Raw genomic sequence first — 142814 nt, 5'->3', positions numbered from 1 at the left:
GACCAGGCAGTGGTTCTATCTGTTGTTATCTGCCAGTTACCAGGTGCCTGGAACAGACCATTTGGGAGGAAACTGTTCCCCTGGGGGTCAGCCCCTCCCCAACCCTGTTCCTTGGCTTGGGCCTGGCAGGAGGCAGCTGTTTCCCTGCCCTAAGAAAAGGCTAGTACTGGGCTGGGCAGCAGACATGGTTCAATCCAGTCCCACATCTTTGTTCATAACAGGGAAAAGTCCATGCCCTCTGTGGGCCTCCTTTTCCTCACCTGTGAAATGGGAACAGTCAGACACTTTCTCCCTACCCTTGGGGCCACCAGCAAGGACAGAATCAGGACTGGGCACCGCAGAGTCCACTGACCTCCAAGACAGGGACTGTCATGCTTTCGGCCAATGTCTGGCCTCAGGGAAGGAGAGAGTCTGGTAGAGGGCCTGGGATAGCATTTGTGAGGACTCCTGCCCACCCCCTCTATCTCCTCCTACTCTTCCTGTCTAGTCCCTGGGGCAGAGTGTCCCGGATATTTCTAGCTGCCTCCTCCAGGCCTTTGGCTTCGCAGGCTCATGCAAGTGGTCCCCATATCCCAGCCCTGCTTTGATGGAGTGAACTGGGTGGGAGTTCCTGGCAGAAGAGGCACATTTGTGTTGGGTCTGCAGATTCATATGCGAGGATCTGTGCATGTGTGTGTGTCCTAGGGGTGAGAGAAGTTCTCCTGCCCCCTCCCAACTCTGGCTCTGTCATTGGAAGCCACTGCATCCTCCTGAAGAAAGCCTGTAGTTGAACATGTCCTGAATGGCAGATACAATCCTACATGGGTCTAGGCCTCAGTTTCCCCGCCTGTACAATAACGTGGCAGGAGAAAATAATCACTAAGCTCTCTTCCACCTGACATTTTGGAAACCAAAGTCTTAGCTGGTCACCCAGGAAAGTTCTTTGCAGTAGGGAAAATGCCCTGGGGTGGGCAGCAGGAGGCCTGGGGCTGTCTGCCTCATGCTACATGACCCTGAGCAATTCCCTTTTTGGTCCTCCACTGTACATGAAGGGGTTAAACCATATGAGCCTGAAGTTCCTTCCAGTTGTGACCTCCTGGCAAGAGCTGAATACCCAGCGTTTGTAGCACAGACAGGCAGCAGAGCACGCTGGTTAGGGCCACATGCTCTATAGTCAGACTGGCTACAAGCCAGTCCGGGCTCTGCCGCTCTCTGGCCATGGGACTTTGGGCGTGTGACTAAACTCTTGGTGCCTTCCTCAGTCTCTGCAGCCATGAAATAGAAACTCATAGTTTCTGTAAGCAATACATGGGTAACTATGTAGTAAATGAAGCAAAATGATAGTATCTATTCATAGGATTATTGCAAGGACTGTAGGAGTCAAAGTGCTTACAAAAGTGTCTGACACACAGTGCAAGTTCAGTGTTAACTATTATTTCAAGAAGCCCTTCCCCTTCCCATCTATAGACATATGATCCCCTCAGCAGCCCCACTTACCTTTTCCCAAGGTCCAGAAAACAGCAATGGATGGATGAGTGGGGAGTAGACATCAGCTTCCTATTCCCAAACCAAGTCAAGGAGTACTTCACATTGAGAGGTTTATTGGACGCTCACCTGCTACCCTCCCATTTCTACAGAGAAGGAAATCAAGGCTGAAAAGGAGATTGAACTAGCTCAGAGTCAGGGTCACAGGTTCAAGCTAAATTAGAACCTGTTCCATGGGGCGCCTGGGTGGCTCAGTTGGTTAAAATGCGGACCCTTGATTTTGGCTCCTGCAGGTCATGATCTCAGGGTCATGACATTGAGTCCCGCTTTGGTCTCCGACCTCAGAGCCAATCTGCTTGAGCTGCCATTCCCAAGCGCTCGCGTGCACTCTCTTTCTCCCTTAAATACATACATCATAAATAAATAAATAAATGAATGAATGAATGAATGAATGAATGAATAAATAAATAAATAAATAAATGAATAAATAAATAAGTAAATAAAATCTTTAGAACCTGCTCCAGATGTCAGCCTGGTCCACTCTATCTTGCTCTACCTCTCCCTCTAGTGCCCAAGTACCTCGGCCCCCCACCAATCAATGGGGTGGGTAGGTATGAATCCTGTCCTTGCTTCTTCCCAGCTGAATGACCTTGCACAAGTCATGCAATTTCTCAATTCAAACACTTTATGGCTATTGTCCCAATACCATGAGAGAGGTGTTATTATTGGTCACATTCTGAGGAAACAAGGTCAGAGTTAGGGCACTTGTACAAGAACACAGAGCCGCTTTCGTGCGGGTTAAACGGTGGAATCTTTGTAAGCAGCGCTCACAGTGCCCCGCATGCAATAGGTACTCAATACGTATGTAGTCACTATTGTTACTATTTCCCATCGGAAGCGAGTGACCCTGCAGGTCTCCCGACGCCCGCAGGCTCACAGCCATCCAGCCTGCCGGCCACCACGTCACATGAGCCGTACTATCTTTAGCCAGGGAGATATTTATATCCCCCTGGAAGTTTTTTCCGTTCCGGGGGAGCCCCAGAGGCGGTGGCCGCTGAATCGAGGCCCCCCGCGGCGGCCCCCGCCCTTCCGGCTCGCCATGCCACGGGCCCCAGAGGTCCCCCCGGTGCAGGTGTGGGTGGGCGGCCAGCTCTTCCAGGCGGACCGGGCCCTGCTGGTGGAGCACTGCGGCTTCTTCCGCGGTCTCTTCCGCTCCGGCATGCGAGAGACGCGCGCGGCCGAGGTGCGCCTGGGCGCGCTCAGCGCTGGCGGCTTCCACACCACGCTGCAGGTGCTGCGCGGCGAGCGGCCGGCGCTGGCGGCCGACGAAGAGCTGCTGCAGGCCGTGGAGTGCGCCGCCTTCCTGCAGGCGCCCGCGCTGGCGCGCTTCCTGGAGCACAGCCTCACGTCGGACAACTGCGCGCTGCTGTGCGACGCGGCCGCGGCCTTCGGCCTGCACGACGTGCTCCGCAGCGCCGCGCTCCTCATCCGCGACGGCGGGCGCGAGCTGGCGGCCGAGCTGGCGCTGCCCGAGGCCCGCGCCTACGTGGCGGCGCTGCGGCCCAGCAGCTACGTGGCCGTGAGCACGCACACGCCGGCGCCCGGCTTCCTGGAGGACGCGTCGCGCACGGTGTGCTACCTGGACGAGGAGGAGGACGCGTGGCGCACGCTGGCCGCGCTGCCCCTGGAGGCCAGCACGCTGCTGGCGGGCGTGGCCACGCTGGGCAACAAGCTGTACATCGTGGGCGGCGTGCGGGGCGCCAGCAAGGAGGTGGTGGAGCTGGGCTTCTGCTACGACCCGGCCGGCGGCACGTGGCGCCGGTTCCCCAGCCCGCACCAGCCGCGCTACGACACGGCGCTGGCCGGCTTCGATGGCCGCCTCTATGCCATCGGCGGCGAGTTCCAGAGGACGCCCATGAGCTCTGTGGAGCGCTACGACCCGGCCGCGGGCTGCTGGAGCTTCGTGGCTGACCTGCCGCAGCCGGCCGCCGGCGTGCCCTGCGCCCAGGCGCGTGGCCGCCTCTTCGTGTGTCTGTGGCGGCCGGCCGACACCACGGCGGTGGTGGAGTACGCTGCGCGGGCGGACGCGTGGCTGCCGGTGGCCGAGCTGCGGCGTCCGCAGAGCTACGGCCACTGCATGGTGGCCCACCGCGACAGTCTCTACGTGGTGCGCAACGGACCTAAAGACGACTTCCTGCACTGCGCCATCGACTGCCTGAACCTGGCCACGGGCCAGTGGACGGCACTGCCTGGCCAGTTTGTCAACAGCAAGGGAGCGCTCTTCACGGCGGTGGTGCGCGGCGACACAGTCTATACGGTCAACCGCATGTTCACGCTGCTCTATGCCATCGAGGGTGGCACCTGGAGGCTGCTCAGGGAGAAGGCCGGCTTCCCACGGCCCGGCTCCTTGCAGACCTTCCTCCTTAGGCTGCCTCCCGGCGCCCCGGGGCCTGTGGCCTCAGCGACACCGGAACTGTGATCCTGGGCTGGCCTTTAGGAGGGGATATCCCGGAGTCTTCGCTGAGCCGTGGCTGGGTCTATAAGGCTGGCCTTCGGAGCTGCATGGAACTTCTGTCTCCCTGGTTGAGACACGCAGGTCTTGGGCCTTGTGGTGATCAGTCCAAGAAATTCAGAGAGTAACAACGAGGCTGGGGTCTGAACCCTCAAATTACTTGGGCTCTGCTGAGAGGTGGTGGGTCACGATGCCAGTGGAATGTGTCGGGGGTAGGATTTCAATAATCCAGGCTTGTGTGTGAATGGGCCAATAACTGAGCATGGCTAGGAGTGAGTTAAGTGATGTTAATCCAACTGCCAGTCATTTGGCAACAATTAGGCACCTACTGTGTGCCCAGTACAGTGCTAGGTCTAATGTCGCTGTAGTTGCTAGAGGGGTCCAGAAAGCCTAGAGTCTAGCCCAAGACAAAGGTTTACGCACGCTTGTCTTGATCCACTGAGGGCTAAAGGCAACATGCAAAACAAAAAACTCACAATGGAATAAAACAGTATTGAAGAAATCAGAGCAAAGGGAAAATAGGGAGAGGAAAAATACGTAACTCCAGGAAGGAGGATAGATAGTATACTGGGTGTATGAAGAAGACAGGCAGGATAATTAGCTGCTGCAGGGGAGGTTCAGATGGTGGAGACAGAGCTCAGAAGAGGAGATGGGGGAAAGCTGGAACAGATGGGAAGAGGCTCTGCAAGCCCAGCCTTTAAGGCAGAACAGCTCTGGATGGAGGCATTTGGGCAGGGTGGGGGGGCGGGGAGGCTGGCATGGCTTGTACAGACAATAACTGAGCTGAATCTGGAATGACTCCTGTGAGAGAGAAAGGGCTCCCCACACCCCCTCACAGGATGCGGACCGGCAGGGGAGAACTCAGTTGCAAGCCCTTGCCCACTCCCTTTTTGGCCATCACCCTGTGGGTGGTGGATTATTAACTTCCATGATTTTAGGTCACTGGAGGCAGGAGCCCAGTCCTGGCCAGGTCTAACTGCCTCCTCCTCCTCATTCTGCAGGTTAATGCTCTCCTCCAAGCCTCTGCTCCTGCCATTCTTTGGGCATGGAATGCCTTTCCTCTCCCCCCGCCCCTCTATTGGCTCTACCCACCTCCTCTGTGCAGGGTTGGCTGTTCCTGACCTTGGCATCTGCATTGCTCATTGGACCCCTGGCTGACATCGTTCTGCATATGTGTGAAACTGTGCACGTGTGCAGATAGCAAGGGCAGAGATCCTGCTGTGTTATCAACTGACCTGGGCACTTCCCCACCTACAGAATCAAATGATGAGGTCCTGAAACAAGCCAGGCCGTAGAGGCTGTCCTACTTACGGACCTGGTATAAGAGGAGGACTCTTGTCCCTCCTTTAGAATACTCCATCCTGATTTCTGGTCACATGCCTACCCTAGTCCTTCAGCTTCTCCATGCCCTGAGTGTCCCAGATGGTTTCCATCCTCCAAGACCTGAGGCCCGTGGGAAATCCTAGCCTCGTCAGAAGTATAGAATGCAGCATCAGCATGGAGCCTAGTGTCAGGGCTGCCCCTAGCTCTCTTTTGCCCTGACCTATGTCCCAAGCCCTGCAGACTGCTGCCCTCAGAAACCCAGCATCTGCTAGCTCTGGAGTAGCCTAAATCACAGCAATAAATCCTGACTTTGGCATCCTGTGAATAATGTGCAAAGTACTTTCACATCCGTCTTCCCGCTCCAGCCCTACCTCACTCCTGGTAGTTCGGTACCTTCTCTCCATGGCAGACACGTGAGATACGTGAGGCCCAGAGGCCAACCGATGTGCCCAAAGCCACCGTCCCCATGCCAAAGCACAACAGAGTCCCTCACTTTTTGATTCCATCAAAGTATAATTGTTATCACATGTCAAAGGTTTATTTAACTCGTTAACAAAGGAACCAGAAGAATGGAAAGCTGGTTCAGAGGAACATTTGAGAGATTTGTGTCTTTAGTTGGAAAAGACCTACTGAAATAAGTTTGCTAAGATAAGAGGTGAAGCTGGTTAATTTACAGGACAATAAAACCATAACTTTTGTGGTTCTGTACTGGACTAGAGACCTTTGCATCTTCACATGCATGCACATACCTATTTATACACGCAGCTACGAGTGAGCATGTGGCTTCACAAAGTTAGGACTCGAGTCAATAGTAAATTGTAAAATAGGTATTTAATTTTTCCAGAGAGAATTAAATAACTCTTAGCTGTTCAACCTTGCCCCACAATGATACTGAAAAGACAGGCAGTTCTTCCGCCTATGCCCAAGTTACGGATAATTTTTCTTTTTTTAAAAAAAGATTTTATTTATTTATTTGACAGAGACACAGCGAGAGAGGGAACACAAGCAGGGGGGGTGGGAGAGGGAGAAGCAGGCTCCCCCTGACCAGGGAGCCCGATGCGGGACTCGATCCCAGGACCCTGGGACCATGACCCGAGCCGAAGGCAGATGCTTAACGACTGAGCCACACAGGCGCCCCTGGATAATTTTTCTTAACAGTTCAGAGCACTCTCTTCCTTGCTCACTCGTCCTGCCTAGTGCTCAACCCTGAGATTTGCAATTTGAAACTCATCAGCTCATCTGTTCTCATAACCCACAGAGCTTTGTGCATGTCAGCTTTTGCAGCTGGCCGTGTGGAGCTGCCCAGACGGCCCACTGGCTGCTGCGGTGGTGATATTCCCTGGTCCAGAGCAGCCTTGGCTGAGATGTCTTTTGTGCATAATAATAACACTCTTCACAATGTGTTTTCCCACAGTTGACTTATTTAAGCTCTGTAAGAATTTTAAGTGGTAGGCAGCCTGGCAAAACCCCTACCCTTGAAGATTAAAAAAAACCCAAACTCCCAAAGGTCATGTGATGGGAAGAGGCACAAGTAGGAAGTAGCAGAGCCCCAGCCTTGAACCCAGGGCCACATGCTTGTTTTCTGGGGCTGCCTCCCTGCTTCGCTAACATTCGGAGATGGACAGGGTGTTTCTGCCAGTCTCCTTAACACTCCCCTCCCTGTTACTCTTCTCTCTGCACCACCTCTTCTTGGGGTTCACCTGTTCCCCTAAACCCAGCCCTTTCCCTCCCCCTGTGATAGGAAAATTAGTTGTCCTGGGTTCTCTTGACTTAGAATCTAGCTGGGACTCTAATGGCCAGCTTCCTGAGGGTGCTAATGACTTATGAAGGCCCTGAGGAGGGTTTGCACTTTCACACACTTTCCTCCCTCTCACGAAGTGTAGGGGAGGTTTTCATAATACAGCCTACCTTCTCTGGCCTCCCAGGTCAGGCTCTGTGGTTCCTCCCACAGCCCACCATCCTCGGCAAGGGTGGTCACCATGTCTGTTTGCAGGTGAGGAAACCAGCAGAAAGCTGAAACGAGTCACCCAACGTCACATAGCCAGTCAAGTGGAAGAGCAAGGACCTGGAACCAGGACTTGGGATTCTCAGCTTCTCATACCCTGGCACCTAGACTTGACCACTGAGTGGAAGGTGCCGTTTGGGAGGCCAAACCAGGTACGAGGCGGGGGGGGGGGGGGCACAAATACACAGAGACACTTAGGGGTTACTAAGCCCAGAAGGCAAGGTTTAAAAATCTCTCCGTCCCAGCCCAACACAGCAAGGAACATTTTCCTGAGCCTCCATGGCGGCCCTGCAGCCCAACTCTCTGGAGCTCTCTCCAGTCCTCCACACAATTTCTCCTTGACCCTGACTCTGGAAGCCTTGTGCCCCAAGCTTTCCTATCCCTGGAAATTATCCTGTTGTTATATAGCCTGCCTGACAGAGGCAGAAGGAGAAGCCAGAACTTCCCACACTCCACCCAGGGCCTGCTTCCCTGTTTGCTTCCCTTTAGTCTGCTCGTGCGGCAGCCAGAACCATCCTAACGAAATGCCAGCCAGACCTCATTGCTTCTCCATTCAGAGCCTTGGTGGTTCCTCATTTCACTCGAGTGAAAGCCCAAGTCCTTTCAAGATCCCCTCCCTCAGTTCATCTCTTACCACTCTCCCCCTGGCCTCATTGCTGTTCTTCAAACACACCAAGCACACTCCAATCTCAGGACGAGGTGTGCCAGGCACACCTCCCTCATTTAGCCCCCTGGCTGACTGCCCACCTCCTACAGGCCTTTGCTCAGATGTCACTTTCATTCTGAGGACTTTCCTGACCCCCCTCCCCCTTAAAATCTACCTTCCCCTTCTTTGCAGTTCCTACTCCCTTATTTTTCTCCATAGCATCTAGCATCATCTACCATGCTATCCTTCTTTAGTGTCTATTTCTTTCACTAAAACTTGAGCTTCACAAAGGCAGAAATTTTTGTCTGTTTACCAGGACCCAGAACAGTGACTGGAACATAGTAGGGGCTGAATTATTTATTTTTTAAAAAGATTTTACTTATTTGACACAGAGAGCACAAGCAGGGTGCAGCAGCAGGCAGAGGGAGAAGCAGCCTCCCTCCCCGCTGATCAGGGAACCCAATGAGGTGGGGCTCCATCCCAGGACCCTGGGATCATGACCTGAGCCTAAGGCAGATGCTTAACCAACTGAGCCACCCAGGTGTCCTGAGGCTTAATTATTTAATAATGAATGGTGCTCAGTGATGTCAAAAGAAAGAATGAATGAATGATCTATCAGAGGAAAAATTCATTGAGGCTGTCAGATTTCAGAGGAGAGGGGTATCATTTCGGGCAAGGGGTGGGGCTGGGCAGGTGATCAGGGAAGACTTTCAGGGGGAGGTGATGAGCTCTGGGGGTCCATAGTACTTCCAGGGAAGAGTAGGATCTGAGAACACAGCAGCTCATAGGTCACTTCTCTGCCTCCAGTACAGGGGAGGAGACTGGAGTTGGAAGTGCTAATCACCCTATGAAGAATCACTCCTCTTGGCGGTGGAATACGCACAGGGCCGTCTGTTTATTTTCCTTTGGCCCCAAGCAGCTGGGCCTCTTTTTCACACTAATTGCTTTGCTTCAGTTGCTGTCATCTGCCAGGAACAGTGGCACATTAACTGTGCTGATGGGAGACAACAGAATCAGCAGACAGGCCTCCTCTGAGCACCTGATCATGGACCCCTGTGGAGGGGTCCCTCAGGGCTCATCCCCGCGGTGTCCTCTGCAACCCTCATGATTCGGCCCCAGCTGGAGTGGGAAGCGTGAAAAGGAGGAGCCCCCCTCGCTGGGGACTCAGCAATTAACAAAAGGTAAAGGAGGGGCGCCTGGGTGGCTCAGTTGGTTAAGCGACTGCCTTCGGCTCAGGTCATGATCCTGGAGTCCCTGGATCGAGTCCCGCATTGGGCTCCCTGCTCGGCAGGGAGTCTGCTTCTCCCTCTCCCACTCCCTGTTTGTGTTCCCTCTCTCGCTGTGTCTTTCTCTGTCAAATAAATAAATAAAATCTTTAAAAAAAAAAAAAAAGGTAAAGGAGGCCTCTCGTGGGGCTGCCGAGTCTTGGACCAGGGTATAAACATTTCGTGCAGCCCCTCCTTTTACAGGGGGAAAGGGAAGTTCTGGGGAGGGAAGGCCAGTAACCTGCCTGGAGACACACGGCAGTGCTGCACACCACCCTGAGCTAAAGCCCACATCTCTCGAATCCTCTTGTCACCGCACTGTGCTGCATGTCTGTGCTGTCCGCCAGGACACCTCCCTCACAGGTGACCCACCGGGCCTGCCTTCACTGACTCCAGACCTTCATCCTTATTGTTCCCAGCAAGTCTCCCCCCTCTGGCGTCACATTCTTTTCAGCACTGTGCTTTCATTCAGCCAACAGAGACGAAGGAATTGAGCTCTAATGGTGGCATCTGGGCACCTGGGCCCTTCAAATCTCTCTCACACCATTTGATAACCCTAAACATGGCCTGATGCCACTGGCCTGGTATGCTTCTCTTTCCAGTAACATCTTTTCATTCTACCAGCGGCCTTCCACAAATGTGCGTAACCCCACAGTCCTGACTAGAAGAGGCCTGACTGTAGGTGCTCAGGGAGGAAGCTCACTAGTGGGTCGGCGTGGAAGGAAGGAATTGAGGCTCTGCAGAGGGCCAGCTCTGTCTGCCAGGCAGCCAGCTCATCTTGGAGTCCAACCCCGGCCCTGACAGTAACTGCTCTGGGACCACAGCTGAGTACCTTGAGCTTGCTGACATAAAAGCGTCTCAAGTCCAAACAAGGAGGACGGTTCCTGCCCCGGAGGATTGTTAGGAGAGGGAAGTGAGAACCTAGGGGCCCGCATGCATTATGCCCACCTTCCATGTTCCTTTCTCCAGCCCCTCGCTTTATCGGGACCCTTTCAGTGAGGCAGGCAGGGTTGGGACGAGCCGAGTACCGTCCAGCAAGCAGTCCGTGCACTTATCACCCAGTGAGGACGCAGGATGGCAGAACACATCAGCATCGGCTTTGGCATCAGGGGACCTGGGCTCATACTCCAGCTCCATCACTTGCCAGCTGTGTCATCTGGGCAAACTTGGTTTCTTTATAAAAGGTTCATCATGATAAGACTTACCGTACACAGAGTTGTTGTGCGGCTAGATTACATGGGGCGCTAGTAGCTTTCCCATTAGGGAGGTAGGTTGGAACCTGCATGGAAAGAGCCTTGAATGCTGGGCTAACTTGGGCCTTATTCTGTAGGAAGTGCAGATCCACAGCAGGTGTTTGAGGTGGTGAATATGGAAGCCAGATATCCTGTTTCTTGAATGCTAGTACCAAGCCCCTCACCCTTCCCCGTGCTTCACGGCTCCTGTCAGCTCTTCCAGATCCATTCTCCCTTTCTCGTGCTCTACAGCCCAGGAGGCTGCCCTTGGGGGCTTATCACTGGGCTCCCTTGACTCCGGGTCAGATGGGAGACACTAGCAGAAGGTGAGGGGTGGGGGGGAGTGGGAGGTCAGGGGACTTTGTTCCTGCCCCTCACTGATCTTTTCCCCTCTGCCGGCCACAGTCACAGCTCCCCTCATTCTCAAAGTGACCGCCTCCCCTCATTCTCTGGGCCTAGGAGCGGTGAGAGTGTCTGTGTCATTGGCCTTGCACTATCCTTAGAGTAGCCTTTCAGCCTTTGTAAATAGTCCCTGATGACCCCATGTGAATGTGCTGTCTCTTTCCTGCTGAGATACGTGCCCTGTCCCCTCTGGACCTCATCTTGATAAGAGAAATCTGCGTCCTAAGATGGCCGACCGAGCCAGTGGGAGAGTCCCAGTCCTTGCCCAGGGGCTCTTCCGGGTTCTTCTCCCTGCTCTGCTTCCCGCGCACCAGTCCAGGTCCTTCTCCCTGCCCCGCTTCGCACACGCGCCTAAAGTGCCAAGTATGCGGAAGTAGAAGTGTATAAATTACCCCCCTTGTTTGTGCTCGGGCCTCAGACCTTTGGAGACCACTCTCCTCTAGGCCCGCTGGTGTTAAATAAACCTCCTATTCTCCAAGATCCCAGGTGCTGCTTGGTTCTTCCGTCGGGCGATCCAGTCCAGGTTCCCTGACAGTCTCCCTGGGCCTCTGTCACGGAGTGGCTAGGTTTGGGCACAGCAAAGCATACTGGAAAATGTCCATCTCAGCCCCTTGGCCTGATTACACAGTGATAGGAACCAGAAGAACATCTTACCAGAAGGGGTGGTGCCTCTGGTGTCTGGAAGCTAGGGCCTTGCCTCCCAGGCTACTCGAATTTGAGGGGAAAAAAGTGACCTTTAGAAGCTCTCTGAGGAGTGGCTGGGAATGGAAACAGAACCAGATGCATGAGCTTGAGGGAGCATAGCTTCTGCGATCTCCTCCCAAGGGACCTCTAGGTAGGGCCTGGTTCTCTGTGGCCCTGGCCAGACCGGACCTTTACCAGGTTTAACCAAGGGGTCCCGCAGGATACAGAAGGAGAGCCCTGGAGATCCTCACCCCAGGCCCATCCCTGCCACCTATTTGCTGGGTGATATTGGCCTGGCTGTATTACCTCTCTGAGCCCCGCTTTGTACCTGTCATTGAACACGTTAGTCCATCTGGGGCACATGCTTGTTGTGTGGTGAGGTGAGGGAATGTGTGTGCCAGGCCCGCGGCAAGGGGAGCCCGGATCCTCCAGCTTCTAGCTCCGACTTCCTGGATTCTAACTCTTGCACTAGTACCTTCTGAGCATATGGCCTTGGGCAGCTGTTAACTTCTCTGAGCCTCAGGTGGCATCCGTGGATGAGGACTGTTGGAGGTGAGATAGGACACAGAAGGAGCTCAGGCCAGCGCGAGGCCCCCAGCAAGTGTCAGGAAACCAGAAAGCCCCCTGCCTTTAGGTAAGGGCAGTGGATTGTCTTGCCAGCAGCAGTTATGTGGTTTCAGGTGGAGAAGGTAGTTAACGGCTATATGGTGTGGTTGGGATTCCCAAAGAGGGGCTTTGGGCCTTGAAAGCATCTGCCACCATTGTTTCTGGGATAGAACCCTTTGACCCTGCACCATCTTAGGGACATAGGCCAGCGAAGGTGGAGGGGCAGGCAAGTGAGTCCTCTTAGCACATACTGAAACGTGTCAGCCCGATGATCCTTGGCCCCAGCACCTATAACTCGAGGCCCTGAACCCCTGGGGAAGTCCACACACTTAGCTTCAGAAACCGTGACTTAGCTTGAACCCAGAAAATAGTCCTGGACTGCTGGTAGGCCATCTCCTTGGTCACCTGTCCCCACCTAGCCTGGGGTTGGGATGGACAGAGACGGGGGTGGTGGCTTGCTTGACCTGTGGCACCCACTCCTCTCCTCAGAGCACAGCCTGGTCCACCACAGAGAGCGTGGTCACTGCTTCTGGCCTGTGGTTGTCTCTGTTTGTCTCTGTTCAGCTCTGCTGCCATCTAAAAGGGGCCACGTGCTCCCCAAAAGAGCACATCAAGGGGTCATGAACCAACTTGGACCCCTGTCCCTTCCTGGGGGACGAGGGGCCTTGTACAGACTAGCACCGGGACCCTCCCAGCAGCACCAGGGCCCGCATGTGGTCCCTCCAGGCTCTGAGAGGCAGGGCACTAAGGGATGGGCACTGGTTGCTTTCGTCCCTTGCAGACGCTACGCTGATGGTGTTCTCCCAAGTACCCAGAGCTTCCCTCAATACTGTCCGATGAGTACTTCACCTGGCAATTCGGTGAAACCTCTGTGGAAGCCAGTTACCTTTCAGCAGGGGCCACCCCTAGGTGGGCTAACTTTCATGGGTTTCTCTCCTTTCCTTCCTCCCTCCCTCTTCATTCAGCAAACGCTTTGGAGCATGTTCTCTAACCACCGGCTGTGCCAGGCATCGGGCTCAGAGAGACAAGCCAGGTTCAGCGCTGGTGCCCACTTTCTCACAGAGAAACGAAGGAGGTAGCCCCTTCGGCAGTTAGAGGACCACAGGGTAAGCCCCCTGATGGAGATAAGCCCCCTCTGTGAGCACCATCCTCCCACTTCACAGTCTTAGACCTTTGTCCAGGTTCCCAGAGCGATGGGACACTCTCTGCCCCGTTTGGTGGCTGCCTTTCCTCAGGTTCTCTCGTTGCATCCATCAGGGTGCTGTGGCCGCCAGCAAGAGCAGACACCCTCGGCCAAGTTCAGGAGGACAGGACTCTTTCGGGAGGACTTGGGGTGGCCCCAGGCTCCCCAGGAAGGCCAGAGCACCTCGCTGGGGAAGGACAGGAGCCAAGCAGCAGCGAGGGGCCCCCAGCAGCAGGAACTGCTTACGGCCAGCCCTCTGGAGCTGCAGCCTGAGCGGGGTTGCTCAAGCTTCCGAGGTCACACCGCAGACTCCGCCTGCGTGCCTCCTCAGCTCAGGGGAGGACCGGGCATCTTGACTGACAACAGATGGCCCACAGCTGGGGGAGGAAAGTCTTCCAAGTTCACTGGGTGTCACTTAAGAAAAATGGGGGGAGGGCCTTGTGGCCTTAGAATGGAGTAGGTGCAAGGGAATGGAGTAGGCGGCCGTCCAGAACACTGGAGCGACCACTGTGGTCTCCCTCCCAGCATCCTTGCGGGCTCCACTGTGTTCAGGGCGGCTCCCCAGCTGACCAAACTCCTCCAGGCCCAGCCACAACCATCCAGGCACACTGAGGGGTTCCCCATTCCCCGCCGGCCCAGGTTGTCCCGTGCCTGGGCGACTTGCCTGGAATGTCCCTCCTTCACTTCTCCGTGGGAAGAACCCCACCCCACCCCCCCGGCCCCACCAGATCCAGCTCAGTTGTGCCCCCTCCCAGGCCCCTCAGCCAGGCTCATGCTCCTGCAGCCTGGGGTCTCCCCTCCGCCTAGAGGCTGCCCACGCCACCCCAGCACCAGTCGTCCTGGGGCAGCTCCCGTCTCCCTTCTCTTCCTTGTGCTCGGCACAGGGCCTGCTGAGGCTCATGGGATTGTTTGGCTGCTGGGGGTACTCAGAGTCTGGGATTGAGCCATGCCCTGGGGCTAGTCTGTCCTGGGTCCAGAGCCACCTGGCTTCCATCCTTCTGCCTTCACCCAACACCCAGTTAATGTCTCTGCAAAGCTTTAAAACATTCTTTTAATGACAATAAATAAATAAATAAATAAATAAATAAATAAATAAAAAATAAAATCATAGGTTAAAGATCTTGAGCAGTAAAACAGCAGATGACGCCGCGTGGGCAACTTCCCAGAGGACACAGAACACACACGTCTCCTAAGCGGGTGGCCTTATAAGGACAGGTTCAGGAAGAGAATGGGCAGGAGGCAGGGCCACCAGCCAGGAGAGGAAGAGGCTGGGATGGGGGTGAGCGCCCCACTGCTGGGTTGGGAGCCAAGACAGCAGGGGTACTGGCTGGGACCCAGTTCCGCGGGGGAGACCTCCAGAGGCCCTCACTGGTGCAAAGCCCGTCTGTCCTTCTGCTTTCTGAAACTGCCATTGTCACCAGCACAGGCGTGACCCTCAGCCAGCTGCCATGCTGACCCGCACTGGCTGGTTTAGCATGGTCACCCTCCTGCCCCAGGACAGGCCATTTCTCATTCTTGCCACCTTCCCTGACTCGCGGGTCCTGCAGGGCCTGGCACCCACCTAGTACGCAAGAAAGGTTTGTTGGGTGGAAGAGTTAGTAAGTGAATGGTTCTTTGGTGGTAGTTTTAGCTTATCAACTGGGTGTAGCACCTAGAAGTAGGGGCTGTATCTTCTCAGAGACTAGCACAGGGCTAAATGCATGGGAGACACTTCTCCAAGGATCTGGTGGTTCTGTCAAGTAGAACCGAGTGATCAGGTCTTGCCCTACTCAGGATCACCCTTGTCCCCAGCATGCAGACATACACATCCCACAGACACTCCACGTAATGCCTACGGCGGGGGTTTCACTCCCCCCTAGGGACAGTGGGTGTGTGTGTGTGTGTGCGAGAGTTTCTGGGAGAGTCTAGTAACAAAGCCCTGGCCGTTAGGATGGAGAGTGAGGAGAGGTGTGGACAAGGAGGTCCCATGCTGGGGTGGGGGGCTCTGGAAGCCTCCCCATCCCGCATTAGCTCATTTCCAGAGCTCCCTAAAGCCCCAAATGTTCCTTGCAGCGAGAGTCTTACAAGAGCCCTGAGTTGATGGTCAAATGAAGAGCTGGGAGGGTCACCCCCTTCCGTTTGCCAGCTTTTACTAGGCCTCTAACCGCATCATTCAAGAACCACTCTTCATGAGTTAAGCCTTGCCGGCTCCCTAAATCCTCTTTTAACAGGCAAAAAGTGTTCCCTGCTGGGGCCAACAAAGGAATTGTCTAATCACCAGATAAGACAGGAGGACAGGGCAGCTAGAGGTCAGCGTGGGGAGAGGGGCCTGGGAGGAAGTGTGGAGGGAAGGGGGCTAAGAGAGGAGGAGGGCCCGGGCAGGGGAAGCTCCCGACTTCTCCACTTGATCCTTGGAGGCCAACCGTCACCTGAGGGTACCACCACCGCCCCCCCCCCCCCCACGAGCGGAAGGGTCAGGGCTGAGAGTTGGCTCTGGCAGCCCCTCAGCTGGCGCTGTTCCTGGTGCCAGGAGAATGTTGTCAGCTGCCGAAGGCTGACTCTTGAAGCAAGAGCCCCAGAGGCTCCTACCAGAGGCGGAGAGGGGGAGGGGCGTGGAGCCAGCTGTCAGCCTGAGCCCGGTGAGCTCCCAGCCTTGCCTGAGACCCTGACCTCTGGGTAAGGCCTGCTCCGTGGCCATTCTGTTCCAAAATAGAAATGTCCCTTGTATAAAGAGTAAGGCAAAACACATCAAAACTTCTAAAGTGACTGCTTGAAATTCCACCATTAGTCACGTATTATTTTGGGTTACGCATTGCCCCTCTGTGGTACATTGAATAATGGTCCCCTGAAGACATCCATGTCCTAATCCTTGGAATTATGTTACCTTACATGGTAAAAAGGACTTTGCACATGTGATTAAGTTAAGGATTTTTAGATGGGAGATTATCCTGGATTAGCCAGGTGGGTCTGATGCAATCGCAAAAGGTCCTTATAAGAAAGAGGCAGAGGGTCAGCCAGCTAGAGGGCATTGTGCACATCCCCCAGGAATGGGAGCAAAGAACTTGAGATTTCAGCCTGAAATAGTTTATGAGACACTACCCCGACACCCCACTCCCATCAGAGTCAGGAGGCCTTCAGTCTGTTGGCACTGAGCCTCTGAAGGAACATGGTGGGGACACAGTAGAAGAGACACAGAGTATAGGGGAAAGAAATGACAGCAAGAACCAGGGCAGAACCTGCTTCCTTCTGCGTCCTTGGGCCAGGCCTTGTCTGCCTCCTGGTGCCCTGGCTCCACCATCCTCCTGGCCTCCTCCCCTAGGGCCATCTTGTTTAGACCCTGCCTTCAGGTAGCTAAGTGTGTCATTGTTGCTCTTTCAGGGGGGCCACCAATACAGTCACCTGACCCTTAGTATTAGCTGTAAGGATTGTCCTTCTTTTAGGATACTCCCAGAATCCTCTGTTCTGGCTTCCTTAAACCCTGCTGATGAGAGAGGCTGAGTCACAGGGGCGGGAAGGTGGGGAGGAAGGGGGAAATTCTCCCAGGTTTTCTTTTTTTTTTTTTTAAAGATTTTTAAAAAATTTTTATTTATTTATTCATGAGAGACAGAGAGAGAGAGAGGCAGAGGCAGAGGGAGAAGCAGGCACCCCGCGGAGCAGGGAGCCCGATGCGGGACTCGATCCCAGGACCCTGGGATCATGACCTGAGCTAAAGGCAGATGCTTAACCAACTGAGCCACCCAGGCATCCCTCTCCCAGATTTTCTGAGCTCGATTATAAATGCTAGAGATTTGTTAACCTTAACAACGATGAGGGGAATGAGAGGATGATCAGAGGAAAGGTAGCAGTGTTTATAGAACCAAGACAGGGTATAAATCTATATAAATAAGTAAATAGCTACTAGATACCATGCCACAAACATCCTGTGTTCTAGCTCATTCAGTCATCCCATTTGGGAAGTTTCAGTATCTGTATGTTATAGATAAGGAACTGAGGCACAGAGAGGATATGTGACTTTCAAAAGGTCACACACACACACATACACACACAGGTCACACAACTAGTTAATGATAAGGCTATAGTTTTAGCTCAGATCTAACTTCAGAGCCCAGGCCTTTAACTACCACACTGTTCTATCTCCTAAAAATAGTTTAAATTTACAACGTGCCCATTGATGCCCCATTTTAAATCAAGCAATAGTTTCCTAGGAATGGGAAGTTAGGTGCAGGTGGGAGAAGAATGGGAGGAGCCGCATGGGGAAGAGCCTGCAAGGTGAGTGAGGGGCCCACCAACTGGTCGCCTCTAATCAAGGGGACTTAATCAAGTGGCAGACCAAGGCCAGACTACCTTAATCAAAGCACACAGAGCTTTGGATTAAACACCGCTTTTTAGAAATTGAACTTGAATTTTATTCTTTTTCAAGTGCAGTTTTATTTTTGACCAACTTTATGCCGTCTTGCCAATGTTCTCAAATAGTTTTGCATTGCCTGCAAGTTATTCAAAGCCATTTTAGGGCCAAAGCATATTTTTTATGTGATTTCAAGTTGGCAGGCATCGAGGCTTAGTGGAAAGCACCCAGGGGCTGGACAGACCTAGGAGTCCCAGGTTCTGGTCCCAAACTTGCTGTTTAGGCCTGGATAGGCCTGCAGAAGTCCTCACTGCACATTCAAACAAGGTGTCTGGTTTGAAGCCATGAAAAACATGGAAGATTTTGGTTTTCTACAGGCCTCAGCTCCAGGTCCAGTCCTGCTCGCTGGATGGAGGTTGAGAGGTCTTGATTCTGTGGCAATTGCTCTAGGTCTTTGCACAGGGCCAGCTGGGAGGGGCAAGGGCACTGGAGTCTTGGTTCTGGCCTCTGCTTGCCTGAGTCATGGGCAGCTCCCTCAGCTGGTCCCCTCAATCTCTGGGGTCCTCCAGAGGGCAAGCCTGCGGTGACTGGAGACAATTCTGGTCCCAAACTGGTTTCCAGTCCCAGGAAAGACTGACAGGTTGTCAGAGCAGGAGGCCTAGATCTGCTGGCCCTAAGGGCCACACACACTGGCCGTGGGCCCAATATATTGAAGAAGAATCCCCAGAGGATGGGGCACCTGGGTGGCTCAGTAGGTTAAGCATCTGCCTTTGGCTCAGGTCATGATCCCAGGGTCCTGGGATCGAGTCCCACATTGGGCTCCCTGCTCCATGAGGAGGCTGGCTTCTCCTTCTATCCCTCCTCCCCACTCCCTGCTCATGCACACACTGGCATAAAAACAGACACACAGATCAATGGAACAGAAGAGAGCCCAGAAATAAACCCATGCATATATGGTCAATTAATTTACAACAAAGGAGCCAAGAATATACAATGGGGAAAGGACAGTCTCTTCAATAAACGGTGTTAGGAAAATGGGACACCACATGCAGAAGAATGAAACTCGACTGCCATCTTACAGCATACAAAAACATTAACTGAAAATGGATTAAAGACTAGAATGGAAGACTAGAATAAAGACTAGAATGGAAGACCTGAAACCCTAAACCTCCTAGAAGACAACATAGGTGGTGGGCTCCTAGACACAGGTTTTGGCGATGATTTTTTGAATCTGACACCAAAAGCAAAAGCAACAAAAGCAAAAAAACAAAAACAAAAAACAAGTGGAAAATAAAAAGGTTCTGCATAGCAAAAGAAACCATTAACAAAATGAAAAGGCAACTACTGAATGGGAGAAATATTTGTGAATCATATATGTGATAAGGGGCTAATATCCGAAATATATAAAGAACTCATGTAACCCAACAGCAAAAAATAAATAAAAATAAAAATGGGCAGATCTGAATAGACACTTTTTCTTTTCTTTCTTTTTTTAAAGATTTTATTTATTTGAGAGAGAGAGAAGTGTGAGCTCACACAAGTGGGGGGAGGGGCAGAAGGAGAGGGACAAGCAGACTCCCCACCAAGCTGGGAGCCCCTACACAGGGCTCCATCCCAGGACCCCAAGATCATGACCTGAACTGAAGTCAAAGGCTTAACCAACTGAGCCACCCAGGTGCCCCAAATAGACATTTTTCCAAAGAAGACATATAGATAGCCAACATGTATATGAGAATATGCTCAAGAGCATTAATTATCAGGGAAATGCAAATCAAAACCACAAGGAGCTATCACCTCACACCTGTTAGAATGACTATCATCAAAAAGACAAGAGATAACAAGTGTTGGCGAGGATGTGGAGAAAAGGAAACCTTGTCCAGTGTTGGTGGGAATGTAAACTGGTGCAGCCACTGTGGAAAACAGTAGGGAGGGTCCTCAAAAAATTAAAAATAGACCTACCATATGAGCTAGCAATTCCACTTCCGGGTGTTTATTCAAAGAAAACAAAAACACTAACTCAAAACGATAGATGCACCCCATGTTCACTGCAGCATTATTTACAATAGCCAAGACATGGAAACAACCTAAATGTCCACAGATGGATGAATCGATAAAGAAACTGTGGTATATATACACAATAGAATATTACCCAGCCATAAAAGGAATGAAATCTTGCCATCTGAGACAACATGGATGGACCTCAAGGGTGTTATGCTAAGTGAAATAAGTCCGACAGAGAAAGACATACCATATGATTTCTCTTATATGTGGAATCTGAAAAACAAAAACAAAAACACAAAAACCCAAGCTGATAAATAAAAGAGAACAGAGAACAGATTAGTAGTTAGGAGAAATGGGTGAAGGAGATCAACAACAACAAAAGCAATTAAAAAACAACAACAACAGATTTTTAAAAATCCCCAGAGAGCTGCTTATAAAAACAAAATAGATCCCTGGGACTGCCAAGTTGGACTTTCTTTTTTTTTTTTTTTTTTTTAAGATTTTATTTATTTATTTGACAGAGACAGAGACAGCGAGAGCAGGAACACAAGCAGGGGGAGTGGGAGAGGGAGAAGCAGGCTTCCCCTGGAGCAGGGAGCCCGATGTGGGGCTCGATCCCAGGACCGTGGGATCATGACCTGAGCCGAAGGCAGTCGCTTAACCAACTGAGCCACCCAGGCGCCCCAAGTTGGACTTTCTAAATCAGATCACCCAGGAGTAGGACCTGGGCCTCTTTAACAAAGTCTTCAGGGGATTCTTAGGGATAGCAGCCAGGTCCAGTCTCTCCACTTTTCCAGGGGAAACTGAGGCCCAAAGAGGTCTTGAGCCAGTCAGCAGCAGAAACAAAATAAGAAATTAGGTCTTCTGAACCACAGTTAGATGTTCTTCCCACACTAAGACCAGGAGCCCACAAGACTGAAAAGAACTGCCCACCATTTATTTGTTTTAATATTCTTAAAATCAAAGATAATATTGCATATAGTATAAAGAGTCAAATACAGGTAGTTTTACAAGGCTTGGATGAAAAAACATAGTTCCTTGTCCATGCTCCCCCATTTGCCCCTCCCCAGAGGCAATGACCTTCAACTTTTCCAGCTGATTGTTTTAGTATTGAAAGAGACCAGAATGTCACCCCAAAATATGCCTGTGTGACATAAAAATTATTTTGAGTTGAAGGTAATTAAGAAGTAGCAAATGCAGAAAAAAGCTCTCTCTACCCTTCCCCCACATTTTGCCTAAAGGCAAAGTATAAATTCTCCTTTTCTGGAGACAGATTCTTATCACCCCAGACATGCTCCAGAGGAACCAGCCAACAAACCTACTCAGTTGGTTTGCTTCCTGTTATTTACACAGTCCCCTCCCCCCAACAACTTGCCATCCCTGGAAGCCCAAAACCAGTTTCCTTTGTCCTGTCATTTCTCTACAGATTTATTGTTCTTTGTTGAAGCTGCTATACAAGCCAGAGTTCTAACTGCTGCTTTGAGTTACTTTTCATTGAGGTTTCTCCCACATGATGTGTGCTACATGCATTAATAAACTGTTTTTCTCTTTTTTTTTTTTTTTTAAGATTTTTATTTATTTGCCAGAGAGACACAGAGAGAGAGGGAACACAAGCAGGGGGATTGGGAGAGGGAGAAGCAGGCTTCCCGCGGAGCAGGAGCCCGACATGGGGCTCAATCCCAGGGCCCCGAGATCATGACCTGAGCCGAAGGCAGACGCTTAACAACTGAGCCACCCAGGCACCCCTGTTTTTCTCTTCTTAATTGGTCTTTTCCATGAAGAGCCCCAGCTGAAAACCTAAAATGGGTAAAGTTTGGCCTCCCCTACAGTATTTACCTCCACCTTTGGCACTGTTTGCATTTTTACAATGAGCGTGCGTCACTCTTGTGTAAATTTTTTTTTAAGTTTATTTATTTATTTTTAAGTAATCTCAACACCCAACGTGGAATTCAAATTCACAACGCTGAGATCAAGAGCCACATGCTCCTCCGATTGAGCCAGCAGGGTGGCCCTCTTACGTAGTCTTAATAATCCAGTTACAGTGGCTTGCCAGGTCTGGCACAGGACTGGGATGCACAGGCATTGTGGAATGCACCAGTGCTCACTGGGCACAGGCTACCAGCTCCTCCAGCGCTTGCTCACTGTGGTTGCCGTGGACCAGCAGCACTTCCTTGATCCGGTCCTGCTCGAAGCCCATGTCGCTGAACTGTGCCCAGAGGCGCAGGAACTCACCTGCCTGAGGAAGGGGACTCTGCCAGGCCCGCCACCTCCCTGTGGAGCCCTCTCCCTGGTACCTACTGTATCTACTCCCACAAAGCTATGGACTTCCCAAGCCAGGTAAGCCTGATCCTGGGCAGCACCTGTTTTTCTTCCTGTACCTTGGGGTGACATGGGCTTGGATCTCCCTTCCTGAGCCAAGGAAGGCCTGGTCACTGGCTCCATCCTGGCTTTACTCCAGCTCATTCCTGACTCCCTGTGCTCGGGAACTGGGGCAGAAAGCAAGAGGCTACATACTGGGGCCCAGAGGATGCACAGCCTGGGGTCTCTGCCCGAACCCCAAACCCTGCCAAAGTTTCACGCAGTGCAGCCTCTGCCCTCCTTCCTCCTCTGGCCCCAGTGCCTGAAAAGTCCCTGCTTCTCCTCCCTCCTTTCTCCTTGGCATCCCTCCCAGCCCCCTGTCCTTGCCTCAGCTTCTGTGGAGAAGTGCTCAGCAGAGCTTGGGCCAACAGCACGCTGTGGACAGGTCATGTACACTGGGCACTCAGAATGTACCACTGGCCCCACAGATGTCTGCCTCCTGGGTTTCCAGGTAGGCAGCAAACTCCCTGAGTAGAGTTTATGCATCTTTGTGCTGTGCATGGCTCCTCTCTGGGTGTCTGACAGAGTGGGCATCCAATAATATTTGTGTGTTAATTCGGCTAAATAAAGCAAAAGCCTTGCCTCCTGTTTCCCTCCCCACCTCTTCTCCTCCCCTTCCCCACGCTTCACCTCCCTGGACTGTCTCCTCCTCTGCAGGGCTCAGCAAGCAGGCTCTATCCTGATGGCCCTCAGGCTCTGGTTCCGGCACGGGTGTACCCCTGCACACTAGGCTCGTGTGTGCACCCCCACCGCTCCCCTCCCCTCCCCCTGGGTCCGGGCAGGTGGCCCTGCTGACCTGGCTCTCGGAGAACTGGAACATCTCCATGGCCTCCTCCACCAGCCCCTCCTCGTAGCCTTGCCGCAGCAGCCGGTCACAGGCACTAAGGTAGCCGAGAAACTGGGCCACAAGGGCCCCAGCGCGGGGGTGGTAAGGGCATTGGCAGGGGCAGCAGATGGGACAGAGGAGGCACCCTGGGGGTCTCAGCGAGGCCTGGGCTCAGACCAGGCTGCCGAGTCAACCCACTACACACAGAAATGGCCTCAGAGACCTGTGAGCTAACAGAAGAGGGGCAGAGGCCTCCCCTGGGGACCTGGGGGTGGGTGGACAGCACATTCTTACCAAATGTCCCCAACCGGGGGCTGTAATCCAGGAAAAGGACTGTCAGGGTGAGCTAAGTGTTCCTAGACCCTACGTGGGGGGTGGGACTGGCTGGAAGCACAGGCACCTCACCCACCACCCGTCCCCGTCTGTCCACCCTCCCTCGTGAGCACCCACCAGTGTGAAGCAGCCTCCTCAGCACCCACACCTGGGCAGCCCCACCCTGTCCCTAGACACATGCATGTCTGCCATCCAGGCCCATGTGAGCCCCGGTGCTGGAAAGGGGAGGAGGACAGAGGAAGATACCACAGGGCTGGAAACCTGTTCACGTCACTCCGTGCTTAGTCACCAGGAGCTACTTTTGCCCTCAGGATGAGGTACTGCTCCTTACCGGGGCCCAAAGACCTGCCCCCCTGCCCCTGTCCATGGCCTCAGCTCCCCCCTCGGCAGCCCCAGGCCTCGGCACATCTGACTCCCTCACCCCTCTTCCCTGGGGAGCCTCTGCCCCAGTCTCCACTGGGGCCCTTGCCTGTGGGCTGAGAGACTGTGCTACCCCGTCCCAGCATGTACGACTCTGTAGTCGCTCTCCTCTCTCAGCGAGGGAAGGGCTGTTTCAGTCTTGGTCACCACTGTGTCCCCAGCACCCACAGAAGGAGCTCAATAAATGTATGCTGTGTTCCTAAGATGAATTAAGAACTACCGTCAAGGAGCTCACAGCCTAGGGGGAGAGGAACCAGATATGGGAAATCCTGAGTGCCAGGCAAATCAAGGCAAGACTTATAGAGAGTCAATGCCAAATGAAGGCTCCAGACCATAGGAATTATGGGTATAGGTGGAGAAGCAACAGGGAGGTTCCTGAAGACCTTCAGAGCATGGATCATACAGATGAATGCTTTTCAAACTGCTTTAGCTTCTGAGCTGTCCAAGCATCAGTAACAATAATGGGAAGGTCGAGCTGCTCTGGGAGAACTGGGGGCAGGAGCAGGGGAGCCAGGGGTCCAGTGCTCCTCCCTCAGGACGCCTAGATCTTGCTCTGAGCATATTTTGTAAACCACCCAGCCAAGCCCTCCTTGCGCAGTGGAAGAAACAGGTTCAAGCAGGGTGGGCAGCTTGCCCAGGGACCCAGGACGAGGGCCTAGGTCATCTGACCTTTTGGCTTTGTCCATCCGGGGCCCAGTGCTGGAGGAGGGGCTCTGAGCTGCCTTGAAAGTAGACAGGATTTCCAAAGGTGAAAACAAGAGTAAGTCAAGAGTGGATGGTGGCTGCTCCCTTGGCCTCTTGGTTCAAACACAGCAAAGGTTCCTGGCCTTGGTGCCGACTGCAGCTACGTGGGAGCCTTAACACAACTACCCATAAACCATTGATGCTTGCCTCCAGAGGCTCTGATATAATTGGTCTGGGAGGCAGTCTGGGCACTGGGATTTTTATAGCTCTCCAGGTAATTCTGTGCAGCCACGGCTGAGAACCGCTGACTCAAAGGACAGCTGACCTCAATCCATACCAGTAGCCCCATGGCAGATGACATTTCAGAACCACCTTCAGATCCTTAACATGATAGGCCCTTGGGCACACTCCAGATCCACTGACTGGGATCCTCCAGAGTAGGTCCTGGGGATCTACAGTTGTAGAGACTCTGCTGCTTGGTCAGCTTTTGGGCCTACGAGACTATAGAAGCCACGAGGTCTGCCTCAGGCCCCAGCGTGGGTAAAGATGTCACCTTCACACCCCGGGATGGGGCCCTCAGCAATCATTGATTATAAACACATATTCCCCCCTCCATTCTGTGAAGAGGGAAAGTGAGGTTCAAAGAGGGGCCCTGAGGTGCCCGGAGTCCCATACCAAGTCTGGGCCTGGCCTGTGGATGCTCGCACATGTCACCCATGATGTCCTGAGGCAGCCAGTGGGCACATCAATCCTTGTAGAAGGAAGGAATGATGGACAAAGCTTATCTTTTGTATCTCCTCCTTTCTCCCTGGCTCTTCTAACTGCTCTGTCTCTGCTCACCTTCCTGGGCCATCTGTCAATAATTTCTGGCCAGAAAGGTTTACTATAGTGTATATCCTTTAAGCGGTGGCGGGGGGGAGGAATCTGAACCCAAAGGAGTTGCTCACTTAATGGTGGAACTTCACAGAATAGAGGGAAAGAATCACTTGGTGGGGGAAAACAGATGGAGTCATCCAATGGCTCTTCAGGCCCACACCTCAGGGCTTGGCTCCTGACTGACCACCATGGAAGAAGGCCACCCAGAGATCCGGCTGGCCAGGCAGGTGGTCAGTGCATATCTGGAAACACAATGTTCCTGATGCGGTGGGATTCCTCCAGCCCACCCACGGGGAGGCCAGTGACCCGTGCTGGTTCCGACTAAATCTTCAGACCCCACAGTGACAGCCTTGTCACAGAAGCTAAGGGACTGGGGGGGCATGTCAGAGCCCCCACCGTGGCTGTGGTCCCTCACAGTCCTCCTGGCCAGCTTCTTGGCCCAGGTTCTGGCTTTCAGCAGCGGCCGAAGGTGGGGACAACTTTAGATCTACTCTTAAATCACAGATCGGCCTGGGGTGCCTCCCTGGAAGGTTCTCACACAGAAAATGAGAGAAAAGTACCATGCAACAAAGATTCAGAGTCAAACCAGCCTGGCCTCTACCCTGGCTCTTCCATTGATTTGGTGATATGAACCTCCCTGGAATCGGTTTCCTCATCAGCAAAGTGGGGAGGGACAGTAGTAGCAACCTTGCAGAACTGAGAAGACCTAATAGAATATTCTCAGATTGAGGGCCTGGCACAAAAAAGGTGTTCGATGAATGTCAGCAACTATGTTGGAGGTTTTCCTCCAGGACAAGGCATGGACTGATGAAGCCAGAGGAGAGTAGAAGCAGGAGTGGGTGGGGAAGGCAGCCAGGTGCATTTGCCCACCTCCTCCACCTGGCAGGAGCACATCCTGCTTCCGCTCCAGGATGAGAGTCACTCTCCTTCTGTCCCTCCCTTATCCAGGAGCAGGCAGCTCTGGACCTCAGGGACCCGACATATGACAGTCATCAGTGATTATGGAGAGAGTATGCAAGCCCTCTGATGGTGATGGGGCAGGGACAGAAGAAAGGAAGAAGTGCCAACTGCCCTGGGGCCTTTTGATACCTGCAGCTCAGCTTTCCAACCAAAAGAGCCCGCATGTTCAGAAAACAATGGGAAGCCCAACGTGACCTTCAGGTGGGGGAAGGGCAATCAATGTTGCCTCTTGCCCCTACTCATAACCCTTCCATGCCTTCCTTTTGTTAGTGGGTCATTTGTAAACCTCTCAGCCCAGCCTTCAAGGTACCTGCAATCTGCCCTCAATTCCCCTTCCCTGTCCTATCTCCCACCAGCCTGCATCATGCACCCTGTACTCCAGCGAGACTGGTCGTATCAGGGCCTCCTGAACCCTTCCCTGCTGCCTCCACTCCTTTGCTCACACTGTTCCTCCTGCTTGGAATATCATCCCTTCTCCTTCCTTCAAATTCAGATTCATCCTTAAAGTCCAGCTCAAGAAGTGGCACCTCCATGAAGCCTTTGCTGATCACTGGAATGTCCTTGTGCTCGGTTAAGAATGGCCATACATTCTTCCCAGCCCCTTCCACCAAGAGGAGGTTTCCCCCATAGCTCCTCGCTGCATCTGAACACCTAGGAAGTGCCCAGTAAATACTGCGGACTAGATGGAATGGATGGATGGGTAGATCAAAAGAGAAAGAGATGGATATGAACAGGGATAAACTGCTCATTGAGGGAAGTGGTTAGTGCTCTGCCGTCCCTACGGTAGCCAGCAGCCACATGTGGCTATTTTAATTTAAATTAATTACAATTAAGTAAAACCAAATATTCAGTTTCTTAGTCACACTAGCCATATTTCAAGTAGCCACATAAGGCCAGTGTCTACTGTATTGGACAACCCAGGTATAAAACATCTCTCTCATTGCAAAAAGTTCTTTTGGGTATCTCTGGAGAGATTATCGGCTGCCCAAAGTTCCAGTCCCTTGTGCTTGGGGCAGAGACTGGAACAGGAGTAGAATATTAAAACTCTCCAAATGACCATGGGGATTCCTGATAAACCCTTATGGATAAAATAGCATCAGGGTCTAGAAACTTGCTCATAATTCTCAACAATTAATGTCAGGCTAAGGTTCTGCTTCTAAAGAGAAGGAAACAAAACTTTTTCAAGTTAAAGATAAAAACTACTTGGCTACTCATCTGGTTCCAGACCCACAGCACCCCCTAGCTCGGGGTCCCTCCTTCACCTACCTGGCTCAGGCTCTGCCGCCCCGTCTTCTGCAGAGCCCCGATAGCCCTATACAGGGGATATCCCAGGGCAACCACTGGCCCGATGAGGTCTTGCTCCTCCTGGCTCAGGGCAGACAGCAGGTCAGCAGAAGCAGGGTATGATCCGCAGGCGCTGAGATGCTGGGGCATCCCCCCAGGAGGTGGCAGGCAGGTGTACGGGCTGAGGGACTGAAATACAGACAGGCTGGATGTGTCAGTTACCACTGGAGGTGTCACCTGCTCGGCAGGACATTTTTCCACAAGAGAAATATGATAGGTCCATCCTATTATCCCATTTCACAGACACTGAAACTGAGGTTCAGAGAAGTTAATGACTGGGGAAGCAACACACATTTGGGACCTGAGCCCTACTCAGAATCACATTCAGTCTTTTTTACCCCACACCTTAGTGAGGGGAGGAGCAGGGGTGGATCTTCCTCCTCCTTCAGGTTGGCTGGGCTGGGGCTGGGCAGGGCGTGGAGCTGGGTAGGGACTGGGCACAGCTGTGTGCTGAGGGGACCACACTGGCCCTAGAGTAAGGAGGGTGGCTCAAAGGCATTTCAGTCAGTTTGGCCAGCATCACCCCTAACCCATTCCCCATAAAGAAGCACCCATCTGGCAACCCTGACCAGACCGCCCTGTCCCCCCCTCCCCAGGGAAAGCCCAGCTGCTGCCCTGGCTTCTGGGGCAGAGTGTATATGTGTGACATGAATTGTCCACCCATCCCTATCTTTTCAGGGGTTTTCCTGCCATGACCTTACCCTAGGTTCTGCTCTTGACCCCCAAACTGGAAAATATCCAAATCTTAGGATCTGAGTCTACTCTTGTGACCTTAAAAATGATTCTTAGCTATTCTCTGCCTCAGTTTTCTCCTCTGCAGCACATGCGCCCCATTGCCCCCACAGGCTTGTTGCTAGAGTTAAATGTAATCTGGACCAGGAAAGAGCCCATCCTGGCATCAACGTCTGGCCCTAGATGTGGTGCGCCTGTCCAGGTTACAGCCTCTTCTCTGTGTTTGCTCTAAGCAACTGTGTGAGGTAAAGTGGCCCAGGGATAGCTCAGAGCAGTTCAGTGACTTGCCAAAGGTCACACAACCGTGAGTGGAAAGAGCCAGACCTCTAATTTGTTTTTGGATTTAAATTTCACCTGGGCCTTATTCTGTTGCTTCTCCTGGCCTAACTGTAGGGCAGCTAGGGGGCAGAAAGCTGTGCCCAACTGTCACCTTTGGCTCTCAACCCTGACCCACTCCATCTGCTCCAGATCCAGCTTTTATGGAGTTTCATACTTACATAACTTGGATGTCTTAAAAAAGGCACACAATTATGAATATAAAATTAGATATAAGGCCTTGGAAGAGGCAAAGTAAGGGGTGTGAGGCTTAAGCTTCACTGGTTTCACTTTAAATTCACTTCTGCTCCCAGTTCTTCCACGGGCACATCCTCTGTCCTGAAGCCTTCCCAGTCTGCAAAAACTGTCCCCTCTCCCTCAACACCTGATCCCTCCCACTACACAGTGCTGCCTTGTCCCACAAGCCCCTTGGCGAACTCTCCTTGTCCTGTGGTTTTGACCTTGTCTCTTCCAACTCAGTGCCCAGCAGGAAATAACTGCTCAGGGAGTATCCTTTGATTGAGGCTCCAGCTCACCCATCCTACCCGAAGCCTCGCTCTGTGGGAAGCCCTTGATTTGAGTCACATTCATTCATTCAACGGATATTCACTGAGCACCCCCTAGGGGCCAATCTGCTGCTGGGTGCCCTGGAAACAAAACTGAAGGCCCTCCAATCCCTGCCCTAAAAGAATTCATATTGCATGGGAAGAGACAGACAGATACCGGATAATTACAACTGTGACACGTACCCTAACAGAAGCAAAACAGACACAGCGTAAAACAGGGAACGGGGGCCTCTGAGCAGGAACTAGTCTAGGCCAAGGGCCACAGGAAGGACAGCATGGTACAGGGCCAGATGAGAAGAGGAAAATGCAGGGAGGAGGAGAGCAGAGAGGAGGGAAGGAGGGCTGCGGACCAGGCGGGGAACCCAGACTACTGGGCTGGGCTGCGGCCTTGGTGGAGCGAGCAGGTTCCTTACCGAGACCGTGGGCTTGTGGCTCCGCAGCGCGGGCATGGCGCCGGCCGTGCAGGGCCGCGGGGGCGACGCGGGGGCGCTGGGGAGCGGGGGCGCGGGGCCCGCGGGCGGCACGGGGCCGGAGCAGAGGCTCAGCGCCCGGCTGCGGATGCGGTGCAGGAGGGCGCGGGGGCCGGCGGCCAGCGGGCCCTCGGAGAGCCGCCGCCGTGCCCCGGCCAGCTCCGACCTCACGCCGCGCAGCAAGTCCAGCGAGCAGCGGGGATGGCCGGGGCCGGGGCTCGCAGGGGAGCTGGACGGGGGGCTGCAGTGACCTGGCTCTTCCTCGTTGGCAGAGGCGGCTTCTTCGTCGTCGTGGTCCTCGCCCTGGTTCTCTTCCTCCTCCTCCTGGTTAAGCCGCTGCTGGGGTCCGGCCTCAGGGCCCATGTCTGCAGCAGGTGCAGGCACTAGCTCGTGGTCAGGGCCGATCAGCAAGAGCCAGGCGGGAGGGGCTGATGCCATTCCCGCGGCGTCGCACTGGAACGGGCAGGGTCCCCGGACCACGGCCTCCGCCCAGAAGAGCGCTCTCCTCTCCAAGCTGAAGTCGTGCTGCGAGAAGGCGACGTGAGGCTCTCCCGGTGCAAACCAGGCCCAAGGGGCGCACCCCTACCCCCTGGCCCCCAGGGAACCTGTTCGGCCAAAAACTTGCCAGGCCTGGGCAGCTTCCTATTCTAAACTCCAGGCATCCATCACCACCCACCCCCAGCCCCAGTTTAAGCTAGCACTGGGGTCGATGGATAGCCATACAATTGAATGGTTAACTCGGCCTGAAGGACATAATGAGGAATAGGTTAATAGAATGAAATGTAGTGAAATCCAGTATCTAAGTCCCTTTGCCTTTCAGTATGTAATTGAACGATAGCAGCTTAAAAAATGTCTCCGAGAAACCTTGTTCTTAGCAAAGAAACTTTCACTTGAGCCCAGCACCATTTGCCAGTGAAGCACACAAACCTCTGTCTGGAATAATACCTGCCCCCTTCCCCTTTGATGCCATCAGAGGTTACTCTGAAGCCCAGAAAATGTAAAAATCACTAATCTCTGTTAAACTCTACTTAGTACGTTCTAGTGTTATTTCTATTTCCAGACTATGAAAATGAGGCTCAGAATCTTTAATTTGCTGGAGGTCAGATTGGTGTTGAGTGGCTTGAGCTGGGATTCCTCGGGCCACCCGACAGTAGTACTTTCTCAACTACATTATCAGGCCACCTGAAAAAACAATCGGAGCTCACATAAATAATCTAACTTGAGAGTTTAGAAATGAGTAAAAAAAAATTCATCTGTTGCCTACCTTTAAAAATAAGATCCAGAAATACAAAGCTCCGTTAAAAAATGTAAATTGTCTAAAAGGCAATTTCAAGGCTCTGTGATGGCCAATGAAGGAAGAACGAAGGTGGGGGAAGTGGTATTTGTGGGGGGAAGGAGAGGCAGGAAGACAGATACTCAGAGACTGAGATCACAGGCATTGTCCCCTCCTCTCCTGACATGACCCTAGGTTGGGGAGAGGAGCCTAATGTGGCTGTTCCAGCATGGCTCCCTGACTGAGTCAGTGGCCGTGTCTTATTCCTCTCTGCATCCTCAGGGCGCAGGCAGGCCTGGCACAGAGTGGATGCTTGTAAGTATGTGCAGAATAAACGGTTGGATGAAGGGATTGGAGCAAAACAGGCAGGTTGTGAAGGACAGAGGAGGGAAAAAGACCATGTGAGGGGTGATAAGGCAGACGTGGAGAGAAAGAGACTAAGGAGGTTTTGAGACAGCCAGTGGGACTCAGGGGATGAAAAGGTACTGAGACCCAAAACAAATACCAACATTTACGATTTATGGAATGAAGCAAGATGATTCTAAAGTTCGTATGAAAAACAAACAAATCAGAAGAGCCAGAAAAACTCTGGGCACAAAAAGATAAATAGGGGGGACTGGCCCTACTAGCTGTTAAAATATTGTAAAATGACAATAATTAAAACTATGGTGTTGGCACAGATGCAGGTAGAGAATAGGAAGTCCAGAAATAGACTTTAATATCTATGGGGCTTTGGTAAATAATAAAGGTGGCATTTCAAGCAATGGGAAAAAGAGAGACTAGTCAATAAATGGTGTTAGCTAGCTGGAAGAAAATGAAGTTGGATCCATTCTTATGTTATACACAAGGATTAATTACAAAAGGATCAAAAATTCAAATGTATGATATGAAACCATAAAAGTACTAGGAGAAAAGCAGAAGAGACATGCTTTATAACCCCAAGTGCGGAAAGCCTTTCCAGAAGCCATAAAAGTACAGATACACACATGTGCAAAATCTGCACGGCAAATATACCACAAGAAGCAAGGTCAAAGACAGATGACAAACTGGGGGGAAAACAGCACTCACAGCAGAGATGAAGGGCTAAATTTACTAATACAGCAAGTGCTAGAAATAGATTGGAAAAAGACCAACAGTTCAACGGGAACATGAGCAAAAGATATGGACAGTCCACAGAAGAGAGCCACACAGATGGCTTCTAAACACATGAAGAGTTCCTCAACTTCACTCGTGATAAGAGAAAGGCAAATCAAAACTACCCTGAGATACCATCCGCCTATCACTCTACAGGCCTCTTGTAGAGTGCTGGCTGGGATGGAAATCAGTATGACCCCTACGGAGGGCAATTTGGAAAAATACTTAAATTCAAAAGGACATGTGCATATCGTCATTCCCTGCAGCATTGTTTGTCATGGCAGAAGCCTAGGAAGAACTCAAGTGTCCATTCAAGAAAGTACAATATATCCATGTAATGCAATGCTACACAGTGAAAAATGAAACTGAAGAAGCTTTTTATGTACCGATATAGAAAGATCTTAAAATATATGAGATAAAAAAGTCAGGAATAACAGTGTATATAAAATGCTACCTTTGGGGTAAAAAGGGAGGAAATAGCTGTACTTGCATGTCTCCACACACATAAGCATCCCTGGAAGAATACATAGAAAATGAGAAACAGATACCCCAGTGAGGGTTGGAGCTGGAGAACTGGATAGATGGGAAAGTGTCAGTGGGAGGCTGTTCGCTCTCCCAAGGCCTTCAAGCTGCTTGTGGGCCACACTGACCACCCCCCTTGCTTTTGTACATAAAGTGTTACTGGAACATGGCCCTATCCACCCACTCCTTTCCAGAACTATGGCTTTTTCCCTAGAGCAACAGAGTTGAGTAATTGCCAGTTTTTACTACCTGATCTTTTACAGAAAATATTTGTCAACCCCTGCTCTATACCCTTTTGTAAGCCTTTTCTTTCTTTTTATTTTCATTTTTAAACTATGCGAATGTATTTTTCTCTAAAAATATTTTTTTGTTAGGGCAATTCACTCTAATTAAAGGGAAACTATGAAACAATCAAACACAGACTTGCCAAGGCTTTAAGTGTGGAAGGAAGGGTGAAGGCAGCAGGGTGGGTGGGGCAGACATGGGCTTTGGGGTCTGACAGACATGTGTGGGAATCCTGCCTGCGTCACTCACAAGTACATCAGTTGGGTGACAGCTTTGGTTTCCTGTGCCGTGGGGTAGGAACACATGCCTGCTAAAAGGGTTATCAGAAATATGAGAGAGAAGAGTGAATGTACACAGAGCACCTAAGCACGGGCCTAGTGCACAGCAGGTACTCAATACTGGTAGCTATGATTATTACTTTTTCCCTTTAGACCATTGTTCTAAACTGTCCTAGGTTCACCTGGTAATCTAACCACTATCTGTAACATCGTTGTTATGGGGAAATGTATTCCAGGTTTCAAACACTGGGAATACAGCCCGATGAACTCAAGAGGACTTACCAGGAGAGGCTGTAAATCATACTTGGAGTCTTATGCTTCTCGGTTTGTTAGATTGGCCCAGCAGTGAGAGAAATGGAGGCCCAGGAAGGGAAACAGGCTCCAGGGAGTACAGATACCCTCGCTGAGAGTAGTGGGCAGAGCTAGGGTCAGTACCTGGGCCAGGACACCAGACATGGACTTGGCAGAAAGGTGCCCAATTCTGCTCCTAAGAAAACTAACTTTCCGGATAACTTCTTCCTGGCTTGGCCTGAGCTCAGCGGGGAGGGAAAAGCTGTGATAATCCACCTCCACTGGAGCTTAGCCAAGCGAATTCCTCTGCCCAACGACACAGGCCCACAGCGAAGGCTGCCTGGGAAAAGTGACTATGGGCCCCTGGACACTGTGCTCTGGGTTTTACAGAGCTGATTTCCCTTCGGGAGACCTTGGTCCTAAGGGTCTGCGGATAAAGCAAAATGGCACTGAGTCTCCTGCTCCTGGGCCCCCGAGCCACTCAAGCCCCTTCCTCCTTCGTGGATTGTACTTTCTGCACCTGACTTCCTGCAACCCGGTTTTCTGCCGAGGAACCTCACCCGTCCAGTGTCTCACACTCCCATCCTGCTCTGAGCTAATACGCAGCGATTTGGAGTTAAGACCTGGGGTTTAGTCTTGCCATTGCCACTAACGTTGGACAAACCATTTCCCTTCTCTGGACTTCAGGTTCCTTGTGTGCAAAATGAGTGAGGGCCGCCCTAGATCCTCAGAACTTTTTACAAAGTACCCTGCAGACAGTGGAGAAAGAGCACGTAAGACTCTGAGAGGCCCGACACCAGTTCCACAGTTTTTGGCAATCTTGTTCTTTCATTTGTAAAAATTCATGTGAATTCTGCATCCTATCTCATGATCTATCGGTGTTATAATACAAATGCAATAGGTTTCCCCCTAAACCTCCAAGTAAACTTGACTCTCATGTTTATCTTGAGGGTGTGTGATACCAGATACCACTGCATTCACTGGGCGCATATCCCAGTGTGTGAACTGTGGGGCATGAGGTGTTTCAAGGGCGCCTCCAGGGCAGATGTGCTTTGGGTCTATGGAACAGTAATACCTTCTAATGTGTCTCATCTAACTGCATTTTAACAGAGGATTCTAGAGATAGTGTCTTAGTTCACAGGAGTGATTCTAAATGGTAGAATTTTAGACATGGCAGCAGGCTGACAGGGAAAAGAGGAATTGGAGTATCCTTGCAATGATTCTCAGTCACTTCCTATAGGCAGCTTCCTATTATCCTAATCATTTTTAAAATAAGACCCACCAAATAATCCCCATCACCAGCCTTCTTCATGAAACACCTTTTCCCCTTGGGTTATTTCCAAAACTTTCTAGAATATACCACAGATGGGCTTGCTGCCATTTATGTATGTATGTAGGTACATATGTATGTATGTATGCATGTAGGCTCCACACCCAGTGTGGAGCCCAACGAGGGGCTTGAACTCACAGCCCTGAGATCAAGACCTGAGCTGAGATCAAGAGTCAGATACTTTAACTGACTGAGCCACCCAGGCACCCTGGCCTTGCTGCCCTTTAAAATCAAGGAACAAGGCCTATGAGTCTCAGCATCAGATCTACAGACCCAGAGACAAGAGACAGATGGACAGAGAGATACACTTACCATAGAACCCAGCAGAAGCTCCCTGCAGGCTGGGACACTGAGCTCTGGCCCAGGAAGGGGCTCTGTGCCTATCACAAAGCCATTGGGCACCTTGAAGGGGATGCCATCGAGGGCATTCATTCTGTCAGAGGAGTGTGGAGATGGCTGAGGGCAGGCTGCCTGGTGGCAAGGAGAAAGCGTAGACCTGAGGACCAGGCTTGGTCTCAGATGGCCTCACCACTTTCCTGTGTGCTGACTTAGCTGAGCCCACACAGCCAGGAAAGAAAAGGTAAAGTGGCTGGTCCTGCATAGGGAGGAAATAAATAAAAACGAGAGCATTCAAACTGACAGGAATTGAGTATTGCATGTTTAAGTTTTGTTCTAGACCACTGTTTCCCAAAATGTGGCCTACAAAACTCGTCCTAAAGCATGTCATCAAAAAAGTTTCCAGCCAAACATGTAAGGGAAAAAATGTCAAATTATACAAACTATTCCATAAAAGAACTATTTCCTAACTCGTTTTGATTTCAGCACCACCTTGATACCAAATCTGACAAAATTAAAGGCCAATCTCTCATAAACGTAACTGCAAAAATCTCAACAAAAATAACTATGTATAGAAAAATACAACACTGCTGGCTTGAGGGTTGAGTTTATTTCAGGAATAAGAGACTGGCTTAATATTCCAAAATCAATCAGTGGGAATAAAGATAAACGTCAATAGAATAAAAGTGAAAAATTATATGATTATTTTTGTAGATGCAGAAAAAGCACTTGATAAAATCAATACCCATTCATGATTTTAAGAAAAAAACAATTAGCAACTTAGGAAGAGAAAGAAATTTCCTTAACTTAATCAAGAATATCACTAAAATATCTAAAGCAAACATCCCACTTAATGGTGAAATACTGAAAGATATCCCCAAGACTGGAATTGAGACAAGGATGTCCCCATCATCTCTTCTGTTCAACATTGTACTGGAGGTACTAGCCTGTTCAAAAAGAGAAGGAAAAAAATATATATATATATATAAGGATTGGAAAGAAAAAATAAAACTACCATTATCTGTAGATGACATATATAGAAAATCCAAAGGAATCTATGAATAAAACTCTTAGAATTAGTAAGTTGATTTAGCAAGGTCATTGGGTATAAGGTCGATATATAAGAATCAACTATATCTCTATATATAAACAACAAACAATGTAAATTTTGTCTTTTAAAAAGGTCATTAGAGGGGCACCTGGGTGGCTCAATTGTTAAGCATCTGCCTTCGGCTCAGGTCAGGTCATGATCCTGGGGTCCTGAGATCAAGCCCCGTGTCAGGCTCCCTGCTCAGCGGGGAGCCTGCCTCTCCCTCTCCCACTCCCCCAGCTGTGTTCCCTCTTTCCCTGTGTCTCTCTGTCAAATAAATAAATAAAATCTTTTTAAAAAAATGTCATTAGAGGGGCGCCTGGGTGACTCAGTCGTTAAGCGTCTGCCTTCGGCTGGGGTCATGATCCCAGGGTCCTGGGATCGAGCCCCGCATCGGGCTCCCTGCTCCACGGGAAGCCTGCTTCTGCCTCTCCCACTCCCCTAGCTTGTGTTCCTTCTCACTGTATCTCTGTCAAATAAATAAATAAAATCTTTAGAAAAAAATTTTTTTTAAAAATTAAAAAATGTCATTAGAGAAAAAAATTTTAAATAAGGTACCATTTCATATTATCAATCAAACACCTAGGACTCGACAAGTTGGGTTACATTAAAGAACTTCCATTTATCAGAAGATACCATTAAGCGAGTAAAACAACAATGGAACAAAACAAAAATAAACAAACAACAAAAGACATAAACCAGAAGGGGGAGAAGATATTTGCAGCACATGTATCTGACCAAGGATTCATACCGGATATATACAAAGAACTACAAAGCAATAAGAAAAAGACCTACTACAAAAATAGGCAAGAGATGTTAACAGGCACTTCATGAAAGAGGATATCCAAATAAACCTCAAAGTTGTTTAACCCCATTAGCCGCCAGGAAAATGCAAAACAAAACAATGAGATACAAACACACACACACGCACAAATTGTTAAAATTAAAAAAAAAAAAAGCCTGACAATATCAAGGGTTGATGAGGATGTGGACATCTGGAACTCTCCTGCACTGATGGTGAGAAAGTCAATTAGCATTAGTCAATTAGCTGAAATCTAAGAATTAAAAATTAATTCATACATAGCTTCTGGGCCTTTTGGCTAAGAGCAAGTATGTATGCTAGTTTAATAATATTCACAACAACCAGGGATTTTATTTGCTAATGTATTCTAAACCAGATTAAAGAAAGATTCTGACCACATTCTGGCATTTTGCATCCAGGGCTTATCAGGGAGCTGCACCAGGGAGTATCTCTGGCTTAATACAATGTCATCCCTACCAGGATGTTGCAAAGCCCTGTTGCGAGGGGTCACTGGGGTCATCCCCATGCCTACAGGGGAACATCATGTGAAGAGGCAGAGTAAGTAATCTGAGTGCAGAGAGGTCAAATGAAGCCAGATGGGCAAATCCTTTAATTCCCTCATCTCTGCTGTCTGCCCACTCTTGTCTGTGTTTTACTGTATGTAAGACTCAAAAGGCTTCTCCATCCCATGCCAGGAGTTTGCCAGCACACTGGGAGTGGCTCTCTACGCTACAGGATCAGCCAAGTCCCAGTGTGATCAGTAAGTTGTCTGCCCCATCAGCCTGTTCCAACAGGGGACCTCTGAAGCATAGGGAGTTGTAGGGGACATAGGAAAGTTAGCAAGTTTTGGCATTCTCAGATTGATCATTCACATTCTCAGCTATCATTAGAATTCTGAGCTATGGGGGAGGACCATAGTTTTGTTGAGACCCACGTGTGAATTGCCTGTCCACTGAGCAGGTACAGGGCCACCCTCTTCCTCCCTCACCTCTGACCCAGCATCTGCATCCTAATAGATACTCTTTACTCAGCTCTACACTTGTTTCTGGAGTAATTTAAGAGTTTGAGGATTCTGGAAACACCTCTCTTAAGAATAGCAAGGGCTACAGTGTAAGACATAATCTAGTTAGGACATACTCTAAAATGACAGTCATCTCTGCTAAACAGAAAATGAGAAGTACAAATTATGAAGTGATGATATTCTTCAAAGGAAAGAAAGTATTTTAGGCCTTATGGGGATTGGGGAAGCTTCAGCAAGGATGGGACCTTCAGGGTAGGGGAACGGCCTTTGAGCAGGAAAAAGGTAGAGTGGAGAGCGTAACTCCTGCTTGAGATAGGGAGCAGAGGCAGGGCAGAGTGCGGGGGAGACCAGCTGTGTGACTCAAGTAGATAGTTTGTGCTGGGAAGCAGCCTGCAGTAAGACTGAGATTGGGGTAGAGCTGGGGAGGGCCCTGAATACTGACTCCATTCAGTAGACGGTGGAGAAAGCCCCGAAGAATCTGAAGGCGTGGGCTGAGGGTAGGGGAGTAGGGATACTGGCAAAGCCAGTCTGTGCATGCTTCAGCAGGCTGCATAATCCAGGACCTCTCCATGGGTCTGTGCTCATTTGGCTGAATCAGAGCCTAGGGGTGAGAGGCAGGGCAAGTGGGGGTGGTGGTAACTGGTCTACATGGAGCCCAGGCACTGACATTAGTACTATTTTTTAAAGATCTCCATTGTACTCTCTAAATGACTTCATCTTTGTCCATAGTGTCAGTAATCTATGTGCCGATGATTCACATATTAAATTCTCCAGTTCTTCTCTGAGATCAAACTCCTAAACACAACTGCCTACAAGGCATCTCTTCCAAGATTGTCCTCAAGGGTGCCTCAGACGCTACATATCCAAAGTGAATTCCTGGTGTTCCCCTCCCCCAAACTGTTCCTCCTCCTCCAGGATTCCTTTGTCTCAAGGGAGGTCTAAGGTATACAGAGGACTCCTGCCCGACACTTTCTTCCCCTGCACCACTGCCCATCTCAAATCCCTGCCACGTTTTCTCTCTTAAATCTCTGGAATCTAGGCATTTCATGCTACCTCCACTGCTAACATGGGAGTCCAAGCCCCCATTATCTCTCACTTGGACAACTGGTGTCCACGTATCCTCTTACGTCCTAATGTTATAATTCTGTTTCATATACTGGGACAAAAGTGATCCTTTCAAAACAGCAAACTAAGCCAGTTTCCTGCTTAAAAGCCTCCAATGGTTCCCAGCTGCTCTCAGAATAAAAACCAAACTCCTGACAAAGGCTTCCAAAGCCTTGCAGTGTCTGGCCCCTACTACCTCCCCTCCTGTCTTACTCTAGCCATGCTAGTCTTCAATTGCCTTGGTCTCTTGGACCAACACAGGCCCTTTGCATATGCTATTCCAAATTTTTGCTACCTTCTTCTTTGTCTCTTCTGTACTAGTTTATAGCTGTTCATTTTTCACAGCTCAGCTGAAATATCATTTCCTCAAAAAAGCTTTTCCTGATCCAACCCCCAAACTTGGGTAGATCTACCCAGTACAGTGGCTTTTAAGATTTTTTTATTGTGACCCATAGTATGAAATTCATTTGACTTTGTGACCTAGCATAGACATATGTAAACTGAATAACAATTCTTACCTCTACTATATGATATATAGATATTTTCCATTTCACCTAAATGCATTACAGAACTCAAAAAAAAAAGGGGGGGGCCTAATCTTATAGAACCATACCTTTCCTTCAAAGCACTCAGCACATTTTTTATGACTGTTGGATCAATTAACTGGATATTAATCTATCCTCCTCAAAACCTGTATGAGGGAGTATTTGGTATTTTGTTCACCATTCTAGCCCTCATACTTAGCAAATTCATCTGAGCCTTAACAGGCATTTAATAAATATTTGAACAATGGAAAATATAAATCATGACTAACCACTTTTTCTTTGTAGTAGGTATCACAATTGTAACTATCTGTATAATTAAGCTTCTCTACTCTAGATTCTAACTCCAGGAGAGCAGAAATCCTGTCTTTCTGCTCCTTTTTATGTCTCCAGCATTTAATATAGTTCCTGGCAAATGGTAAAAACAACTTCTCAAGAACACAGTTCAAGTCCTGGTATCCATATTCTGGCAAGCATGGAGTTAAAGAAGTTGAGAGGTATCTACTGCTCTGCACAGTTATGCACTCTAGCACCAACTGCCTCAGAGACTGATCCTTGCTTCAGAGACTATGAGAAACTCAGTTGATTCCAACAAGCAAATGGAACCTACACTGGAAACAAATTCTTCATAAATAGCCCGATGTGCTAAGTCAGGAATTACTGCATGCGCGTATCCAAAAGTTAACAGTTAGGGGTGCCTGGCTGGCTCAATCAGAAAAGCATGCGACTCTTGTTGATCTCGGGGGCATGAGTTGGAGCCCCATGTCGGTGTAGTGATTACTCAAATAAGAAACTTTAAAAAAAGTTAACAGTTAATTATACAGGAATAGTTTATTGGTTGTAAGCATTAAAAGAAAAAAAAATTTGGTTGGAAATGCCTCATGTAATCTCTAGTCCCTAAAATATATCACTGCTCATACTTCATAGCACCCACATTCCTTCTATATATTCTGTATTATTTGAATGGAACAAAACATACTTTGTACTTACCTTGTGACTCCCAGGATAGCTTCCCTGTGGACAAAACATGTAGAAGTAAATTGCTACAACCGATGATATAATCCCAGCTAAGCTTCTTGATACACTCTTGCACAAGTCACATGGACACAGGAACATGAATGGGTTTAGAGCGATTACCTTGACTGGCTTGTAGCAAATCCTTTGGCATCATAAACTCAGCCACTTGGGCTGAACACTCTTAGTATTTAACATATAAACTAATCTCTTTATTTCATTTTCTAGTGTTTCTTATACTTCTTAAAAACAAATGCTTTGTGTTACAGAGTATCTCACAAATCCAGGGTCTCCTCTACTGGGAAATAAGACAAACAATATTCTTATATACAGGACATGATGAATCAACACATTTCTTGTTAATCTTTGAATGAGTTTCTCTATTTTCATTAATTTATGTTCAATATAAAAATATAGGTATAAAAAAAACATGATTTAGGAAAGGTCTGCCGGCTCAAAAGGACCGTAGTTCCTAGTTCTGACTGAAAAGCATAAAAGCCAACTAACAAGAACCAACAAGAACGATGGCCACCCCTATCACGCAGAATGTGGTGTATAAATACCTTTTCCACTGAACAGGAACCAGGGGTCATTGGAGAAATGACTGCTTCCAGGTTTGGGATAGGAAATGTGAAAGACAAACTTAGAACAGAATACTGGAATTGAGTGGGAATTCAGGAACTGAGTTAAAGGGGCTTCCACTGACCAAAGGTGAGGCAATTGATGAAGAAAATACTAACAATGGGTTGGAAGACAAGTATGTTTAGATCTGAGTTCATGATACTTAAAATTCACTGGTCACCTTTGGAGGATGCAAGGGGTCCAGTTCATTATTTTGAAAACTAGTAAAAAAAAAAAGGAAATACTTATTTGCCTTTCCTGTACAAATTATACCCTAGGGTAACCAAATGATTGATGAGGGGATGTTTCTCTTTTTAGAAGTATTCCAGCTGGGGCAAATGGGTGGCTCAGTCTGTTAAGGGTCTGCCTTCCGCTCAGGTCATGATCCTGCGGTCCTGGGATGGAACCCTGCATCAGGCTCCTTGCTCAGCGGGGTACCTGCCTCTCCCTCTGCCTGCTGCTCCCCCCTGCTTGTGTGCTCTCTGACAAATAAATAAAATCTTTAAAAAAATTCCAATCTATACGTGGTCAAGAAATGTGTACACTCTTGATCAGTGCTGTCCAGTAGAAATATGTGATCCATGTATGTAACTGTACATCTCAATTCAAACTCAATTTCAATTCAAATTCTCAATTTCAATGTAGACATGTATGGCATTTAACCCCAGGTGGAAAAAAACCATTCCCTCTTTCCTCGTGCCCAATAGCCATATATGTCTACCCTACTGGACAGTACAGCTCTAACCACTAAATCATAGGAAATATGGAGAAAGAGGAACATACTGTCACAAGAATGCAATTAGTAAAATCCAGACTGGAACCTCTTCAGGAAAAAGTGACCCAATTTCTTCAAGTAATAAATTGTAAGGGAGAGACAGTACAAGAGTACAGAGGAAGAAGAAAGACCTACAGATTATCAGAAACTTGAGACATCATCAACCAGTAACAATGTATGGATTGCATCTAGAAGCTAATTTGAACAAAATGTAGAACACATTTATGAGATACGGAGATCTGAATACTGACTGGGTATTTGATGATATTAAGGAGTCATTCATTTCTTCCATTGCAATAATGGCACTATGGTTAAGTTTTAAAAATATCTTTTAGGGCGCCTGGGTGGCTCAGTTGGTTGAGCGACTGCCTTCGGCTCAGGTCATGATCCTGGAGTCCCGGGATCGAGTCCCGCATCGGGCTCCCTGCTCGGCGGGGAGCCTGCTTCTCCCTCTGACCCTCCCCCCTCTCATGTGCTCTCTCTCTCTCTCATTCTCTCTGTCTCAAATAAATAAATAAAATCTTTAAAAAAAAAATTTTTTTTTAATTTAAAAAAAATAATAAAAATATCTTTTAGAGCTACACATACTAAATACTTATGAATATAATGTCTGGGATTTGCTTCAAAATAATCCAGAGTGGTGGGGATACAGATAAAACAAGATTGGCTATGAGTTGACAGTTATTTGAAGCCAGATGATGGGTATATGGAAAAAATTATACTATTCTCTTTACTATTCAATGTTGGAAATTTTCCATGATAAATTTAAAAAGGCTGTGGTTAAAGATTATGATGACACTGTCTGTATTCTCAGAAGTACAATTCGTTAAAGACACTATGTCTTTCCTTCCAAACCCATTAAGAACCAGCAGCTGCTGCCCCTACCACCACGCAAGGCAATAAACCAGGAAAAACTTCTAAAACAAAACCAAACAAACGACAAAAATAATGTTTACTTTATTAAAACTTTGCCGAAGCTGAACAAGGAAAGAGGGAATGTTTTTTTTCCACCTGGGGTTAAATGCCCCTTGGGTTCTGAGTTTTCCTCAATCTCTGCTTCACACTCTTGCTCCCAATCAATGCAGATGTCTTAGTGACAAGGCTGCCTGGATACTGAACACATCATACAATTCATCTTTTATTTCTACTCTTTTGCAGCTCATCAGAGCAAATGGTGGAGATTTATAACAAAAGGACACACAGGCTTATGGGGTTATGTGAGGCTAATCACATTAGATTTTAAGGTTTATGAGCTTAGGCATACACTTTGGAGTGCTGGCCCCCATATCCTATCCGTTAACTCTGAAATGCAGAATATATAAATTTAACAGTGCAGATTCAACAGAAAAAGAACAAAGGTGTTAGCATGCTACACCCCAGAGCTTCCGACCACATGAAATCATTTCCAAAGTTGGTGTCCTTTCCTGCTTACCTAGAGTTAGATTCCACAAAGTTTGGTGCCTGAGGTTCACCTCCCTATAGCAAATGTCTATTTCACAAATTTGCATTTTGGAGTGAAAATGTGTTTCATCAGTGTGAAAGTGTGTGCAGTGATTTGGTAAGGAACAAATTTGGGGGCAAAGGCTCAAGCTAAAAAATAAAAATGGTATTTATTCAGCTTTTTGGAAATATAAATAACACAACAGATGACAAAGAGCAAAACAAAACAAACCCGACATGTTATATGATCAATCACTTCCAGGCACAACAGCATTTATTAATGAATATAAAAAAATAAATTTGATTTTATTTTTATCTGCTTTCCTCCCAGCTTTAACTACATAGGTGTTTTTGGAAGCTTGAGTTTCTAAGAAAATTCCACAGCTATACCGGCCCCTACAACATGACTGAGTGAGGTTACGGTCCCACTCCCATAGGGAAATAAATGTCTATCATTGGGGATTCTGAACATCTAAGACCTCCAGGAACTTAAAAAACAGGTGTTTTTGTTAGGATCCTTCTCACATGGGAAAATGCAGCCATTATCCATTAAACCACAATCCAATGTTCTCCGCAGGACTACCAGACTAGGCCACTGAGCTTTTCTGGCAGCCTTGCCTGGAGCCTCTCAAGTTGCACCAAAAGTGGGAGTCACAGAACCAAAGATAAGGCATTTCTGACCTTTCCTCCTAGAAGTCAGAGAGTTCTCTGGGTAGGGAGGGTAAGGAGGTTTTGCATCAAGCCTGCCTTCACACTCAGTACTGGGGGAAGGGCTGCTAAGTCTACCCAGTGCACACTTGCGTTGAGTGTCTGGAGTGTACTTACCCATCACCACACAAGGCAGTTAAGAGTAAATTAGCATGTCACCCTGTACCAAGCCCCTTCAAAACAGAGGCAAATTTGGTGAACCAAGGCTACTGCCTGTGATAATAACCCCAGTTCACCTAGGTCCTTTCCTGAAGAACCATATTAATCTCCTGATTCAAGAGGCATCTCTGGCCAGGACAGAGCACGCAAGGAAAACGTAACTTCTGGGTAGGGCAATGCCACACGGAGTTTAGAGGTTGTGGTTTAGTCTACAGCACAAGAAGATGGTGGCATCACTAGTATTTAGAGCTGGAAAGAGCCTTTGCTGGACCACACTCCTGGAGCATCTTTACTAATGCAGCTTAATGGCCGTTGCCCAGATGTCGTTGCTGGGGAGCGGGGGAAGGACCCATCCTTGGGGAACGGAGTTGCCTTTGGGATGATCAGATGGCACCAGGTACTGATCCCAATCATGCCTTAATAAGAACATTGTAGAACAACTGTTTATTTCTGTTTTATTCCAAGCAAGATGTTCAGCAACTAAATATTCTATTTCAGGACTTAGCTTTCAAATGACTGACGTACTAGTCCACTAAAGAACTTGACTTCTAGGCATTATGCAAAAAGACTGTATTTCTTAAATGTACATATGAAGGGCAAAAAACTGCAAAGAACTTACAATCTTATGGATAACCAAATAATATACAGTTGATCCTCATTATTTGCAGGTTCCACGTTTGCAAAGTTGCCTATTCACGAAAATTCGTCTGTAACCCCACAATCATTACTCGTGGTGCTTTCGTGGTCACTTGCCAACATGCACGGAACAATGAAAAATCTGAGTCCCTGACAGGCCCATTCCCACCTGAGGTTGAATAAGGTGACACTGTCTTCTTGTTTTCAGCCTCACACTGTAAAGAAGTGTCCTTTCTACAGTCTATTTAGCACCACATTTTCCACATATTTGTGCTTTTACTGGTGCCTCTGCTTTATGAGACGGCCCCCAGGTATGCTGCAGTGCTAGCTAGCATGAGAAGGCTGGCGTGTGTCTTACGGAGAACACATGCTTGCTAGAGAAGCTATGTTGAAGCAGGAGTGACAGTGCTCTTAGCTAGGAGTTCAAAGCTAATAAATCGACAATATATATTAAATAAGGTGTTTTTAAAAAGAAATCCACGTAAAACGATGTTATATATTGATCGGTTGATGAAAACGTTGTGGCTTCAGGCTCACAGGAACCTAACCCTGTATTTCTTTGAGGGGTAGCAGCCCAGTATTCTCTAATTCAGTACATGCAGCTTTACAGAACATAGCTACTGTGAATAATGAGAATCTACTGTACTTATATACAAAGAGACAAAGCTAAAACTTGTATGTTAGCCAGAAATATACTTTTCCCAGAACACAAACTTGGTATGCTAAAAAGCATCATTAGAGCTATAGAAGGAACCTGAGAGATCACTTAGTCCAGTGATTTTCAAACCAGGCTTTCAAGACCGCTAGGCCCCAAGCAGATGTTCTGGGGAATCTAGGAAACAACAAAGTGCTTCCAGTCAGTAACAGATTTGAAGTGCCTACGGAACCCACTCATTCCAACTATTTACAAATGTATTTTCAGAAGACTGTCTTTGGGAAGAACGCTACTGCTGAAGTCTGAAGGCCACGTTCTAGTCCATCATTTGCATTTTGTAGGTGAGGAAAGTGAGACCCAGACAGCTGAAAACGGCCCAGCTCATTAGTAACGGCTGATTAAGATGAGATTCCTTGTTCCTAGCTCTCCTGGCTTTGACCTATAGGAACTCACAAGCTGGTATGGGGCTTAAACAGCCTCCACAGGCAAGTAGGCAGGGAGGGTTTCCTTCCCTTGGTCTGTTTAGCAGCAGAAGAGAATTAGGAAAAGGAAGCCAATGCTTTAAGTCAATACAACAGCTATAGCATGAGACAATACTTGTTGGGCAAATCACAACCTGAGTTTCAGTTTCTTCACCTGTTAAAACAGAGACATCTACTTCTCAAGGACTGAGGACTAAAGGCCATGTGTGGCATCCTTAGAACCTAGAAACTTTACATAAACCAGTAAGAAATAAAAAAAAAAGAGAGAGATAGCAATAGACCTCAACAACACAAGCACCTCAAGTGCTTCTTGCTACCCAAGGGGAAGGCAACATGGAGAGAGTGCCCCTCTGACCTTATCTGGATGAGTGCTGGCAGGGAGTGCTCGGCTTGGAGGTAATACTGTCGGAAGGGTTGCAAGAGGTGAGCGAGAGGGAACTCATCTGAAAAAGACAAGACATGTTACCACATCATCATACTTCATATCTAGAGTGTATTTCTCAATGCAAGCTGACTGAGCTTAGGACTATGACAATATGACAATGTGATCAAATATTTCATCTTTATCCATTTCACAGTACACAGTACACAGTTTAGAATTTCAAATCTTGAAGGTGCCATTTGCTGCTTAGCTTAGGTTGAGATCATCCATGAGGAAAAAGAGCTGCCAATCTAGTATTTTCCTTTTCTCCCCTGGTTACAGAGGAACTTACCTGGATCCCCAAATAACTTGGACTCAATTTCACGCTTCTGAAGTAAAAATTTCTCTTTTTCTTTCCTCTGTTTCTTTTCTAATTCTCTTTTCCTCTCTTCCTCTTGTTCTCCTTCCAACATGACTCTGAGGGCTCTCTCTTCAGCTTCGTATAATTCAGAGCGTTTTTTAATGAGTTTTCTTAGTCGCTGAAGATGATGCTCAAAAGTCTCATCTGCTGAGGCTGGAGGACAGACCCCTAGGAAGAGATCCAAATGGCATTTTAGATAAAACTTTTTATCCCCAAATCTATGTTCTAATAAGAGTCTCAAAGTCCTACTTACATTATGAATTTGCAAATTCTAACCCATCTTCAAGGCTCAATTTGATCTTGAGTCTCCAATTAATCTGACCCCACCCTGACTTTCCCTAACTCCTCTCTCTGGATCATACCACTTAACCTGAGTTTATTTCTAATGGCTTTGATCCTTTGGGCTGTGAGCTCACTAGAGAGAAATATCTTATACTTCTTCACTCTGATATTCCCATAGCACAGGCTCCCAGGCTCAACTAATAAACAATTCTCCTGCTAACAGAGTCTGAAGTTCTGGGAGAACACACTTGGTTAATAAGGAAGAAATACATAACCAACCACACTGACCTCACAGTCTGCTGCTTAGTGTAGAGTGACCAAATATTTCATTTTGCCCAGTTTTAGTATTGAAAGCACAGCATCCTGGGAAACCTGGGATGGTTAGTCACCCTGATTTAAATGTGAGGTCAGCTAATAGGATAGGCAACATAGCTAGTGCCACAATTGGGAAAATTTGATTACAGACTAGTTAGTAGGTGATATCAGACAATTATTACTAATTTTGTTATGCGTGATAATGGCATCATAGTTGACTATGCCTATTTTATTTAGGTGTTCTATTTTTGTGCATGAGTGAGTTTTTTAAAAAGATTTTTTATTTATTCATTTGAGAGAGAGAAAGAGAGAGAAGGAGTGGGGGGGCGGTCAGAGGGAGAGGGAGAGGGAGAGGGAGAAGCAGACTCCGCACGGAGCAGGGAGCCCAATGAGGGGCTCGATCCCAGGACCCCAGGATCATGACCTGAGCCGAAGGCAGATGCTTAACTGACTCTTGATTTCGGCTCAGGTCATAATCTCAGGGTCAGGAGATCAAGCCCTGAGTCAGTCTCCACACTGAGTGTGCTTCTCCCTTTCCTCCTTCTCCTCCCCTGGCTTGTGCTCTCTCCCAAGTAAACAAACAAACAAACAAACAAAATCTTTAAAAAATTTTCATAAGGAAAATGTTTTAAAATTTAAGGAACACTTGAATGGGGCGCAGCTGTGCACTCACTACCACACGGCCCTGCGATAGAAAAGCTGCTGAAGCTGCTGGTGATTCATCCTGGAGTGATGTGGGTGTTGGCCATCCTGTTAGTTCTCAAAGATTTTAAAAGCAAATGTACTTATTATGGAAGCATCTTAACAATACCAGATACAAGGAAGAAAAAAATTCGAACACCATGAACATAATCAACCATTTTTATTTCCCCCTGTTGAGCCTGCAGTCATTTTTTTCATCCATACATTAGCAACGTCACATAGTTCAACATAATATGTGGAATTTCTACATCTCCATTTCAATTCTCTATATTCTTCTCCAGTCTTTATAATTATTGAATGGCTCTATTCCTCTTTCATCAAATCAATGTACCATAATTTACTTAACAAGCTCCCTACTCCTCGACACTTAGGCTGTTCCAAATGTCCTATTATCATATACTGTTATTGGGCATGTTACTTTTTTCCTTCTACAGATTATTTCTGTAAGATAAATCCTCAAGAGAAGAAATGTTTATGAGTACTTCCAGGATCGCCTAAATGTGGTACTAAACTGCTTCCTAAAAGAGCTGATCGAGGCCTTTGGAGGTCTGATTCTTTTCTCCTTCAACCATCGCCACTAAGTGGTTGTGGAATTCGCTCTCCTATCTTCACCTCCAAGGCTAACATTTCTCCAGGTCATTTTCTCATGACTGCTTTGCTTGAACAGGTTTCCAATCACTCAGTCCCAACTATAGAAACTCTACAACTCAAATCCATCTTCTACTAAGTTGCCAACTATTTTCCAAATACACACAAAATTCTTATGCAGTGAGAAACTCAAGCTGTCACTACCCTGTTTCGTAATAATTTCATGATTGTTTTTTTTACCTAGACCAGGAATTGGCAAACTTTTTCTGTAAAGGGCCAGATAGTACTAAAATCTGCCAGTACAGCCAAAATACAGACACCCCATCAGCCCCAAAGTGCCCCCCCAAGACCCCAAGAGGAATGGTGGCCTGCCCCCATCTCACGCTGCTGGGCCTGCACCACGAACCCACGCCTCCATCAACCTTTCAATGATCAGTTCTGATCTCCATGATACATTCCCTCAGAAATGGCAATCCTCACCCAGTCTTTCTCTTGACCCCAAGTACTGACATGGTTTAGGTTCCCTCTGCCTCTCCCACTCACTTCTCTAGCTCCTGCAGCTCCTACATACCAATGCCTTCTTTTCCCTTCAGCCCCCCACACCTTAGGGCCTTGTCTGGTCTTTTTTTTTTTTTAAAGATTTTATTTTTTATTCATGAGAGACAGAGAGAGAGAGAGAGAGAGAGAGAGGCAGAGGGAGAAGCAGGCTCCCAAGGAGCAGAGAGCCTGATGCGGGACTCAATCCCAGGACCCTGGGATCATGACCTGAGCCGAAGGCAGACGCTTAACCATCTGAGCCACCCAGGCGCCCAACCTTGTCCGGTCTTTGAACCTTGGCATGGTGAGAAAAAATCTGCTACCTCTAAAGTCTTAAGCATGATTTTTTTCTGACTAGGACCTTCTACCCTCCCAGAAGGAGTGGAGGGGGAGCGGTCAGAGGGAGAGGGAGAAGGAGACTCCGCACCAAGCAGGGAGCCCAATGAGGGGCTCAATCCCAGGACCCTGGGATTATGACCTGAGCCGAAGGCAGATGCTTAATCGACTCTTGATTTCGGCTTATCTCCTTCCTGGAGACTGTCGGCTTCACTAAAACCTCCAAGTGAATGTATCCAAATCCACCCCCCTTCTACTCATCCTCACCACAACTTATGGTCACTCTTAAAGCAAAACCCTAACAGCCCAAAGCTCACCTGCCAGTTGCAGAGCACTCCTGGGAGAAGTCATCTGATTATGATCTAGCACCAGTACACAATGACATCAGGGGCGCCCACCGCACCTCCCTACAACCATACTCCCATGGGTCTCTAGTTGGCTTGTACTCATTCTTCACAGCAGTTATCTCAAACCTTTACTGCTCTCCTAAAGCCTTCCTTCTCTACTGTCTCTGAAGCAAACCGTCTAACCTATCTCAGAGAAAACAGGCTAGTAGGCAGGAAATCTCTTAACTTTCAGCCCCCAATTTCACTCTTTTGCATGACTACCCATCCTTGTCTCCTTCATTTTCATTCCAGTGGAAGATAGATCATTCTAGGGGCGCCTGGGTGGCTCAGTCAGTTAAGTGTCTGTCTTCGGCTCAGGTCATGATCCTGGGGTCCTGGGATCGAGCCCCATGTCAGGCTCCTGCTCAGCGGGAAACCTGCTTCTCCCTCTCCTCCCCCTGCTTGTACTCTCTCTCTCTCCATCAAATAAATGGAGAAATAAAATCTTAAAAAAAAAAAAAAAGGTGGATCCTTCTACACTTAAGTTAATCCCTCCACTGGGATCAGGAGTCTCCCTACCTCCTGCAGGACCTTGAGCCATCAACTATCCCCCCTGCTTCTCTCTGACCCTCTCCCTCTACTCACTCCTTTGCTCGGCAATTAAACATGTTCAAATTTTCCCCACGACCCTAAGATTACCACCCCGCCCTTTACACTGTCAGATACTGATCTTGCTCTCTCCTTTCTTCCCAGGCAAATGTTAGTAAGTTGAACTCACTGTTTGCTTTTCTTACCTCCTATTCTCTCTCTTTTTTTTTTTTTAAAGATTTTATTTATTTGAGATAGAGAGAATGAGAGAGACAGAGAGCACATGAGAGGGGGGAGGGTCAGAGGGAGAAGCAGGCTCCCTGCCGAGCAGGGAGCCCGATGCGGGACTCGATCCAGGGACTCCAGGATCATGACCTGAGCCGAAGGCAGTCGCTTAACCAACTGAGCCACCCAGGCGCCCCCCTATTCTCTCTTTAATCTAGTCTAGTCTACCTAGAGTCTACCCATACCATTCTGCTAAAATGCACCCAGCATAGTTCACTGATGATCTATTGGGTACTAATTGCCATGGAAGTTCCTCAATCTTTAGGTACTATCATTATTCCCTTCTTACAGATGAGGAAACCAAGGCAAAGAGACGTTTGGGTAACCTGCCCAAGATAACACAATCTCTCTGAGCATTTGCCACTTTTCAGAAGGAGGGAGGGGGACCTACCTTCTCCTTTTACTTCTCTGACCTCTCTTGTGGCCACCCCTTTATTCATCTGGATTTTGACATTCCCTAGGATTCTGTCTTTTTGGCCCTCACCTTGTACTATACAACCTCCTTAAGGTCATGCCTACTTGTGGCTACATGCTGATGACCTCTTAACAGGATGTACCACAGGCACCTCAAACTTACCCATGTCCCAAATTGAACTCACCAAACCCAAATCTGTTCCTCCTCCCATTGCTGAGTTCCCCAAGTTATTTACTTATACACTCCCTCTCTCCTTTATTCCTATTTCTTAAATCCATTTACTCTTCTCCAACTCATCATCTGACTGTTAGTTCACACTCCCATATTATCCATGCCCAGACTACTGAACACCCTTCTCAGTCTCTCCTTTTCTCCCTCCCTCCTAGATGCTCCAAACCTTTCTCTGCTCCACCAGCACTATCACTGCTGTCATTTCACTTTCTGCTTAAAATCTTTCAATGGTTCCCCTCAGCTTTAAGCATAGGTGAGAAGTCTAGTCTGGCCCCTAAGACACTTTGCAATGTGGCCTTGCTTACATATCCAGCTTCATTCTCTCAGCCCTTACTTGGAGGGAAAAGTTTTAAGTATATAATGCCAACTAGCAGCTAGTTACCAAATCATTTTACATTCAAGTCCATTAACTCCACAGAAGCTGCTTATTTTTATATATCACAATTCCTCCAAAATTTCCTCCTTCTTCTGGACCAAAGTGAGAAAGACTAATAGTGAGAAATTATGCTAGGAAATCTACTTGGCAAAAGTTTACTGACCACTCACCTCACAGAGGCCATGAAGTAGAAGAATATTAAATAATAGCCCTCAGGTTTTCATTCCCTAAGGAAGAGATAACGGTAGACACCGTAGATGCAAACTCCCCTTTGACTCATGTGCTATGGGGTCATCTGCTTCCGAGGCCTGAATTTGAATTAGCCACTCTGAAGGCTGGCATGCAGAAGCTAATCACTTAGCTAGTGAATGAGCTTGGCTGAATACACAATGGTCACATCCCAGTGAAACTTTATTAAGGGTCTGACTCACAGGTTTCATTTATATTTTAAACCACAAAGGGGAAGTCATTTGCTATCATGGTACTTGCTAATTTGTGTGTTCTCAAATATCCCTGGTGAATATCAATGGCCTATAGCCTACTAATAAATAAGGCAGCATGTGGTCCAAACCAGGTCCAAGTGAGGAGGAAGTCACCTCAGCTCAGATCAGGGAAGGATGGAGAATGTTTAATCTGTATTTAGTTTTGAAGGATAGTGAGAACTTAAAATGAAAAAGATGGAACTGAGGGCCCTCCACATGAATAGACTGGCAAAAGTAAAGATTAAGACAGCCAAATGTTGGGGTGCCTGGGTGGCTCAGTTGGTTAAGCGGCTGCCTTCGGCTCAGGTCATGATCCCAGGGTGCTGGGATCGAGCCCCGCACTGGGCCTGCTTCACCCTCTCCCTTGGCCTGCTGCTCCCCCTGCTTGTGCTCTCTCTCTCTCTCTGTCAAATAAATAAATAAAATCTTTAAAAAAAAAAAGAAAAGGCAAATGTTGAAAGCACAACTAGGGATCTTCTAGAAAACCAATGCTTCCTCTAGAGGCAAGAGGAGACAACTAAGGTTTTCTGATCCAAAAGCATGTAAGCTAAGGACATCCAAGCAGTCTGCAAGGCACTCCCTGTCCTGTCCCAACCATTCACACCTCTTATAAATATCAATGTTTCAGGTTGGAAACCTATCTGAAGGGGCATGCCAAGTTTTCAACACCTTCTGAAATACCTAGTAAAGGTAGAATAGCTTTTGCCTTGGTACATGGGCAAAGGTGGCCAGCCCTGTGAACCTCACTCAGAGAAGCGTGGCCAGGAATGCCTGGGGTGGGAATGATGAATCAAAGGAAAGGCAGCATAGTGGGTTCCCACACCTGCCTCTCTTTTCAACCTTGCCAACAAAGGGGTAAACAAAGTTTGAGGCTTCTGCTTCAAAAGTTCTGTGGTACTGCTGACAAGCTTTATTACTCTATTCGGTGAAAAAAAAATTATCAAACATTTTTCCTTCAAAAATTTTGGGGGAGCTAGGGTAAAGAAAGGGAAGGAGCAGGGCAACAGAGGAATAAATACAAGTAGAAATGCAAAGCCACGGTTACCTTTCCTTGCTGCTGCCTCTTTCCTGAGCTTCCTCAATTTCTCCAAGGCCCGAAGAATGTCCACCATTCTTTTGGTGTCTGCTTGCTTTTTCCTCACTTCAGATAAGACACCATCAGCAGCAGCTTTAAGTTCCTGCTCCTGGAAAAGAGAGTCCATGAGAAAGACCCTAGTATTAGGAACAGCCTTACAGCAGAGAACTGCTGCCTAGAAGGCAGATTTCAGAAGAACAACAGTTGCAGGGTTAAGAGTTTCTACTGGATCTCCATCTCAATTTCCTAGGCTGGACGAAATTCCTCTCCTACACTGGTCCAGCCAAGGGATTATCTTCTCTGCAGTTTCCATGTGGGTGCTGATCTTTGTTTCTTCCTTGGAATTTCTTCAAGTGTAGGTAGTCCAAGGAACATCTGCATCAACTTTAAGTTGGGGCTCTCTTATTAAAAATGTAGACTCCCGGACCTAAAGATTCAGATTAGGAGGGAAGATAAGGAATGGGTTGGAAGGGCCAGGACTCTACAGTTCTGTCAGTGACACACAACACGTGTGGCTTGTACTCCAGTGTTCTTAAGTGCCTAGGATCTTTTGACATGACAGCCTTTCAAACACTGAAGACCCTATCCTACTCTTCTTAAGTTGGTTCACATGTAGACAAAATGACTCCGGTTCCTCATGTGGTTGGTAAGAAAGATCCTTTTGCCTAAAGCTCTCGTCCCATCTATCAAATAAATGCCTATAATTCCACCATTACAACCACACCATGCTGTTTCCCTCTTCTGCTTCTATTACCCTCTCTGCACCTGTTGCTTTCACTTTGCTTTGACATCTCCTTTAAGACTCAGTTCAGATGTCACAATATCATCCACAAAGCGTTCCCTTACACCATCCCCCAACAGACTGGATATTCCTTCTCTGGGTTCGATAGCACCTACAGTTGAAACCCTAACACATACCATGCTGTACAGACATGGTCCCCATGAGGCTCTAAGCCCCTCAAGGACAAGCACTATATCCTATTCATCCCTATCACCAGCATTGGGTCTGGCACATAATGGGTCCTTATTAAATGTCTGTGGAACTGATGCTAACTCCCTTAGATTATGGTGCTGCCTCCAAGTATTCTCCTTGAAAGCACAGATATTCCTGGAAGTGTGAAGACAAATCTTGCCATCGCATTTCAGCGGGGAGTTATCAGATTCTAGGGCAGTAACAGACACAAGGAGGAAGAGGAGGGAGGAAACCCTAGCTGGTTGTAGAGAGTGAAGGGAGGGCGGCAAGCACCTAGAGGAACTCAGAAATAATGAGAATGCCTTCAACTATCTGATCAATTTCCATTTTCACCCTGGCCCCTAGGTAAGATCAAAAGACTTTGGAATCAGCCAACCTGGGCTCAGATCAGGAGTAAAACTGCTACAAACCAGTTTGTGATTGTTGGCAAGTTAGCTTCTCTACGCCTCAATTTCCTAATCTGTAAAATGGCGAGAATATGGTTTACCTCTCAGCGTTGTTACAGGGATTAAAGATCTGGCATATGCAAAGGCTTTAGCATAGTGTCTAGTATGCAGCAAGTGCTCAAAAACACCACTGTTAAACCTGGGGATATGTGGTTTAAAATTCCTAAACAAAGTAATCCTGGGAAAGTCATCACTACTGCCCCATCAGCCAATTAGGGTAAGGCACCAAGGGCTCTATATTTTGTATTAAAATCAGCGAACCAATACAAGAAACAAGGACCCATATTTTTGTTCGCCTTGAATGTTAGTAAGTGGACAAAACATTGTAGCAGGAAACAGGGCGTCTGGAATCCCTGCAACGTCACTGTGTAATCCTATACTTTGTATTTACAGGACCCGCAGTACACCTTGAGCATTTGTGTTCTGTACTATGCGTCATTTACATGCAATCAACATGAAGACGAGGTCGGAAAGCCTGGCTACCTTTTTATTTTACGAATGAGGAAAAGGAGGCTTAAACATGGGAAACGACAGCGCAAAGCCTCACGGCCATTCAGGTCCCAAACATCGCTACCTCCAGCCCCTGCGCATCTGCTGCTGCTCTTACCCGCTTCTTCTCCTCCACCTCCTGCACGCATTTGACCCTCCAAAGGTCAATCTCCTGCTCGCGCTCCGCTGCTCGCGCGGCCTCAGCCTCCCGCTCGGCTTCGCGTTCCCGGGCCCTCTCGCGAAGCCGCAGGCGGCGGCGCCGGACCCTCTCCAACCTCCGCCGCGCCTCACCCACATAGGCGGCCTGGGTTAGCAGCTGTAGTCTCTCGGCCAGTTGGGCGCGCAGCGGCGCGGCCTGGGCATGCAGCAGTACCCAGGCCGCGCCATCGGCCTCGGCCTCGCGCAGGGCCTGGCCCAGGTCGCGCAGCCGCCGCACCAGGCGCAGAGCCCCGCGCAACCGCGCGCGCACTTCCCCCAGGCTGGGCCCGGCGGGCGCGCGCGGAGGCACCGGGCAGCCGGTCCGCCGCGGGGTTCCGAACACCGCCTCTAGCCACTGCCGGTCGCGCAGGCGCTGCAGGGCCGCGTCCCCGAGTACGTCGGACGGCGGCGGTGCCTCAGGCCAGTGCGGGCTCCAGGGCGGCCCCGGGCCGGGCGGCGGCGGTCGCGGCCGCTCCCCACCGTCGGTCCCCGGGAAGGGCCGGCACTGGGGCGGCGGCGGGGGCAGCGGTGGTGGCGGCACCGGGTAGAAGACGCCACCGCCGCTACCGCCGCCGCCTCGAGAGGCTTCCCCGGAGGCCCGGGGCTGCAGAGCCAGCGGGGGCTGGAGGAAGGGGGCGGAGGCCCCCGGAAAGGGGCCGGGCCGCTGGGGAAGAGGCGGCGGGAAAGCCGGGGAGGGCAGCGGCGGTGGCGGACAGCCGAAGGGAGCGGGAGGCGGCGGCTGCGGAGGCGGCGGGCCTGGGCGACCCGGGGCGAAGAAGGGCGGCAGAGCCATATCCACGACGGAGGGAGTCTGAGCAGTGACAGAATTTGAGTGGTTCCCCTAGAAAGAGTGTCTTCCGGGGAGGAAGTGACGTAGTACACGCGCGACGCCAATACGACGCGCGGGTCCGAGAGCCCCCGGCACTTGTGGGCGTTTATTCAGTTCTTCAATTTCTAAATACTGCTCTTACTGAGCATTCTAGGTGCGGAGCCAGATGTATTGCAAACGTTGTAACTAACAGATACAGTTTCCCTCGTGAAACTACCTCTCTAGTAAAGAAACACATTAATCAAGTAATCGTGCAAACAAATGGAGAAGTGCAGCGGCGAATGGAAGTACTACCAAAGAGGAAAACACTGGGCAAGAATAGCTTATGGGAGATAAAGACTTAGTCAAATTAGGAGAGACTGTCCTAAGAATTTCAGCCTTCTGGTAAGTAGGAGATAAATAGAAGAGCGAGAAGCACAGTTCAGATAGGAACAGCATTTGCAAAAACTCTAGTAGATAGTAGGTCTAGTCTGGGAACTGAAAGAGTACCAGTATGGAAATGATGTGTTGCTGGGGTCCTGAAGCTAACAGTCAAGAAAGAATTCTTGAGAGGTTCTGGGTGCATAAAAGGTGGTTTCATTAAAGCACAGGGACAGAACCCATGGGCAGAAAGAGCTGCACTGGGATTGGTTATATACTTTAAGTTGGGTGGGGGTAGAAAAAAAGGAAATTTCCAAAAGGATTTTCCTATGTTAAAGAAGACTTACAGGATCCTGGAGGTCCGGCTATGGTCAAGCTAAGGTTGCTTTTTGCCTCTAGCAAAGCATTAACTTTAAGATAATTGGGAGTTCCTGGAGGAATGTCCTACTCTCCTGTCTCAGGTATTTGTCAATGGGCTGCAAATTGTAAGGAAATTAATTTGATCTACCGTTCCTTTTGCCTTTGTTCTCCATGTCTGATGGAACCCAGAAAGCCTGGAGGGAGCCTGGGAGGACAGATCATAGCATTCCAGGATCTCCTATCTTAAAAACAATGGGAAATCACTGGAGGGTTTTAAGCTGGAGAGGAAGGAAAGGCCATGCCACAAGATCAGGTATTTAAAATTAAACTATTTTGAGATAATTGTAGATTCATGTGCAGTTGTAAGAAATAATACAGGGAGATCTTGTGTACTTTTCACCCAGTTTCTCCCAATGGAAATATCTTGCAAAAGTGTAGTACAGTATTACAACTGAGACACTGACATTGATATAGTCAAGAAACAGCATTTCCCTATCATTGCTTCCAGGATCCCTTTATAGCCACACCCACTTCCCTTCCTTAACCTCTGGCAACAACTAACCTGTACTCCTTTATATAACTTAGTCCTTTCAAGAATGTTATATAGGGGCGCCTGGGCGGCTCAGTCGGTTAAGCGGCTGCCTTCCGCTCAGGTCTTGATCCCAGCGTCCTGGGATCGAGCCCCGAGCCCCGCATCGCATCGGGCTGCTTGCTCAGCGGGAAGCCTACTTCTCCCTCTCCCTCTGGCTGCCTGCCGCTTCCCCTGCTTATGCTCTCTCTCCATCTCTGTCTCTGTGTCAGATAAAAAGTAAAATCTTAAAAAAAAAAAAAAAAATGGGGGCACCTGAGTGGCTCAGATGGTTGAGTGTCTGCCTTCGGCTCAGGTCATCATCCCAGCGTCCTGGGATCGAGTCCCGCATCGGGCTCCCTGCTGGGCGGGGAGCCTGCTTCTCCCTCTGCCTCTGCCTCTCTCTCTCTGACTCTCATGAATAAATAAATAAAACATTTTAAAAAAATGTTATATAAGTGGAAACATACAGTACATAACCTTTTGGGATTCTATTTTTACTCAGCATTAATTCTCTGAAGATTCATTCAGGTTGCATCAATAGTGTTCCTTTTTATTGCAATAGAAGTATGCAAAGAAGGTGTGAATAAAATGAAACCACATTTTAAAACCATTCACATATTGAAGGATATTTGGGTTGTTTACACTTTGGGGTTATCATGAATAAAGGTGCTCTAAACATTTGTATACAGGTTTTTATGTGAACATAAATCTCCATTTCTTTGGGATAAATGCCCAGGAGTGCAACTGCAGGGTCATATTGTTGCAGGATTTTTTCTCTGTTGGTGCCTTGTGGTTCTTGGTCACGCTGCTGATGCAGTTTTGGAATATAGGTGAGGTTCAGTGGGGTGGAGTACGGAGCCGATGACCAAGAAAGAATTCTTGAGGCGTCTTTCGTGCAAAATGGTGGTTTATTAAAGCATGGAGACAGGACCTGTGGGCAGAAAGAGCTGCTGCCCTGTGGTCTTGAGGAGTGGCTGATTATATACTCAGGAGTTGGGGAGGTGAGGACAAAGGGGGTGTCCAGAAGGACTGTCATATGCTAAAGACTCAGGATACTGGAGGCCTGATTATGTTTCCTGGAGGAATGTTACATTCCTCCTATCACATGTCCTTGTCAATGGGCTTCAGGTTCAAAAGAAATTGAATTTTATTTACATTTCCTTCTACCTCAGCCTCCCTTGATTTTATGGAGGGGAGGGTGATGTTAGGGCTTCAGGAAACGGAGTTATGAGTCTCTGGAAGTTAGGCTATTGATAAGAAAGCTTCTTTCTTGTAAATCACTAGGACATTTGTAAACTGAGGGAGACTCCTGTCCCGCAGGACTGTGATCTCTATCAGTTAACCATTTGTTTTTCCTTTAGGGCAGCCAGGAGTACCTGAGGAATGTCACATATATCCCAAGGAGGGGGGGCGCGGGTTGTAGGGTGCCAGCTTCGGCTTTTTCCTCAGCTTGCCTTCTGTTCCTTCATCACAGCTTCAAAGAATGAAGAGGTAGACCAGACAGTGGTGGGCAGCAAAGCAAGGTTTATTGAGAGATAGCAAAGTAATAGCACAAAACTCCCAAGGAGGAAGGGGACCTAAGAGGGTTGCCACTGGAGTTTCTAAGTCTAGGGGGATTTTGTGGGCTTTGTTGACAGGCGGTTTTAATCTGATTAACCTTCCCTGTGCCTGTCATCCAATCAGGTTTTTGTCACCTATCATATAGGAAAAGGTGGAGGGCTCCTTTTTAAGGGTGGTTTCCTTTTGGCGGGGGGGGGGGGGGTCCTCATCCCTGCCTTCCAATTATCCTTCACCATGTTTAGTTTGTTTTTTTTTTTTTTTTTTTTAAGATTTTATTTGACAGAGAGAGGGAACACAAGCAGGGGGAGTGGGAGAGGGAGAAGCAGGCTTCCTGCAGAGCAGGGAGCCCGATGCGGGGCTCGAGCCCAGGACCCTGGGACCATGACCTGAGCCGAAGGTAGACGCTTAACGACTGAGCCACCCAGGCACCCGTTTTTGCTTTTAAATAGAACATAAGTTCTTAATTTTAATGAAGTCCAACTTAGCAGTGTTTCCTTTTATGGATCATGCTTTTGGAGTCAGATCAAGAACTCTTAGCTCTACATCCTGAAAATTTTCTCCTGTGCTTTTTCTAAAAGTTTTGTAGGTTTACATTTAACTCTGTGATCCATTTTGAGTTAATTTTTGTATAAGGTGTGAAACTTAGGTTGAGGTTCTCCCCCACCCTCCCCACTTTGGATGTCCAATTGCTGCAGCATCACATTAAATCTTTACTTCTCAAAGCAATAATAGAGGACCCCTTGGGTAAGAGTCCATATCTATACTGATGAGGATCAGAAGGCAAGCTGAGGACAAAGCACAACTGACACCCCACAAACACAACCCCCCCACTCCCAGGTGGGATTTGTGTGACATTCCTCAGGCACTCCTGGCTGCCCTAAAACTAATGGAAGGGAAAAACAAATGGCTAACTAATAGAGACCACAGTCCTGCAACACATGGTTCTCTTATCAGTTTACCAGTGTCTTAGTGAGTTACAAGGAAAAAGCATTCTTATTATTAGCCTAACTTTTGGAAACCCATAGACTCAATTTCCTGGAGCCCTAACATCACCCTCCCCTCCATAGTGATGTAGAAAACAAAGGTAGAAGGGAATGTAAATAAAATTAAATTTCCTTATAACCTGAAGCCCACTGACAAATACTTGAGGCAGGCAGAGTATATAATATTCCTCCAGGAAACTGCCAACTATCTTTTTATTTTTTTATTAACAGATAATGTATTATTTGTTTTAGGGGTACAGGTCTATGATTCATCAGCCTTACACAATTTACAGTGCTCACTATACCACATACCCTCCCCGGTATCCATCACCCAGCCACCCCATCCCTTCCACCCCCCTCCACTCCAGCAACCCTCAATTTGTTTTCTAAGAGTCTCTTATGGTTTGTCTCCCTCTCTGGTTTTGTTATTTCATTTTTTCCTCTCTTCCCCTATGATCCTCTGGCTTTTTCTCAAATTCCACATAACAGTGAGATCATATGATAATTGTTTTTTTAATTATTTTGCTTAGCATAATACCCTCTAGTTCCATCCATGTCGTTGCAAATGGCAAGATTTCATTTTTGATGGCTGCATAATATTCCATTGTGTGTGTGTGTGTGTGTGTGTGTGTTTATCATCTTTATCCATTCATCTGTCGATGGACATCTGTCTAGATAGACTCTTTCCATAGTTTGGCTGTTATGGACATTGCTGCTATAAACACTGGGGTGCACATGCCCCTTCGGATCACTACATTTTTATCTTTGGGGTAAATACCCAGTAGTGCAATTGCTGGGTTGTAGGGTAGCTCTATTTTCAACTTTTTGAGAAACCTCCATACTGTTTTCCAGAGTGGCTGCACCAGCTTGCATTCCCACCAAGTTTCTCCGCATCCTTGCCAACATCTATCGAGGAAACTTCCAACTATCTTAATGCTAATGTTTGCTAGAGGGAAAAACCACCTTAGCTTTACAATAGCCAGGCCTCCAGTATACTGAGAGTCTTCTTTAGCATATCAAAGTCCTTTTGGACACTTCTCTTTCCTCACCTCCCCCAACTCCCAAGTATTTAATTAGCCATTCCCCACAACCCCAGTGCAGCAACTCTTTCTGCCCATGGGTCCTATCGCCGTGCTTTAATAAAATCACCTTTCTGCATCAAAGATGTCTCAAGAATTCTCTTGGCCGTTGGCTCCAGACCTCACCAGCATTCCAAAACTGCATCATATACCATAGAACCGATCAATGCATGACCCCTTATCCCAATTTCTCAGAAATTTTTAATAACATTCATTTATATCATTTTAAAACTAAAGGCTCCAATTTTTATCTTAAATTTATTATGTAAGATAACGTATCATTTCTAGATACTCAGTTGTCAATACTGACGTGGGAAAACAGGCAAAAGAAAAATTAAATTTCCTTACTACCTAAGCCCACTGACAAGTCCTTAAAACAGGCAGAGTGACATTCCTCTAGGAACTCACCTGCCTCCATGTTAATACTTCGCTAAGGACAAAAGGCAATTTTAGCCTGATCCCCCAGGATCCTGTAAGTCTGCTTTAACATATAAAAATACCTTTGGAAATTTCCTTTATCTCTACTCCCCAAGATACATGTTGGCAATCATCCTCCAAGCATATGACTTACTGATATGCATCTGAAGGGTCTCATGACTAAGGCTTTATTAGACAGTAATAAATGATTTTTCCCAACAATAGCTAGCCCCCTCAAGGTCCTGAAAACCTTGCTTCAAATTCCTTAGAGACTTCCCCTATCCCTTACCCTCCCAACTTTAAAGCACATAATGGGCCACGCCTCGTGACCTCAGTGCAGCTCTTTCTGCCCATGGGTCCTGTCCCCATGCTGTTATAAAATGACCTTTTTGCACCAAAGATGTCTCAAGAGTTCTTTCTTGACCATTGGCTTCGAACCCTAACATCTTTCCTACATCAAATACCATTTATTTAAAATTATTCTTTTTCTAATTTGAAGTATCACCTTTTCCATTACTAAACTCCTATTATTTGGCTTCATTCGTTTTCAATACTAAATTCTCATATATTTCTGGTTTTCCTTTTCCATTGGTCTATTCATTCATGCACTGGTACACACTTAAGTTTTTAAAGTTTTATAATATTTATATTTTTAATAGTTTCTTTTAAATAGAAGTGGCAGAAAGCCTGGGTGGCTCAGTTGGTTAAGCGACTGCCTTCGGCTCAGGTCATGATCCTGGAGTCCCGGGATGGAGTCCCGCATCGGGCTCCCTGCTCGGCAGGGAGTCTGCTTCTCCCTCTGACCCTCCTCCCTCTCATGCTCTCTGTCTCTCATTCTCTCTGTCTCAAAAAAAATAAAATCTTTAAATAGAAGTGGCAGCCCCCTCTTTTTTTTTTTTTTTTAAGATTTTATTTGAGGGCGCCTGGGTGGCTCAGTTGGTTAAGCGACTGCCTTCAGCTCAGGTCATGATCCCAGGGTCCTGGGATCGAGTCCCGCATCGGGCTCCCTGCTCTGTGGGGAGCCTGCTTCTCCCTCTCCCACCCCCCCTGCTTGTGTTCCCTCTCTCGCTGTGTCTCTCTCTGTCAAATAAATAAATAAAATCTTTAAAAAAAAAAAGATTTTATTTGAGAGGAGGGAGAGAGCGAGCGAGCATGGGGGAGGGCAGAGAGGGAGAGGGAGAAGCTCACTGAGTAGGGAGCCCCATGCAGGGCTCGATAACAGGACCCTGAGATCATGACCTGAGCTGAAGGCAGACGCTTAACCGACTGGGCCACCCAGGTGCGCCCCCCTCCTCATTGTTCTTTCTATGTGGTTAAGTGGAGAGGTTACGGAACCAGTCTACTTGGGGTTAAATCCTGGCTGTTGTTTACTAGTTGTGTGACCTTGGGAAAGCTACTTAAGCACTCTCAGCTTCAGTTTATCTAAGAAGGGTTGATAATAGCACCTACCTCACAGGGTTGTTGCATTAAATGAACATAGTGACACAGAGTAAGCACTATATGAGCACATTATCATTCTGCTTATCATTCTTGTTTATTTTTCCATATGTACTTTAGAATCCATTTGCCTACTTTCAATTTAAAAACTTTTTGGTGGGGCGCCTGGGTGGCTCAGTTGGCTCAGGTCATGATCCCAGGATCCTTGGATCGAGCCCCCGCATCGGGCTCCCTGCTCCGCGGGAAGCCTGCTTCTCCCTCTTCCTCTCCCCCTGCTGTGTTCCCTCTCTCGCTGTGTCTCTCTCTGTCAAATAAATAAATAAAATCTTTAAAAAAAAATAACCTTTTGGTATTTTATTGCAATATTCCTAAGTTAATATAGGGTTAATAGACACCTTTGTAATACTGAGTTTCCCCACTGAAGGACATACCACTTCTTTTCAGATATGCAAAAACACCTACCCATCTGCTCTTCCACTGCCATCACCTCAGACCAATCCATTATCTTTAAAAAAATAATAATGATAAATAAAAAGGCCTGAGTGTGTCTGATTCAATCCTTGCTCCTCCATAGTCTGTTTACTAATACTGCAACTGAGTGGTCTTTTAAAACTTAAGTCCGATTATGTCATTTCTCTGTGCAAAACCTTCCAATAGGTTCTCATCTCACCCAGAATCAAAGTCTGAAAGGGAACTGGAAACAGGAAAACCAACTTTTAGTTTACTATGGAGTGGATGTGAATTCAAAGGAGTTTTGTGTGCATGGTGAGAACTGATCTGAAAAATAGGAGGAAAATGATGAGGTCAGAGAGGGGCAAGTGCTGGAGGACTGTCCGCAAGGAGGCCTCTTGTCCTGTTTCCCTCCATTTTCCTCAGAGCCTTCCCTTCCCAACAATCCAAAATACACATCTAATGATGTGCAACTCTCCTGGTTAATACCCTTTTAATAATGCCCCGCTATTTTCTGCATAAAATTACAACTTAATGGCATACAAGATATTCTATTGTTTTAAAATGGATGGAGCACCCAATAGGGAGACATTATGGTTGGTGCTGATTATAGTTAACAGAATATACGGGTTTCACCCTAGTGGAACTTATGGTATACCTGGAAAAGACATGTGAAAAATAAGCTTAGGATTTCTCAACTCCTAAATAAAGCTCCCTAGTTGTTCCACATTTGTCAAGATTTTGGTTTAATTTACATTATTTCTTTCTGGCAAATTTCTCCTTCATCTTCCCAGATCCATCTGGGCCACCACCTTTTGTGTCCCCACACCTGGTACCTACTTCATTTCCATTATTAAGATGCAAAGATGTTTGTGTTTGCTTCCCCTAGCAGACTAGTAATCTTCTTGAAAAACTTGGTCTAATCTAGTGTGGGGCCCATGCAGGACATTTAAGTGCAGGTTCTCAATAAATGTTTAACATAAACTTTAATAACAGAACTTTGTCTGTGGAATATACAACTAGTAGCATTTATTAGAGATATATGAAAGTGCCAAGGATTAACCAATCAGTAGAACAAAGCAGCTCATGATAACTGTATCCTTTTAAAAATGGCACTGCATATGGATATACCACCACACTGGCTTTCATTTAGTACTTTTGTTTTATTCAAATGCCAAAACATAAGTTTCAAGATACAAATTGTAGTTATACTCTGTTTGATTTAAAAACATCAATTATGCTTTGTTAACAACTTCCAAAACCAAATGTAAGTTGTTGTGACTAAAATGTCTCCCAGTCCATTTCTGGAGGATTACCCTTAATATATTTAGTAGCTACTCCAATTTTCACTCTACAAAAAGGAAAACAATGACGCTATAAGAGAAAGATAATGAAGAGTTATAATATGAAAGACTTCCTGAAAAGAACTGTAACCATTAATAGAGACTAAAAAGGATACCTGCTTCTGTTCCATTTTATAGCAACCAGGCTTAATCACTCTGCAGAAGTGCATTTCTGGTCCTACCCAGCCATAAATAGATATCTCACATCTCTTATTATATCATAGAAAGCCCAATTTTTCATCAATAGGATTTAGAATTTGCTAATAGCTTAAAGTTCTTTTCCTAAGAAAAAGGGGGTAAAAGGAAAACTCAAGAGTCTATAAACCAAATAACAGAAACAAGTATTTAAATGTACTTCGATTTAAACAATTTCAAATGAGGTTGAACTGAACACACAGTACAGAAACTTGTATCATCATTAAGCTTAAAAGGCACCCAAATACTTTAATATTTATAAAATCAAATGAAATAACTTTCATTGTTAAGCCCCTCCAAATTTCCCCTACTGTTTAGTTTTGTTTTATAATGGAGGTTAGTAACTTAAATTTTAGTGTGAACACATTCATTTCTGCTGAGAGCAAAGCATAGATTTTCTTCAATGTTCTACAACACCAAGGAATTAAGACAGATATCCAGCACCAAAAAAACCAAAATAAAACTAGCTCAGCACTTTAGGTAAGTGCAGGGTAGTTTAGCACATGGCCATTACTATGATGCTGCATGCTACTTTTAGAATTAGATGATCTTTTCCTGAAGATTTAAGGCAGACGTCAATTCCATCTGCCGTGCTCATCGTACTAAAATGGATCAAGGATGGAAAATAAATCAGACAAATCAGCAAGGGAATGGCCTTTTCTATAGTATCAATTGGGAAGTTGATATCATGCATTAGCAGATAAGACTAGGAACACAGCTAAATAAATCAGCAAAATATGGTTCTTCAGGGTACTTTTTCCATGAAATTTTTAACTACTTGGAGACCCACATATTCCAATTTTTAAGATGAATAAAATTCCAATATTTTCAGGTAACAGATATGGGTAGAAAAAGGTTAAACTAAAAAATGGTATCCCGATTTTAATTTTAAAGAATTTATTTTCCCATTTGTAGAGTAACATTATTGTAAAATCCAGTTATTGCAACACTTGCATTGCTTAAAGGAACTCCTAAGAATTTTGTTAAAGCATATTTTTAAAAAACTGAACCAAAATAATGTACATTTTATCTCTGAACACTGTATCATTAAAGTCCACATAATGTCCTCTGTATAAATCAATGTGATGTTACGTAATATACATGATCTGATTTTTACATCCTAAAGGCTTTTGACCATGTATGATATCCAAGATAGATCCAATGCTTTTAATGTCAGACTGCAGAAACAGTTACGATCATAAACAAAAGAAGGAAAAGTTTTATATACAGGACAGAAGTCTGACAGTTTAGCTGTTTGCTGCATCTGCCTGGCGAGGCCATCCTTCTTCTTCAACTCCAGAGTCATACTCTTCTTCAGAGGATTCTTTCGTTGGAGCCCTATCATAAAAAGCCATTAGGTTTTGGTTTTTTTTTAAATAAAAATTAGGGGTAAACATGATTTCTAGACTCAAAATGATAAATTAATCCATCTAGCTAGAAAAAACACACTAAAAATGAAAATATTAAGAGCACTTTAATACTCACATTGCTTAGTGGTGAAATACAAGAAACACTGAGATCGCATAACTAAGAGTTTTTGAGAAATTTTGAGAAAATTTAAGAAATTTTGAGTAATTTTCCCAATATTTTCCTTAACAAATTTATTACTGAAATAAATTGACAAGGCTTCAACTGCGAAGTCTTAAAAAATCATTTTTTCCGCCAAAAAGGTAGAATCTATTATTTAAACTCAAATGCTTGACATTTAGCATATACCTGTAGTAAAGAAGTCAACAGCTTCTGACCAAATCTGACTTGACTCAAGTTAGCCAAAATTATGATCAGAACACTACAATTTTTTCATATATTGCCATTAGCCAATAAAAGATTAAGTCTCTGAATAACCAATCAACTACCTCCTAAGTTATCTCAGAAGATAAGCAAACATAAAACATAACATACCTTGTGACTTAGTTAAAACAGAAATTTAATTTCTGGTATGTAACACTAATGTCAAGTGCTGTATAATAAATATTCCTTGAAAAGATCAGGGGTCAGTAAACTATAGCCTGCAGGTCAAATAAAGCCCATCACCTGTTTTTTTAAATAACGATTTAATGGAACACTGGCATGCTCAGTCATTTACGATTATCTACGGCTGCTATTGTGCTCTGAGGGCAGTGGTGAGGAGCTGCAATACAGACTGCGAGGCCCTCAAATATTCATCTAGACCCTCACAAGAAACTCTGCTGACCCCTGGGATAAATAAATGAAGCAGTGAAAGATGTGTCAATCTGTCAACTGACATGATACAACCGAGAGAAAATTTTGTGAAAGATATGAAACAAGTCATTCATAAATGACAGAATTAGCAGCAAAGTTCATTTAAATCTCTTCATTTGGATGACTTCTATGTCTCTTTTGATACTTCTTCCTTAGGGGAAGGCTGATTTAGAAGATCAATTTTCAAAGACTCACAAAATACTATTATTTTATAAATCAAAATTAGAGTATTTTTTCTACAGAAAATTCATGAGATTACCGCACTCTTATGAATATAAGGATGCTTATGCAATTTTTAACAGACCAATAAACCATAGCAATAAAGAGCTGATCTTAAGTTTTAGATTTGTTCAACCTTGACAATATACTTTACCGGATATATCCTGGTTCCTTTTTCCCTTCTACTACTTCTTTGTCAACCTCCACACATACAATATCAGAATTAGGAACTTCAAACATTGGTTCTAGTAACAGCTTTTCCTAAAGAGATAAAAAGTAATGAATTACATGGAAAACTGCAGTTACATACAAAATACTTACATTCTATAGGCCACCAATCGAATTCATTAACTCAACAAATACTACTGAATCCCTAATTTTGTACCAGGAACTGAATGTTGAAAAAAATCAATATAAAAAGCTCTCATAGTCTTCATATTAAAGCAGCTGCTAACTAAATTCAGAGGGAATTCAATCTATAAGGGAAAGCTATTTATCTGTACCTCTGTCTACTTAGGCCCACCATGCACACATAAGACTATACTTCTGGATTCCGGTGTTACTCAGAATTCTTGGCATATTCTATTACCAAAGAGGTCAAATGGTAATCCTTACTTTGAAAATGATTTAATCCTAAGCCATCTCTACCAAACTCTTCAATTTTGAACTATGACTTCAAATAAGCATTTGTTTCAACAGGGCTGCAGATCTTAAGGAAAATACTGGGAGTATATAAAATGTCTTTCAAAATGTTAACTATATGACCTATTCTTGTAGTTTTCATGCTTATAAATCTGTCCTTAATCAGTAAAACCTGAAGTCCAGGACTTCATTAGAGAGTATAATCTCAAACTGTGATAAATGTGTAGTTCCAACCAAAAAGTCCTACTGAGATGAGAATTAATAATTAGCAATGAAATCCTTAAAAGAGAATAGGAACATGTGCTTGCTTTGGGAGCACAAAGGAAAATAGTAACCCACTGTACAGCCAGACCTGGAAAGTAGGGGAGAGAACACTATAAAGAAGAAAGTAGGTGATGGCTGAAAATAGGCTGGGTCTCTAGAATTTCTAACAGAACAAAAAACAGGCAGTTCACAGGGTGCCTGGGTGGCTCAGTTAAGTGTCCAACTCTTGATTTCAGCTCAGGTCATGATCTCAGTCATGAGATTGAGCCCTGCATGGGGCTCCACTTGGGGTGTGGGGCCTGCTTAAGAATCTCTCTCCGTTGGGGTGCCTGGGTGGCTCAGTTGTTAAGCGTCTGCCTTCGGCTCAGGTCATGGTCCCAGGGTCCTGGGATTGAGCCCTGCATCGGGCTCCCTGCTCCACAGGAAGCTTGCCTCTCCCTCTCCCACTCCCCCTGCTTGTGTTCCCTCTCTTGCTATCTCTCTCTCTGTCAAGTAAATAAAATCTTAAAAAAAAAAAATTTTCTCTCCCTCTGCCCCTCCCCGCCGCTCACACTCTGGGAAGAAAAGAAAGAAAGAATAGTGAGTTCATATCATAGTGAAGAATTTAAGGGTAAAAAATATGGTATCTGCAATTTAATTTCAAACAGACAAGAATGAGGATTTCAATGGCTCTGAGACAGTGCTCTGGAGAGGTTAGTCAAAAGGCCTGAGTAAAAGTTTCTAAATTCTCCTTCCCAGAATCCTGATTTTCTCTATTTCTTTAATGGTATTATGTCCTTTGTTGCAAAAGCTTACTTACTTACTTATTGGAGGAGAGAGAGAGAGGAGGCGGGGAGGGAGAGGGAAAGAGAAAATCTTAAGCAGGAAACCTGAAATCATGACGTGAGCCAAAATCCAGAGTCAGATGCTTAACTGACTGAGCCACGCAGGTGCCCCTGTTGCAAACACTTTACAGTTCCTTTTTTATAATAAAGAAAAACATAATCTATGGAGGAACAAAAAAAATCACAAGAAACAATACCAGGCCAGTTCTCTGGATATATTTCCAAAGAAATAACATGGGGGCTTAATATTTGCAAAATCAAGAGCAAGAAAATAATCTAGTTTTTGTATAATAACACCAACTTACCATTATGGACCGAAGACCTCGTGCACCTGTTTTTCGTTCTAGTGCCAATCTGGCTATAGCTTTCAAAGCATCCTCAGTAACATTCAGTTCACACTACAAATACATAAAAAGAAATGAGAACTTAGATAATACCTGATTATAGTTTCCTAATATAACCATATAGCATTTGATCTATTAAATGTTACTACCTACCATCATTCCTAGTCTTTGTAGAACAAAAAGGGACAAATGCCCTAACTTTACAGGTAAAGAAGTAAGTTCAAGCAGATTAAGTACACTGATTCACTAATACTTAGAAACACAGGATCTTCATGTCTTGACTCAATCTATCCCCTTACAGACTAAAGCATTTTTTGGCCATCACTTTCTTCCTTGAAAACACTCATCACTCATTTTAAAGAGTGTTACTAACGCTCTGATCCTAAAGAACAAAGGCAAAACTTTAGACAAATCTGAATTACCACAAATTCCAAAATAGAGTTCAAATTATTGATACTTTATTAACATACTAAAAAAAAAGTCAACATACTTTGGAACATCAGACTTCACAAGATCTTGGTATTAAGCAAATTTAATTTCTACTTCCAGAAAATGTAAAATTTAAGTAAGGTAATTATCTCTCATGGTGCTTTACAGCCTTGCCTTCAAGCACTTGTTTATGTCAATTAGCCTATGAGAAGTAACAGTTCTCATTGTGATTTTGAATCACAAGTTTGTCATTAGTCCTTGAAGAGGTTTTCTAGATTAACATGGACTTTCTAGGACTTTATTCAACACTTATTGGGCCCTTACGTGTGTGTATATACTAGAGATGGAATGAGGAATTACCATCTTTGCCCTCAAGGAACTTAAGTCTACTGGGTGGTGACAAATTAGCACACTAGCATTTACAGCAGTGTATGCACAATGGTGCTAAGGGAGCACCAATGTGGGGGCATTAAACAAAGCAAGGGGACCAATGAAGGATTTGAGAGGAGTAACTAGCTTTGTGTTTATTCCTTCACTAGATATTTATTAAGAACTTAAAATCTATTTTCTGGGCACTATGTTCAACAATATAAAAATCCATTCTGGAAGTAAAATGGAAGACAATGGTATTTTGGTGGTGGTGGTCAGAAATAGACTTGAGACAGGGAGACCTTTTAGGAGCCAAAAGCATGGGTCAAGGTAAAGAATGATAAAGGAGCTTGAGGTAGTGGTAGCAGAATGAAGAGAAGGAAACTAATATTTAGAGACACTAAGTTCATAAAACCCAAAACCTAAGCTATATGACCAGATGTGTGTGCTTGTGGGATTGGATGTCTGACTACAGAGAAGTAGGTGTGGAAGGTGAGAGAACTTAAGACAAAAGTATATAAAAGTATACACAGTATGCTGCAACAAAAGCATTTAAAATTTTAAGGCTGAAAGGACAACCCCTTAAGTGTCCGACTTAAGGGGTTGAGAGTAGGCTGCTGGCTTAATTTCCCTCTACACATATCCTTGGGCTTCAACTTCAATGACGATTTTAATTAGGAAAAAAATAAAGCCAACTCCTAAATGTCTAGTGTAACACAATCTGCCTTCCCTGATTCCTAGTTCCATATTTAGTGAGGAATAGGCTGGTATTTCAAATAAGCAGGATTGTTTTTGCTTTTTGTTAAGCTAATTTATGCAGAGTTTCAATGGCAAAAACCCACAAATGAAGTATGAAAAATAAAAATCTAACCTTATCCATGCTGAATAAGGCCTGGTACTGAGGAATAACAGCATTACGTGGCTCAGTCAGTATCTGTACAAGTGTTTTCTCATCAAGGCTATGCAAAGGAACTACCACAGGCAACCGTCCCACAAACTCAGGAATCATGCCAAATTCAATGAGATCTCTGGCTTCTACATGACGTAATAATCGATCCTTTTCTTCAATGTCTTGGTGAGTATTTGATTCTCCACTTCGGTTGGCAAGGTCTGCAGCAGCTGCTGCCCTTCTGCCTTTTCCCAGATTAGATGGTGTTCCAAATCCAAGATACTACCAAGAAAAGACAGATATTAAAAATAGTAGAAAGAAGTTGCATTGTATTAAGTACTTTGCATACATGTCTCATGTGACCTTTGCAATAGATGAAAGTTCTATTGTCATTCATATTTTACAAATGAAGAAAATGACCTTCGAAAGGTTAAGTACCTTGACCAAGTTCTCCTTGCTGTAAATGGTAAAGTCAGGATTTGAATTCAGGCCTATCTGCCTTTAGAATTGAGAACTAAACCACCATTTAATAACCAACTCTCAAAGAATGAATTCTAGTAAAAGTAGATAGAATCTTAGGCGGGTGCATCCAATTTCCACCATGATTAAGGGTCTCTGTGGAATTAAAGATGATGTCTTCCTTAGTGTTCCTTGCATCTCGGGACCGAATGGAATTTCAGATGTTGAGAAGGTGACTCAGACTCCTGAGGAGGAGGCCCGTTTGAAGAAGAGTGCAGATACACTTTGGGGGATCCAAAAGGAGCTGCAGTTTTAAAGTTTTCTAATGTACCACTTCACTGTCTAGACTACAACAGGATTTTAGTTGGAGGTTGTGTATATTGTCCTTATTATCTGATCTGTTACTCAAGTAATATTAAAATGGCCTAAGAAAAAACATCCGTTTCCTAAAGTTCCAAATCGGAATGGTTCACCAAACCCTGCAGCTGTATCCTGATGCTGGATGCTACCTGTCTTTGTAGTCCTAAATTGGTTAATGTAAGGTAGCCCCACCGTCTCAGAGGCACCACTGCCAGGACTGCAGAGCTGCGGTTGTGTGTTTACTGTGTGTTCTGTCACTTCGGGTTCCTTCCCCCAACATCTGACATGCCTAGTCCATCTTTTCCGGTCACGTCCTGGGATCCAATGTATAAATTCAGTATTGCACGTACAGTACGTAACTGTTCTGAAGGACCTTTATTTTGTGTACCATATATGTCAGAATATAGTGTACATGGCCATATAATGTAAAAAGATAATGCAACCAACTATCCTAAGTGTCATACCAACTAAAATACCAAATAAATTTTGAACAGTGAAAAAAAAAAAGTAGACGGGTAAAAACTATGAAGGGAGGTCCCTTAGAACTCAATGATGATGCTGTAGGGTTTTTCAGAGACCTCTAGACTAGTGTGGGTCCTAAAATGTGTAAGAACTGTTAAAATGGAGACCAGTAATTATTTTGTAACCAAAATTAATTTTCTAACATTGTAAATAGTAGCAGTGCCTATGCAACAAGGTGCCTTATAAGGAAATTATGCACAAGTGTCTTAAGTCACTGCTAAGCATTCTATTAAAATCATGATTTGAGGTTGCACATGTCAACCTATGAGTTAGAATAATTCTAATTTTATAAAAAATATATAAGAATGACATTAAACAAGAAGGCTAACTTTGCTGCAAAAGTCTGGGTATCGGGGAGCCTGACTGGGTCAGTTGGTGGAGCATGCGACTTTTGATCTCGGGGTTGTGAGTTCTGGATGTAGAGATTACTTAAAATTTTAAGTTACTTAAATTTTAAGATTACTTAAAAAACAAAATAAAATCTTTAAACACACACACACACACACACACACACCCATTGTTTTAAAAAAAAAAAAAGGCTGGGTATCTAAGGTGTATGGCTCTTGCTTCAGTCGGTATAAAAGAACTATACTCCAGGCAATTGTCAGAAAGTTTAATTTTGATATGTCATACAGCTTCTGTTGAAAAGAGAAGCTCATGGTATGTAAGAAAATAGTCTAAGTTAAAAATTCATCCCTCTGTTTCTCTAAGCTGTATACATGAATAGTGTATCAGGAAGAAAAATACCTTCCATTCAATAATTTAAACATTAGTAAGCATTTATTATATATATAAGCATATATAATTAAAAGTATATTTATTTTATGTAATATATATAAACATTTACAAAGCATTATTATAAAACACTGGAAACACAAACCTGAAGACAGCCATTACCCTAAAGGGGCTTATTTAGAGTGAGAACCCATGAAGGAATTAAAGTATCATAGGTGCAATGAAGGACAACCGTCCAGGAAATTGTAGCAGTAGAAAGGAGGGAAAGAGGCACATACTGGGGAGGGAGGGTAGGAGGTGATCAAGAAAGCTTCACCAAGTCTTAAAAGATGAACATAGATTTGCCAACTGGACTGAAGTAGGGGAGGGCATGAGCAAAGGCAAGAGGAATAAAACTTAGGAGTGCAAGCAGTCTGATATGGTTGGAACATAGGTGTATTATTTAATATTGTACCCCTGGCTTCCAACAAGGGCTGATAAAAACAACAGCCACATGGATGTATTTAATCCTCTATAAAATCACTGTTGAAGACTCTCGTATCTCTCTGTCTCTTTTCCATAAAGATCTACATGACAAACTCTTTTTTAATGTCTCTCCTAAAGACCTCATACGCTTCCCCTTTCAGGTAATACTAGAGCCCATGATTTCTCCCTACTTTTCATTAAGAAGTTCAAATGACCTAGGACCTAAACCTGCCTTCTACATGTTTCTGATCTCTTTTTTGACGTTACTTTTAACTGTTTTTTTCTACATGTTCCTAGCTTCAAATTCTTTTTGGAAGCAGTAATTTTAAATAAGTATCAGAACATGGTCCTTGTCTTTGGTTACAGAATTTCTTTAAGTAAATTTTACACCTAATGTAGAGCTCAAACTCTTGATCCCAAGATTAAAAGTTGCATGCTCTAGAACTGAGCCAGCCAGGTGCCCCCAGAATTTTGAATATAAAGTTACCTCCCTCCCCCCACACTCTCTCACATACAAAGAAATAATTTCTTCTTTCTAATTTGTTAGGCTAATTCATGCAAAATTTCAAAAGCAAGAATAACATAAATTAACTAATATGAAAAATTAAAATCTAACTTTATCCATGCTGAGTAAGGCCTGGTACTAAGGAGTAACAGCATTATATGGCCCAGTCAGTATTCGTACAAAAGTGTTTTCTCATATAGGCTATCCAAAGGAACTACCACAGGCAACCATCCCATTAGCAGTATTATTTTTTTACTGATAATAAACTGCTATTTAATCTAGTGGGTACAAAGCCAAGGAGACTTAAAGCAAACAATGTAGCAGAGTTGATCCATATTTTTTTAGATGGAATATTATGTTATATAAAAGAAATCATTTGTGGCTATTATGTAAAACACAAAAACATGGAAAATACTGGTGTGTTTTGGGCTTCTTGACACTGTGCTGACATTACATTTTATTGTAATCAACGAATAGGTACTGGGCATGTACCTTGCAGATGTGAAGAAGTAAGTTCCAGTTAAAATCAAGGCTATTTAAGTTAAAATCAAGAATGTTTAAAAAAAATCTATAAAACTAAGTGGGATCACAATCCTACCCCAACCCCCAAACTGGTCCCCTTGTTTTGTGATTGTCTGAGGTGATCTATGATAAGACTAGCTCTTTATAAGGATCTGGTGAATTGGGCAAAAGGCCTGAATAGAAATTTTACTGATGTGATGCAGCTATCTCAAATTATAAAAGAACTCCTCAGATAAAATATAAAACCGAAATAATCAAGTTACACTTTAAAAATGCCCTTTAAATAGATGATCTTTAGAAATCTTTCAATTTACTACTCTGAAATTAAAAAAAAAAAAGACAAAACCTAGGAATATATTTCTGGTATGCTCTAAGAAAACCTAACTCTTAAAAATCCACAACTGGCAGCCAGCAGGTATGAGAACAGAAACTGACCATCCATCCTCTATAACTTCAAATGTGCTCTACTCTATAACACTTCAGAAAAACTCACCTTTTCATTTTTCCTCCTGCTGATGATTCTGTCTAAGCCATTGAAAGCACCAGAGGCAACAAACAGGATGTTTGTTGTATCAACTTGTACTGTTTCTCCACGTAACTTGCGGGAATTCTTTTCTGGAACATTAACTATTGTGCCTTCTAGTAGTTTTAATAACCCCTATATGAAGAACAAATGATTTATAGCATCATTGTGTAAGTGTATTATTTATTATACTTTAGAAAATGGGATTCAAAGGGGAAAAAAATGTGTGGTATAGTCAATGAGCATAATTAAAGAAAACTCCCACATTTCTACAACTAACATGAAAATCTAATGCACTATCATATTAATAATTTGTAAATTTATTTGGAATAGTTACAGATTCCTGATGCACTCTGGAAATAGTCAATGTGAAAGGTTGCTTTTGATGGTAAAGACATAATTCTGACCTAAAGACAGAATTATGACTCTGTAAGATGGTAGCCAACCATGGTGGGAACATTCAAAATTTGAACAGTTGATAAACTTTGAGACTACCTATATTTTGAGATGCTTTTATAAAAAAATTACCTAGCACATTTTATAAGTGTGACCTCTCTATGTCTTGGTCAAAATTAAATGAAAGCAATTTTCCTTATCCTGTATTTTATATCATAATTCGTTACCAATAAAAAGTCAAGTTGGCCAATAGAGCATTAAGACTTCAATTATCATTCTACATAGAATGAAACACGATTTTATCTATTTTATCCTATTATCTAAGTGAAAAGAATAAGATACATGTACATACTTCATTTATGTCTGGTTAGAACCAGAACTCTCAAGGGTCTTCTAGAAATGTTTAACTGGGCCTCAAAAGAATAAAATCAACAAAAATCAAATTTCATTTTTTTCTATCCTTTCAAATATTTTTAATTTCCTAAGAAAGGTAATTTGGTACTTAAAATCACCAACAGCTTTCTCTTAGGATCTGAACTACTTTAAAATGGTATGTGGAGTTTGGGGTGGGAGAAATAAACAAAACAGAATCTAATTGAATGTGAAACCAAACGTACAATATTTGGGAGGTTGATGTGTTCCCTTCCTTTTAGTGGGCTTGAACAAAATATTCAACTGCTTACTTGCTGAACGCCTTCTCCACCTACATCCCGTAACTGATGAATGCCTGGCACACTGCCAATTTTATCTACTTCATCCAGAAAGACAATTCCTATAATTTAAGGAGGATTCTATTTATAATATGAAAAAGATATTCAGAAGATAACCTCAGTTTTAAAAGACTAGGTAGCTAGAGAGCAAGGTTATTCAATCTTTCACACTTAACATATACAAAGCTTAATTTCATAAAAATACACTGCTGTCTCTCCCATTCCTAATTTAGTGTAAATGTTTTATAATCCATTTTATAGAGTATCACTTGGGTATGATAACCAATTCTCTCTGACGTTAACCTACCCCACTCATGTTTTCAGGTTCTTTATTCTAGGAAGCTGAGATAGAGGCACAGGTGGGAAGCATGGGGTGTATGCAGTGCTGGTACTAGCAAAACTTTAGTTTACTCTTTCCCATCTATATACTCTTGTCTTAAAGGATTTGGACAGGCAGCTGTCAAGCTCTTCATGTAAACAAGGACAGATGATAGGTGGGGAGAGGAGAAATGCAGAATCTATGACATCCTGGAGGTCAATAAGCTAATCTGTTCTAGATTCATCCTGCACTCTCCCACCCTTGTCCTTGCCCCCTCTCCTACCCCACCCCAGGATTAGGAGTCTAGAGGGGAGTCAGAACAGGAAAAACAATGATAGCATTAAGGATCTAATGGAATAGTAATGTGGCCTGTTTTCACCCTAGTAGCCATCTTACAACAATAAGGCAAAGCAAACCTTGTGGCCCTTAGTATGCTAGAAAATGTTTAACACAGCTATCGTTATACAATTACAGAATTTTACTCCTTGACACAACAAGAATTATAGTATTTCTTAATATTAGACTGCTTCTCCAATAGACTACATCTGGGGATAGACAAGCTGTACTGAAAACATACCTTGTTGTGCTTTTTCTACATTGTAATTGGCATCTTGGAGCAGTTTGGCAATCACAGATTCAATATCTTCACCTACATATCCAGCCTGAGTCAAAGTTGTACAGTCACAGATAGCAAAAGGGACATCAAGGCATTTAGCTAGAGTTTGTGCCAGCAGAGTTTTACCTACAAATAGAAACAGCAACTAAAAGTTTACTAAAAATATGTTGATATACAATTTGTCTACAAAAATGTAAAATAAACTAAAACTAGTATATAATAAAAAATTATTTGTACATCTTTACTATTATTTGGTTTTAATGGTATATTATTTTTATTACTCCCATTAAGAAGTTAGGGATTGGTGGGGCGCCTGGGTGGCTCAGTTGGTTAAGCGACTGCCTTCGGCTCAGGTCATGATCCTGGAGTCCCGGGATCGAGTCCCGCATCGGGCTCCCTGCTCGGCAGGGAGTCTGCTTCTCCCTCTGACCCTCCTCCCTTTCATGCTCTGTCTCTCATTCTCTCTCTCTCAAATAAATAAATAAAAAATCTTAAAAAAAAAAAAAAAAGAAGTTAGGGATTGGGGGCGCCTGGGTGGCTCAGTCAGTTGGGCTTCTGACTCTTGATTTTGGCTCGGGTCATGATCTCAGGGTCCTGGGATCTGGATCAAAACCAAAGGTCCTGAACTCAGTAAGGAGTTTTCTTGAGTACTCTTCTTCCTCTCCCTCTGCCCCTCCCCCTGTTCATATGCACATGCATGCACTCTCCCTAAAATAAATAAATCTTAAAAAAAAAAAAAAAAAAAGATGTTAGGGATTGACCTAAAGGGCAATATCAACTCCTCAAATTCAGCTTGAAGCCTATGCAGAAATACTGCTAATGTATCCCTAAGATTGGCCTTAGATTTTCTTCTCAAGAGCCAGAATCCCCCAATCACAAGACAGAGGTTACAGAACCATTTATCTTCTATTTTTTTTTTTTAAATGAGTAATTTTTTCAGGAAATTATTTACCTGACCCAGTTGGTCCAAGCAGCAAAATATTACTCTTTTCAAGTTTTATGTCATCATGGGAAGAATCCAACACTTCACCTCCTCGTTTTTCCTGAGGTATTTGTTGATTTACCTGTTGTTGCATTGATGCTCCTAAAGCATTACCATGTGGACTAATTCCGGCGATCTGAAGCAATTCTGAAAGAATGCCAAAGAAATTATTAGAGCTTCATCTGATTTTACTTGAAAAAATGCCAACAGAACCCTAAATCTAAGACTAATCACATATTTAGAAAAACTTAAATATTTTGACATTCTGTCTTACCTAAAAAGAAAACTTCAAATTATCTAGTAACAAATGTACAACATACGATTTTTCAGGGAACCTCAAGCAAAGTAAATGGATTCTTTTCACCCTCCTCATTTATGTAAATCTGTATGAGGAATGCCCTTTCACTTAAGGGAAGGCAGTATAAGGAAAAGAGAACAGTGCTAGGTGTAACAAAGCTTTAGCTCTGGTCTTTCCATTGTGTCTAAATAGCTGTATGATCTTGGGCAAGTCATAGAAACTTTGTTTCTGTTTCCTAACCTATAAAATGCCAGTAATACCTGTCCTATCAATTTCACACACACGGTGGAAGGTAGAAGAATAAAATGCAATTGATTTGGAGACACCTTAAAAGACAAACAAATGCATATAGATTTTTTCAGTACAAATGAAGCAGGACTATAGGGAAAGGGAAAAACACTAAACACAGTAACAGAACCAAGACTAGAACGGAGAAATAGAGAACCTGGGTTCTAGTTTTTTTCTGTCACTGTGTAGTTGTAGGACCATGGCAAATCGCTTAACTTTACTGGGCCTGCTTCCTTACTTATTAAGTGAAAATATCAAGACCTATGACGTCTACAGTCTCTTTCACATCTAAAAATGATTCTGTGAGTCTACCAGAGAAACCAAATATGGTAAGACTCCTTGGCGCTATCTGAAATTTTTGATTTTATAGGATCCCAAATGGCTCTTTTCAGTCCCTTTATTAGGGACACAGTGCTTAGCTAGATGGGAATGATACTGCTGGTGAACCATTATTGTATCAACTGGGTGCCTAAAAACAAAACTTTGTTCTAACTCTCTCAGCTGAAGGAAAGAATTCCAATAGTCTTTTCAATTATCCAGATGCGTAAATCCATATTGCTCCTGGTTTTCAGCATTTGAGGTATCTGTGTTCTTATCCTATTTATGTTTTCTGGATTTATTTTTAGTTTGTTTCTAATAAATGGGTTAAGAATATCAGTACTTCCGGGGCACCTGGGTGGCTCAGATGGTTGAGCGGCCAACTCTTGATTTCAGCTCAGGTCATCATCTCAGGGTCCTGGCATCGCCCCCCCACCTCAGGTTCTGCGCTCAGCGGGGAGTCTGCTTGAGGATTCTCTCCCCCTCTGCCCCCCCCAACTCACGTACATGCTTGCACTCTCTCTCAAATAAATCTTAAAAAAAAAAAAAAAAAGACTACCAGTACTTCTCAATGCATTACTATTTTAATCAAACCAAAAGATAGATGTTCAGCAGATAAAACTATTATTATGGTCCTATTCCATCTGGCTGGCACTTTCAATTATCTTAGGGTCACAGTTCAAGTAAACAGTTATTCTAGTCATCAAAATTAGGCACTGAAGGGGTGCCTGGGTGGCTCAGTCGGTAAAATGCCAGACTCTTGGTTTTGGCTTAGGTAATGATCTTGCAGTTGAGCCATGCATGGGGCTCTGCACTCAGTAGGGAGTCTGTTTCAGATTCTCTCTCCCTCTCATTCTTGTTCTCTCTCTCAAATAAATAAATAAATAAATCTTTTTTTTTAAGAAATAGGAATTCAATTAACATTTTAATTTAAATTGTGCTATATCTGAGGGTTAATTATTACTGAATAATTCACAATGCTGTGCCTCATTTTGATCCACATCAGGGAAAAAAATGCTGTCTCCTACACAAGTTTAGTTAGTTGTCCCTAGTAAACGAAAATTTCTTTTTTTTCAGCAAAATCTAGTTAGAAATTGTGACAATATAGGATGGGGCTTAGGCTTGAGTGTAGGCTGGCCCAATGGGAAAAATTATTTAGGTGACTAATTGGAACAAAATCGTAAGAAGCATATTAACTAGAGTGGAGTCACAGAATAAATGTATTTAACTTAAGCGATGATTTAAGTTAAAAATTTTTAAAGATTTTATTTGAGAGAGAGAGAGCACGCATGTGCGCACACAAGTGGGGTGAGAGGCAGGGGGAGAGAGAGAAATAGAACCCCCCCACAACCCCCCCTCGCTGATCAGGGAGCCTGATGCGTGGCTTGATCCCAGGACCCTGGGATTATGACCTGAAGCGAAGGCAGACGCTTAATCCACTGAGCCATCCAGGCACCCCAATATAATTTAAATTTTATTTTATTTTTTAAGATTTTATTTATTTGACAGAGAGAGACACAGCGAGAGGGAACACAAGCAGGGGGAGTGGGAGAGGGAGAAGCAGGCTTCCCGCAGAGCAGGCAGCCTGATGTGGGGCTCGATCCCAGGACCCTGGGATCATGACCTGAGCTGAAGGCAGACACTTAACAACTGAGCCACCCAGGCGCCCCTAATTTAAATTTTAGAAATTTTTTAAAAGATTTTTTATTTATTTATTTGACAGAGAGAACACAAGCTGGTAGAGTAGCAGGTAGAGGGAGGGGGAGAAGCAGGCTCCCTGCTGAGCAAGGAGCCTGATGCAGGGGTCAATCCCAGGACCCCAGGATCATGACCTGAGCCAAAGGCAGTTGCTTAACCAACTGAGCCACCCAGGCACCCCAATTTAATTTAAATTTTATTTTATTTTTTAAGATTTTATTTATTTATTTGACAGAGAGAGACGCAGCGAGAGAGGGAACACAAGCAGGGGGAGTGGGAGAGGGAGAAGCAGGCTTCCCGCAGAGCAGGGAGCCTGATGTGGGGCTCGATCCCAGGACCCTGGGATCATGACCTGAGCCGAAGGCAGACGCCCAACGATTGAGCCACCCAGGTGCCCCTAATTTAAATTTTAAAAAGAGGAATAATTTATGGGCACCTGGGTGGCTCAGTGGGTTAACTGTCTGCCTTCCACTCGGGTCATGATCCTGGGGTCACAGGATCAAGCCCCGCATGGGGCTCCCCGCTCAGCCAGGGGCCTGCTTCTCCATCTCCTTCTGCCATTCCCCCTGGTTGTACTCTCTCTGTCAAATAAAAATCATTGAAAAAAAAAAAAACAAAAAGAGGAATAATTTAAATAGTACATGTTTGTCATTCCATTTCTTTTTTTTTAAGATTTTATTTATTTATCAGAGAGAGAGAGAGCGCACAAGTTGGGGGAGGGACAGAGGGAGAAGCAGGTTCGGTGCTGAGCAAAGAGCCCTGATGAAGGACTTGATCCCAGGACCTTGCGATCATGACCTGAGCCGAAGGCAGACACTTAACTGACTGAACCACCCAGGCGTCCCTGTCATTCCATTTCATGAAAATATGCTCCAGAGTAAACTTGAGCGAACTCACCTGTCCTTTCAGTCTGTTTCTGCATCTCTCTCAATGTATGAGCAGCTCTCTATAATGAGTGAGCAGACTAGTGTATGGTTAGTTGCACGGAGCTCATCAGCCATGTGGCCCTGGACAAATTACTTAAAATTTCTGCACTTTGTTTTCTTATCTATAAAATGGGTGTGAAAATAATAGTTTCTGTCTCACAGGTTTTAAGAAGATTAAATCAGTTAAAATATGTAAAACACTTAGAACTGTGCTTGGCAGAGTTTTATAAATGTTATAAAAGAATTTGCTATCAGTACTGCTATTTCCCTAATGTTTAAGTATTTATATAACATAGCCCAAATGCAAGCCAGTTGTTTCATGTGGTGCTCAACTGAAGAAAAACATGGTCCAATGATGGGAAAAAAACCCACCAGTCTGAGAGTAGTACGTTGATCTCTGACATGTGATTTCTAAAAGAAACTTTAAAGAATATTTCGATTATGCATCATTTTGGCCTAATGCCCTAACTTTAGAATCTAAAACCCCACATAGGACAAGATGAAACTATACATGAAAATAAATTCTATTTAAGCTTTCAAAATATTACTTTAAGTCAATCAATATATATAATTACAAATTGGTTTTACCTAAGTTAAGTGTTATCTGTTACCATTTAAGTTACATTAAATCACTACATATATATCTTTCAAAATATTCACTATAGATTTTTCTTTACTAATTCATACTAGTTTCACTAGCTATCTGTCCAAATTTATGAATATAGTATTTTTTAAAGGATTTTCTTTATTTATTTGAGAGATTGAGAGAGAGAGCTAAGTAGGGGGAGAGACAGAGGGAGAGGGAGAAGCAGGCTCTCCGCTGAGCAGGGAGCCCAATGCAGGGCTTGATCTCAGGACCCTGAGATCATGACCTGAGCTGAAGTCAGATACTTAACTGACTGTGCCACCCAGGCACCCCTTGAATATAGTATTGACAGCACAATTGATTATATTTTTGGATTAGAAAATATAAATTATACATGGGTTTATTTAGAGCTTATATTCTTTATTTTTTTTTTAAAGATTTTATTAATTTGTTAGAGACAGAGAAAGCACAACCAGGGGGAGAGGAGACAGAGGAAGGAGCAGGCCCCCTGCTGAGCAAGGAGCCCGACGTGGGACTCGATCCCAAGACCCTGGGATCACGACCTCAGCCGAAGGCAGACGCTCAACCGACTGAGCCACCCAGGCGTCCCTAGATCTTATATTCTTATATATAATCTAATTCTACTGCATTGTATCTAAAGATTTTATTTGTTTGAGAGAGCGAGAGAGAGGGCGTGAGAGCAGGGTGAGGGGCAGAGGGAGAAGCAGACTCCCCACTGAGCAGGGAGCCTGATGTGGGGCTCGATCTCAGATCATGACCTGAGCTGAAGGCAGATGCTTAACCGACTAAGCCAGCCAGGCGCCCCTCTACCATGCATGATATAATCATTATTTCCATAAAATTTAAGTGTAACTAGAGATAATACAATTTTATTACATGTAATAGCTCTCATGCCAGAGTTGGTAAACTAGTCATGTTCTCATGGCTCATTCTGCATATATAGTATACTTCAAATAATAGCTATATAATATATCTTGGTTCAGGGGCAGCTAGGTGGCTCAGTCAAGTGTCTGACTCTTGATTTTGGCTCAGGTCATGATCTCAGGGTCATGAGATCGACCCCCTCATCAGGCTGTGCTAGGTGTGGAAATTCTCTCTCCCTCTCCTTCTGCCCCTCTCCCTAGGTCATTTGCGCTCTCTAAATTAATTATTTAATTAAAAAAAATAATGTATCTTGGTTCAAAGGCAAATGTGAAAGTACCAAACTTATAAGTGAGAAGTGTTCACTGGGGTTTATCTATTATCTGTTCGTTATTTTAATTACTGAATTATTTATTCAGTAATTCATTTATTTAATTACTGAAACTAAAGGCGGTGTGAATCTTTTTATGAACCTTTACCATCTGTGCAACAACTACATAATGGGAATGGATGCAAGACATCAGAATGGCCACAATCCTTAGGATATCAGGTCCTTCCACACCCTCCCATCAGATCATCTGATGCTTATAGGGGCAATCCAAGGCTGGAAACAGTGAGTTGGGGCTTATTCATAATTTGCAAGGCTATACCAAGTTTCATAAACACCAAAAAAAAGTGTTTCGGATAAAGGGAAGCTAAAAGATAACCTAACCTACCTCTCCAAAAATTTGTGTCACATATAAGCAGGCCACTAATTGTATAGGGGAAAAAAGATAAAATAGCAAGCTACAGATTTTTTTTTGTTTTTTAAAGATTTTATTTATTTGAGAGAGAGAGAATGAGAGAGAGCGAGCACATGAGAGGGGGGAGGGTCAGAGGGAGACGCAGACTCCCTGCCGAGCAGGGAGCCCGATGTGGGACTCGATCCAGGGACTCCAGGATCATGACCTGAGCTGAAGGCAGTCGCTTAACCAACTGAGCCACCCAGGCACCCGCAAGCTACAGATTTAAAAAAAAAAAAAAATACAATTCCTGTTAATATGCATGCAGATCTATATTTATAGAGAAAAACTATACATATTTTATTTCTCTGCATTACGCTTTAAGAAATATCACAACAGGGGGCGCCTGGGTGGCTCAGTCGTTGGGCGTCTGCCTTCGGCTCATGTCATGATCCCAGCGTCCTGGGATCGAGCCCCGCTTCGGGCTCCCTGCTCCACAGGAAGCCTGCTTCTCCCTCTCCCACTCCCCCTGCTTGTGTTCCCTCAATTGCTGTCTCTCTGTGTCAAATAAATAAAATCTATAAAAAAAAGAAAGAAATATCACAACAGAAAAGATAAAATCAAATATCTGAAGTAACTCAACATATACAAACTACACAAATTAGCTATGAAAATCTGTTCCAAAGTTATATATATACCATGTATCATAAACATGTTCATATAACATACAGTATCTTTCTTGGTAATACATGAGCAAATACATGTCTACCATTACTACTGCTGACATACTTCACTGAGTTAAATCTCAAAAGGAAGAATTATTACAGAGGAAGACCTGAGGAGAGGTCACTTACTTGTAAATCTGTACTCGTCCTCCCGTCTTCTTATTTCTAACTCTAAGAAAGAGGATAAAATGACAACATGAAAATATGTATTTGCTTAGTTTAGAGAAACAAACAAGGAATATCTCACTTCTTGCCCTCTTCCAAATATACATAAAGAATGTCTTCGTTGTTTTTGTAGCTTTTCACAGTATGAAAGAATCTATATGTTACATCCTTTCTATATTAAAAAAACCCAAACATGTTAATGATGGATGTCCAATTGCTAACATTCACATCTGTCAAATACTAAGTTGGTATTTTAAAAAGGGTAGTAATCATTTAGGTCTTCAACAAAAGTTTAAACCCCTCATACCATAAACACAACCATTGCTTTCCCAGTACCTAGAATAGCTTAACTACTGATTTGCTGACTGAAGGGACCAGAAAATAATCATTTTGCTTTATGACTAGACAGTGCTATTTTGACTCTATAAAAATATGAAGGTTCCAGGTCTTCCGATATTATGACTTACATTTTCTATTTTTTTTTTTTTTAAGATTTTATTTATTTATTTGACAGAGAGACACAGCGAGAGAGGGAACATAAGCAGGGGAAGTGGGAGAGGAAGAAGCAGGCCTCCCGCAGAGCAGGGAGCCCGATACGGGGCCGATCCCAGGACCCCGGGATCATGACCTGAGCCGAAGGCAGATGCTTAACGACTAAGCCACCCAGGCACCCCATGACTTACATTTTCTAAAAATAAAAAACTGATACTACCATATAGCTATTTTACAGTAAGTTCAACAAGTGAGCAAGTTGTCTTCAAGCCAGTAAGTTACCAAAAATAATCAAAAGATATTATAGTTTTATAAATGTAAATATTCAGCAGAATTCCCTCAAATTGTAAAATGATGACTTAAAGTATGTAAAATGATAGACTACAGGGGTGCCTGGGTGGCTCAGTTGGTTAAGTGTCTGCCTTTGGCTCAGGTCATGATCTCCGGGTCCTGGAATCAAGCCTCGCGTCTGGCTCCCCTGCTCAGTGGGGAGTGTGCTTCTCCCTCTGCTCCTCCCCCTGCTCGTGCTCTCTCTCTCTCTCTCAAATAAATAAATAAATAAATAAAATCTTTAAAAATAAATAAAATGATAGATCATAGGCCTAAGTAAGAAATCAGGGCTCCTAGCCAATTAAAAACAAACACACCTTAGGGGGGGAAATCGGAGGGGTAGACGAACCATGGGAGACGATGGACTCTGAAAAACAAACTGAGGGTTCTAGAGGGGAGGGGGGTGGGAGGTTGGGTTAGCCTGGTGATGGGTATTGAGGAGGGCACGTTCTGCATGGAGCACTGGGTGTTATGCACAAACAATGAATCACGGAACACTACATCTAAAACTAATGATGTAATGTATGGGGATTAACATAACAATAAAAAATTAAAAAAAAAACAAACACACCTTTAAAAATCTGCATTTTATTCTATTCATAGTTTTTAAAAATATCATTCTATTAATATAACACATATTATTATCTACAGTAAATTGAGATTATATAATGTATTGGTATATTAGAATCTATCGTTAATAGGAATTACACTAATCTGCCCTTAACCTTACACTCTGCAGCTGGGATCTAAAAAGCAAAGAATGCTGGATATGTTCTGTGACAGTTATCATCTATCTTCATATATCTCTGACCGAGACACATGATCTGGTCATGAGGAACTAGTTGTGGTGAAGTCTACAATTCAAAGATGGTGTCTCAATCTCTACTCCTGTGACTTTCAAACATTTTTCACTAAGACCCTTGGTAAGAAATACATTTTACTCTGTGACTCAGGACCCATGCACACATACTGAAAATAAGTTTTATGAAAGAATATATTAACTACAAGTTAATGTACTCTGGTATTTTCTATTCACACCTATTATTTAAAAAAAAAAAAAATGCTGTTGGCAATCTACCAAAATAATTTCATGATCCACTAATGGGAAGAGGCCTGCACTTTGAAAAATGTTGTACTATACTAGAAGTATTTTAGGGTAAAAGCAAGGAGTTGCAAATAAAGATTACCTTAAGCATAGTAACCTCTATTTTGGTCAGTTATCAAAACACTAACCTCTAGGTGTTAAGGACGTCTGCTTCTCAACCTCTGCTTGCTGTCTCAGATTAGCTGGGATATTATTATATATTCTCTTATAATGATTGTACACAGCAACCGAAAGCACCTTCTTAGCAAATGACTGGCCAACAACATACTTGTCGAGGTAGTTATAAATCTGAAAAATGATTAGTTATGAATTAATTTACTATGACCTATCACAAAAAAACGCACACACATTAAGAAGTTATACACTGAGCATATTTGCTTAGTTTTAAATTTGTACAAAGACTCATCAAAAACAAAACGCCAAGGTATGGCCATAGCATATGACCACAGGGTAGGATATCTATGTACAATGATTCAGAGGCCCCAAACCTAAGTGGACAAAACACAATTCATTTGTTCTTTAGCTTAACAAATTATCACTGCACTCTACTAATGCTCTGTCAATTTCTATTCTATACACAATGCCATTTATCCTAATCCTAATTTTTAAGAGTTAATTATTAAAGTCACTTAGAATACCTACATATGTCACCATGGGTCTAAAGACATCACCATTAATGTAAATCATTAAAATAAATCCTTTCTATACTTCTCTCATAGGAATGATATTCTTCACAGAAATAATATATTATACAACTACCATTTTCAAAAAAGCATTATATAATCAAAGCCATTACCAGCATTTGTATGTTTCAGTTTTTTCTCAGACATTAACTTTAAAGCTACTCATTTATCTAAATGGCAATCTAAAAAACTTCACTTGGAAACTAAAGCTCTGTTTGATACTTGGATATTGTTAACAGCCTGGAACCTGGGGTAAATTCCTTTAGCTTTTACTAAATAGAAATTAACTGTCAATACTAACTTCTAAAAATAGTTAAATTGCATATTTTTGAACTCTTGAGTCTAACGTCTACACAAATTTAGTGGAGGATATAAAGGTTAATAGCTATATTTTTCTTTTTTTTTAAATAGCTATATTTTTCATTATTATTTTTACATGACAAATTTAGTTGCTGACCATATGCATTTTATTATGGTTTTTTAAAATCTTCTTGATTCCTCACAAATTGAATTATTAATAATTAATAATATAATAATGAATTATTAAATCTACTACAGCATTATTTGGAGGTAGAGATAAATGCACTGGTGTCTTACAGCAGAAAAAAGCTACACTGAGGCAGAAGGTAAGAATAATCTAACTGGTGATATACTCTGCCATGTCTGAAATGGCCAGATCACAATCTGCCTAAGACTTTTGGAAGGAGCCCCCACCACAAAAGCCACAATGCTATACCGGCCGTGAAAAAATTACTTGCTTCCATTGTTAGACTGAGACTATTTTATCATAAAGTAGACTAATTTATGGGGAGAAATTGCAGGCTGGTGTTATTTAGGGGCCCAAACTAAGAAAAATAAATCCATAACTGCTCAATTTTATAGATATCATTTTAGATCAATTTAGTATTAACACTATTTTAATAATCATCCAACTATATTTCATTGCTGAATGCCATAATCACAACATGGGAAAATAACAATGGACTCCATACCTAAATTCCAAGTATCAAATATCAAAAAGAATTTAGCCAGATATAGTCCATATTAAGAATTTAATACTTGTTTAGGTACTAGTATTAAGATCCTATATAAACTGGGAGAGGGGAGCAATGAAATGTTTTCAAGATAAAATGCTTAAAGGACTGAGCTAAGACCTATACCTTCTTGGGGGGAGGAGGTGGTTTCTGTTGGAATGCCAATTTTACAGCTTCTGCTGCTGATTCAGGTTCTTTAATTATGCTTTTCTTTGAGTCTGCTTCAGATAGTACAACAAAAAAATGATGACATTTTTCACACTTCACAAAGCGGGTGGATGCTGTAAAAGGAAAGAAAGGTCAGCAGAGGAAAAGTAAATAATTTAAATAGTGTTTAACCTTAGAGACTCACTGTAAATGAAAACTATGTACTTGACAAAAGGTAGGCTTGAAGTTCATTCCACTAGCCACAACAAACAACTTAGTTTATACCTAAGACAGAGATACAAATAGATGAGTTCAGTAAATCACATTTTGTTCATTTCCACGAGGTTCTTTCATTTTGTGATATACTTCATTAAGAGAAAAGATTAGTTGATGTTCATTCAACTCCCCATTCATTAAATCTATTTTAGAAAATAAGCACTATAAAAATATTAATCATTTATTTTCCTGAAATACTTCAATGAAAAAACTGTGAAAAAAGTAAATCACAAGTAAATTCTTCTATTTTTCCAACATTTTCTTACGAAAAATTTCAAATATACACAGAAGTTGAGAGAAATCAATTTCAATCCCTAAAAATGTGAAAAATATATATATATGTTCTTTTAGGTTCTTTTCAAACCTATCAGCATTTTTAAAACCTTGACTTGGTAAATATATAAAATTGTTTCATGCCTTATTTTCATTTTTAACAACTCCACTAATTCCTATTTCTTTAACCTAAAAACCACTAAGAAACTAACAAAATAACATTCTCACTCATACTGACTTAAAGATAATCATACAGCTTTTGAAAACAACACAGGAACAATTAAAAGTGAGGGTAAAAAAATTTTAAAAATTAAAAAATAAAAGTGAGGGTAAAAGGGTGTCTCAGTATCAATGCATCAGCTATAGAATATCCTGTGTTAAACCAAAGGTGATTTCTTTTTTTTCTCTCTCCTTCTAAAACACAGCTATAGGATATAGGTATATGGACATACACTCTTTTTTTTTTTTTTTAAGATTTTATTTATTTATTTGAGAGAGAGAATGACATAGAGATAGCATGAGAGGGGGGAGGGTCAGAGGGAGAAGCAGACTCCCTGCTGAGCAGGGAGCCCGATGCGGGACTCGATCCCGGGACTCCAGGATCATGACCTGAGCCGAAGGCAGTCGCCCAACCAACTGAGCCACCCAGGCGCCCTGGACATACACTCTTAATCTTCTCCAAGCCTAACCCTACTAATGGTAATGGGGCAGGGGGGGCGGGGGGCTTGGAAAGCAGCACAGAAGAGAATCTCACACATTACTAACAGATACAGAGCAAATGATACACAGTAAGAATTACTTAGATGTTTGTATGTCTGGGTAATACATTTTTGTGTTACCTTTGTGTAATCTAACTAGACAGCTAAAACTGCAAAGAAAAATAATTTTTAAAACTATGAGAATCTCTGAAGGGACATGTGTACCCCAACGTTTATAGCAACAATGTCCACAATAGCGAAAATATGGAAAGAGCCCAGATGTCCACTGACAGATGAATGGATAAAGATGTGGTACACACACACACACACACACAGGAATATTACTTAGCCAACAAAAAGAATGAAATCTTGCCATTTGCAATGATGTGGGACAGAACTCGAGGGCAATATGCTAAGCAAAATAAGTCGGTCAGAGAAAGACAAGTATCATATGATTACACTCATATATGGAATTTAAGAAACAAAACAGACGAACATAGGGGAAGGGAAGGAAAAATAAGAGGAAAACAGAGGGAGGTAAACCGTAAGAGACTCTTAACTATGAACAACCTGAGGGTTGCTGGAGAGGAGATATGTAGGGGGGTGGGGTAACTGGGTGATAGGCATTAAGGAGGGCACTTGATGGAATGAGCACTGGGTGTTGTATGCAACTGATAAATTACTGAATTCAACTTCTGAAACTAATAATACAGTATATGTTAATTAAACGGAATTTAAATTTAAAAAATTAAAAAAAATAAAACTGTGAGAATCTCTCTCCTTTGGGAATATTATAACTACCTATCCATAGTTTACCAGAAAAACTGTACTGGTAAGCACACCTAAATCTTCACAAAATAATCTAATTAAAAAAAAACAACAACAAAAACCAAAAAACAGACAATTCTGTATTTCAAAAATAAATCTAACTATTAATTCAATCAATTTAATATTTATGTATATATTCTTAAACACAAGGCTAATCAAAAATACATTCTGGATAAATTCTAGCAGCAAATTTTATTTTATTTTTTATTTACTTGAGAGAGAGAGAACAAGAGCAGAGGGAGAGGGAGAAGTAGACTCCCCACTAAACAGAGAGCCCAACTCGGGGCTTGATCCCAGGACCCTGGGATCATGACCTGAGCTAAAGGCAGCTGCTTAACTGACTGAGCCACCCAGGTGTCCCTAGCAGCAAATTTTAAGCTAGAAGAGAGATCATCCATGTTTTCTATGTATTGATCACTACAAATGCTTACCTAAAGAAAAAGACCAAGCTATTCCAAGTACCTTTGATTCACACAAACCCCAATACATTATCACCATTCTCCACCAATGTGGAGATAGTCAATGCCTTTACTTTAAAATGAAGCATCACCTTACAGCTGTTACTGATGGTAAACAAGGCAAGGATTAAAGGGCAGGGAAGCCTCTGATGTAGTTCAGGCTGAATGACAGGAATATCTGGCTGAGAACACAAGAACAAAATATTTCTCTAAAGAAATTAGGTCAAAGGCAAAGAGTCTAAACAACAGATTGCATCACTTTTTGCTTACTTTAGAAGGGTTGCTTACAGTCTACTCGAATATCACAATATCAATTTTACAATGAAACATATTCAACATATGCCCAAGTTCAATTTTATTTATCAAAATGCTATTTTGGAAAAAAAATAATATAAGCACTGCAATGCTTATTTTTTTACTCCTGAAGACAACTGGCAAAATCTAATTTTGTTAAATTATCAGGGGATAAATAAACCACTTTCCTTTAAATGATTACTACAGGTATACTATATTCCTTCATATGCAGAATACTAATCCCAGTAAACATGCTTGTATAGTATGACAGAAAGACTACCTCAGTAAAAACTTTCTCAGATTTGTTTAAATGAAGTTCTTCATGATTTTGAACAAGTTTCAGGGGGCCTATCACTCCCATGCAGTAAAGCTCCAGAGGACAGGACAGTGTCATGTTCATCTGTGTTTATTTCCTGAGCCTAGTAGTGGCTGTCCCAACAGATGTTGGCTTACTAAATTATGTGTAAGTATCTACTCTTCTTTTATTCTTTTCTTCCCCATTCTCTACTCCCACATTCCGCCTCCCCAATTAGAATACCCACAGCAAACAACCTCAGCCTTGAGTTGATTAGATAACATTAGTGTTTTCCACACTTGATCTCATTATTAAACATACATATTCTAGGATACCACTCAACATCTACAGAATCTCATCTCTAGGGAAGAAGAGAATCTGCATGATTAACAACCACTCTCAGTGATTAATACAACCTGGTAAGTTTTTGAAAACCCTGTGTAAGAGGAAAATAAACTTAATCTCAATAGGAGCTAGTTTATCCCTAGAGAATTCCAATTGCTAAAAATGTATGAGAGGGGCGCTTGGGTGGCACAATTAGGTAAGTGTCCAACTCTTCATTCTGGCTCAGGACATGATCTCACAGTTGTGAGATTGAGCCCCGCATCAGGCTCTGGGCTCAGCGCAGAGTCTGCTTGAGAGTCTCTCTCTCCTCCCTCTGCCCCTCCTGCTTGAGTGCTCGCTCTCTCTCAATTAAATGAATAAATCTTTAGGGGAAAAAAAACACGAACTATGGGATAGGAACTTCTGAATAGCAAATCTTCACTACTCTGGGACCGTGGATGAGTTATTTAAACTTGCTAAATCTTAGTTTCTTCACTTATAAAAAATGAGGATACTCTCATTTTTGTCCTGAAAAAAAAAAGATTGTGAGAATAAAACTGTATATACTGGCATTTATTTATTTTTTTTTTTAAAGATTTTATTTATTTATTTGACAGAGAGAGAGCACAAGTAGGCAGAGTGGTAGACAGAGGGAGAAGGAGAAGCAGGCTCCCTGCTCAGCAGGGAGCCCGATGTGGGGCTCGATCCCAGGACCCTGGGATCATGACCTGAGCCGAAGGCAGACGCTTAACGACTGAGCCACCCAGGCGCCCCTATACTGGCATTTATTAAATATTAGTTTCTTTCTTTTTTTACTCTAAGGAATCATTGTTTAAGTCTACAAAGACTGAAATCTTTCTCTGGGAAAAAAAAGATAAAACTCCTTTTTTTTTTTAAAGATTTTATTTATTTGAGAGAGAGAGCACAAGCAGGAGGAGCAGCAGAGGGACAAGGAGAAGGAGGCTCCCTGCTAAGCAGGTAGCCCAACATGGGGCTCGATCCCAGGAACCTGAGATCATGACCTGGGCCAAAGGCAGATGCTTAACTGACTGAGCCACCCAGGCGCCCCAAAAAAGATAAAACTCTTGATTAAAATATGTTAATATGACACTGCCATTATGAACTGAGCAGTTCTCAGACCTTTTAGAGTTTTATTATTTCACACCAAATTTGTTAACAGCAAACGTTATTTAGAAGTTAATATCATCTAGTTCTTTCATTTTATTTTGCAACCAAATTAGTATTCATTCAAACCGATTCTTCTCTTTGCTCTCTTACAAGGCAACACCATGAAGAGAATCTCAAACACTCCACCTATAGAATGGAACTACTTTAAAAGTCTTTCCAAGGGCGCCTGGGTGGCTCAGATGGTTAAGCATCTGCCTTCGGCTCAGGTCATGATCCCAGGGTCCTGGGATCGAGTCCCACATCTGGCTCCTGGCTCAGCAGGGAGCCTGCTTCTCCCTCTGACCCTCTCCCCTCTCATGCTGTTTCTCTCTCGCTCGTTCTCTAAAAAATAAATAAAATCTTTTAAAAAATAAAAAAATAAAAAAATAAAAGTCTTTCCAAAACTGTAAAACCATGCTACATTTAACAGTATTTTTTCATATAGTGGCCAATTAAAATTAATGATAAATGTGAAACTGTAACTGAAGTCTCAATATTTGGGTTAGAATATAGAGAATCCTCTCCACCTAATCGTGAGAAACAAACTTCTGCCAAACCTCACCACTGACCTTTTCACAGTTTGACTATATAGGAGAAGGCTGACATGGTAGTTCAATGTAATTTACTCTACATTAATTCTAATCGTGTAGGAAATGAGTTATCTGATTCATGAAAACAAAAGATTTGTAGTAGTATCTTTGTATTTCACAGAGAGGTACCGACACTAACAGCAAAAGTAGGGCTGTTGATTTCTTCCTTCTCTTAGTGTCTCAATTATTCATAATTATCATACACTTTCTAGAACTGAGGGCTTAGCTCCTGTGGTTACTCAGAGAGGGAAAATACCTTAATATCTGAATGACTGACCTTTCCAGCAGTATGAGATGCTCAATAGGTATTTGAAGAATAGAGTAATACAGAATAAATAAACCTTGGTTCTCCTACAGCTTAACTGTCACATACATGAACACTCACAAAATCCAAATTTGAAATAAACACACACACAAAATAAAGAAGCAAATCGGGGCGCCTGGGTGGCTCAGTCGTTAAGCGTCTGCCTTCAGCTCAGGTCATGATCCCAGGGTCCTGGGATTGAGCCCTGCATCGGGCTCCCTGCTCAGCGGGAAGCCTGCTTCTCCCTCTCCCACTCCCCCTGCTTGTGTTCCCTCTCTTGCTGTGTCTGTCTCTATCATATAAGTAAATAAAATATTTTTAAAAAAATAAAGAAGCAAATAGTTTTCTTAAATTATTTCTTATACCACCGTGCAAAGTATTACCAGTCCTGGGAATTTTTAGTTATTTGGTGAACATGAGAATCATGTAAGTTCAGAAAGAACATTACTCTGGCTTATATAATTTATATATTTCTATGCAGTCTATGATTTATAGAAAGGGTAGAGAAAAAGAACAATAGAAGAAGTAATACTTACACACAAAGGTCTCTACATGAGTGCACAAATCGCCACACTTAGGACACCTCAGCTGGTTTCCACCTTTCCCTGAATTCCCAGAGCCTGATTTTTTACTGCTTCCCTCACTTGCTGATTTCTAATGTTAGCAGAGGAGAAAAGGAGAGTGTCAATTATTACTTTCAGACAACTATTTTGTATGTAAAATATATGCAAGATAGGTTGTAATTAATCTTTAAATTTTTATAATTTCTAGAATGAAATTATTAGTATAATTTATATCTCTGCTATCATTGGTATCAAAAGATCTATTTACCAGAAAAATAAAATCAGTTCTAGTAAACACATATATTTATCTGTATTCCTTCTTCACATAGTATGACCCAGCATGTATAATAAACAGCTTTCTTCCCATGACTCAATAAACACTAGGAAAAAAAAGTTACTACAGGTAAAATACATTTTAGTGAAACTGAATCAGAAGTTACTATCATGATAAGTAGTGACTCGTAACTTCTTTGAATCCAACTTTTCTCATCTCTAAAATGGGGTGTTTATTTTGTATTTATATGAGAAAAACTATTAGGATTAAGTGTGGATATGAAAGCACCTAACATTTTGTCTTGCATGTAACATTAAATCAAGTGTTAGTAAAATTCACATAATAAAGAAAATTGATAATAATTCACTGACCCAGTACAGTCACCGATCATCTACTTGCTAACTACAAAGTAGTCCAACATTAAGTCATAGAGACACCAAAAATTTTTAGGTAGAGAACGAAGTGGGGTTTATACTATCATGAATTCTTAAGAGTTGTGTTAAGAAAGCAGGAAATGGCTATTCCTAATTCAATCCTACAGAGTGCTGACTGCACAGATTATTTAATGTAGCTTCTTTATTACTTTGGAGTATTAGAAATTTTAACTACTGCTGACTAAGTGCAATGCTTATAAAACTAGTTTATGGTTGAAACTAAAACACAAAATAAAATTACATAAATTCTTCATATCATTTTCTATATTTCACATTTCCTACAAAAAACATATAAACTGACAGAATAGAGAATACTATTATTACATTTAATTGTCTGAAGGAAGGAACTCAAATGTGTATATAGATGCCAATAAAGTTAAATACCTTATTTCCATCTCCAGAGCCATCTTTACTTATCCCATCTTTTGATGCAAAGTATGCTGGTGTTTCTGTAAAGGTTCTAAAGGGAGCTCTTCGTAGAATCTGAGTTTCAAAGGTCCCGAGCCTTCCTAAAACGGGCATATGAATGCGACAAGAGATACCTGGAAATATAATGAAATTTATTAGTCTACACATCAAATATTAACAAGCCTTTAATAAATTCCCTGAAAACAAAAATTCCTTAAGTATAAACGAGGTTCAAAAAGATATAGTTTTCACAGCAGTAGTAACAAAATGGTAGAGAAGATAGTGACACCATCAGAGACAAAGCCACCTTTTTTTTTAAATTTTTATTTTATTATGTTAGTCACCATACATCATTAGTTTTTGATGTAGTGATCCACGATTCATTGTTTTCGTTAACACCCAGTGCTCCATGCAGTACATGCCCTCCTTAATACCCATCACCGGGGTAACACATCCCCCCACCTCCTCCCCTCTAAAACCCTCAGTTTGTTTCTCAGAGTCCATAGTCTCTCATGGTTCATCTCTCCCTCCGATTTCCCCCCCTTCATTTTTCCCTTCCTTCTCCTAATGTCCTCCATTCTATTCCTTATGTTCCACAAATAAGTGAAACCATATAATTGACTTTCTCTGCTTGACTTATTTCACAGAGGCAAAGCCACCTTAAAAATAGGCCTGACCGGGGGTGCCTTGGTGGCTCAGTTGGTTAAGCATTTGCCTTCGGCTCAGGTCATGACCTCAGGGTCCTGGGATCGAGTTCCACATTGGGCTCCTTGCTCAGTGGGGAGCCTGCTTCTCCCACTGTCTGCTGCTCTCCCTTCTTGTGCACTCTCTCCCTGTGCGCTCTCTCCCTCTCTCTCTCTAATAAATAAATAAAATCTTTTTTTTTTTTAAAGATTTTATTTATTTATTTGAGAGAGAGAGAATGAGAGACAGAGAGCATGCGAGGGAGGAGGGTCAGAGGGAGAAGCAGACTCCCTGCCGAGCAGGGAGCCCAATGCAGGACTTGATCCTGGGACTCCAGGATCATGACCTGAGCCGAAGGCAGTCGCTTAACCAACTGAGCCACCCAGGCGCCCATAATAAATAAATAAAATCTTAAAAAAAAAAGAAAAATAGGCCAGACCTGGGCCTACAGATTCCAGGTAAATAAAGAGGTCTCTTTCTGGGCCTGTTTGGAAATGAGGAAAGACCACCCAGGTTGTTAACAATGAGTGGCTCTTTGAAAGTGTGAGAGATAAGGAGTTCAACATCTGCCTCACCTGTAGGGGAAAAAGGCCATTTACAACCTATATTCTTAGTCTTCTTACAGTATTTCTACCAATGAAAATAAGCAATTGACATAAACTTTTATCTGTCTCTGACGGGGGTGGGGGGTTGTAATATCTGCAACAATGGAAACTTCAAATGTTCTTTAAAAAGTTATGCATGTTCGGGGCGCCTAGGTGGCTCAGTCGTTAAGCGTCTGCCTTCGGCTCAGGTCATGATCCCAGGGTCCTGGGATCGAGCCCCGTATTGGGCTCCCTGCTCGGCGGGAAGCCTGCTTCTCCCTCTCCCACTCCCTCTGCTTGTGTTCCCTCTCTCACTGTGTCTCTGTCAAAATAAATAAATAAAATAAAAAAAAAAAGTTATGCATGTTCATTAACTACATGTTTTAATGAAATGTTTCAATCTTATAAAAAACCTTAATTCAGTAAATACTGTGTAACCACTATCCTGCTTTCAGCATTTTAACTTTTTACCATATTTGAAGTTAAAATTATTAAAAAGGGTATAGGTTAATCACTGACTTCTGTGGCAAACTTTTTCTGTAAAGGACCAGAATAGTAAATATTTTCAGCTTTCTGGGCCATGTAGTCTCTGTTCTAACTACTCTGTAACATGAAAACAAACAATATGTAAACAAATGGGTGTGGCCAGTTTTGGTCCATGGGATCACTGTTGGCTGACCCCTGGTTTTTCTCATATAAATACAAAATAAACCCCTAAATAAATTACAGTCAGTGGCAAAAGAGTCACACTGCATTCTGTAAGGCAGCATTTCCCAAGCTGATCTTTAAAAGCGTGTTCCCAGGGTGCCTGGGTGGCTCGGTCAGTTGGGTATCTGCCTTTGGCTTGGGTCGTCATCCCAGGGTCCTGGGATCAGGCCCAGCATCGGGCTCCCTGCTCACTGGGGGGCCTGCTTCTCCCTCTCCCTGTGCTGCTCCCCCTGCTGTGCTCGCTCTCTCTCCCTCTCTCTCTCAAATAAATAAAATCTTTAAAAAATAAAAATAAAAAAATAAAAGCATGTTCCCTACACAAGAAAATCGAATGGTCTTAGGTTAAACAAAATTCCACAGATTCTAGTACTGAGTACTGTAGGGCTACTCACAACCCTGCATAAACCAATATATATTAATGAATCTTAATAAATCCCCAAAGAAGGAAGTTTCCCAGCAGTGTATCAAAGCACTGTTAGCAGGTAATAACAAAAAAGGGGGGAAGGTGTTAAAGTTAATAAATAAATTTTAAAAAACTGATTTTATCTCCCTCATTTTATTACCTGCAAAATTCTCAACTCAGCCTTTAAATTTTTATTTCTATACCTGTTAGGTCTTTTAAGAGATCATGCACATATATACATATTGTATCCAAACACAAAAACTGGTTTAAAATTACGTCCTTTGAGGAGCGCTTGGGTGGCTCAGTCAGTTAAACATCTGACTCTGTATTTCAGCTCAGGTCATGATCTCAGAGTTGTGAGATCGAGGACTGCATTGGGCTCCGCTCTGGGCATGGAGTCTAACTTAAGATTCTCTCTCTCTCCCTCTCTCTCCTATCCCTCCCCACCCCCTCTCCCTCTCTAAAATGAACAAAATAAATAACATCCTTCAAACAATTCAAAAGCAATTGCGTAGTTATATAACTGACTTTATTAACTCCAATTTTCCAACACATTTGTGTACACTGTTAGAACTAGTTTCTTTAGCTATTTATTGCCCTAGGCCTTCTCCAGTTCCATAAAATACAAAAATAAAACCATCAAACTTATCAGGAAAGATATAAATAAATTTTCTCATCTCTATATAAATTCACAAACAACACTAAAAAAGGATTAAGGTTTATGACACACTAGTCCCTAATCCATAGACTGGAAAATTTTGCTTAACACTATTAAACTTGAATATTAATATTTAAAAAAAAAACTGTATTTGATGTTTTTCTTCTGAGTGACGTTTTCAAAAAGATTTTCAAATTTTCTCAAGTGTAACACTTCCTTTTTGCAGTAAATGATAGCCATTACTCTCATTAGAATGAGATTTAAGGTAGTTCATGAATTGATTTTCAAAAGACATAATATGGTTTAAAGACTATGTCAGTCTAAAAAGCAAATCTAGAAAAAGTAATGGGGGAAAGAATAGATGAAATCAAGAATACAGAAAGTTAATGGACATTAAGGCTGGGTGATGGGTATTTTGGTGTCCCTTGTTCATTTTGTGTGTGCTTGAAAACATCCGTAAATTATGGAATACTACTCAGCCATCAAAAAAAAAATGAAATCTTGCCATTTCCAACGACATGGATAAAACTAGAGGGTATCATGCTAAGCGAAATAAGTCAATCAGAGAAAGACAATTATCATATGATCTCACTCATATGTGGAATTTAAGAAACGAAACAGAGGATCATAGGGGAAGGGAGGAAAAAATAAAACAAGGCATAAGCAGAGAGGGAGACAAACCATAAGAAACACTTAATCATAGGAAACAAACTGAGGGTTGCTGGAGGGGAGGGAGGTGGGGGGATGGGGTAACTGGGTGATAGACATTAAGGAAGATATGCAATGTAATAAGCACTGGGTATTATAAAAGACTGTTGAATCACTGACCTCTACCTCTGAAACCAGTAATACATTAAATGTTAATTAACTGAATTTAAATTTTTAAAAAATGGAAAAAAAGAGGGGCGCCTGGATGGCTCAGTCGTTGAGTGTCTGCCTTCGGCTCAGGTCATGATCCCAGGGTCCTGGAATCGAGTCCCACATCGGGCTCCCTGCTCCGCGGGGAGCCTGCTTCTCTGTCCCTGCCACACCCCCTGCTTGTGCTCTCTGTCAAATAAATAAATAAAATCTTTAAAAAAAAAAAATGGAAAAAAGAAAACATCCATAAATTAGTAACTTTTTAATTTAACCATTACAATGTATTCACAAAGAAAACTACAGTTACAACAAGCTTTACTTGAGACTCGTGGAACATGGATGTTTAGAATAAAACTTAACCCTGTGGGGCACCTGGGTGGCTCAGATGGTTAAGCGTCTGCCTTCGGCTCAGGTCATGATCCCAGGGTCCTGGGATCGAGTCCCACATCGGGCTCTCTGCTCCTTGGGAGCCTGCTTCTCCCTCTGCCTCTCCCTCTCTGTCTCTCATGAATAAATAAATAAAATCTTTAAAAAACAACAACAACAACTTAACCCTGTGGGACGCCTGGGTGGTTTAGTCAGTTAAGCATCTGCCTTCCGCTCCGGTCATGATCCAAGGGGCCTGGGATCGAGTCCCAAACTGGGCTCCTTGCTCAGTGGGGAGCCTGCTTCTCCCTCTGCCTGCCGCTCCCCCTGCTTATGCTCTCTCTCTCTGACAAATAAAATCTTAAAAAAAATAAACAACTTAATCCTAAAGTATCACAGTGTATATCCCATTTACAATAAAATATATCTTTCAAAATAGTGTTTATCAATTTATATCTAATGTTATTAGAAAATAAGCTGAGGGGTGCCTGGGTGGCTCAGTCGCTAAGCGTCTGCCTTCGGCTCAGGTCATGGTCCCAGGGTCTTGGGATCGAGCCCCGCGTCGGGCTCCTTGCTTGGCAGGAAGCCTGTTTCTCCCTCTCCCACTCTCCCTGCTTGTGCTCCCTCTCTTGCTCTCTCTCTGTGTCAAATAAATAAATAAAATCTTAAAAAAAAAAAAGCTGAAATTATCTTCAGGAAATTAAGAGAAATAAAAATTATGAACATGATCCTTTTAAAATCTACTTATTCTGAATAGAAAAAAAAAAATTAGTCCTTCACCTTAAATGACTTACCAAGTAACATATGAAACCAATGCAACCATAAAGTTACCAGAGAAAATACTACCTGAAAAACATGTTCATGTCATTTCAACTTCTAAATTTAAGAATTTCTTTGCTAGGGATGCCTGGGTGGCTCAGTCAGTTGTGTCTGCCTTCTGCTCAGGTCATGATCTTGGCGTCCTGCGATGGAGCCCCGTGTCGGGCTCCCTGCTTGGCGGGGAGTCTGCTTCTCCCTCTCCTTTTGCCCCTCCCCCTGCTTGTGCTCTCTCTCTAATAGATAAAATCTTAAAAAAAAAAAGAATTTCTTTGCTAGCCCTGATGCAGTTTTAACATTCTATAATCTATGGGGTTGTACAATAAGATGCCATAAATACTAACCAGTGGTTCTCAAACCTGAACATGCACCAGAATTACCTGGAGAGCTTGTTAAAATAAAGAAGACTGCAAAGAATATTCCCTGGTTCTGACTCAGAAGGTCTGAAGTGGGACCCAAGAATGTATTTCTAACAAATTGCCAGGTTATACTAATGATGTTGGTCTGGGCACCACACTTTTTTTTTTTTTTTTTTTTTTTTTAAGATTTCTTTATTTTAGAGAGAGACAAAGCCTGCGCACAAGCAGGGGAGGGGTTGAGGGAGAGGCAGGGACAGAATCTCAAGCAGACTCCCTACTGAGCGTGAAACCCCACCAGGGGTTCAATCTACAACCCTGAGATCATGACCTGAGCCAAAACACAAGAGTCGGACGCTCAACCGAGTCACCAGGCACCCTTGGGAACCACAATTTTTTTTTTTTAAAGATTTTATTTATCTGACAGAGAGAGAGAGCGCACACACGCAAGCAGGGGCAATGGCAGGCAGAGGGAGAAGCATGCTCCCCACCAAGCAAGGAGCCTGACTTGGGGCTTGATCCCAGACCGCAGCATCATGACCAAAGGCAGACACCCAACCAACTGAGCCACCCAGGCTCCCCAGGGAACCACACTTTTTTTTTTTTTTAAAGATTTTATTTATTTGACAGAGAGAGATACAGCGAGAGAGGGAACACAAGCAGGGGGAGTGGGAGAGGGAGAAGCAGGCTTCCCACCAAGCAGGGAGCCCGATGCGGGGCTCGATCCCAGGACCCTGGGACCATGACCTGAGCCGAAGGCAGACGCTTAACGACTGAGCCACCCAGGCGCCCCATGGGAACCACACTTTTTAAACCACTATACTGAACAGTTTAAATGATTAGTCACTCTTGCCAATCTTATAAAATCTTCACAGAAATCACTGTAGTCATCTAATCAGGAGTTTGAAACCTTTTTTGTGCCATGAACTCCTTTGGGAGTCTGGTGAAGCCTCTGGACGGAACCCTTCTCAAAATAATGTTTTTAAATGTAAAGAACAAAATACATAACAAAGGAAACCAATTTGAAGTAAGTTATCAAAATATTTTTTAAATATGCTTTTTGCCAACATCATACTCAATGGTGAAAAACTAAGAGCTTTTCCCCTAAGGTCAGAAAGAAGATAAGAATGTCCACTCTTATCACTTTTATTCAACATAGTACTGGAAGTCTTAGCCACAGCAAATTTGACAACATAAAGAAATAAAAGGCATTCAAATTAGTAAAGAAAAAGTAAAACTCTCACTATTTGCAGATGACATGATACTAAATACAGAAGAAAACCCTAAAGACTGCCCCAAAAAACTAGAACTGATAAGTGAATTCAGGAAAGTCACAGGATACAAAACCAATGTACAGAAATCTGTTGCATCCCTATATGCTAAAAAATGAAGCAGCAGGGGTGCCTGGGTGGCTCAGTTGGTTAAGCGTCTGCCTTCAGTTCGGGTGGTGATCCCGGGGTCCTGGGAAGGAGCCCTACTTTGGCTCCCTGCTCAGCGGGGAGCCTGCTTCTTCCTCTCCTGCTCCCCCTGCTTGTACTCTCCCCCACCCCACCTTTCAAATAAATAAATAAAATCCTTAAAAAAAAAATGAAGCAGCAGAAAGTGAAATTAAAAAAAAAATCCCATTTATAATTGCACCAAAAACAATGAAATATCTAGGAATAACTTAACCAAAGAGGTGAAAGAGCTATACTCTGAAAACTATAAAACACTGATGAAAGAAATTCAAGATGATGCAAAGAAATGGAAAAACATTCCATGCTCATGGGTTGGAAGAGTACTGTTAAAATGTCCACACTACCCAAAGCAATCCCTATCAATACACCAATAGCATTTTTCAAAGAACTAGAACAATCCTAAAATTTATATGGAACCACAAAAGACTGCGAATACCCAAAGCAATCTTAAAAAAAAAAAGAAAACTGGAGGTATCACAATTCCACACTTTAAGTTATACTACAAAGCTGCAGTCATTAAAACAGTATGCTACTGACATAAAAATAGACACACAGATCAATATAATGGAAAACCCAGAAATAAACCCACAATTAAATGGTCAATTAATCTTCAATAAAGCAGGAATGAATACACAATGGGAAAAAGACATTCTCAACAAATGGTATTGGGAAAACTGGACAGCAACACGTGAGAGAATGAAACTGGGCCACTTTCTTTCACCATATACAAAAATAAATTCAAAATGGATTAAAGACCTAAATGTGAGACCCGAAACCATAAAAATCCTTGAAGAGAGCACAAGCAATAATTTCTCTGACATCAGCCATAGCAACATTCTCTAGATATGTCTCCTGAGGCAAGGGAAATAAAAATGAACAGATACAAATCAAGACCCAAAAAATAAATAATCCACTTTAAAAAGGGGCAGAAGACATGAACAGAAATTTCTCCAAAGACATCCAGATGGCCAACAGACACATGAAAAAATGCTAAATATAAGTCATCATCAGGGAAATCAAATCAAAACTATAAGAGATCACCTCACACCTGTCAAAATGGCAAAATCAAGAAACAAGTGTTAAAAGGAAACCTCTTACACTGTTGGTGAGAATACAAACTGGTACAGGCACTGTGGAAAACAATATGCAGTTTCCTCAAAAAATTAAAAATAGAACTACTCTATGATCCAGTACCCACTACTACTGGGTATTTACCCAAAAAATACAAAGATACTAATTCAAAGGGATATATGCACCCCTATGTTTATTGGAGCATTATTTACAATAACCATACTATGGAAGCAGCCCGTGTCCAACGATAGATGAATGGATAAAGAGGCTGACCTGAGCCGAAGGCTCATGCTTAAAAGACTAAGCCACCCAGATACCCCCTTAACAGCTTTTTAAACAACTACCATGATCTCAAAGTAGTGAAAAGTATAAACAGTGCCTTGAGATATGAACAACTGTAATGTGATAAGAAAATATTTGTGATTTTGATTGGTGACAAATTCATAGATACTGCTAATACTACTGTGGGTTGTTGCCTCCATTCAAAATTGAAGGAAATGCTACATTTCAGTTAGTAATTAGTGAAAATAAAATTAACAGAACTTCTCAGGGCACCTGGGTGGCTCAGTTGTTAAGCATCTGCCTTCAGCTCAGGTCATGATCCCAGGGTCCTGGGATTGAGCCCCACATCGGGCTCCCTGCTCAGCCGGAAGTCTGCTTCTCCCTCTCCCTCTGTCTCCCCAGCTTGTGCTCTCTCTCTCTCTCTCTGAAATAAATAAAAACCTTAAAATGTAACTATAAACATGTTTCCAAAGAGGCTATTGGTTGGGGTGCCTGGGTGGCTCAGTCGGTTAAGTGTCTGCCTTTGGCTCAGGTCATGATCCCAGGGTCCTGGGATCGAGCCCCACATCAGGCTCCCTGCTCTGCGGGAAGCCTGCTTCTCCCTCTCCCACTCCCCCTGCTTGTGTTCCCTCTCTCGCTGTGTCTCTGTCAAATAAATAAAATCTTAAAAAAAAATTAACAGAACTTCTGAATTCTATCCCTTTGGACACACTGGAGGCCTATGAAACTCAGGTAAAGAACCCATAGAAAAGTCAAAAAGGGAAGTATTTCTGTAAAGTATATTTCGAAAGAATAGTTGGCAGCAACAAGAGAAGATGGTTAAAAGCTAAACCATTTACAAAACTTTTGTCATACAAATAAAGCGTTCTGAGTTTTAGAGCAGCTGTTTTTAAAAAGAAATACTAGAATAAGGTACACTGACTATAGGTCTATTAAGAACTAGGAGAGGAAAAAAGAACTAGGAGAGTAATTTATTCAACTGTTAAATATTTGACTTCCTATATTCAACCTTAAACTAAGCATTCTCTAAAAAACAAATGATTCAGCTTAAAAGATAAACTGATCTTTATAAATTTTAGAAAGAGAATGAAAAATTTTAAATTATTATCTTTTTGTACTGACAATATTTAACTGTATAATAACTAATGAAATGGCAAATCAAGTTAAATACTTGCTTAAGGGGCACCTGGGTGGCTCAGTCATTAAGCATCTGCCTTCAGCTCAGGTCATGATCCCAGGGTCCTGGGATTGAGCCCCACATCAGGCTTCCTGGTCAGCGGGAAGCCTGTTTCTCCCTCTGCCTCTCCCTCCCCCTCTGCTTGTGTTCCCTCTCTCGCTGTGTCTCTGTCAAATAAATAAATAAAATCTTTAAAATAAATAAAATAAATGCTTGCTTAACCACTTGGCCTCTAACCACTAATAAAAACTGAAAAAAAAATTCAACAAAAATAATGCCAGCAACTTAGTAGATGCTTATTGCTTTTACTAGTTTCAAAATTTCATTTCATGCCCAAGTTATTATTTCCTGAATTCTGAATAATTTTTAAAAATATATATACATTTTTAAAGATTTGAGAAAGAGAATGCACACGCACTGGGCAGAGGGAGAGAGAATCTCAAGCAGACTCCCCACTGAGTGGGGAGCCCAACTTGGGTCTTGATTTCACTATGCCAAGAAAATGAACTGAGCCAAAACCAAGAGTCAGATGCTCAACCAACTGAGTCACCGAGGCGCCCCTGAATACTTCTGAATAAAGAAAAATAACATCATCACTCCTATAATAGCTTTCCTCAAGTTTAAAAATGTTTGATGGGTTTTCACTAAGGCTAGTCTGCTGGTCTGAAAAGGAATATGCCAAGAAAATAGAAATGTTTATTAAGAAATAGTTTGCAGGGGTGCCTAGGTGGCTCATTCGGTTAAGTGGCTGCCTTTGGCTCTGGTCTTGATCTCAGGGTCCAGGGGATGGAGCCCTGCTAGGTAGTGCTCCCTGCTCAGCGGGGAGTCTGCTGCTCCCTTTCCCTCTGCCCTTCCCCCTTGCTTGTGCAGGCTCTCCCTCCCTCTCTCTCTCAAGTAAATAAAATCTTAAAAAAAAAAAAGTTTGCAATTTCAGAAATAAAGATGCTCTATCATTTATTCACTTTGCCTTATTTAATTTGTATTGTATTTAACTAACAAAAGAGAGAGACTTAAAATCTAGCTAAAAACTGTTAAGGTAGGCACATTACGCAACTAGCATGAAAATTATGGACGCCAACATGTTTGAGCATCTTACTTAACACCCTCATGAAGTGACACCCTTTCACTGGACATGGACAGAAAGTAGCCAAAGATCAAGGGAGTTACATGTGACTCCACAATTCTCACAACCAAATTCAGACCAAGTACTGTCATTCAGAATTTTGTAAATGGAATCAAGCATTCCTAAAATGTACATATTTAGCGCATTAAAAATATATAAATATCTATACATATGTACAAAAAGTATATAGAGATTGAAAAGTATCAGCAATTTGGGTAGAAAAAATATTTAGTTTCTACTTTACTACAGGTTTCATATTCAAAGAGAACAGTAGGAAAAACACATTAAATTGGAGATACACATAGCCCACCAGGAAAACAGATCCAGTATCTAGCATGACAATTTACCAAATAATTTTTCAAAATACCATTTAAAAATTTTAAAAGTCTAACATAACAAATGGAAATAGAGAACAGCACTACACTTCAAGAGAGCTCTGAAATCTCTACTTTTACGTCATTGTATAATTTCATGGTGTAAGACTATTTTGATTAAATTTTTTGTTTACCTATATTATATTGCTAAAATTCTTAACTCTATGTTTATAAGAATAAAAAATGAGCTAAAGTTCAATTCTGATTTTTCTTTCTCTTTTGCCTCTCTTCCTCTTTTCAAGAATCCTAAATAAAAATAACCTTCCTGGAGTGTTTTAAGTCCTTAAAGAAAATATCTCTATATTGCAAGACTGGTTTATACTTTGAGTCTCTACTATGGACAATAAACATTTTATGTTAATGAAGCCTTGTGAAAGTCTTAAATCAATGTGAAAACCATTTGCTGTTTCACTGTCATATAAAAATATTAAATTCTACAATGATAGGAGGTAACGTCCCATATTTTAAGCTTAATTTACAGCAGAAACAATGGTTCAGTATTTCTGAAAACTTCTGACAAACTTATAATAATAGATGATCATTATCTAAAGCCATTAAATTGTGTTGCTTCATCTAACGATAACATTCCATTTTTAAATCAGTGGTCGTTCTGAAAATAAAAAAGAATTACCACACACCTCCTATGATTCAATTTTATGGCACAACTGACTGGAACACATGAAGAACTTTGTCAAAGAATCCTTCCCTGCCCAAAGAGAACACACACACACACTTTACCAACTTCTACAAATGATACTGTTCTTTTTCTGCTTCAGTAGATTTTAAACCTGCAGATTGAGGACATGTTCACCACTCTCTCCAGCACCAAAACAGGGCCCAGTACATAGTAGATCCGCAAAAAAAGATGTCCATTAAATGAATTTAAATGTCCCGTTCAAGCGTTTTCAACTCAAATTCCTGGAATAAGGACATCTGCTTGTTCAGGTTTAACAATGTCTTGAAACTAAATTCACTCCTTTACTTTCCTGTATCACTTTACAGGTGCTTCTGCCCACATTACTTCATTTAATCTCTCTTTGTGAACTAAACTCGCAAAACACCTTTAGTAAATGGTAAGGGCATTTATAATTAACCTAAAATACAGGAAAAGGGGACTTTTTTATTTAACCAAGGATGGTAAGTTGACAAGCCAAAACAAAACGAATTTGTCTAAAAGTGATTGTAACAGGATCTAACTTGTAGTCTGATATTCATAGATTTGGGGAAGAGGAAAATGGTTTCTTTTCCGGAATCTCTTGGCTGGGATGACACCCTTTCAGGGCTCCTGATAAACAGAAAGTAAAGGTAAACAAGCGCCACCCTTAAGAAACCATCTCGGACCGTCAAGTTGGGAAAACGGGCCGACTGCTGAGACATTTAAGTACTTCAAAAACAATTTCTGCGGGAATTTCCCCAATCACCCCGGCCGCTTCCCTGCGGGCCGCGAGGTTTTCCCGGCGCCGGGACGACTGAGCCCTGCTTCTGTCCCGGCGTAAGCTGCCGCACAATGACAGTGACACGGTGGGTCTCGCGCGGCCTGCGTCCGGGACGGCCGGCTCGGCGCCCCGCGGCCCCGGGGGGCCCCCAACAGTGGCAGCCCCTCACCCGAGCCCTTCCCGGAGCCCCCGACAGGCCGAAAGGGAACCCGGCCGGGCTCCGGAGAAGCCACCGGCGGGGCGGGTGGCAGTACCCGGCGGACCTCCGAGTAGGGGACACTTTTTTAACGAAAGGAGCATTTTATGCCTCTTTCAGGGTTTCTGCTAAGTGGCCACATTCCGGCCCCAAAGTCAAGAGGCCTGAATGCTCGCGGGCGGGGGAGCACAAGGGATTTACTTCAAATTTGAGAACCAGCTGCCCCAGAGGCTGGCAGAGCCCCATCCCACGAGGAAAGAGGGGTGCCAGGCAAAACGCGGCGCGTCCCCTCACTCCCTCAGGGTGGGGCAGGCCTCTTGCCCTCCCCGGGATCCCCACCGCCGGCGATACACTCCCGGGCTCCTGGCTCAGGTGAGGGACTACTTCGTTACCTCTCTGCGCGGAGGCCAGCGAAGAGGTGATGAGCCGCGCGGCCGCCGCGCCGCAACTACAAGCGCCGCAGCCGGACATCTCCGCTGGGCCTACGCCGGGGCTTTGCCCCCTGCTGCCCTCCGGGTCTCAGCGGTGCGACTCCTAATCGCAGGGCGCGCTAACTTGGCCCCGGACCCTCCCGCCGACCCTAGGCTCAGTGCAGAGTTCACCCGCCTGGCAGCCAGGCCTTCGCGCTCTTCGTACCCGACTGCCGTCTACTCAGTAGACACTTAACCCCCCTCCGTCCCTCCCACACCTCCTCCTCCTCCTCCTCCTCTTCCCCCCCCCAACCTCCCCTCCGCCTACCGGGCCCGGGGAGCGTGCGCGCGCCTGCGTCCTAGGCCTAGGGAGGGGGCGTGAGCACGCGCTGCGTGTACATACGTGATACACCGATGAGCGGCGAGGGGAAGGGGGGCGGTAACCTGGGCGCCAATGAGCACGCTACGGCAGGCGGCCACCCCCAATTGGGACAACTACAATTCCCGACATGCAATTCTTCCGGGTTAGTCCCTTTATCCTAGCATCGGAAAGTGTGCTACAGACGCTGAGAGATGCATGTCGGGAGCTGTAGTCCCAACCGGTCGCAGTGACTCCTGGCCTTTCTCGGTTGGTACCGGGGAAGGTCAAAGTGAGACTGGTGGCTTAGTCAGCCCCAGGACTCTTCAATATCCTTTGGCTGCTGCTAGATGCTTCAGATTGAATAAGTTCCTTCCTCTGGGGATTCCACATCTTATGTACCTTATCTTCTCCTTCTCTTTAGTATTTGGTATTTTTACCTAGTACCCGGAGCTACAGCTGTTGGGTGACAGCTCTCTTGTTCTTCCAAGCTAAGTAGTGATAACTCTTCCAGCTGTAGCTAGTCCTTGGGTGCTTTATGATTCTTTGTCGTTTCCCTTAAGGGTTTCACCTGACCACACCCTGGTAAATAGTTCTCTTACCCTTTTGGACGTCTGTCTGCCTGGCTGATTCCTCTCCAGACAGTTAAAGCAGGTCGACCAGCTGCACAAGTGGAGGATGGTGACAAATGAATCAGACTCTTTTCCCATCTTGGTTGGCACCAGCCTATTTACTTTGTAAGATTTTGATCAACTCCAAAGCCCAGGGAAATTGCCAGGTGAGCTTGGATGCCTTTAGTTCTGAGCTTAGGTGAAGGGCAGGAGGTGGGGGGCAAAGAGAAGAGGGGCAAGCCAGAGTCTAGCCCAATCACACAAGTTATTTAGTCCTCATCAGTCTTGGGTCAGAGAAATGTGGCATGAGAAAGGGCATTGGCCTTGACCCAGGCCACAGGTGTTCTGTGTTTTTCTCTCTGATGGAACTGACTCCTGCTACTTCTTCAGCTTAAAGTGCAGAGAACAGATGGGAGCCTAGGTATTCCTTAGCTGCCTCTATTAATAGAATTTTGAGAGAGGAGAGATTCTAAAGTTCCCTCACTCCAGTATTATCAAACTGGGTTCCTAGAATCCCTCAGAAACCATAGCTCTGTGATGGGAGTGAGGGGATTAAAAGGGTGGACCTCCCGTGTCTGCTCCTCCATGCCACTTCTCAGTCAGTCAGAGCGGCTGTGCTTTTATCTGTTTCATTTATTGGGGTTTTGTTGGAAAATAGAATTATTTTGCTTTAAAACAGTGTTCGAAAACCATTGATTCTAGTATAAAGCTCTTTTAGTAGTGAGCTAACCAAATCACATGGACCCTAATACCCAATTTAAATTCCTTTCATCCCACCTCACCTTCTATTTCAACTACATACAATTTCCTTCTTCTTATAGAAATAAAGAAGTTGCTCCTTTAAACCCAGAGATTGCAAGCTGAATAAAAGCACAGTTAAGGTTCACCTGAAAGCTTCCTTTTCTCTGACTATTCTAGGAATTTGACTTCTCATTCAGTCAACAAATATTGAGGACCAATTACATGCCAGGCACTGAGGAAATAGCACTGAATTAAAAAAAAAAAAAAGTTTCTCTTGGGGTGCCTGGGTGGCTCAGTTGTTAAGCGTCTGCCTTTGGCTCAGGTCGTGATCCCAGGGTCCTGGGATCGAGCCCCACATCGGGCTCTCTGCTCAGCGGGGAGCCTGCTTCTCCCTCTCCCACTCCCCCTGCTTGTGTTCCCTCTCTTGCTGTCTCTCTCTGTCAAATAAATAAATAAAATCTTTAAAAAAAAAAATGTTTCTCTCATGGAGCTTCTGTTCTAGTGGGGAAAGATAAGATGGACAGTAAACAAAACAAAAATATATGCCACTGGTATGATGACAGGAATATCCTTATATTGTTGTGTAATATATCCTTATATTATTCCCAGGATGATTAAGCATTTAATTTTATTTACAGATTGATGTTTTGTGTTTAGCCTGTATTGCGAGCTGGACTTTGAGCTCTTTGAATACAGGTATTTCGTTATATACTTGGGCTGAATACACAGTAGAAAATCAGTAAGTACTTGACTAAATACTCATTTTCCAACAATGCTTTTGCTTGGCAGAAACCTGGGGTGGTGTCTTTAAAAAATCCTACATATAACCAGAGCAAATTATAATTCACAAACAGGTGTTAATAGACACAAATTCTACAAATTTATACAATGGTTAATCTAACTGATGAGTGTCCCAGAAGGAATTCCCAGGAGATGCCTGATTTGCAGAGTATAGACTTTGCCCTAGAGAGTACAAAACAAAGGGAGCCGTACACAACTCAGTTTAACTTTTTCTCAGGCATGTGAACAAGGGTCATGTGGTTTGGCATCAGACTGATGATGGTTTCATCACACAGGCAACATAAATTTGGTAGTTTCAGTGCATCATCCCACAACTATGCTCCATGGGACAGAATATACCTGGATTATTAGGATCAGCACCCAACAAACATGGATTAGGACAGTAACTTTGTGCTAGGTTCTTTAATGGTGTAAGTCTTTTTCTTTTTTTTTTAAGATTTTATTTTATTTATTTGAGAGAGAGAGTGAGCGAGAGATCACAAGAGGGGGTAGGGTCAGAGGGAGAAGCAGACTCCCTGCGGAGTAGGGAGCCCAATGTGGCACTCGATCCCAGCTCCCGGGATCATGACCTGAGCTGAAGGCAGTTGCTTAACCAACTGATCCACCCAGGCTCCCGTTTTTTGTTTGTTTGTTTGTTTTTTAAAAGATTTTATTTATTTGTCAGAGAGAGAGAGAGCACAAGCAGGGGGAGCTGCAGGCGGAGGGAGAAGCAGGCTCCCTGCTGAACAAGGAGCCTGATGTGGGACTCCATCCCAGGACTCTGAGATCATGACCTGAGCTGAAGGCAGTTGCTTAACCCGCTGAGCCACCCAGGTGTCCCTGGTGTAAGTCTTTTTTTTTTTTTTCCTGGTGTAAGCCTTATAGCGGTGTTCAAATTGGGGAACTTGTACGGTGAGGATATACCAAGACTTCCTGTTTGGTATTGGAGTGCAGAGGGTTGTCAAGTTTAAATAAAATAACATCTGTTTGGGAATGAGTTCATATGTAAAGGATCATTCTTTAGGAACCACTTGGCTGTTTGACAAAGGAGCATGTTCCATTTTACAAGCGTAGGCTCCCCGACCTGAAATTCACAGGTTGGGACGTGTTCTTGCTCCAAAGTGTGGCCTGGTAGCTAAGAGATGGAACAGAGGTTGCTGTCTGGGCAAAGAGCCAGGAGCCTTCGGAAGTACACTAAGACCTCTCACTTGGCACTGCATGGATAACCTCTGGTCAGGTTGCTCTCAGGCCATTCCTTCAAGTTCTGGATTTGGAAGCACAGAGCCATTTTAGATTCTCCCTGTGATAAAATGGATCTTCTATCAGAAGGGTGATATCATCCTATGGTCATATCTTACCAGCTTTTTGGAACAAAAAATTTCCATATCACACCTACTTTCAACTCATTTCTGACAGGTTAATAATACTTAAAAAAGAAAGTCGGGACGCCTGGGTGGCTCAGTTGGTTAAGCGGCTGCCTTCGGCTCAGGTCATGATCCCAGGGCCCTGGAATCGAGTCCCACATCGGGCTCCTTGCTCAGCAGGGAGCCTGCTTCTCCCTCTGCCTACCTCTCCCCCTGCTTGTGTTCTGTCTCTCTCTCTGACAAATAAATAAAAAATCTTAAAAAAAAAAAAAAAAAAAGAAAGTCAAGTGCAATTTTCCAGCTAAAATAGTTTCATTAGAGTAGCCGACTGCTTACCCGGAGTTACTTACTTTTTATGACTACATAGCTTGAAAGCATATAATTTCTATGTCTCCATTTTGTGTAAAACTTTTTTTTTCCCCTTTTATACTTGATTCCAGGATTGTGAACATTGTGAGTTACTAAGTGAAAAATATTTTCATAGGTTAGAGAGTCAGTGAGTCATCCAGTTTAGCACTGGATTTTTCAGATGAGGAAACAGGCCTTTAAGAAGTTGGAACTCGGGGCACCTGGGTGGCTCAGTCGTTAAGCGTCTGCCTTTGGCTCAGGTCATGATCCCAGGGTCCTGGGATCGAGCCCTGCATCGGGCTCCCTGCTCAGCCAGAAGCCTGCTTCTCCCTCTCCCACTCCCCCTGCTGTGTTCCTTCTCTCAATGTGTCTCTCTCTGTCAAATTAATAAATAAAATCTTAAAAAAATAAATAAAAAGTCAGGACTCTACAAAGGTCACATAATGAGTCTGAAACAGAGGAAAAACAGAGCCCAAGTCTCTTGATTTTAAAATCTGTGTTTCTCAGTTGTTGCTTTTTAAACCTTGGGCTCCCTTTGATAAACATCAAAGTCCCACCTTCTTCACCAGAGATTCAGGTATATCCTCTTAGAAAGCCCTGATTCTGTTGGGAATCAGTCTATCTTCTGAATAAAGACATTTCTTTTTCATGGCTGGACACCAATCCTTCAGATTAGCAGACATTGATCCTTCCAGGCATGTAAAAGGAACTCAACATTTATATTTTTAAAAATAAGGACCAAAAAGAAAAAAAAAAGGCGGGAGCTTATGTTTGTAGGTAGTGTGAGACTCAAAATAATAATAACAACATTGTATAGAATTTTACAAAGTGACTTCCCATCCACTTTCTCATCTGATTCATAGCAACACAGTGAGGTACTGTTATTATTTTCATTTTGGTCTTGGCAGCTGAAAAAATTAAGATATAGAGGGTTTCTAAGTGACTCGTCCAGGGTCACAGCAGAATCAGGACTCACACCCTAATCTCCACAACTGTTTTCATTACTTGCCTACCTTATCTGATAACATTTTAGGGGTCTGCAGAGTCTCCACGCCCTACCCAGAAATATCTCACATCAGGGACTAAAAAACTGTCATTCCATGAGGGCAGTGATCCCCCATCCCTCTTCTTAAGAATGACCTACCTGGGTGTTTGTTAAAATTTATGTAGGCCCCTCCCCTAAAGGTTTTGATGAAATAGTTTGGAGTAGGGCTCAGGAATCTATTTTTATTGCTAGACTCAGGAGATGCTAAGGCTTATTTGCAGAAATGAATAAGGTGCATTTGCCCTGTGGTGAGAGAAGCCTGTGCCTTATTTCTTAAGATCTCTTTGTTAGGCTTCCCTCCAATTGCCCCCATTTTCTCACTCAGGAGGTTGCTGCCTAGCCTTGGTATAGTAGGGAGACCAAGGGGTCTACAGGTTGGTGCTTACCATCCTCCTGGGCCTGTCTTTGGGGGCTGGTGGTGACCTCAGATAGCACAAGGCCCCCTTTATCCTTAATTAGAGGACAGTCCTCCATCCTGATGTTCAAGAAGATGGTCAGCAGATGGCACTAACTTACCACAGTTTCCCTCTTTGAATCTATGGGGGGGTGGTGATGTTGGGGGGTGGTGTTTTTAAAGCTAATCTATTTGGAACTTCTGGTGTACCAAATCTTGAAGACAGTGCTAGGAAATTTTTTTTTTAATTTAAATTTAATTAGCCAACTTATAGTACATCATTCGTTTCAGAGGTAGTGTTCAGTAATTACATCTGTTTTATATAACACACCCAGTGCTCATCACCATTTACTTTTTTTATGTTATGTTAATCACCATACATTACATCATTAGTTTTTGATGTAATGTTCCATGATTCATTGTTTGCGTGTAACACCCAGTGCTCCATTCAACATGTGCCCTCTTTAATACCCATCACCAGGCGAACCCATCCCCCCACCCCCCTCCCCTCTAGAACCCTCAGTTTTTTCCTCAGAGTCCATAGTCTCTCATGGTTCGTCTCCCCCTCCGATTTCCCCCCCTTCATTTTTCCCTTCCTGCTATTGTTCAGTATTTTCTGAAGGGCAAAGATGTCAAAGGTAGAAGGACTCGTATGTGGATTCCATCCAGCTGGGTTACTTCTGGCAAGTTAACTTTATAAGCCTGTTTTTTCAACTAAAAATTGGAGTGTTCTGACCCCCTAGGGTAAATGTAAGAAAGAAATTATTCTTTGACCCATAGCACACAGAAGGTGCTTAATAAATAATAAAGATCTTTTTACTGTGCAACGCTGTAATTTATGACTTTCCTTTATGCCTGTAAAAAAACCTTTTTTTTTAGTTGTGTTTCTTAGCCAGCTTGTTGGTGACCTCACCCACTCCATTATACCTTAGCACTGTAGGGAGCTTGCTTGATTTCAAATGAGAATCTGAAAGACAATTTAGAGAAAAACTTGGGCGGGGGCGGAAAGAAAAACTGAAAGACAGAGATGAAAGAGAGAGGATGTGGACCCTTGGTTTATAAATCCTTTTCAGTTTGCAATTAACTTGCATTAGCCATAACATTAGATAATCAAAGGGATATTTACTTCAGGAACGATTGTGACCATTTATTCCTTTCAAGCAATATTTATTTACAAACAAGCACCCACTAGGCTTTGTGTGTAAAGTAGTAAATCAGTAATTGGTAAATTAGTCAATAATGAGGAAATAAGGAGAAAAGGCTTTTGAGTCACCAAAATAGATGTTGCAAATCTGGCACATCAAAGTTCATGGACTTTGTTCACACCTAGGCCTTCAGAACCTCACTCGGAGTCTGTTTATTCATTTGTATCCCCACCCCACTAGTGAGTACATTGGAAAGGAGAGAGGCTCTTGAAACAGGCAAATTAACCACAGCTAAAGGGTTTTCTAAGAGCCCGACAAAAAAGGAGGAAACAGAAAAATGGAAGCAGGAATTCAACAAGAAGAGTATATAGTCTGAATTTATTTGGTATTGGCCAAATTTCTTATATATCATATCATCCCTGGTTGCCATTTTATTATACTACCATAAAAATTGGTGCTCATAACTGCATTCCTGATACATCAAGAAATTGAATTGTGTTATTTCTGTTTTTAAAAAGATAGAATATATACTTTCTTATAAAGATTTCTACTCAAAATAGATTAAAATGTTAAATTTTGGAGTTTAAATAGAGGTAATAAAATAGAATTTTCTGGAAAACTACTTTTGTAGAACAATTGAATTTCCTATGATACCATAAAAATGAAGCATCACCTTGTTAAATCTAAACAAATTTTCAGTCTTTTCCACTTCCTGAAAATTCGTACTGTGTGGTACATAGTAATAACAGAAACATATATATAATGGTTACTATCTCCCAGTGACTAATATATATTATTATATATGTTTGACTAATCCCCGTAACAGCTCCATAACGTAGTTTTCTCAAGTTTATAGTTCAGGAAACTGAAACATACTGAGGTTAATAACTTTCCAATATTGTACTGCTAATACGTAAAAGAACCAATATATGAACCCAGATAGTCTGGTTCTAGAGTGATGCATTTAACCACTGCATTATACTCTGCAGCACTCACTATTAGGTCCTCTTGGATGAAACACATTTTTTTTTTGAGAGAGAGAAAGAATGCAGGGGGAGGGGGGCAGAGAGAGAGGAAGAGAGAGAATCTTAAGCAGGCCCCATGCTGATGCAGAGCTTGATCTCATGACCCTGAGATCATGACCTGTGCTGAAATCAAGTTGGATGCTTAACCGACGGAGCCACCCAGGCGCCCTGAAACACATTTTTTGTTGCATTGATGGGCTTACAAAAAGTAAGAAAATTCTCTAAGAACATACATGCAAACTCTTATGTAACTGCATAGAATGAAAATTTATCATCTGAGTATTTTATTTTTCAAATTTTTATTTAAATTCTAGTTAACATATAGTGTAATATTGATTTCAGGAGTAGAATTTGGTGATTCATCACTTACATGTAACACCCAGTGCTCATCATAACAAATGCCTTCCTTAATACCCATCACCCATTTAGCCCACCCCCCACCCACCTCCCTCCATCAACCTTCAGTTTATTTTCTATCCTTAAGAGTCTTATAGTTGAGGAAACTGACATTATTTCCCTCTTTTTTTCCTCTTCCCAAATGTTCATCTCTTTTGTTTCATAAATTCCACATACCATATGAGTATTTTAAAGAATAATAAACTCAGGACTCATTATTATTATTATTTATTATTATTATTATTATTATTATTATAGTGGTAGGCAGCAAAGTAAGGTTTATCGAACGATAGCAAAGTGATGGTACAAAGCTCTCCCGAAGTCTAGGGGTTTTATGGGCTTGTTGTTGGGCTGTTTTAATCTGATTAACCCTCCCTGTGCCTGTCATCCAATCATGTTTTTGTCACATGGGAAAGGATGGAGGGCTCCTTCCAGGGTGGTGTAAAATCCTTTTAAGTGTGGTTTCCCCTTAGGGCCTTGGGGGGGGGGTCCCTGCCTGCCTGCCTGCCTTCCAACTATCCATCATTCCCCCCTCTGAAAAGGTAATCCTAACTGCTATTAGGGAAGAAGGGCGACGACTGATCAGAACTACTTCCTGCTGGTCAGGGGCGTTGGATGGGGCAGCAGTCAGGGTTCCTCTCATCTCAATCTATCAAAGGGTCCCCTGTAGATGTCTGGTTTGACCTCTATTGAGGCTCCATCTTGAACCACCATTTGGAGTTTGATGATCTTTACTCTGGAAGATATGAAGCGGGTTAGGGCATTTAGGAGGCAAGGCCCAAAGCACAATGCAAGACCGATGCAAGACCGAGTACAGCCAGGAGTCCTTTGAGAGATAGAGGAGGTTTTAGTGAACTCCCCACATACTGTGAGGAGAGGGCGAGTGAAAGGAATGCAATAAGGAATATGATTTTGATGGGATATAGGGAAAGTAACATTTAAGAAGACCTACGTGTGGGGTGCCTGGGTGGCTCAGTCGTTAAGCGTCTGCCTTCGGCTCAGGTCATGATCCCAGGGTCCTGGGATCGAGCCCCGCATCGGGCTCCCTGCTCAGCGGGAAGCCTGCTTCTCCCTCTCCCACTCCTCCTGCTTGTGTTCCCTCTCTCTCTCTGTCTCTGTCAAAAAATAAATAAAATCTTAAAAAAAAAAAAGTCATTAAAGAAGACTTACGTGTGTCTTGTCACTTCAAGACTAGTTTGAGGTCCTCTCTGGGTTCACAGAGGGATTTTAGTTCTTTGTTGTTAGGCACCATTGGGGACCAGGGTTTGATTCTGGAATGGTGGATACAGGCTTCAAATTTAGGCACTTTGATTGCTGTTGGAGTGGCTAAAATCACTGTATGCAGGCCTTCCCAGACAGACTCTAACAAGCACTGGGTAAATATCCCACTTGCTGTTGTGCTGGCCCCTGGGACTGGGTTAGGACACCCAAGGCCATTCTCTTTAAAGCTGAGGCCCTGAGGAAGGTCCTCTTGAGATTTTTAAAAGCTTTTTCTGACTCTGGATCCCACATTAATAGATGGGTACCGGCTGTCTGGGTGTCCTTGATAAACCGATAGAGGTACTGTGCTACTTCTCCATATCCTGGTATCCACGTTGCAACAGTGACAGTGTCCTGTTAAGCCCAAACAACCTTTCTGACAAGGGAAAGCTGTGGGGTCCTTAAGGAGTAGAGGAATGGGCACTGCTGTTAAGGCCCAATCCACTTCAGCCTGAGTTACCCAGACCTGGGAATTAATATCAGTCTCTATGAAGGGGAGACAACTGCTAGTCTGCCCAGGGGCTATCAATATGAGAGTATGTCTACCTAAGAGAGGTGTGGGGCTCTCTCTCAGGCATTAAGAAAGAGTGAGAGAAAATTAGATCTCCCCAGGTATATCCCAGAAGGCGAGAAAAAAATTTTGGCTATTGGATCCCCCAGTGACACCCTTACTGACAGCACTGTGGTTGGACAGTAGGCCTGGGGTAGGGAGTAGAGCAGAAAAGGTGGCTCCAGTATCAGGAAGGAAATTGATGGGTTTCCTTCTATTTCCAAAATTACCTGAGCCCCTGCGTTCCCTATGGTGAGCTGTTTTGGAGGAGCCACCACATAGACCCCGGGCCCCATCAGTCCCGATCAGGGGCTCTGGCCACCTGAGCCCTCCCAGATTGAGGTCCCCGAGGGCATTCAGATTTCCAGTGTCCTCCTCCACATGCGGGACAAGGGTTCCTGGGCTTGGTTTTTGCCAGTGGGGGCATTCGTACTTCCAGTGTCCTGGGTGGCCACAGAGGCTGGAGCCTTGGGAGGCTGAGCGGGCAACTGCATGCAAGACCACAACTAAAGCCTCAGACTTCCTCTTTAGCTTCTGTTCCTCACTCTCCTCTTGGTCCCAATTGTAAATGACCCACTGGCAGCTTGTTAGAGCTCTTCTAGGGTCCCCTTGGGGCCAACAGCCAACTTTTGCAGTTTTTTCCAAATATCTGGGGCAGATTGGGTCTTTAAGAATGATCTTGGCCTCAGGAGAGCCAGGGGAGATAGCTATGTATTTAATGAGAGAGGCTCTCAATCTTTCTAAGAAAACTGTTGGTGTTTTCTTCCTGAGTTTGGGTTAACAGTTTGCATCATGTTTACCAACCGACCCAAATATCTTTTACAAGAGACTTTGAAAGCTATCTTAACAATTACTCATGAAAACTTTGAGACAGATAAGATTACCACCATTTTTTACCAACAGACCCAAATATCCTTTATAAAAGCACAAACCTTTGTCCCGTAATCAAAGCCTTAGCACTTTATCCTGTTTGGAAAAGACCTAGATGTAATCCCATTTATCATCCAAGCAAAACTTTCTTAACAATTACCTAAGAAAACTTTGAGATAGACAAGATTAACCGCCATTTTATTGCAAGCTTATTTGACCTTCAACAAACCTAGATAGAATCATTCCTGTTTCTAAACCTCATCAGCTTGGATAGATGAGCAGACACTTTGTTTTTTTCCACTGAAGTGGAACTATGCAGTCCATAACAGGCAGGTAGGAGACAGGGAAAAACAAAGGGAGTTGTCAGCTGCTTGGGAATAGTCCTTGAAGTCTCCGTCCCGAGGTAGACTAACCACTTGGCTCCAATTATAGCCATTAACCTGGGAAATGAGGGAGAAGCCCCCATGTACTGTTCAATCCCTCTATGATGCAGGCTTGGAAGTGATGGTGATACCAGTTTCCAAGGGGATCATTAGGGTGCCAACTGGGGTCTTGAGGTGGTACAGCCTGGGCTTCAGTTGGAAACTGAAGCCACCTATGGGCTCATCCATCCCTTGATCCCCATTATCTTTCAACAGTGGCCAGGACCCCACATTTTTCTGCTTTGGAGAGGGTCTGATTTAAGAGAGGCATTACATGAGTTTGGAAAACTTTGAGGTCCCTTCGTCTCAGGTCTTGTAACGGCACCTCTCCTTGGTCCCCCTTGGAGCACTACCTGTTCTTGCAGAGGGTGAAGCCCTTGAGCACCAACAGGGGTTCCAGGATATCGTGGGACAGATACGGGGACCTGATCTTACCCTAGGAAGGTTGGAGCCAGGGATGGAGAGTCTCCTGTGGACTCCATTCGCCTACCACTTTTTTTTTTTTTTTTTTTTTTTTATTTATTTGACAGAGAGACACAGTGAGAGAGGGAACACAAGCAGGGGGAGCGGGAGAGGGAGAAGCAGGCTCTCCGCGGAGCAGGGAGCCTGATGTGGGACTTGACCCCAGGACCCTAGGACCATGACCTGAGCCGAAGGCAGACTCTTAACGACTGAGCCACCCAGGGGCCTGCCTACTACTTTTGATGTGGATATGGTGTTCCTTTGTTCCTTCCCCCAACCCCAACCCATGCAGGGGTGGGGGTGGGGGGTTGGAAGAGAGCAGCGATCAATGCCACACTGCTGAGATCAGAATGAAAGAAAATGCGCCTCCTTTTTCCCCATTAAAACCAGGAAGGCAAAGTCCCTCAGGGGGCCATGTCTCACCCTCCACCTTGTATTGTGGCCATGCCCCAGAACAAAGGAAAATGAGTTGCTTTTGACCAGTTAAAAACCAGGAAGGTGGGGCGCCTGGGTGGCTCAATCAAGCATCTGCCTTCAGCACAGATCATGATCTCAGGGTCCTGGGATTGAGTCCCACATCAGGCTTCCTGCTAAGCAGGGAGTCTGCTTCTCCCTTTCCCTCTACCCTTCCCTCCTGTTCGTGCTCTCTTGTGTGTGTGCGTGCTCTCTCTCAAATAAATAAATAAATAAATAATCTTTAAAAAAAAAAAGAAACACAAAAAAACAGGAAGACATCCAAGTAAGTGATACTGAGCAATTTACAGGTCTGCTACTCTTCCTGTAGCCTATAATGCCAGGAAGGGACTCTAAAGGAGTAAGGGTCTTGGTCAGGTCTATAAGAAAAGAGGAAAAGGCATCCCTTACCTCAATTTTTGTAGTTGATCAGGAAGACTTGGGAAGAGAGGAAAAAGCATCCCCCACCTCAGTTCCTCGTCATCTTTTCCTGTTGTGTGGCCCTAGCTACTCACTCAACTGACAGCCAGAGCCGTTGTCCTCTCTGCGAGGTGCTGGGAGCAGTCGCGCTTATCCAGGCTTGGCTGTACCTCCAGAGAGTGACCCTCGTTTCCCCACCCTTAACACTCCCTTAAAAGTCAATGGATACACTAGATTTCTTTTAGTAGAGTTGTTCTATCTGCCATAGCCACCTAATCATCTTTTAGTAGAATTGTTCTGCCTGGCAGAGCCACATGGAAGGACAAGATGGGGCACCCAGGGAGGGGAAATCCACCTGGGATAAGCCTTGATGGAACTGAAAAGTTGGGAGATCCTTTAAATCTTAGTTCTTTTGCCCTGCTTAGACATTTCTTCACACAGGTAGTGTAGCCAGTCTGAGGGGTGTTCTGGTAATGCCCAGGATAGGAGGAGTCAGAAACAGGAGACTGTTCCTCACTGTAACAGGGAACTGTGAGTGAGATCCCTTGGAGACCACCTGAATCACTCGCAAGAGAATGTCTGGGGGGACTGTCCGGGGCTTTCCCACTCGTTCTCCTAGGGAAGGAATCAGCCGAGAGAAGAGTAGTTAGTAGAGGGGTTTCTCTCTGGATGCCCGGATGGGCAAGTAAGGAACCAGGTCCCTCGAGAGGCTTCGGGTGTCCACCAAAGGGTAGCCTTGGTCAGGCCCCTCAATTGCTGCTCAGTTTTCTCTAGGTCCCTCACATCCAGTGATCTGCCCTGAAAGGAGTTCTGAGTCCTCACCAGACTGACATTCCCAACTTTTGTTGGGGGATCAGTCAGAAAGGAGCCCAGAGACCCTATCACCCGAGACTTGAGAATGTTAGCCTCGCTAATCGTTCTTACATGGCTGAGGGGTGCCCATTGTTTCAACAAACAAAATGGGGAGAGACTGAGACTTGCTGCCCACTACTCACTGTTAATTGTCCTTAACGATGGTGGAGATCCCGGATGAGCCCCCATAAATGTTACAGGATTTTTTCTCCGTTGGTGCCCGTGGTTCTTGGGTCACACTGCTTCCAAGAATGAAGAGGTAGACCAGACAGAGTGGAGGGCAGCAAAGCAAGCTTTATTGAGCGATAGCAAAGTGATAGTACAAAGAAAGCTCCGAAGGAGGGAGGGGACTTGAGAGGGTTGCCTCAGGAGTCGTTTTATTTTTAAATGAGCAAGTAATTGGAAGCTATCAAAAGTGACCAGATAGTTTTGAAAACAACAACAAAAAGCTTTTGAAGATGAAAAAATGTAATTGTTAAAATCATATGGATAAATTTAATTAGTATTTATATAGTGGCAAAACTATCTTCAAGTATTAGGACAAAATAAAGATATTTTCAGGTTAAAAAAAATTGATAGAACAAAGTTGGAGGACTCAGACTTCCTGGTTTCAGAACTTACTACAAAATTGCAGTAATCAAGACTTGTACTGTCATAAGAGTAGACATACACAGCAATAGAATAGAATTGAGAGTCTAGAAATAAACCCTCATATTCACAGTGAATTGATTTTCTTTTTTTAATATTTTATTTATTTATTTGGCAGAGAGAGACACAGTGAGAGAGAGAACACAAGCAGGGGGAGTGGGAGTGGGAGAAGCAGGCTTCCCACGGAGCAGGGAGCCTGATGCAGGGCTCGATCCTAGGACCCTGGGATCATGACCTGAGCCGAAGGCAGACGCTTAACAACTGAGCCACCCAGGCGCCCCATACAGTGAATTGATTTTCAACAAGAGTGCCAAGTCCATTCGATGGGAAAGAAGAATCTTTTTACCAAATGGTGCAGGGTCGACCAGATATCTACATACAAATGAAGTTGAAGATAGATATATATATACCTATCTCCAATATATGTAGCTATATGCAATCAAATATATAGATATATGTCTATCTCCATATATATAGATATATATAGATATACTCAAAATGAATCAAAGACCTAAATGTAATGCTAAAACTATAAAACTTTCAGAAGAAAATATAGATGTAAGTTCATGACCTTGGATTAGGCAACAGTTTCTTAGATATGACACCAGAAGTGTAAGCAACCAAAAATAAATAAGTAAATAAGACTTTATCAAAATTAACAACTTTTTTAGTATATGTGCTGCCGAAGCGAGCACCAAAATTAACAACTTTTGTGCTTCAAAGGACCCTATTAAGAATGTGAAAGGACAACCTACAAAATGAGAAAAAATATTTGCAAATCAAGTATTGATAAGGGTCTAGTATTTAATACTCAATAATAAAAAGACAACCCAATTTTAAAAAATGGGTGCTACAGACTGAATGTGTCCCCCCAAAATTCGTATCTTGAAACCTAATCTCCAGTGTGATGATATTAGGAGATGGGGGGTTTTGGGGAAGTGATTAGGTCATGAGGGTGGGGCCTCATTAATCGGATTAGTGCCCTTATATAAACTTGCCCCTTCCACCATGCATCTATGAACCAGGAAGTGGACTTTCACCAGATATCGGATCTGTTGGCACCTTTATTTTCGACTTCCAGCCTCCAGAACTATAAGAAATACATCTCTGTTACTTATAAGCCACCCAAGTCTTTGGTATTTTTGTTATAGCAGCCTGAGCAGATTAAGAAAATGGGCAAAGGATTTGAACAGACATTTCTTCAAAGGAGATATAGAAATGACCAGTAAGTATATGAAAAGATGCTCAACATCACTAGCCATTAGGGAAATACAAATCAAAACCACAATGAGATATTTCATACTTGCTAGATGGCTATCATTTGAAAGAGCAGAAAACACCAAATACTGGCAGGCATGTGGAGGAATTAGAACCCTCATGCTGATCAGAATATAAAATGAGGCAGCTGCCGTGGAAAACAATTTGACAGTTCCTCAAAAGTTAAACATAGAGTTACTACATGACCTAACAATTCTACTCCTGGGTATATACCTAAGAGAACCTAAAAGATATTTTCACACAAAAATTTGTACATTAGTGTTCATACCAGTGTTATTTAAAATAGGCAAAAAGTGGACACACTCAAATGTTCATCACGTGATAGATAAATGTGGTATGTTCAAACAATGGAATACTATTCAGCCATAATAAGTGACAAAATATCAATACATGCCAGGACCTGGGTGAACCTTGAAAACATTATGCTAAGTGAAAGAAGCCAGCCACAAAAGACCACATACTGTATGGATGCATTTATAAGAAATGTCCGGAATAGGCTAATCCACAAAGACAAAGTGGTTGCCAGGTGCTTGGTGGAGGAGGGATAGGGAGTGACTGCTAATATGTATGGGGTTTCTTCCTGGAATGAAATGTCTAGAATTAGAAAGTAATGGTGGTTTTTACAACTTTGTGAATACACTAAAAGCCACTGAATTGTGAATTTTATGTTATGTAGAATTATATTTCAATTTTAAAAATCTGATCATTCTACCAACAATAGACCTTCACTAAAATTATTTCTAAAAGGTATTCTTCAGGGGTGCCTGGATGGCTCAGCTGGTTAAGCATCTGATTGACTCTTGATCTCAGCTCAGGTCTTGATCTCAGGGTTGTGAGTTCAAGCCCTGTGTCAGGCCAGGCACTGGGTGTGGAGCCTACAAAAAAAAAAAAAAGATATTCTTCAAGAAGAAGAAAAATGACCTTAAAAGCAAGGTCTGAGGTGACAAACATGTAAATAAATCTAAATAAACATTGTATAGAGTAATTGTTTATTTTGGGGGCAAAACAACTAAAATAGTATAAGGGGTGAAGATGCAATTAACTTTGATTTTGTTAAAATCAGTATGTATAATAAAAATTCAAGAGAAAACACTAGAAGAATAGCAAAAGTGTAAAACTTCCAAATCAATATAAGGGGAAAAAGTGGAGTAAGAAAACTATTACTCAATCCAAAACCTGACAATAAGAGAAAAAGTGATTTAGAAAGAATCCAGCAAGTAAGATGGCAAAAACAAATCCAAACATAACTCTAATCACCATATGTATTTACCAAGCTCACAAGTTAAAAGACGAATTGTTAGATTTACTAAAATAAAATAAATTCCAGCTATAATGCTGCTTACAAGAAACACACCTTTAAAAGGATACAGAAAGTCAAAAAAGTAAAAAGATATAAGCAAATACAACCCAAGGAAAGTTGGGAGTTATATTATTAGACAAAACAGGCTTTAGGACAAAAAAAGCATTATAGGAACAAAGAACATAATTACATAATGATAAAAGATTCAACTTGCAAGAAGACACGAAAATTCAATACTTAATATGCATCCATTAAAATAGCTTCAAAATAGGGGCACCTGCGTGGCTCAGTCGGTTAAGGGGCTGCCTTCTGCTGGGGTCCTGATCTCAGGGTCCTCGGATGGAGCCCCTCAGTGGAGCACCCTGCTTAGTAGCGGGGAGTGTGCTTCTCCCTCTGCCTCTGCCCCTCCCCCCCCCATTCACTCTCTCTCACACCCTCTCTCTCAAATCAATTAAGTAGAATCTTAAATAGCTTCAAAATATGTAAAGCCAAAATTGAATCACGGGGAGAAATTAAGTGCACTACCAAGTGGAAGATTTCAACACACTCCTTATTCACTGAATTGAACCATTAACAAGTTTGAGTTAACGCACCCAGTGATTAGAGAATACACTCCCCCCACCCCACAACCAGCTGCACATAGAAACTACAGTGGTCAGGAAGAAAGACTCAACAGATTTCAAAGAACAGGTACCACACAGATCTTATTCAATGTATTTAAAATCCCCTGATGTTTGGAAATAAAAAACCCTCAACTTCCAGTAAACCTACAGTGATCCATCTGCTCACTATCCCCTTGAAGTATTCTTTACAACTCATCAGGATCCCCTTTCTCTGAGAATTTCCCCCACCTCCCCGCAACCACGACCGGCCAGTAGGACTGCCCTTTATGCCACCCCCCCCCCACTATGGCCGCCCCTGATTGGACCAGAGGTGGAGCTCCGTTCACTCTCTGTTCAGTACTCTCTGTTGTACTGTTCACTCTCACTAACTGGCTGATCAGCCCGTGTACAGCACGCTGAGACTGAAACCCCAGGGCTTTTCTAAAATGAATGTTCTGGGGGTCCCTGGCTGGCTCAGTCAGTTAAGTGGCTGCCTTTGGCTCAGGTCATGATCCCAGAGTCCTGAGATCGAGCCCCACATCAGGCTCCCTGCTCAGCGGAGAGCCTGCTTCTCCCTCTCTCTCTGCCTGCCTCTCTGCCTACTTGTGCTCTCTCTCTCTGTCAAATAAATAAATAAAATCTTAAAAAAATAAAATAAAATGAATGTTCTGTCCACCCAGTGTGTAGAGGCTCCACAGAGGAAGAGAACACCCAATGAATCATCAGCGGTTTGGTCAAGCAAAGGCATCCTGGTGTGTCTCTTAGCCTCACTGAAAATCATGCAAAAGACATTAGAGATGGTTTAGATTCTAATCGAGACTAACTCCTTCATTTAAAAAAATATTCATTCATTCATTCATTCATTCATTCATTCATTTGTTTTTATTTATTTTTATTTTTAAAGATCCTATTTATTTATTTGACAGAGAGAGACACACACAGAGAGAGAGGGAACACAAGCAGGGGGAGTGGGAGAGGGAAAAGCAGGCTTCCCGCCAAGCAGGGAGCCCGATGTGGAGCTCCATCCCAGGACCCTGGGATCACAACCCGAGCAGAAGCAGACGCTTAACGACTGAGCCACCCAGGCGCCCCTCATTCATTTATTTTTGAGATAGAATGGGCATATAACATCGTGTTAGTTTTAAGTATACAACCAACTCTTTCATTTATAGATGAGGAAAATGAGGTCGCGGAGAAATCCACTTGACCAAAATCACACTGCTAGCAGGGAGCACCTCTGTCTGTGGAAGCAAGATGCTTAGAGATTAGGTAACATAAGTTCAACTCAATAGTGTTTCCTCATCTGAAAGTGAGGTATCTTCCACCCCCCTACCAGCCTCTACCCTTGGTTTTGCACAAGCTGTTTCTGCTTGTGCCCCTGCACCTGACAGCCACACCTTCAGCAAACCAGCTCCTTGCTGTCGTTCAAATTAGATGTCACCTCCTCCAGGAAGCCTTCTCTGACGACCATCCCTTCCAAGTCTGGTGCCACTGTGTGTACTATATTCCGTATATACATAAAGGCCGCTCTAGCTGCACACATAGCTTGGCAGAGAGTAGTAGGCACTCAGTAAATATTTGGTGAGTGAAGAAAAACATCAGGTACCAACTGCTGCATGCTGGACACCACTGATTCAGGTCCTCAGTGGACAACAGAAAGGGAAGGGCATGGGCTGAGAGAACCCACTTTTTCCAGCCCCCTCTCTGCGAGTTTGAAGGGAACTGGGTGGTCAGGTTGAAGCACCACGTGCTGGCTCCCGAAGCAGTGAGGAATCCGTGCTGCAGATAGTTGAATACTTGACCCCTCGGCAGGGGCATCAGGTTCCCCAAATAGTCAGTGATGGCCGCTCCCCAGAAAGTGTTGTTGGAAGTGGGTCAAGGAGCAATCCCAAGGCCACTAGGCCCCAGCCCTGCATTCACTCACTTTCTCAGAGGTCATGAGGATAGGGTGCTCAGCCAGAGAAATTTCCAGTTGATTATGAACCAAACCCCTGGGTGCTGGGCAGATGCTGATCCAAGAGCCTAAAATCCAGTCCAGGCCAGAGGTGGCCAAAAAGGAGCTGCAACTGGGCCGGCCAGGAGATGAAGGAAAGCTTTCTATCCTGATTATGAACAATGCCCTCTCCTCCCTGAGTCCCCTTGGCGTCTTTTCTGAGAGATTCTGGAGAGGTTGGGAGAGGGGCAGTCTGCCTCTTACCCAACACTACACTCTACCACCCTGACTCTAGATGCCTCCAAGATTACTCTGGCGCCATGCACTGGCCTCTGATTTACTATTTTAAACCAAATACTTTTTCCAAAAACAAAACCCTGTCCATTTGGACCAGTAGTTTTACTCAAGGAACAGGGACTATTATACACAACAAAGATCTGGTATCTGGAAAAGCTGGGCGTCTTTAGAAGAGCTTGGAATAAAATTAAAAAGAAAAAAAGCCCATCATTTCTGAGTGAGGTCAGCCAGCACAGCTGGAGAAGGCAGCAAGCAGTGGGGGGTCACTGAAGGAGCACTTGGCCAGCTTACCTGACCCTGGGCCAAAACATTGTATAAGCTCCCCAGTATTGGAGAGAAAGAAAGAAAGAAAGAAAAATAAATAAATAAAAAATAGGACATGTTTTTAGCTTTGCTCAGGAGCCCAGAACATACTCACAACTCCAGGAATCTCTGCTCTTCTCTGCAAGTGGAAAATATGATCCATGAGAACAAACTTGATCACCAGAGTGTGTGCCTAGTTCCTCAACCCTGTAACTGGGTGGCGGGGCTGGGGGGTGGGGGCTGTGCCTCCTGCCACCTTGTGACCACTTTCCAGAATCTCCTCTGTCCCTCAGAGCAGCTGACTCTCTTTATTGGTTAAGAGACAGGACAGGGGCCTCAAAAACAAGTACAAAATGAGCATTTATTGACATCTGCTCTGGGGTACACTGGGCTTCTAGGAAGAACAAAAGTAAATGTAAAGGGAAATGCACTAATATAATTAGCAAACTATTGCAGTTGTGGATGTGAAATGTTCTTTCCAGACTTGGTAGAGGAGCTACAATTACCCTGTATCCGACAGCTTAACATGGAATGTATACTAGAGTTCCAAACTCAGCAAAGAAATAAATAAGTTATTTACATTTCAAGTAAAAATATTGTAGTTTATTCCTTTATTTCACCATCATTTATATGTGTCAACTGTGATAGAGGCCTTTCTGACATCCTGTAGACCAAGGCCAAGAAATATGCCTTATATTGGTTACTTGGTCTTTAACATCAGGTTATCATTATTGTAGAGGTGAGCAAAACCCTGCAAAAAGAGAAGGAAGTACATTTTCGTCGATGGCCATAGATTTTACCAATGGTCAATTTCTTGTGTTTCTTGTAAACAGGACAAAAAGACTTTATTTTGACATTTGGGGGGGCTACGGCCTATCAGTATCATGGGATAAAGACAGTAAAAAAAGGCGTGAAGAAACAAACAAGCAAACTGCACCAGAACAGATGTGCTTAAATTAACCAAGTGACAGTTTATGCATCAGTCTCACAATGGCTGTTGCATGAGGTGGGGGAAGAAAAGTACCAAGAGACTTAGTTGCTTAGAGGCTGCAGAGCAACCCCAGGAAACCTCAGAGAGGCCCCCCGCCTAGCGCTGGCGCTGGCCACGCCTACTAGCCCGTTGCTGTCTCCGTGAGGACACCCTTCCTCTGACAGTGTTTGTGGCAGGGGGCTGGGCAGGGGGGCTTTGGAGGTACTGGAAGGCACTCTGGCGGCCCACTTGCCTCTCTACGCAGTTGAAGGTGAGGGCCACTCCCACGTTGCTCTTCATGACTCTGGAGGAGCCATCGGATGTGCCATCAAAGCACCGGCCAAGTGCAATCTCCTTGGCCGTGTGAGGGTCCTGGTCAGTGACAGTATAGATGCCATAGTTGTGGCCCAGTGGATCCAGGGGTGCCAGCATGGTGTACTCACTGGTGTCATTGTTGACTGCTAGCGGTAGGTGGTTGACCAGGTACTCGTGAAGCATGGAGTTCACACTGGCTCGATAGCAGCTGCCCTGAGGGATGACCTTCACCAGTGTGCGGTCCACGCGGTCCTGGTCATAGAGCATCCCACTGCACTTGAACTCTAAACAGGCAGATGAGACATTGGGCTGGTCCCTGTCCCGTGTGCTCTTCACATCCCGGATTCCATACAACTTCCCCACTGTCTGCCGGTGGGTGCCTCCCATGTTGCGGGATCGCACGTTCACCTCCACTGGCCCCACGATCTTCACCTTGATGTAGCAGGCCCTAAACTCCATTGGCTTGGGCCACCATGCCAGGTAGTCTTCAGTCCAGCTCATAGGGTCATCCTCGTTGAAGGGGACAGTGTTGTAGTCATACCGATCCCCCTCAATCTGGTAGAACCGGAAGTGGGCAGCACTGGGTGGTGCCTCCTCACATGCCCGGAGGTTCTCAAGGGCATAGATGGGCCCATTGCTCTCCTCAGCTGAACTGGGCCTTGGCTTGGCCATGCTGATCTGGAAAGCTGTCTTCTTCACCTGTGGGTCCTCATGATCTGTCCGACGGTATTTGAGCTTATTAAGATAGGGCTGAGGGACACCAATTGCATTTGGGTTGAATTTAGGAGAAGACTGTACCGCTTCCAGTTCTTCCCCAGCCAGGCTTGCCAAGACATAGGCGGAATAGGCATCAGGGGACTGGTCATCACAGAAGGCAGGCAGACAGGCCCCATTGGGCCCTGTGATGACACTGTCAAAGCGGCCCCAGGCCCTGGGGTTGGACGAGAAGCCCGTCCTGGGCTCCAGGTTGATCGCAGAGACCACAACCCCCTGGATCTGCTCACTGGGCAAGAACCTCTCACTCCGGTAGGCCCTAACCTTGATAAAGCACCTCCTGCTTTCTGGGACATCCAGATTAAAGAGCCTCCTTTCACGGATCTCCATGTTGCCAACCAGGAAGGTTCTCTCTTCCCTTTTGCCCCGCCTTTGTCTTTCAAATTTGAAGTCACCTTCCTCCTCCCACAACCCTGTGTCTGGGTTGAGCGACCAGAGTTGCATTGTGGGCACGTGTTCTGGCATCTTGACCTGGGTCGAGTCAAGGTGGACCTTCACGTTGCCAACATTAAGTGACTCTGAGGTGGCCTCGTCTGTGAAGTCCACAGAGAACATACCATATGTCCGAAGGGGGAACGTGTCTCCTTCATCATTGATGAAGTTCAGGTCACTCTGGGCAGCCGTGGCTGTGGAAATATTCCGAGGATCCAGGAAGGTCACACTGGCCTTTACTTTTCCTGTGTAGGGCTCTCCATTCTGCCTATAGAAACTCTTGGATGGGATCTCCAGCTCAGCCATAGGGTCTTCTCCAGCCACCTCCCCTAGGGGGATAATGTTGGTGTCCATGGCCTCCAAGGTGATGGGCTCTTTCTTCCGAAGCATCTTGATCTCGTGGAACACCGCACTCCCCTTCTTGTTGAAGGGCAGCACTTTAGTGGTGTTGACGAATTTCTGCATCCTGTCCACAAATGTGAGCACCAACCTCTCCGTGTCCTGGGGAACATGGAGGGTGAAAGTGCCTTTGTAGCCAGTCATGCTCACACGGTTGCTCCCCATGTACACGTGGCCAAAGCGCATGGGTTCCCCATTGTCAGCAGCACTGACGCGGCCACGCACAATACTCCGGGTCTCCGTACACCGCAGACAGCTGCACTCTATGGCCACCTTGGTGGGCAGGGTGTACCCGCTGCATTGGATCTCCCTTTCCTCAGTTTTGGAGATGCCACAGCAGTGCTCCACAGCATCCCGGCACCTGATAGCCTTATCCTGCTGCCCTGCACAGGTCTTGACGGGGCAATGGCCCACGTCATAGTAGAAGGAGTTGGTGGCATTCTGGAAGCAATCATGGGGCAGCCGGATAAGGTAGCTCTCAGGGGTTGGATTGCAAGGAGTCTCATCAGCAGCTGTGGAGGGAAACAATGTGAATATTAAAAGTAAGTCCGTGTCCTACACAAAAGGGTACCCTTACCTCACCTCTCTGGAGGGCTTTATGGTTTTCAAAGTACTTTTTTTTTTTTTAAGATTTTATTTATTTATTTATTTGACACAGAGAGAGAGACAGCAAGGGAGGGAACACAAGCAGGAGGAGTGGGAGAGGGAGAAGCAGGCTTCCCGCTGAGCAGGGAGCCCGATGCGGGACTCGATCCCAGGACCCTGGGATCATGACCTGAGCCGAAGGCAGACGCTTAACAACTGAGCCAGCCAGGCGCCCGGTTTTCAAAGTACTTGCATATCCCTGATCCTGATTCTCACAGAACTCTTCTGAGGGAGATGGAATAACCATTATTTTTTTTTATCATTTTTAAAAAAGATTGTATTTATTTATTTGTCAGAGAGAGAGCACAAAGCAGGGGGAGCAGCAGGCAGAGGGAGAAGCAGGCTCCCCGCTGAGCAAGGAGCCCGACTGGGACTTGATCCCAGGATCCTGGGATCATGACCCGAGCTGAAGGCAGACACTTAACGACTGAGCCACCCAGGTGTCCCTGGAATAGCCATTATTAATCCCATTTTATATATACGGAAATGGAGTTGGTTACTGAGACCATTAGAGTCACGGCTCTCAGTAGAGGGGTCTTGAAAATGTGTGAGAGTGTTTTGAGTTACCACTAAAATTGAGAGGCTACGGGCATGTAGTGGGTGGGGTGGGGGCTAGGCCTTGCTGCCCTGTGTCCTGCGAGGGCCTGGCACTGCTCTGCATGAAGAATTTGTCTGCATGAAGTTCATGTATCCCAGCAGATAGTCATGTAGGTGGAAAACCTGTTTCAAATGATCAGAGCCTACTATTTTTTATGTGGCTTTAACCATCCATTGAATTTTTATTTTCTATTTTTATTTTATTTTATTTTATTTAAGATTTTATTTATTTATTAGAGAGAGAGAGCATGAGAGGGGGGAGGGTCAGAGGGAGAAGCAGACTCCCTGCCGAGCAAGGAGCCCGATGCGGGACTTGATCCCGGGACTCCAGGATCATGACCTGAGCCGAAGGCAGCCGCTTAACCAACTGAGCCACCCAGGCGCCCCATACATTGAATTTTTAAAGAACACAACTGCCATATAAATCAAGTTAAGATTGTGCTTGGTTTAGCTTGGAACTATACCAAGAATTGTTCCTTGTCTCAGGAAAACCGCATACCTGCAGGAGCATTACCCAAGGAAGGTGAACCTCCAATATTATACTCCTGTATCCATCAGGATTTGTAGCTGTTGCATTCGTGGTGACTGGATTTAAGTGCAAGTGTCTGACCTCTGGGTTAGCCTTCTCATGTTGTTATGCCAAAAACATCTACACATTGAATTATATACACTGTTTTGAATTAGAGTTATTTTCTTTTTTCTTTATGTTATAGTTCGGGCCATGCGCACATGTATTTAGAAATTATATGTAGTTATTATCTATCAGTTTGACTTCAGAATGGTAAGTCAGTGTTACAGTAACTGTCACAGGTGGGAGCATTGGTTTTATGGATTGGGAACCACTGTGGAGGGGGCTCCACATCTCCTCTCCAGTGGTCCCAATGCCCTGTGTCCTGTCTGCCCTGAGGTCTGGTGCTCAGTGTTCTCGGAGTCCATGAAATATTTCAGAATCCTTCCAATCAATTTTTTCTCTCCTGCCTTTTGTTTAGTTTTATTTAGGCCAATTATTACTATTATTATTTTATTTGAGAGAGAGAGCGAGAGAGAACATGAACAGGAGGGAGGGGCAGAGGGAGAAGGAGAAGCAGACTCCCCACTGAGCAGGGAACCAGAGGCAGGGCTCGATCCCAGGACTCCAGGATCATTACCTGAGTGGAAGGCAGACGCCCAACCCATTAAGCCACCCGGGCGCCTCTAGGCCAACTATTAAGATCTCCTCCTCCCCGCCCTCCCACCCCCCACTTTGCAAGTACAGGTTCCTGATTGGTCTTGGCCTCGAGTCTCTCCCCCTCCAGATCACTTCTTAAAGCCAGCTCTAATCAGGTCACCCTCTTCTGTAAACCTTAGCTCACGCTGGCCCCTTGATCTAGAGAGGCCAGCCCTCTAGACCTCCATACACACAGTCCTTGGCCATTATTCAAGGCCGGGGGTTCACAACATTGGCTGCAAATTAGAATCACCTGGGGGAGATTTTAATCTGTGCATGCCTAGACCATATCCCAAACCCATGACATCAGACTCTCTGGAGGTAAGACCCAGTCATCAGTATTTTTAAAAATTCAGCAGGTGATCCCAATGAGTAGCCAAGGCTGTGACCCACTATTTAAACTCCAGCTGAAAAGCTGATCCCTCAAGCAGTCATCCAAGGTCACTCACACTGAAAGGTCTTTGTGTCTCATCTTTTTTTTTTTTTAAGGTTTTATTTATTTATTTGACAGATAGAGACATGGTGAGAGAGGGAACACAAGCAAGGGGAGTGGGAGAGGGAGAAGCAGGGAGCCCGATGTGGGGCTCGATCCCAGGACCCTGGGATCATGACCTGAACTGAAGGCAAACGCCTAACGACTGAGCCACCCAGGCACCCTTCTGTGTCTCATCTTATCTCCTGTTTTAGTGCATTTTTCTATCTTTACTTATTTGTCTCTTATTTCTGTTTCTTCACCCTCTTGGACTGGCAGCTCCGTGAGGGGAGGCTTCAGGACTGTGAGATCTTTGTATCCCAGAGGGCATAGCACTGTGCACAGCACAGAAAAGCCCGAGCTTTTACTGCCTAAATATGGCCACTTGGGTGCTCCCCCGGCCCTGTGGCAGACTCAGGGACGCTGACAGGCTTACCTATGACAGTCAGCTGGGCCACCTGCGACTTCACAGCCCCAGCATCACTCTGCGCCTTGCAGAAGTACTCGCCAGCCTGGTCCTGTTGCAGGTTCCTCAGCACCAGCTTACTCTCATGCTTGTAGAGGGAGGGGTCCAGCAGCGTGTCATTGTGGTACCTGCAAGGAATGGAGCAGAGCCTGAGGGGATGGTGGGAGAGCAGGTACCCCTGGGGAGAGGGCCAGGAGCCAGCTGTCGGGGAGGCAGATGATGCCTGGGGCCCTGCGGATGCTAACACCACCTGTGACTTAGCTCATCCAAGAGCACTGACTGGCCTGGGAGTCAAGGGACTTCATTCTGAGTCCCAGCCTCACTACTACCTGGCTGTGGATCCTTGGACAAATCATCTCACCTCTCTGAGATTTAGCCTCCTGGTCTGTGATTCCCTAGCTGACTTCACAGAATTGCTGGAGCATCAGACAAGACAATGGCTGTGAAATAAATATCTGTGAAGGCTAGAGGACTCAGCCCTCGGGGACTCTGACCTGGCGTGCTTTTGTGAGGGGAAGCAGGGCTGGGGAACCTTGTTCTGTGTCCCAAGGATATCCAAGTCAGGACCCTGAGACCAGAGCTGCTCTGTGGGGACCCCAGCTGCAAGAGGATAGTAACAGGGCTGGCTGGTTGATGGGGTGACCTCAACCCCACTGGCTCCCACTTATAAATGCCAACCTGTGGGCTCTGTGCCAAGGCCTTACAAATAACTTTATTCTGTTGGTTATTGTTATGATTAATAAGTCCAGACCCAGGGGCGCCTGGGTGGCTCAGCTGGTTAAGTGGCTGCCTTCGGCTCAGGTCATGATCCCAGGGTCCTGGGATCGAGCCCCGCATCAGGCTCCTTGCTCGGCGGGGAGCCTGCTTCTCCCTCTCCCTCTGCCAGCCTCTCTGCCTACTTGTGCTCTCTCTCTATCTCTCTGTCAAATAAATAAATAAAATCTTTAAAAAATAATAATAGTAAGTCCAGACCCAGTGTAAGAAAGGTCTGGTCTCCAAGAAGACTTGGCAAGGAAACTGGCAGAACACTCACCAGAAATACTTGTCCGGACTGGGCTTCCCCGTGGCCTTACAGCAAAGGGACACACTCTGCCCAGCTCTCCGTGCTTTTGTCTCTGGGTTCTTCACGATATATGGAGTCTCTGGGACAGGAGACAAGAAATGGTGATTTGGTTTTTTTCTCTGTGGCAGATTGTCTAGAGCCTTGCTCCCTCAAGTTTTTTGCTGTGTGTTAAAATTGTATGACTTTATGCCTCCTCCCACTCCTAGCTCCTCTCTAATGGAAGTGATCCAGAATGGAGTCCACCCACTCCACACCCTCGGCCTAGGATCAGCTTCTGCAGCCTCTCAAGCAGCATTTGGGTGGGGCAGTAGAGAACCAAGGGGACCTTGTGCAAGCCAAGATTCCTAAGCACTGCCTTGGGACAGAGCTGGCTGTTTTGAATAGTGCAATACTCCCATTCTGCTGCCTCCAGCAGAATGTGCTGGCCATTCTGCACCATTTCTGGATTCCCCCAGCCTGTCTATAAACTCCAAATCTCATAATGTATTATAACTGACTATTTTAGATAAGGTGGCCAGGAAAGAATTCATACATTTGAGAGATCAATCCATGTCGACATCTGTGGGAAGAATACTCCAAGCAGAGTATATAGCAAGTGCAAGGGCCCTGAGGCAGGAGTGTGCCTGCATGTTTGAGGAACAGCTAGGAGGCTATTCTGGCTGGAGTAGAGTGACTCAGTGGGGGTGGAAGGGAGAGTAACGGAAGAGGAGAACAGAGAAGTATGGGGGAGCCAGATGATGTAGAGCCTTGTGGGTCATGGTAAGGATTTGGGAATTTACTCTGTAAGCTGCTAAGCCAGCTCTTAGCACTATGATCCCTTTATTTAAAAGTCTAGCCTTCCTGTCCAGCTCTTCCCCGGAGAACAGTACCTGCCCTCCTGAACTCCGCATTGACAGTGGCTGTTTTTAGGCTAGTCTTGGGCATCGTGAGCATGATGGGGGCAAACTTGGCCTTTGTGATCTTCAGAATGCTTTTGCCATCAGGGCACAAGCCAGGGACTCGGAACCTCCCATTGCTGTCTGTCTTGGTCAGTGGCTTAGGCGTCTTAGTCAGCAGGTAGACAGTGGCCCCTGAGGCTGGGGCACCCCCAGGGAGGGAGACAGCTCCGTGTAGCATGAAGTCCTGGCACATGCAGGCATCACAGTCGGCATTCACCTGGCCCATGGGGCAGGTCAGGTCACAGGCTGTGGAAGAAGGGGCCACATCAGGAGGGCTTATGTGGATTCTGGCTCTCCTTCAGGCACATCTCAGCCTATGGACTCACACATGCTTCCCCTCCCCCTTAGGTCTTTGTTACCTCTCCTTATCAGCCTGCGTGACTAATTCCTATTCATCCTTCAAGACTTAGCCCAGGACACTTCCTCCAGGAAGCCATCCTTGATTCTCCTAAGTTACAATTGACCCTGCTCTGTGCTCCCACGTTATCCTCTATATCCCCCATCAGAGCACATAACAGATGCTCATTTAATTCTTGGGGAATGAATGAATCATTCTCAGTCTGACCCTCTGCCCTAACCTTCTAGGCTGCTGCAGCTCAGTTGCATGCCTTCCCAGCACCAGGAGCAAGAGTAGTACCTGTACAGGGCTGGTCCATGCAGAGCCGGCCCTCCTCAGAGGCCTCATTGCAGAGTGAAACAGTCTCTGCCAAGCAGGTGCGTGTTCGGGTCTGGACTCCAGTGTGACCACAAGCAGCAGAACACTTGCTCCAGTGAGACCATGGGGTCCAGACGCGCTCTGTGTCTCGGCGCAGGGACCCTGCAAAGAGGATCAGCAGATGGTCTGACTTGCCTCCCGAGGGGACTCTGTCAGGAAATCTGCCCCTGAGGCTGTTTTCTCTCAGAGAGACAGGGTCTTTCTTCACATCATAGACATCATTGATATTTATATTTACTGCAATGACTTTTCCAACAGATGAAAGTCAAGAGTCCTGAGGAAGTGGTGTCTCTAATTTGCACAGAGGTACCATATGGGCCAGGGGTGTCTCTGAGAGGGACTTGTTGGCCAAGCACTGGGACCTGGATATGCTGTCCTAGGATGTGCAGGGATAGCACCATCTTCCCTCCCCATCAGTGTGGAAACAGTCATATGTTCCTGTGGAAGGGCTCCCTCTGGGTCAGGGTCTGGGACCTCAGTGACTCAGACCTCACGCTTCCCCAGCCCCTCACCTCTGCTCTGAGGCCTGTGTGCAGCAATGGGGACCTTCGACCTTGCCCAGCCTGAGCTCCCACTCTGGATGACCACCACTGCCACCCAGGCCTGCGGGGTCAGGCCGTGCGCACCCACCCAGGAAGGGAGGGTGACCGTCTGAGAAGTGGGCAGTCTTGCAGCTGGCTCTGTATTATCCTATGTGGAGAGGGAGGATGTCGCGCATGAACTCTTGGACTCTGTAAACACCGACGTGAGTTCAAATCCCAGCTCCCCACTTATCAGCTGCAGAATTGTGAGAAATTACCTAACCTCTCCAGGTCTGGAGTAACTTGTCAAAATGGAGATTCCTCACAGGTCAGTTATAAAGACTGAGTGATGACTATAACGAGCCCAGTGTCTGGCACATAAGGGCGATAATAGAAACTAACACTGAGTGAACGTTCACCTGGGTTAAACCCGCTATATCCATTGTCTCATTTAATTCTCATAAAAACCCACATCAAGGTGTATTAATATTTACTAATTTTACCTGTTCTATTGGTGAGAAACCTGAGGCTCAGAGAGCTTCAGAAAATTTGCCTAAGGGGCGCCTGGGTGGCTCAGTCAGTTGAGCGTCTGCCTTCCGCTCCTGATCTGGGTCCTGGGATCTGCATCAGGCTTCCTGCTCAGCAGGGAGCCTGCTTCTCCCTCTCCCTCTGCCCCTCCCCATCACTCATTCTCTCGCTCTCTCTCTCAAATAAATAAATAAAATCTTTAAAATATAATAATAAAATTACATTAAAAAAAATTTGCCTAAGGAACACAGTTCAGATGGTAGACCCAAGATTCAAATGCAAGCAGCCCAACTCCGGAGCCTGTGGTCTTCACCTCCTTGCCACTCACACTCAATGAGTGGGTTGAACGGAAAGTACCCGTTGGCACAGAACATTCTTGGGAAGATCATGGCTCTCATGACATTAATGTGTTTCTCTGAGGGAGTCAAAGCCTGTGCATGGGTGTGATATCCAGAGTTCCTGTGGCCAGATGCCAATCCTGGCCTCTCCCTGTGCCAAGGCTGGTGGGAGGTGGGGGCTCAGGGACTGTCCGGGCTCACCTGGTGGGCAGAGGAAGCGCACGGTGTAATTGGAGCAGTTCTGGCCGGGCCGCTGCTCCCTGTTGAGGCACCAGAAGCCCTCATGGAGACTGCCATGGACCACCTGGCCAGTGCTGCCTGCAGGCATCCAGTCAGTGGTCCGAGCCTCTAGCCTCAGGGGGCGAGCACACACACGGCCCCCATAGTAGAATTGAATGGCATCCAGCCGCTCATAGTCACCCTGCCCCCCTGGGTGGTCGATGTTGAACCATGTTGTCCACTCACCAGGACCTGAGAGGTAGAGGCAGGTCAGGGAGGAGCCAGGCCCCAGAGCCTCAGGGGGAGCTCCATTCTTCTTTTCTGCTTAACTCCTGGGACTCACTCCTGATACCTCTCACCCACCCCCATTGGTCTCGGATGCTGTCGCATCTATCTCTCCAGCATCCCTCCAGCCTTTTAACCTTCCGCTCCCGCCACTCCATTAAAGCTCTCAGCAGCCCGGCTCTGCCATGTCAGTAACTCCCTGCCTGGTCTCTCTACTTCCAAGTTCCCCTCTTCCCACCCCCACCCCTCCCCGACACTGCAGTCAGGGTGAGCTTTCTCCGGGTGGCTTGGACCCCACCAGTCACCAGCTTTAAATCCCTTAGCCAGGCATTGAGGGTGAGCTGGTGAGCTGGCCCCGGCTATCTCTCCATCCTCATCCCCCCGCCCCCCACTGTCTCCCACCAGCGTGTGCTCTGGGCCCAGCAAGCTCTACAGCATTCCTGAATATGCCAGGCAGCTTCACATTCTAAGCTGTCCTATTTCCTAGGTCCATCTGCCTGGACAGAGATGTAGGTTAAATGCCTTGTAAAAGTGGGTTTCCATGGAAACCAGGACACGGTGCCCTGGCTTCAGAGATTCTCCCAGCAAGCTCAGTAAAGACCCCCTCTCTTGATCCTCCCTGCTCCAGCCACAACTCACTTTCCAGAGAGTCAACAGGCTTGGCAAAGATGCTGGAGGTCCTCCTCCCAGGCTGGACTCTTCTTACCGACTGGGTGAGCATGGTCTGCCTCCCTGAGGGCAAGGAGGAGAAGTGAGAGGCCAGGACTGTTAGTTACAAGGGCCCAGCAGCATCCTGCTACCCCAGCCTTTCAAGATGCAGGGAAGCAGGTGATGTGGTGGATGGAGCATGAGCACTGGACATGGGTTCAAATCTCCACTCTGCCACTACCTGGCTGTGCAACCTCACAGAAGCTTTATTCTTCTAATTGTGTTTCCCAGATCACAGGGCTGCATTAACAATTGCTACATCGTAGGGTTCCAGTGCCTATTCAGGGTGATAGTGAATGTAAAGAGACCTGGCATGGAGTGAGTGCATGCTCAGCAGATGTAGTTGTCTTTTTTTTTTTTTTTTTTTTAGATTTTATTTATTTATTTGACAGAGAGAGACATAGCGAGAGAGGGAACACAAGCAGGGGGAGTGGGAGAGGGAGAAGCAGGCTTCCCGCTGAGCAGGGAGAGCCCGATGCGGGGCTCGATCCCAGGACCCCGGGACCATGGCCTGAGCCGAAGGCCGACGCTTAACGACTGAGCCACCCAGGCACCCAGATGTAGTTGTCTTATTGCTCTTGTTCTAAAAATGGATCATCAGATGCTGCTGAGCAACCACTGGGCTGGGGCTCCTATGTTAGGATCTGAGCCTGTCCTTCTTGGCAGAATGGAGCCTTATTTTCCTCATCTGTAAAATGGAGATATTAATTCCCACCTCAGAGGATGGTGGTCCACTTGGTGTGAGAATTTCATGAGGTAGCTCAAGTAAACATCTCTGAAGTATGCGGAGATTGAGAGTGTGAGTTCCAGAGGCTCTGCCACGTCCTGTTTGACCTTGAGCCAGATACTTGACTCATTTGACCCCTGTTCCCTCATCATAAAATGAGGATAAGAATAGTTCTTGCCTCTAAGGCTTCTGGAGATTAAATAAGCTCATTCATAAAACCCACTGAGAGCAATGCCTAGCACGGTGTTTGCTGAGTAAGTGTCAGAACTCCTAAAGACAGGTACAGGGTCCTCAGGCCACAAGCAACTTTCAGCCCCACCCCATCTGAGGCTGGATTGGGGCCTCCTGAGTGGGGAAGGAGAAGGAGAGCAGAGAGCAGACAAGCTTTGAAAGGCAATTAATTCTCATGGGAGGAGCCAAATCAGAATTCTCTCTGCTGCTTAATTGGGGTGATAGGAGCTCTTTTAATCAAACTAATCTGATTTCCCCTCAGATGGCTGAATGTTAATCATCTTCACAAACGGCAGCTGTCAGGGTGGAAAGAGCAAGGTGGGAGGCGGGCGCACACGGGGTTTGGTAAAATGGTGAGACAGGCTTTGTTCCTGTTCAAGGGCTCACAAAGGCTGCAGGGCATGCAGCTTTACAAGAGGGCTTTGAGCATTTTTTGCCCTACTTGAGTAGGTCGTTAGAAATCAGGAGAGGCAGGGGTGATGCGAGAGAGCATAGAGGGCAGGGCTGGGAGCGCTGATGCTCGGGTGCACCAGGCATATGCCCTCTACCTGTTCCTTCAGGAACTCAGGGTCACCAGAGGATGGGGTCAGAGGGGACAAGGGGACCAGAAGGGGGTCTGGAATCTGTGAAATTCGGCTGCATGGTCTAAATGAAATTGAGCTTTAAGAGAAAAGAATTTTTATGAAACTAAAACCAGACCACACCCCAACCTGCTTCTGAGAACCCCGTGATCCCTTGTGATTCCCTTTTGCTGTGACTGCCAGGAATCTCAGAGCTAAATTTAGCACCCAGCAGTGATAACCCTCTTACCTTTTTCCTCCCTTTGAATGACAGCTAATCCCCCTCTTCATTTAAAAGATTCTGTTCTGTGGGTTTTAATATTGGGAACTATCTCAAATTCTCTGGGAAAACAAGCAGGGTATAAATTATTAATAAGTCTATAGACCAGCCTGAGGTCTTAAGGCCATTGCTGCGGCCCATAGTTGGGTCCCAGATCAGATATGACTTCACTATGACAAGTAGAAGCTTGGGAGAGAGCAGATACTTAGCCCATACCTGACACAGAGGTGACTTCCAGGACCAGGAAGAAGAACACCCAGGCCTTGGTCCCCACCATCTTTTCCCCAGGCCCTGTGGGAAACATGGCAGGAGATGGGTGAGGGTGCTTCAGAGTTGGGACCTCCTTGGAACGTAGTCCCCTGGGAAGTTTCTCAGATCCAATGACCTGCGAAGAAACAAAGCTTATCAGGTTCCACATTTCTGTGTCATCTCTTATGGCTTGAGCAGAACTATTTTTTGACCTATCGAGGGTGGATGGGTAGACAGAATAAAGTCTCATGGGAGGTAACACCTGCCCCAGTTGTGAATCTGGGCAGCTTGGGAGGTGCAGAGGCTCAGGATTTGAGTTCAAATAAGGCAAACCTGGATTCAGATCCAGGCTCCAGGACCCCATATCCAGATGGGGCACAAGGGAGAGCAGGGGTGAGGAAGTACCTTGCCAATGGGG

At 44.5% G+C, this 142814-nt stretch overlaps 5 protein-coding genes across 12 annotated transcripts; 1 reads left to right on the top strand and 4 right to left on the bottom strand.

Moving 5' to 3' along the window:
* The first annotated feature begins 2437 nt into the window (after positions 1 to 2437).
* KBTBD13 (kelch repeat and BTB domain containing 13) lies at positions 2438 to 6212 on the top strand. The gene has a single exon (XM_045899862.2). The coding sequence runs from the start codon at positions 2564 to 2566 to the stop codon at positions 3941 to 3943; it is 1380 nt and encodes a 459-aa protein (XP_045755818.1). The 5' UTR covers positions 2438 to 2563; the 3' UTR covers positions 3944 to 6212.
* A 14983-nt stretch (positions 6213 to 21195) lies between these two features.
* Positions 21196 to 35076, bottom strand: UBAP1L (ubiquitin associated protein 1 like). Its single transcript, XM_045899861.2, has 5 exons — positions 34957 to 35076; positions 29475 to 30056; positions 27371 to 27577; positions 22802 to 22903; positions 21196 to 21883 (listed from the first exon to the last, which is right to left on the bottom strand). Exons 1-5 carry the CDS (start codon positions 35074 to 35076, stop codon positions 21749 to 21751), a joined length of 1146 nt encoding a protein of 381 aa, XP_045755817.1. The 3' UTR covers positions 21196 to 21748.
* A 26-nt stretch (positions 35077 to 35102) lies between these two features.
* PDCD7 (programmed cell death 7) lies at positions 35103 to 56313 on the bottom strand. Of its 5 annotated transcripts, none has more exons than XM_054513467.2 (6): positions 55376 to 56313; positions 53320 to 53458; positions 46743 to 46979; positions 46385 to 46472; positions 40530 to 40553; positions 35103 to 35239 (listed from the first exon to the last, which is right to left on the bottom strand). In XM_054513467.2, the coding sequence occupies exons 1-6, from the start codon at positions 56246 to 56248 to the stop codon at positions 35170 to 35172; spliced, it is 1431 nt and encodes a 476-aa protein (XP_054369442.1). In that variant the 5' UTR covers positions 56249 to 56313; the 3' UTR covers positions 35103 to 35169. The 5 variants fall into 5 exon arrangements, with proteins under 5 accessions (XP_054369442.1, XP_054369443.1, XP_054369444.1 ...); XM_054513469.2 differs by lacking the exon at positions 35103 to 35239 and adding an exon at positions 35774 to 35927; XM_054513468.2 differs by lacking the exon at positions 40530 to 40553 and having other exon boundaries at positions 35161 to 35239.
* Positions 56314 to 64644: 8331 nt separating this feature from the next.
* On the bottom strand, positions 64645 to 109167 carry CLPX (caseinolytic mitochondrial matrix peptidase chaperone subunit X). Of its 2 annotated transcripts, XM_064570299.1 has the most exons (15): positions 108883 to 109159; positions 107497 to 107564; positions 95918 to 96075; positions 94799 to 94916; positions 88735 to 88889; positions 87020 to 87179; positions 84929 to 84970; positions 78327 to 78503; positions 77336 to 77500; positions 76413 to 76501; positions 75304 to 75468; positions 71225 to 71524; positions 69517 to 69609; positions 67636 to 67742; positions 64645 to 66377 (listed from the first exon to the last, which is right to left on the bottom strand). In XM_064570299.1, exons 3-15 carry the CDS (start codon positions 96053 to 96055, stop codon positions 66287 to 66289), a joined length of 1800 nt encoding a protein of 599 aa, XP_064426369.1. In that variant the 5' UTR covers positions 96056 to 96075; positions 107497 to 107564; positions 108883 to 109159; the 3' UTR covers positions 64645 to 66286. The 2 variants fall into 2 exon arrangements, with proteins under 2 accessions (XP_064426369.1, XP_045755812.1); XM_045899856.2 differs by lacking the exon at positions 107497 to 107564 and having other exon boundaries at positions 108883 to 109167.
* A 20171-nt stretch (positions 109168 to 129338) lies between these two features.
* On the bottom strand, positions 129339 to 142532 carry CILP (cartilage intermediate layer protein). 3 transcript variants are annotated; one of them, XM_054513464.2, is made up of 8 exons: positions 142364 to 142532; positions 140281 to 140373; positions 139339 to 139608; positions 137673 to 137852; positions 136967 to 137281; positions 136068 to 136176; positions 135005 to 135162; positions 129339 to 132159 (listed from the first exon to the last, which is right to left on the bottom strand). In XM_054513464.2, the coding sequence occupies exons 1-8, from the start codon at positions 142449 to 142451 to the stop codon at positions 129845 to 129847; spliced, it is 3528 nt and encodes a 1175-aa protein (XP_054369439.2). In that variant the 5' UTR covers positions 142452 to 142532; the 3' UTR covers positions 129339 to 129844. The 3 variants fall into 3 exon arrangements, with proteins under 3 accessions (XP_054369439.2, XP_054369440.2, XP_054369441.2); XM_054513465.2 differs by lacking the exon at positions 139339 to 139608; XM_054513466.2 differs by lacking the exons at positions 139339 to 139608; positions 140281 to 140373 and having other exon boundaries at positions 142364 to 142438.
* Positions 142533 to 142814: the final 282 nt, after the last annotated feature.

This window comes from Mirounga angustirostris, unplaced genomic scaffold, assembly GCF_029215605.1.
Source record: "Mirounga angustirostris isolate CCGP_5_RB_7025 unplaced genomic scaffold, mMirAng1.0.hap1 SCAF_9, whole genome shotgun sequence".
Lineage (NCBI taxonomy): Eukaryota > Metazoa > Chordata > Mammalia > Carnivora > Phocidae > Mirounga > Mirounga angustirostris.
The sequence above is the reverse complement of the archived record's forward strand: the minus strand, read 5'-3'. Positions and strand labels throughout refer to the sequence as shown.

Bases quoted from the DNA above. Each gene is read 5' to 3' on its own strand.
- KBTBD13 (XM_045899862.2), top strand. From the start codon at position 2,564: ATGCCACGGGCCCCAGAGGTCCCCCCGGTGCAGGTGTGGGTGGGCGGC.
- UBAP1L (XM_045899861.2), bottom strand. From the start codon at position 35,076: ATGAATGCCCTCGATGGCATCCCCTTCAAGGTGCCCAATGGCTTTGTG. The intron at 27,578-29,474 runs GTAAGGAACCTG...TCTGTATTTCAG, and splicing joins GCCACAAGCCCACGGTCTCG to TCCCTCAGCCCGTACACCTG. The intron at 22,904-27,370 runs GTAGGTGAAGGA...CTTGTGGCCCAG, and splicing joins GGCGGCAGAGCCTGAGCCAG to TTTCTCGGCTACCTTAGTGC.
- PDCD7 (XM_045899860.3), bottom strand. From the start codon at position 56,248: ATGGCTCTGCCGCCCTTCTTCGCCCCGGGTCGCCCAGGCCCGCCGCCT. The intron at 53,459-55,375 runs GTAAGAGCAGCA...TCTCTTTTCCAG, and splicing joins AGGTGGAGGAGAAGAAGCGG to GAGCAGGAACTTAAAGCTGC. The intron at 46,473-46,742 runs GTAAGTTCCTCT...TGTCTTTTTCAG, and splicing joins CAAGTTATTTGGGGATCCAG to ATGAGTTCCCTCTCGCTCAC.
- CLPX (XM_045899856.2), bottom strand. From the start codon at position 108,961: ATGTCCGGCTGCGGCGCTTGTAGTTGCGGCGCGGCGGCCGCGCGGCTC. The intron at 87,180-88,734 runs GTATAGGTCTTA...ATCATTTTTCAG, and splicing joins CACCTCCTCCCCCCAAGAAG to ATTTATAACTACCTCGACAA. The intron at 66,378-67,635 runs GTAAAGTATATT...TTTTTATGATAG, and splicing joins AAGGAACCAGGATATATCCG to GGCTCCAACGAAAGAATCCT.
- CILP (XM_054513464.2), bottom strand. From the start codon at position 142,451: ATGTTTCCCACAGGGCCTGGGGAAAAGATGGTGGGGACCAAGGCCTGG. The intron at 140,374-142,363 runs GTATGGGCTAAG...CCTTGCCCTCAG, and splicing joins GGAAGTCACCTCTGTGTCAG to GGAGGCAGACCATGCTCACC. The intron at 135,163-136,067 runs GTGAGTGTTCTG...CATTCCTTGCAG, and splicing joins AGTCCGGACAAGTATTTCTG to GTACCACAATGACACGCTGC.